The following is a 113438-nucleotide window of genomic DNA, read 5'->3' as shown; positions in this document are numbered from 1 at the left end:
GCTTGTTTATTTTTTCTTGCGAGGTGTTTGTTTTGGCACACTTTGTGGGTACCGCTCATGGGGGATTCACTCAAACTTCTCCCCAATGTCTTTGAGTGCGCCACTGATCTCCTCCACGCCAGCTTTGCCGTTTACTGTCTTCTGCTGGGTCTTTTCACGCGTCCCTACCGCGATGTGCTTCCAACGCCATCTACGTATCGGTTTCCAACAAGCACGCAATCGGCTTTTCTTCCGGCTGCTGTCATCCGCCTAGTGTGCTCCTATTTTTAAATTTTTAGTTGTATTGCTTTGATTTTCCCTGTATTTTTCTTGTTTTCTTGCTGCTTGTAATAAAGTCATGTCCTCTTTCTTGATCTCCTTGCTTGTTATTTTGGTCCAAACCCCTGGGGTTGTGGATGTGAATGATATCCTGGCTTTCGGGTTCAGGAGGATGTGTGTCGGCATGGGGTCCTTTTGATCCTAGGGTCGAGGAATAAGAGCTACCTATACATTAGTTTGTATCTGCCTAGCGCAGATTTGTTATTCCAACTGAAGATTAGTTATAAGTTAGTGGATGTTTGGCGTCTTTGATGTGTAATCTTTAAGTTACAACTTTGATCTTTTAGCTTCGCCTAGGATCTTTCAGAACATTATGTTCTGTGATTGTAAGAGTTTTAATACTCTTAATTCCTCTATTAATGAGATAAGAATGATTTTCCTTAAAAAAAAACAAAAGCTTTCTAAACGTGTTTGCATGTTCTTCTTTTTCTTTTTTGACAGAGTTTTCTTTTAAAATAGGTTAATTTAATTTATAATAATAACATGTATTTCTTTAGTATGTGAAAATCACATGTTTTTTTAATAGTAAAGATAAAGTTAAAATAAATTTATTAAAAAAGCATGTACATCTCAAATACTATTAAAAAAAAAAAAGAAAGGAAGAATTAACACGTGTCATTTTTATAAATTGAATTAAATGAAGTTCCTTAAAACCCAATTTTTTTTTTTTTTTAAAAAAAAAAGAATCTCACCCACTTCCATTTTCTCTCTTGCAAATTCGTCTCGACCATTTTCAACAAAAACAAGAAGTCAAATAGAACAAGTTTGAGAGAAACTAATTAATCACAATAATGAAGTTTCCATGAAAACATTTCAGTGCTACAATATATACGAACAATGATTTTTTTTTGGAATCATACAACTTTGAGGGTCCATCTCATAAAAACACATAAAATTTTAAGGGACTTCAAGAGTTTTGGGGCTAGTTCCCCCCCTAGAAGTGGATGAAGAAGGAAGAAGATAATAATTTTTGTTTGGTGCAAATGCCGTTTTAGAAAAATTATGTTAGTTTCCTTTAAAGCTACGTCATTTGAATTAAAAATAAAGAAATTGTAATCTTAGAGAAATGTTGCGACAATGAAAATCATCATTGATATGTCATGTACAAATTAACCCGTCCAAAATTCAATAATAATTTTTACTATTATGTTAGAAAGTAAGCATTTAAAAGTTCATGTAACTTTTCTCTTTATGTTAAATGTAGATTTACATAAATGTAAGCCGAACCTTTTCTCTATTTCCCTTAAGAGAATACCATAAATATCTCACTTATCTTAAAAGTATGTGTAGTAGCCCACCCTAACCATCAAGGACAACTAGAGTTCCATTCTCAAGGACCATTCACATTTGGCTTAATAATGTTAAGCTAAAATTTAGCTAAGAAAACATCTTTTTTTCTAGTTTAACAACTATTTTTTTCAAAACACCTACATTTGGCTAAGCATTTAAGCTTATCTACTCTCATTATTTCATTTAAAACGTTTTTTCTTTATCTATTTTCATTATTCATAAAGAGAACTAATACATAATCAGATCATTTTAACTATTTGATTTTTTTTAATTATTATAACTTACATATTATTGAGCTATTGTACTTAGCAAATTTGCTAAGTAGTGTAGCAGCTAGTCAAATATTCAGGCAAACTGGCTAGCTAGATTTAAATATTTTCCCTTTTTTTTTTTTCTTTTTTTTTTTATAATATTTTTTGTTATAGACTAGTCAAAATAACATTTTAATTAGGGAAAAATTTACTTTACCCCCTGAAGTTTCAGGAATTTTTTAATTCGAACTCCAATGTTTCAAAATTAGTAATGTACATCCTAATGTTTCAAAAAATTTCAATTCAGACCTTCCGTTACTAATTTCCGTCTAATTGGACGGAAATCATCCCACGTGCGTCTCACGTTAGATTTTGATGCCCTCTATTATAATTTTGTCCTCATTAAAACCTATGAAATTACGTAATTACCTTCATTAAAATATATAAAATTGAGGGTAATTACGTAATTTCATAGGTTTTAATGAAGGCAAAATTAGAATAGAGGGCATCAAAATCCCACGTGAGACGCACGTGGAATGATTTCCGTCCAATTAGATGTAAATTAATAACGGAGGGTCTGAATTAAAAAATTTTGAAACATTAGGGCCGGAGGAGTACATTGCTAATTTTTAAACATTAGAGTTCGAATTAAAAAACCTCTCAAATTTCAGGGGTAAAGTAAATTTAACCCTTTTAACCATTTTAGTTAGCCCAAAGTATATTGATGAAGCCAACCTGGTTTGATATGACATTACCATTATTAAACAGATTAAATCATATTAAGTATATGGTTCTTGAGACTCACGATTAAAAAGTCTACTATAATAATCATGTCACATGATGAACATTTCCCACCATGGAGCCAACTAAAATGAGATCGTGGGGTTGTTGTGTCATTGACAACTCAAGCCTGCATTTCACGAGCGTTATTATTAATCTTGTTTTGTTCTCTTAAGAATCTTTTGTTGAAAGATTTTTATTTTTAATTGAAGTTTACTCTTCTATAGAATTTTTAAAAAATAAAATAAAAAATTATTGGTTCTATTTTTTATGCTAAACAAACAACCAGCCAATGATACTTAACACGTGTCATACTTAGCCCTTAAATAAACAAAGGGACATGTTTGCATGTCATTGTCACGGTTGTTGTTCTTGTGTTTGGTTACTTGCACGTGTCTATAAATAATAGCATTTGATGATCAAAGGGCTAGACTTTGCCGATAGTCACATCAGTTTGTGAAATATTTATAAAATGTTTATATGGTATATAGATGTACTCTTTGGATAAAAGCACGGTAAGCACCGATATTTTCTCGAATAATGTTAAAAACTATATTTTAACTCCACCACATTTCTTATGTGATAAAGCCATCCGTCATTAGATACAACTTGTCTAAAAAAAAAGGAGTGCAATTAAAAAATTGATTGAAACTGTCACATTAGCATGATGAGATCAAAATATAGTTTTTAGCATTACTCAATTTCCTTAACGTTTAGGTTTTCTATATCTATTAAAATAACAAAATAAAATAAGATTTATGAGAAAAGCAAAAAGCTAAGAGATATAGAGAACACACAAATTTGAGGGTGTTGAGGCTTTAGAAGCTTACATTCACTACTAGAAAGTGCATTATAGGACTATATGTAAGACTAATGTATGAATCATAAATCTCAAGGTTATTAAACCTCATGAGGATAGTAGTAGTAGAATAAATCGCCTTTTAATTTGAAATGACAAGTAACAGTTTTATGTGAATACAATATTCGCACGTTGTGAGTAATTAGGAGTCTAATAGTAGTTATCCTTCTATGATAGTTATCTACGTCAGTAAAGTCATTTGTATTATTTAAATGATTGTTACCGATTATATAAGAGAGATTGCTTCCAAGTATTCATCAAAGGGCACGACTCTTTTGTTTTGTTATTAGTTGATTCGAATCAAAAGACATATATGAAAAAAAAAAAAAAAAATCCTATATATTATAACAATATAAATGAACTCATCCTAATATATATTCATTAAAAATTTGTATTGACAATATGAAATACTTACCCAATCTCAACCTAAACAAATATTTATGTGATTAATCCTATCAATAACCATATGCTGGTGACAAAGATTAAAACCATGACAGGCTGAACTCTATAATTATTTGCAAGAAAACAATTAAAAAAAAATGCTCTATTTATTTCGGTTTAAAATATTTTAAATCAATATTACGACTTTTTTCGCAAGATAAAATATTAAATATAAAATAACTGAAAAATCAACTTGAACGCATTTATCTCGGCACCCGCTCTGGTTCGTGCGTTTGTAGACTAGAAGTAAGAGCGACCAACAACAGAGTGCTTCAAAAGACACAGGGAAAGCAGAGGATGGAAACTTCGCTGCCACCGATTGCTTCGTGGTTTGGTGGGTTTTGAAGCTTTGGGTCTCCGACGCCTGTGCTTGAGAATTTTAATACGGCACCGTTTTTGGTTGACGTTACAGTAGGAGAATAGCTTCCTTTGCATGCTCCATTAAATTAATGGAGTATTTATAGTTCGTATTATTCTCTTATTCATTCCTTACTTTACTTTCAAACTTCTTTTTGTAATCTCAAAAAGCTCTCTCTTTTCCTCTCTCTCTCTCTCTCTCATAATACTTTCTGCGCGTGCTTTGGGTTTTCCCGGAAAGCAAAACAGCAAAAGGAAATATGAAGACTTTCAATTCTGTAAGCTCTCCCTCTCTTCTCTCTCTCTCTATATGCCAACACGCATGTGTATGTATATCCTCTGCATGATTATGCGTTCAAATTCTTAGCCTTTTGTACTTGTACTTTCAGTTTTAATTGTACTTAACTATTTATTTATTTATTTTTTTAATTTTTAATGGGGTTTTTATAAAATTATACTTAAGTTTTGGGGTTATGAAAACAAATTGATACTGGGTTTTCGAGGATATGATCGATGGTAAATTTTTTGTTATTTTTATTTTTTGAAGTTCGAGTTTGTTATTGTCTTTTACTTCCCGTTTGGTTGATGAGAAAAAAGAGTATACAGAGGAGAAGTGTTTTTGGAAGTGGTTGTTTGGTTGATTTTTGTGTTCGATTTTACAATTTCTTGTGATTGGTTATGTGTGTTTGGTAACTGGGAAATTCGTGTAAATCATTTGAACGACGACTTGGGTCAAAAAGTATTACAAGGTGATGTGTGCTTGGTAACTGGGAAAACTCGAGAGAAGGAAAACAAATAGAATTTACGTTCTTATTTAGTATTTGAATTGACTGTTAAAGCTTCTTATTTTGCTTATTTCGTTTTTGCTGCAGACCTCTCTGTCTTTCTTTTTTCTTTTCTTTTATTTTTTACCTTGCGAATTTGGTTGACTTGGAACTCCTTGAATCATATGTTGAGCGTAATAACTCTCTTAATAATATATGCATACTTTTCTATATTTTCCAAATTTTGACCCGTTGTAGTAGTTGAGAAATTTGAGGAGAAGAAAAGACAATAATTTCGCGTGTTGTTTTCAGCAAGTACAGCTGTACAGGTTCTTGTTCCCACGGGTCCCAGAAATTAATTGATTCATAATTCAAAGTGTTCATCCATTTTTCAAAATTGAGTGACTATTGTTCATTAATGTGATTCTCTTCAACCAAGTCATGGATACTGGTTCAGTGACTTAAAGTTTGGGAGAATTCTTATGATACTTACGACCACTTCTATTTTTTTTTTTTTTTTTTTTTAAATTGCTCTTAAAATATATTTTATAATGCTTCTGTGCTTCATTCAAAATTCATGATTGGATCATTGAGCAAAGAATGTGACTACAACTTCGCATGTTATTATGCTTTTTTTTTTTTTTTTTTTTTCAGGCTTCTGTACTTTCAGATCTAAAGAATAGGACATACCTCTGCAGTTTCTTAATTATAGCATCTTTGATTTGTGGTGCTTACTTCATTGGTAATTCCTTTGTTGCAAAGGAGTACAAAGATGTATGTATTTCTAACAGAGCTTCTTTTTAACTATTACTTGTTAGTCATATAGATTTTAATTTGAGGGCCACTGAAAGTCTTGTTCAATTAAAAAGGATATGCTTTGACTTGTTCAGGTTGATATTCATATGTTTTTGAAGGAAAGTATATGGGGCTGATGTTATCAATTTTGTTTAGAAAACCTTCCGAGCATCAAAATTTTCAATTCCATTTCAAATTATGTAACTTTATGTCAAATGATTTTATTAAGTTTGGTTAAGGCTTTAATGAAAGCACCAACATAGGTTGGCCTATAAGCCAGAAGTTGCAACCAGAAACTTATTGAAAATTTTGACTTCTGGCATGGAAGCAATATTTCTTCATCTTTTTATGATACCTTGCAAGGCTAATCCACAGAGGAAGAATTTGAAATAGAGAATGTAATAAGTTGGAATTGAAAGTGGCATCACTAGATATGATCAACTTGCTGCTTAACTTATAATTCTTATGGCAAGACTAATTGGTGTTGATGACTCCATGACTTAAATATATGTAAATCTTAAGTTGAAAGACTCTTTGATGTGATAGTCTAGAACTTTAAAAACACCACTTACTAATTTAGTCTCTTAAATTTGTTTTTTAGGGAGAAGTCTCTTAAAGTTAAAGTCAAATTTCTAGGTGTTAAATTGAATTGGTATTATTAAACCATGAATCCTAGGTATAATAGTATTATTGGAGATTGCAAGATGAAGTAAGGTTTTCTTTTTGAAATTCCCACATCCCCTTTCATCCTATTCTGATCTCTTTGTCATATTTGGCTATGGATTGGCAGATATCTCTTGGGGCGGCACAAACTGTTATTGATTAAATAATTGGCTTGGTTAGATTATTTGTTTTTTTGAGTTCTTAAACTCATGATTAAATGTTTTGTTTAGACGTGTCAGAATTAATTCTACTGCTCTTGGTCATCATTCTCTTTCATACTGTATGAGTCAGATATAAAACTTTTCATACTGCTGGCTGTCCATGTCTCGAAAATTTGAAATGTTATGTAATTACTGAAGGATAAATCAAATATCGTGGGCAATTAATCTGGGTGTGAGTTGCCTAACGTTTATATTTTTTCAAAACCTGTAATCAAACTTTGAATTTGCACGGATAAATCAAAAAGATTCGTAAGAAGGATCATAACTAATTAACATACATCATAATACTTCTTGAAATCACATGTGCAGAGATTTACAAGATGGAGAATGATTCCTACTAAAGAGAATTTAAAGTCTAAGACATGCAAGGTCTGTCTCTTTTTTTTTTTTTTTTTTTTTTTTTTTTTTTATAATTTTTAATTTTTATTAATTTTTAATTATTTTTATTTCTTTTATAAAAGAAGTCCTTTCTGTAATAGCATATTAAGTTGAGATGCTTTATAATTTATCTTTCTCCTCTTATTCTTCCCCAAAATACCTTAGAATCATTGCAGGCCTCCTGGGAGTGAGGCATTACCTGAAGGAATTGTTGTCGAAACATCTAACTTGGAAATGCGACCATTATGGGGTTCTGTTCCAAAAAATGTAAGTGAAGCCACTGCTGAGATTCTCAATGTTTGGCTGGCTTAATTTATCAGATATTTTGTATTATTTCACAACAATTTTGTTGTGGTTGTTTTAAATCACATGATAATTGACATATGGTGTTACAAATTGCTAAGAGTCATGCATACACTTTCATGCACTAATCTGTTGATCTTCTTGGCTTTTTTGTGTAATTTTTTTTAACACATACCTTGTAATATTTGTGTCAGAACAATGCAAATCCTTCTGTTAACTTGTTAGCCATTCCAGTTGGAATCAAGCAAAAAGACTTAGTGAACCAAATTGTGAAAAAGGTATAGGTTTTCCTTTAATTTCCCTGTGCTTCCAAAATCTTCTCTTGATATTTGTGTCTAATATCTGTGCATTCTATTGCAGTTTCCTTCAAGCAATTTTGTTGTGATGCTTTTTCATTATGATGGTGTTGTGGATGAATGGAGGGATTTAGCTTGGAGTGATCGTGCCATACATGTGTCTGTAAAGAATCAAACAAAATGGTAATGTTGACTCTTCCTAGATGGTTGTTTATAAATTACAATGGGAGGTGGCCATGTCTTGAGTTTATATGCATAAGGGGACTCTCTTAATAAAACAATACCGTGTGATATGTAGGTGGTTTGCCAAACGTTTCTTGCATCCAGATATAGTTTCTGAATATGATTATATATTTCTTTGGGATGAGGATCTTGGAGTTGAGAATTTTGACGCAAAACGGTAAGTATTGTTTTCTGTTAATTTTCTGGAATGATATTGCAATCCTGTATTGCCTACTCTGAAACTCCACCACCAGCCTTTGTTGCATCAATGCCTTGAATAAAATATGTTACTCCGAATATTGAAATAACAATCTTGTGTGGAATAAGAAGACAGATAAGATTCTTAGAAATGTGGAACTAATGATCATCACTATTACTGTTTTTGGAATAATAAACTTTACATCTCATTTTCGTTTTAGAACAATATTTTTTATGATATGCATCTAACTCAATTTTTGTAATTATTATTTGAAAATATAGTTTTTATTTTTTATTTTTTATTTTATTTTTATAAGTAAAATGTAGTTGTTATACCATAGGATGTGTGGAGATCACAGAACATATATTGTATTGGAAAGCAAATCAAGTATAACAGATGATAGTAGGAGAAATAATCCCAGCTTCATACCTTGGACATATTAACAACATAGTAGAGTTTTGTTCTCTTTCTTTTTTTCCCCCTTCATGGAGGTCGATTTAGACTTTAAACTCAATATGCTGAATATCTTGCAGATATCTATCTATTATTCAAGAGGAGGGACTTGAGATATCACAGCCAGCACTTGATCCTGTTAAATCAGAGTTGCATCATCCAATTACTGTACGTAGAAGCAGATCAAGGGCGCATAGGTCAGTGTACTTTTCCAGAACAAACGGGTTGCTGCATGATTAGATCTATACTCTAATTAATCTTACTGCAACAACAATTAGATCTATACTCTAATTAAGGGCTAATACTCACCATGGTTACACCCATCAGTCTATGGGTTACCTTTCAAGAGGGGGAAACAAAATTGCAGGGTTAAAACTTAGAGATATTGTAGGCATAAGGTACTTGATCAAATGTTTATTGAGCTGCAAGGTTATTGGAAAAGGCTTTGTGTTTCCTTGTGCTTCTATTGAATTTAGTTGAGTAGTCACATATGAAGATTTGCAGCTTTTTTTAATGCAACAAGGTCTTTTTGTCATCACTTGCATGGTAGTGGTATCTGTTTTAATATATGCCAAATCTTTAGCAATTGTGGTAATTGACTTTTATAGAGTAAGATTGTCATCAGTTTCTTTAAATTGGATCCAAATGTATGCGATATAATTGAACTTATCAAAAAAAAGAAAATGTATGCGATATAATTGAGTTTGGCCCATTTTCATGTAATTTTTTAACAAATTGAGTTTGACCCAGTTTCACGTAATTTTTTAACAAATTGAGTTTGACCCAGTTTCACTTAATTTTTGAGCAGAAGGTATTATAAGTTTAAAGGCAGTGGCAGGTGCGACGACCAGAGCACTGATCCTCCATGCGTGGGGTACGGAATCACCAACTCTATAGCTGTGTGGTTGTTCTATCATTTATTGCTTTTTCCTTCTCATAAATTTTAATATTGCTGAACAAATTCTTTGTTTTTAATAAAACGTGTTATGCAGTTGGGTGGAAATGATGGCACCCGTGTTCTCAAGGTTAGCTTGGCGATGTGCGTGGTACATGATCCAGGTATAAAATACTCAACCACTGTATGAACATTGAAAGGCATAATGGAAGGGAGTTTTGCAAATTAAAGTGAATGGATGACGGTATAATGAGGATTTCTTTCACATCTAATCAACCATATCAGATTTAATTGCTTAAGTCGGCATCATTGATTATGTCCAGCCTACTTTACGTTGATTAATGCAGAATCTTTTTATTCTTGCTACGTTAGACAAGAACATGTCAACCATATTTTTTTAATCAGTTGAGAATTGTAGACGTGATAGTGGGATAATATTTTTGCTGTCCAACTGATATGAGTTTCTTACATCAAAACAAATCTCTTACTATGGGTTCAATGTGGACCTGGCTTGAAACTAACCTTCTATTATTGAATTAGAACTTAAATCTGTATGACTCATGTGATACAGGTAACCTGAATCCACCCTGTAAAGCTAACTGTGATAGAAACCACCTTTAAATGGTACATAAAAATGTCTTGGAAAAATCAGAAAACTTTAGATAATAATAATAGAATCAGACTGGTCAAGTCTGAGGAGACTAACCGTAAATTCAATCTGGATCTGCTTGCTTTGAGACGGGATTTTTTTTGCTCTCAACTTTGGACTGCATCTTCCTTTATGGTAAGTTTTCTTTAATGGTTTTTGTCCTTTTCAGAATGACTTGATCCATGCATGGGGCCTCGATAGGAAGCTCGGCTATTGTGCCCAGGTAACTATTTCTTTCCTAGAGCTTCTTATATTCAGCTCCATTGGGAATCTTTGTGATGTTTGGACTATTTTTCAGGGTGATCGAACGAAAAGAGTTGGTGTTGTTGATTCTGAGTACATAGTTCATCTGGGCCTTCCCACACTTGGTGCCTCAGATGGAAATACGGTGAGTCATCTTTGTATGTAGCACTATCTTAGGAGTTGGTTGGTCAAAAAAATACTGAAATAGTTGTCTTGATAGTTTCCTTTTTGCGTCAAACATATTTGCTGCAGATCACAGCATCACAAGTTTAATAAATTTACCCACAATCACGTGTCTTTTTATATACTTGTGATTATGTACTGATGAGGACACATAATTTTAATGATCAATAATTTTGATCTGCCTGGCAGGCTACTCACTTTCTACCATCTGCTTATTCATGCAGTTAAGCAATCATTCCCTGGATCATTCTTTAAAAGAGACGTCAAATCCACCAGTGCCGGTACATTTATCTAAAGCTAAAGTTGCCTTCTAAAAGATATTTCATCTATGTAAACTGAGTGTTTTTTTTTATAAAATTAATTTTGTAGGCACCATCAGACTCCCAAAAAGTCGATCCTAGATCTCTAGTAAGTGCCAGTGACATTTTTTTGCTAATATGAATGGTGCAAAGTTCTCTCTATCTTCCATTCTATATCGTCAGCGACCACGAATCCAAAAACTAATTACTGAGTAACGAATCGTATGCAGGTCCGGTGGCAGTCCTTTGTTGACATGCAAATCTTCATGGCAAGGTGGACTAATGCGTCGAAGGAGGATAATTGTTGGGTTGATCCTTATCCACAATCGGGGAACCAAAGAACAAATTGATTTGATTTATATAGCCTTCATCCAAGCAAAAGGCAAGGTTGCTGACTGTTCTCATAAACAACCTCAGTCAAAAATCGAACAAGCATCCCATGTACACCATTTTTGTGGTACTTCAAAAGGTCAAAACCACTGATGTCTTGTTCTTTTGGATCTTGCAAGGAGCTTGTGACCTGGTATCACTGGCCATTGTATCATATGGATTTTGCCCTGGCCAGGAGCTAACCAATTCTGCTGTCCAATTTAATTTGTATCTTTCATTTGGTGAAAATTATAGAAAACGATTTTCCATTACAGATGAAATATGAGAGATCCACGGGACACATGAAATTTTTTCCAAGGATTGTTGATAACCTTTTCAATACCAATGTATTTTTTTTTATTTTTTTTTTTGTGTGTGTGTGTGGTTGAAAGTTGTTGTATAACGATGTAATTATTTAGGCAATTGGGTCTTTGTGGATCTTCAATTTAGTTGTACAACTTGTTCTTGATGCATCTCCAATGTATATATCTTCATGTTTTCTGACAGTTGATGTTTCAGATTCTAGCTTTATATTAAGAGCAATTCTAGCTTTAACAAGAATTGATCTAAGAGTTAACTGAGATGAACATGTTAGTATTGTAGAATAAAATTGTAGTTTCTAGCATTAATTTATTAGTTACTAGAGTAATGCTAAGAATTACATTTTTATCTCACAACTATCAGACAATGCTAATATATTAGTTACAACCAACTCTTGAACCAGTCCTTATTTGTTGGGACTGTCACGTCAATATTATGGGGTAAATGATAAATGATTGTGTCACATCATACTAAACAACAAAGTTAATTTGCAAGCAAAGCAAGCCTAAACTAACCATTCCTGCAACTTAAAATTTTGATTTTGGCCTAAAGATATGGGGAAAAAGGCGATTTTTGCCCCTGTGATTAGAATAATGTTAGAAATTATATTTGTATTTTATAATTATTTTATGAATAATGCTGGAATGAAGACTCTTATTTTCTTTGTGTTATTTTAAATGTGATATGACCTTTTTTTTTTTTAGACATGTTGGCACAAGAGAATGAATGAGAGATTCGAATTAGTAACTTTCTTTCATAAGGTGTAATTTTCAGCTAATTGAGTTACTTCTTGAGGACAAATGTGATGTGACTTTTAAACCACCAATAAATCAAAATTCAATAATGATAATCTCAAATTCAATAGTGATTTTATAAAGCATTTCCCTAAAATTAAATTTTGACAATTTGATGGTTTTTTATTGTCATAAATCTATATATTAAAGAAAAAAAAATTCAGGACATTTTCCCATGAAAAATAGACATTAAGAGACAACCTTCCACTAAACCTTTCTCATACCCACTAGGGTTTAAGCAATTAACCCTTCCATTTTTCTGTCTCTCCCTCAAACACACAAACACAAACACACTCACAGAGAGAGACACCAACATGTCACTCTTTCGCCTCGTCCTCCTCCGCTCTCTCCGCCGCTCCTCGGCCACCTTTTCCCCCAACCCACAAACGCAAACCTTAACCCCACTTCTCAATCATCTCCAAAGCCCCAACACCGAATTCCAAACCACATCGACGCGCGGCTTCGCGTTCTCGTCGGCAGAGGAAGCCGCAGCGGAGAGGCGGCGCAGGAAGCGCCGGCTGCGTATCGAGCCGCCTCTGCACGCGCTCCGGCGCGATCAGGGCCCGCCACAGCGTGACCCAAACGCGCCCCGGCTGCCGGACTCGACGTCAGCGCTGGTGGGGCCGCGGCTGAACCTCCACAACCGCGTGCAGTCGCTGATTAGAGCTGGCGACCTGGACGCCGCCTCCGCCGTGGCGCGCCATTCCGTGTTCTCCAACACCCGACCCACCGTCTTCACTTGCAATGCCATCATAGCTGCCATGTACCGCGCCAAGAGGTATGTGTGTGTGTCTGGTGTTTGTGGAGTTTTGAACATAAAGGCCTAGCTTTTTTGTTCGAGTAGTTTGATTATAGTTCAGGTATCCACTACACCTACTTCGCTGTGATGGGGGTGTATGTTGATTGTAAAGGTTTTAAGGTAGAGACACAATTTTTGTTTCTTAGAATAGTTTGATTGATTCAGGTGCAGTGAGGCTAGTGTTATATTCGCCACATCTTATTTGAGCAATACAGCCTGTCTGCCTGACGATTTTCTTTATTTTTGTAACTAATTATTTTGATTTTTTTATCGTAATACGCATATTTTTGTTTTTATCGGTTTTTGCTGGTTTTAAATTTTGATATGATACCCAATTCTTCTTTTATATTTTTGGTTTTGGTGTTGAATTGGGATTCCACATAGTGGTTAAATGTGACTATTTTGATTGATATAGGTACAATGATGCTGTTGCTCTATTCCAATACTTCTTCAACCAATACAATATTATTCCGAATGTTGTGTCTTACAATAATTTGATTAATACCCATTGTGATGAGGGGAGGGTTGACGAGGCTATGGAAGTTTATCGCCATATTATTGAGAACGCACCATTTAGTCCGTCATCGGTCACATACCGGCACTTGACAAAAGGGTTGATTGATGCAGGACGGATTGAGGAGGCAGTGGAACTTTTGAGGGAAATGTTGAATAAGGGGCAGGGTGCGGACTCATTGGTTTATAACAATTTGATTAAGGGGTTTCTAGAGTTGGGGAATCTGGATAAGGCGAATGAGCTTTTTGATGAGCTTAAGGAGAGGTGTCAGGTTTATGATGGGGTTGTGAATGCAACATTTATGGATTGGTTTTTTAATCAGGGGAAACCGAAGGAGGCGATGGAGTCATATAAATCCTGGCTGGATCGCCAGTTTAAGATAGTGCCTGCGACTTGTAATGTTCTTTTGGAGGTGTTGCTTAAGCACGAGAAGAAAAAGGAGGCTTGGGCGTTGTTTGATTTGATGTTGGATAATCACTCCCCGCCAAATTCCCAAGCAGTGAATTCGGACACGTTTAACATAATGGTTAATGAGTGTTTTAAGCTTGGCAAGATTGAGGAGGCAATTCCCACATTTAAGAAGGTGGGAGTGAAGACAAATTCGAAGGCTTTCCAAATGGATGTTGCAGGGTATAATAATATCATTTCTCGATTTTGTGAGAATGGGATGTTATCAGAGGCGGAGATGATGTTTGCAGAATTGACAGCAAAGTCATTGTCCCCAGATGTCACAAGTCATAGGACTTTAATTGATGCATTTTTGAAAGCGGACAGAATTGATGATGCTTTAAAGGTGTTCAATAGAATGGTAGATGCTGGCTTAAGGGTAATTGCTAATTTTGGCAACAGGGTATTCGATGAATTGATCAGGAATGGCAAGGTAATGGATTGCGCACAGATTTTGTCTAAAATGGGAGAAAAAGATCCAAAACCAGATCCTACTTGCTATGAGGTTGTGATAAAGGGACTTTGCAATGAAGGTATATTGGACAAGAGCCAGGATTTACTGGGCGAGATGATGAGGTATGGTGTTGGACTTACTCCTGCATTGCAGGAATCTGTAAGTGAGGTGTTTGGGAAAGCTGGGCGTGGTGAAGAGATTGAGAGACTGTTACGTATGAATTGGTGGGGATCTGCACATGTGCAATCAAGAACACCTCCTCGAACAGCAGGACCTTCTCATCCACCTTTGGGACCCCCTCAAATGACAAGACCTCAACACCCACCATCTGAATATGCTCAAATGGCCAGACCACAGTACACACCATCTGGACCCCCTCAAATGTCCGCACCACAGTACCCGCCATCCGGATCCCCTCAAATGACATGGCAGCACCACTCTCCATCAGGACCCACCCAAATGCAGCACCACTTTCCATCTGGACCTCGTAATATGGCCGGACTACACCACCCACCAGCAGGAACCCCTTCAATGACAGAACCACATAATCCACCATCTGGACTGACTCAAAAGGTAGGGCTATCAGGACCCACGCAAATGGCATGGCAGCAGCACTCTCCATCTGGACCCTCTCAAATGGCATGGCAACAGCACTCTCCATCAGGACCCTCTCAAACGGCATGGCAGCAGCACTCTCCATCAGGACCCTCTCAAATGGCATGGCAACAGCACTCTCCATCAGGACCTTCTCAAACGGCATGGCAGCAGCACTCTCCATCAGGACCCTCTCAAATGGCATGGCAGCAGCACTCCCCATCTGGACCTCCTCACATAGCTAGACTCCAGCACCAACCATCAGGAACCCCTCTAATGACAGAACCAAGTTATCCACCATCTGGAGTGAGTCAAATGGAAGGGCTGCGGCACCCACAGCCAGGACCTCCTCAAAGGAATGGACCCTATCAATCGTCATCAGAAATTCCTCTAACTGCAGAACAGGTAGCAGCAGCTTAGTTTGATACTCTGATATTAGGTCATTGATATACTGGTTCTCCTTTGTTCCAATTTCAAACAGGGCAGGGAGATGGCCACATCATTGTTATATCTCAAGTGTCTCTTTGTGCTTTAAGTTTGTGGTGGTCTGTTTCACTTGAGCATAATAATGTTGGACTTGTGACTATTCAGTCCCTCTATGTGTTATGCTGACATGACGAGCTAATTATTTTTGTACCCTGCTTCTACACATTTATTACATATGTTCTTATTCTTAAATAATCTCGATGATCATGAATCCTATGTGTTGAATTATGTGCTGAACCTGGATATGAGATGCATTTTTACAGACGAATTAGCATGAAGAGCACGCATAACTCATTGTATATAAATTATTTGGATTGCATTTTGATGCTGATTTTGCTATGATTATGCAGCATATGTGATTCGACTGTTTGAACCAGCTGAGTTGGGTTGCATGCTTTATATGTTGCATTGTTTTGTATAAGTAGGGAATTTTTGCTAAATCTATATAATTATGTGCTGAACCTGTATGGAACCGATGCCTTTGGTTGTAAAATAATTTTTCTGCCGACTATGAACTTATATTTTATTATATGATTTTGCAAGGTATATTTCCATCGTGAATTAAAGTTTTGCTTTACTACATTATGAGTATGGTTCTTTAGTGAAATAATATATTTGTGCATCCTATGATGAAAAATAAATAGTTGTACCAAGTGGATAAATATTTTATGTTAAAAAAAGGAACATTTCTCAGCACTTTGAATATCAATCGTGTGTAAGTTTTTCTGTTGTGAGTAATTTCCGTAAGTGTAACTGGTTTCTTATAGCTATTTCACGTGAGGGAAACTAAATCATAGACATCTGAAATGAGAATCTTTTTGTCTTCAGAAATTTTTCAAATGAATTGGCTTTAAGTGTAGCTTCAACTTTCTCTCATGGGCCTAATGTTACAAATACAAAACACTTTTTTTGCATGCTCCAACGTGCAAGTTAGTGTTCTGGACTAGGATCATTTTTTTTTTTAATAATCCAGTTTTAATCAGGAATATTTAGGAGTTTATTCAGAATTGTCTTATGTGACCACAGAAACTGCTTTGATGTCTATATAGTGGGGAGCTGCAAGGATATTAGTAGTCAGTGTAAAAAAATGTGTTTCCCCCCCCCCCAACCCCACCCCCACCCCCCCCCCCCCCCCCCCCCCCCCTCCCTCTCCAAGGTGTCACCTCATTATATACAATCAATCTGAATTCAGGCTATTTCTGTATTTCAGGATCTTGTGCGGGAACCGGTTTGTGCTAACAGTATCAGGAAGTTGTGAAATTATGAATGCTTTTATGCCTGTGTATTTTGATAAATCGCAGTGTAGTTGTGGACATTTGCTTTGATGTTTGCTCTTCCCATGCAGAACATGCGAAAAGTTAAATGTTTGCTTCGAGAAGCTTTCTAGTTTTTCAACATCAACAAGTACTTTCACACTTTGATTCCTCACAACTCAATCTAAATTATCAACTCGTTCACTCGGTGCCGAGCAATGCAAGGCGTGCAACAAAAGCAGAGAAGATTGTGTAGTAGATATCATTGCTATATTTATACTAAATTCATTTGGCTAGGTTTTGAGGCTTTTCTAGATATAATTTTTTTGTTTTGTTTTGCTACCCTTTTGTCTTCTCTAGGCTCTTGTTTGTATTGGCTTCCCCAACTTTGCTTTTAAGCCTGTTGTTTTTTGGGGTTGGCTTGCTCTTGTTGAATATTTTCAATAAAGTTATTACTTAATAAAAAAAATTAATGTTTATACTCATTCGAAAGGAGGGAAATCATGATGTAAGGGGGTTAACATATTCCCATGTTTAAGGTCAAAACATGATATCGACTGCCATGGCGGGAGTAACGGAAAGGGCTAGAGAGAGAGAATGAGCCAGCAGTGCAAGCATCTTTGGAATTTGCAATGTACAAAGTTTTACTCAAATTGGGTTAGAAGAATTTTTTCTAGTTTAGTCTATTAAATTGATGCGTTTAGAATGTACGTGATTTTTGGAGGTATTTTAAACAGAGTATGAGATTTTCTTGCATGTATTTTGAATGATATGCTAGTTTAATAGAATGGGTTGAAAAATGTTTGTCCAACCCAATTTCTCGTTCATTATCTTTTTTGATTTTTCTTTTCAAAATAAAAATATTAACAATCAATCTAAAACCAAAAACACTTGAAAATTATTTTTTCTTTATACTACGTCAGAATTTTTTAAAAAATAAATTAAAAAAACCTTAAAAAAAATTAAAAAACAGAGGTTTTTTTTTTAAAAAAAAATTCAGAAAAGGCAGGCCTAAGATGAACTATAGTTATTCTACCGCACCAATAATAGCACTTGCCCCTTGGGTGCTGCATAAGAGGGGCTAGATGATGAAACTGCAGGCACTCTCTCAAGTTCGACAGAATCATAACTTAATCTAACCCAATAAGGCATCAGTAAACTTATGACAACTACTTTATTAGGGTTTCATCTCTAGCAACCGTCGGAGGGGGAGAACCTTTGTTCTCCCCCTTTGGCCCTCCTCCCCTCTCCCTCTTTTGCCTCCCCCCTCCTCTCCCATCACCCTCTTTCGCTTAGCGAGTTAGCTTATTTACCTGATGCTTCTAGCTCTTTGGGTGATTTTTTTCCTTTCCCTTTCTCTCCGCCTCTTCCCACTCCTTTGGTCCCTAGTTGTTTTTGTTTCTTTCAATTTCTTCTTTTGTTGTTTTTTCTGCTTGTTTATGTACACTTTGTGAGTGATGCTGTTGGGGTTTAACTCAAACTTCCACCTCCATTTGAGTGCGCTGCCGATCTCCTCCGCGTGCTCCACTGCTTGCCGTCCTCTGCTGGGCATTTTCTCGCGCCCCCACTGCGATCAGCTTCCAATGCCCCTTCCGTTTTCTGTTTCCGGCGAATGCACGATCGGCTCTTCTTTCTGGCTATTGTCATCCTCTTAGTGTGCTTTTTATGTTGTTTATTTTCATGAAATTTTGTCTGGCTTTCATTTTTTTTGTTCTTTCTATCTTGTTTTGTTTCCCTGTAATCGTTTTTATTTTTGCTTATAATAATGCTCGGTCCTCTCTCTTGATTTGCTCGCCTAATGCCCTTCGAATTTCTTGCTGTGGTCCACACCTTTGGGTTGTGGATGTGAACGTTATCCTGACTTTCGGGTTGAGGAGGATGCACTTTGGCTTGGGGTTCTTTGCCCTCAGTGCCGAGGAATAAAAGCTACCTATCTATTAGTTTGAGTCAGTTTGGCAAAGGTCTGCTGTTTAATTTGAAAATTAGTTATAGGTTAGCGAATTTTGTTTGAGTTTGGAATATAATATATCATCTTTAACGCTTGTAATCTCGTAACTTTGGCTATGGTTGCTTCAGAGCTTTTGCTCTGTGTTATTTGAGCTTTATGCTTGTTTATCAATAAATGAGATTGAACTGATTCATTTCAAAAAAAAAAACTTATGACAACTAATATTAATAAGATTGATGATTCCCATTTTGAGAGTTAAACTCTCATCTTAGTACTTGGCCAACTACTTTAAAGATTTTCATGAGCCACTAAACCAAGATAGATGGAAGCCTAGTCTCAGGTTGTGGTCATATTACTTTGCTATTGACCCTATTGGCTATAACCTGGAAAGCAGAAAATTAACTTGAACGCCACTCCCGTACATGAACAAGAAGTTCGAGCATTTCATAGAATTTCGGACTTCAGATCAAGATAGCATCCACACGTATTACAAGCAGAACGGTATCATTCAATACTTATTTTCCCTAACTCAACCAACTTCACTTGAAAAGGTAGTATTTGAATAGCAAAATCAATTACGTGCCACATGAACATGGACATAAAAGATTATTCAGGATTTAATGGTAACATTTATCTCTATATTAATGATTTTTTTTTTTCCTCTAAAGGGCTGACAAATTCTCCTCTCAAAATTTGTGCAACAATGAGATATTCTCTTACAAAACTACCTGTACATTTATACCAAAACAAAAATCACTGAGCCAACAGTACTATGGTTGGCAAACCACCAATAATGCCCTAACAAAATCGAGAAACTCTGAAAAAATTTCTAAAAAAATCTCTGCAGAATCAGAATTTTCAAAATTCCATTATTGTTGAGGTGAGGTTGAGCAAAGGTTCCAGTGCACTTGGAGCAAACTTCCGAGCAAAGAGATAACAAACAGATGTCATCTCAGAATTATAACGACAGAGTGTGCCGTTATTCCTTATAGACTGTATAAAATCTTCTGTAATATTTGCTTTTTCATACTTTGCCGGGTGAGGACCCGACACTGACCAATCAACCCAAGTCACGGTCCGATTCGAATTCTGCGAACCATGGAACATGTTCAGGTAAGTTGGAATATAATGTTCATCTGGGTAGCAAGCAGGTAGACAATGTTTCCTGAAGAGGGTGTAGTACATTGTGTCAGCAATGATACTAACAGCCAGCGCGCGGTGAAGTTCAAACCATTGAGACCCTTTCCGCCATTGACGGAGATTTATATAGGGAAGCATGTGGCGACTGTAGCGACCGCGTCCATATCGGGAAGGGTCATCATATGACTCAACAAAGCTGTGTGCAGAACCAGTAAGATATTTGTAGACAGTTGGGAAGTTATAGACCGGGATGCAGCTCTCAGAAAGAAGAACAAATCGCTCATTTGAAAAGTCAAGCAGGGCATTGGCTAGAAGGCGTCTCTCAGCATCAGATAGTGTTGCTGTTCCCCATCTAACATTCTGAAGAAGAACAAAAATGGTTCAGTGGAAAATACATGCATTTTTTTTAATGAAGTTAAATACTTACTTTGCAAAGCTTAAATTCTAAATGTCATTATAGAAGAATCTGGCAATTTCTTTTTACTGCTATGTAGAAAAAAAAAGAAAACAAAAACTTACATATTATTCATTACTTAGTAATGAAAATCCATATGTTTCCTGTGTGCAGGTGTGTGTGTGTGTGTGAGAGAGAGAGAGAGAGAGAGAGAGAGAGAGAGATGCTTGCTTGGAGAAAAGATAAAGAAATAACTTTTTAATGCTCACTTCAATGCAACAAATTTATAAGAAATACCGACAACATGATGCATATGACATTGTCCTGAGTTTTCAGTAACATAAGGAGCCTTCTTTTGAACCATTGAAGGGAGCATTAAAAAGTTTCAATGGAATAGTGTACCATCACCGATCATCAGATTTTGGAGTTTTAATGGAATAGTATACAATAATCCAAGATAAAAGAGAAATGTTATTTAGTAAATTGTTATACGATTAAGATGATATGACAATGATATCAGCTATTGACTTTTCTTTTTACGACCCGTTATTGATCTAAAGACTAATTTCTACTACCATGTCATCCCAGTTATATGGTAATCATATAGTAATCTACTAAATAAAATTACTTCAGATAAAAATGCATGCTACAGGTTCATATGTAACAATATGGATTCTCTTCAATTAGTATCCACAACTCCAGTAAAATAGGGAGAACTAATGCATATTAGGTATCCCCTAAACATGGAGATCAGGCACCACTTGAGCTAAAAATTTAATCCAGGAAAATTTGGTCTGATACCACTGGCACTTTTTCCAGTGCGTCTCTATAAGTGTGCAAAGGGTGTTGGCAACTACTTAGGAAAGAAAAGTTTATGTATCAATGAAGTTACTATACCTGTTCATTTAAAATTAGCTTCTCGATGAAATGTGAAGTCCATCAAGATATATACATAGCAGAGTGAAGATAATTTCAAATTCTTTTGGCACTACTGGTTAACATGGATGCTTCCTATCTTACAAAGGGGGGAATTCATAATCGTAACCCCATGATCGATTATGCCTATACTGACTCATGTCACCAACTCTAGTCATTGCATTGTGTCCTCTGTCCATCATCCTCAACTCTCATTCAACATTCTCTTAAAGAGAGTATACTTCATTATTAGAGACAGAAAAAACAAAGGCCAAGGCTCACACAACCTCTTTTCGCTTTACAATTTGAATCCCTTATACAGGAAAGCAACATTTGTTGCCATATCCAGCATTTGACTGGTGTTTGCCACATGTTGGCAATGGTGTAATTTGTTAAATCTTGGCAACATCAAGGTATATCCAAGCATGTTGTGTAAGTTCCACATACAAACTTGGGGCTTGTTTGCTAATTTTTCTAGGATTGCTTTTCGCTTTTTAGCAAAAAGCACAATCATTAACAAACAATTCAACACACAAAACACTCAAAACTGCTTTCACCTTTATGTTATATCACAACCAAAAGGCCAAAAACACATTCCAAAGAGCATTAGCAAGCAAGCCCTCAATGTCCGACACAAAAGTATATGTGCTTTAGAATTCTCCATGCTACATAGTAATTAGGCTGTCACCAAGCCTACTGAACTGCTTACTACATACCTTAGTTCCTAGGTATCCAATGGCAGCAGGCACGCTATGGAACACCCAGCCGATGTCCGGGCAACAAGTGGTGGTCCAAGTGATTGCCTACTCCATCGTTGATTAAAGCCTAGCGTGGGTTGTTCAGCAAGCTGGACAAGTCACAAAGCAATATATAAAATAAAACATACACTAACTCCAAAACTGAAAAGATGATCCACAATTAACCAATCCGATCATCTTCACTTCTTTTTCTCTTGGTTCTTGGTTGGACCCAATAATTAGTAGTTCCTGAGAATCATTAGTTTTAACAGGAATAATAATTTAAAAACATGTCTTAGTTTCCCTTTTCAACCTTCTAAGGGAAGAAATGAAAACGGTAAGGTCCAGCTGCATTGCAACTTAAGTTTACTGATTCAAACTTCAAGTTTTAGCAGTACACTAAGAATCTGTCTGGGATTGCATTAAAAAGTTTAAAACGTACTTTTAGTACATAAAAAATTGGTCTGTTTGATAAAAAATTCAAAAAATAAAAAAACTTATTTAACTTCTTTTTTTTCCTCAAAAAAGGCCAAAACGTACGTTAAAAATGAAATTTTTTCTAAAAAGTTCTTTTTTATTTTAAAAGCTCTATTTTTCAACACAATCACAAATATGCTATCAGTTTCAAACTCAACCCAAGAACTTCAAGCATAATCCACTACACTTCTAGTTTCTCCAATACACTCAGTTTATAGCTACTGCAATTAAAAATAAATAATAATAACAGGATTGATGGAAACTCAACCAACACAGTGTACTTCAGAACCAGATTCCCAACTTCAGCCTTCTTTGAACAGCATCCTCAATCAAACAATTAATATCAATATCCCTAGGCACCAAAAGAGGTCAACTTGAGGCATCCTATTTGCTTCAAAATTAGCCATTGCTAACCATCATTCCTTTGTCTTATAAGATTGAGTTTCAGTACTTTGAATTGGTCTATTGCTAACGAATTCATCCTTTACCAACAAACCTAAAGTTTCTGGCCAACTAATAACAATGAAATACAACTCTTGTTTTTCAAGTGACAGTAGGAAAGATCATAATTAGCAATTAAATATCAACTTCATAATAATTTGAAGTACCCCATATTTGCATCGGGCTTCAAGGCCATATATAACCTTCCCTGCAATGTATCATGTGAATTACTGGAAAAAGTTCTTTTCCATTCACAAGCACATAAACATGCTTCATATTTCCCTCTTCCATCCTAAATAAACTTGTTGATCTCCCAAGTAAGAAACCCAAGAAACATCCATACCCATTCCAAAATACAAAGTTCCATTCCAAAGTGACTTCAACATTTCTTTTTCCAACACATTGATCAACTTCTTTTACTCATTACCCCGCACATAAAACAAAACTACTACAAACCCACAACAACAATAAAAAGATATAACATATAATAATTGTTAAATCACCACTTAAAAGAGCTTAAGTTAATAAAAAATTAAAAATTCAATTAATATTTTAATACTCCCATGTGAGCTGAAATGAGAAGTTAACAATGACAATTTTTAACTCAAATATCATGTTAAATTTTAACTTATCACAAAAACTTAAATTAATAAAAAATAATAAATTTAATCATTCAATTTATATTCTAACCTACTCATACCAGACTCGGAATTTGACGGCCATAAAAGGGCGAGTCCCGGGACACATTGAGCTTGTATCCCGGAGGCGAGTGAACATAGATAGAGAACAACTCTCCGCCACGCCCCCCTCTGAAGAATCTCTCCCACAAAGGCAACATCGGCAAAGGGCCTCTCGTCAAGAACATGAAGGCCACCTTCGGCACTCTCGTCTTGTGGGGATACTCATTTTTCCTGGGCACCATCGACGCCCTCCACAAGAGCTCGTCATCGGACATTCCATGCGTCACATTGCTCGGCTTGAGAAACGCCTCCATGCTCATACAGTCCACGGGCTTCTCGCACTCCTTCACGACCGTGGTTGTGCCGACGGCGCAATTAGAGTAGAGCTCGGCCTGCGAGGCGATGTAGTGGCGGTCAATGTGCGACGTGGTGGCGAGGCCGATCACCACGCCGGCGACGAAGACCACTAGAAATGAGAGGATTTGAACCATTTTTGACAGACCCGTGTGCTTCTCTGCGGCTTCATCTCTGTTTCCGATCTTACTGCTCGTCCGACCCATTGGGTTAGATCAAAATCCAAAATTTGCAATAACTTTGAAATTCCTCTGTCTCTCTCTGTTTACAGAGCTATTTGAATTCCAGCTTCTCTGGAAGCTATTTGAATTGCCATAGCTTCTTCGAAAACTGTTTGAATTCTTGAAAAGGCTTTTTGGAATGTACCCCAACTTCTTCAAATGCTAATTGGATTCTTAAAAACGAAAAAAAGAAAAAGATATTTGAATGTCAGGTTCTTGAAAAGATATTTGAATTCTTGAAAATGGTAATCGGATTGAGGTGGTTGATTAATCAAGAACGAACTGTGAAATGCGAAGCAGAATTTTGATCCATTTTAACTTCAAAAACAGTTAGATAATCGAGAAAATTGGGTAAAAAAAATGGTGAGAAACGAAATAAACTCCACGACGAAAGAGAGCGATAGAGAGAGAGAGAGAGAGAGACAGCGAACTCGAATCGCTTTGATGAAACAAGATACGAATAGTTCGGAATATTTGATGGGATTGGAGGGTTGAACAGTATGTGAGCAGTGGGGATTTGGATCAGCGAAACGTTTCGGAGATGCTGAGACTCAAAACGCGTATCGGATTTTACAGAGAGAGAGTGGGGTAGTTGACGATGTTGATAGAACTTAGAAAACTAAGTGGGAGATTTGGAGAGAGAAAGCGAGAGTGAGTTTCCGAGAATATTAAGAAAGAAGAATCTCTGGATCTCACTCTTGAGAGTGACACGTCTAAAACTTTAATTTAATAATGTTTCTATATATATATATATATATATATATTAGGAGTCTTGTTTGTTAACTTTTTTTTTTTTTAATGGCAAAATCAGTTCCTTTGATTGCATCAATTTGCAATTAGCTCATTGTTGTATAAAAAAGTTGTTGAGAACTTCCTCACATAAATGAAAAAAAGTGTCCAAATTTTTTACGAAAATTGTCAAATGTCAGGTTAGCACCAATTATATTATGACATGTCAGCACTAACTAGGCTAACCATAATTTCATTTGCCTCTTTCTCATTCTTTCAAGCATCAATTAGAATATTGAGATTGTGAAGACATTAATGAGGGAGACATGTATAGATTATCAAGAAGAAATACTACAAATGATGAAACAATCCCAGAAAGAAAGCTAAGAAAGTTGTCTCATGAGGTGGAGCTACTTTTCATTTCACATTTTCAAGCAACAATCACAGCAATCATCAAAAGCCTTCTCAGGTAGATCAAGAAGCACTCCATGAACAACCTAAACTGCTAGCCTCAGTGAATCACAACCTCTGACTAAAATACATGTTCATAAAATATCTTGAAGGATTGAATTCATCTTCAACAGAATCCATAGCAAGGGTCACTTGGTGAATGGCCTTGTGCTCCTGTGACGGTGAATATTCATGCGCACCTCCTTGTCTTTGAGAATTAAACTGTTTCAAAAGTTTCAAGATGTGCTAACTTTTGGGCACACCCAATTGCTAAATAAGCTGTTTCTCACAATGTGTTTGGGGGCGTTACAAAAGTTTACAAGTTTAACATTATTCTAACAATTTGCTTTTTTGGACATTGAATCCGCCAATCGGTGACCAAAGATTGTGACATAAAATAATGTATCACTGCCAAAAAAATGAAAGAAAAAATAACCAAAATTTATTAATTAAAACAAGCATTTGAATTTAGAAGAATGATATTGGAAAATCAATTACTAATAAGATTAGAAAAATACAAATGATGATTGTCCCCAATTTTTGTCATAATATCAATTGAAGTAGTTCTCTGATCATTAACTTGAATCACTATGAACATCATGAATACTCAAAAGGGAAAAAGGATTACTTGATGCAATATCAGAAAGTATAAGGCTATATACTATCTGCATTTATCTATCACTTGATTTCTCTTTTTCTCTTAAGCAATCTTCTTCTTCTTCTTTCTTATTTTTTCTGTCTTTTTTCTTTCTGTAATATTCATAAATTATGTTCATGATGTTTCAAGGCGTATATGTTGGTGAATTGCCTCAAATAAAGATTTTCCCAGCAAAGTTTGACAATACTACAGTACAATCAAGATACTTTTATCTTTGTTCTTCATTTTTTTTTCAACTTCATAAAAACAACATTAAACTTCAGAGAATTAACAACACGATGGAGGCAATTTTATTTACCCTCAAAGATATGCCTATTTTATTTGGTATTTGCCCTGGGGTTTAAAAGTAGACACAGGAGGAAGAGGGCAGCCATTGGGAATTATAGTGTTTGGGTTCCTCAAGAAAGGGTGAATGCTACCAAACAAGAAAAAAGGGTGGGCATTATGTGTGATCTTAACACTATAATCACTTAAAGCATCCTCCAACAACTGTGGAAGATAGTCCACTCAAAAAAGCACTAAGAAAAGTCTCCAAAGGGTAGCTCAATTGGTTGCGAATCACGCCTCATGAAGCAGAAGTTTCTATTTTGAATCTCCGTCCCCCTCAAATGAAAGAACAAAAAAACATCAAGAAACGAAAAAAAAAAAAAACTGATGACATTGTGAACATGCTATGAATAAGGAAAAGGGAAGAGACATTCCTTGTGCCATGGATGAGGCTTTTTGTGTGGGAACTTAAATACATGCACTTTTATCTCCTGCCTTGTTGGACTTCCCAAAACCTGCACAAAAGTTTAAATTTCATGAGATAAAAATTTAGGACTTTCTTAGGGGTGCCTAAAATACTTGACTGCAAAATTATTCAAAAAACAGAAACAATATATGATGTATCATAAGGAAAACAGGTGATTTTGAACTTTTTTTTAACAATTAAAGTGCCTATTTTATAGTTTCAGAATGGTAAAAGTGCTTGTGCTCCTCTGTTTCCTATTCCGATCTTCACAAATCTAATGGTGAATATGTAAGCAAGTGATTAAAATTTGAGGTACAGTGTTACATACTCTTAACAATTAAGATATCAATTACTTAATTGTGTACATTTGGGTGGCTCTCATGGTTTAGCATTTAGATGGGATCAATACTATGTACATACCAAGTGGTCTGTTTTGGATTTGTGGTGCTGGAAAATTGGAGCAAAGTACAATAATGGAACCCAACAAAGTCCAAAACCTAGATGTCATTGTCCACCTTTTGTTTTTTCATGTGAAATAACTGAACCCCGACCTAAAAGCAAAAGTGAAAAGCTATCTAGATTTCTTTTTCTTTCTCTTGTTCTTTTACTCTTTTAATTTATCAATGATTAAGCTAAAAAAATCACATTTTTATTTATTTGTTTCAACTATCTACATTTTTAAAGTATTTACGTCTCATTATCTATTTTAGCTATCTACTTTTACTATTCAATTTAAATATTTTATTTTTTAAAACACATACATTCCAAAATTATGTGCGCTAAAATAGTTAGTCGAATACATCTACATTTTATATTTCATCCAAATTTACATTTTTACTAGTCAAAATAACACTTGGTTAGTGAAGTGTGAATTCTTGAACAATTTTCACATTCCCTCTTATCAACTCTTTTCATACCAATTTCTTTGTGAGCCTTGGAATTTGGAAATACAATCTAGCTAGTAATTTGACCAACCTTTTTATAGACAAGACCATTTAGATAGATGCACAAATTGGTTCTCCTATGATCTCAACATTGTATTTTATCTTTTCAAAACAAATAACATAAAAACACAAAAACACAAAAAAAAAAAAAAAGAAATCCTCTAAAACATATTATATTTGGTAACTGGTTATCTCAATCTAGTAGATTGAAAGCATGTGGATTATGAAAAGATAAAATTGCACATACAATATTATTCAACTTCATTTTTTATACTTTTTTAAGGCAATGCCACATTGAATTTATCATATTCTTTCCTTTCCTAACTTGTTAATAAGGAAGCAAATAAATAATGATCTTTTTAATATGTCATTTATTTAATATGACAATTTTAATAAAAAAAAAAAACATCCTAATTTGTCACATATTCTATTAAAAAAAAAAAAAAATCAGAATCACATGCTTTAAAGATAAATGTCTATTTAATAAAATGAATTAAACTAATTTTTTTCTAATCCAATAACAGAACACCAAATGTACACAAATTCTCTTGTTATAAAGCTCCAAAGCACCATAACCAAAGAACAAAACAAACACAACATAACACCATTACGAACTCTTTTAAAAAATCAAGATTGATATAAGACAAGTATCTTAACAATTTTTTTTTGTTTTTTTAAATAAATAAAAAATTGTAGATCATTGGAGGTAGCACGCGGCAAAGCAGTCATCATGATTAATTCTTACGGTTTATGACCCAACAGCTTATTCATAATTTAATTTCCTTTTCTTATTCATAATATGTGTTTTTTTTGACGATCTAGGTGGGGGTGATCCCAATTTTTTGTCTCTAGCCAAAAAAAAAAAAAAAAAAAAAAAAACCCAACTTTGTCTTCCATAGTTACGTGATCTAGTACCTCGTCGTCTTGTCCATTAATGGTGCAACGACGCACACCTGTCCGGCCACCGCCGTGTTTTTCGGAAGATGACGTGGCAATCGACCCAAAATTATCCACAAATAAACATTCAACCCCAAACGGAAACCAAAGAAAAAGAAAAAAAGAAATCCATAATTTGTTCATCTGAATTTCTTTTCTTCTCGAAATATATAAAAAGAAAGAAAGAATTTTGATGGCCTACATTGATTGTGAAATGAAGCTGTTTCCCAAAAAAAGCCAAAAACAGAAAATAAAGGAGAGATTCACATGCCCTCTGTGTTGTTTGTGCAAAAAGGTGACAAGAGCTTCCCACAGCTTTCAAAAAGGTCGAATTCAGACCCATCATCTAGATTCTTCATTGGAGAAGCGAGAGAGAAAATGGGTAATCTCTAGATGTGGATATAGAGAAAGAGAAGTTCTTTGTTTGTTGTTTTAGTGTATAGCAGAGAAAATCAGAGAGAGAGAGGATGGGTGGAGAGGAGAATGACATGGAGATAGAGGGGGGAATGGGGATGGGGATGGGGAGGGAGAGATCAGGTGCATCGTCGTCTTCGTCGTCGTCGTCGCTGAGAGAACCGCTTCTTCTGAGCAAGAGGATCAACAACACCTCTCAGCTCGCCATTGTTGGTGCCAATGTCTGCCCCATTGAGAGCCTCGACTACGAGTACGATCACTCTCTTCCTCAGCTCCTCAAACCTCTTCTTCTTTATCAAATTCATTATATTATTAGTATTATAATTGTGATTCTAGGCAGCCTCTGTTTGGTTTCCCAGAAAATGGAGGGACCTTTTGATTGGTTATTTTGTATTTAATTGTAATGCCTGAACTACTATTACATAGGATGTGGTTTTTTTGTTTATTACGGACGAATATGCATGCTTTAGAATTTTTAAGGTGTTCTTACCATTAAGTTTATTTCTCAAATTCTACTTATCAAAAAGGATTTTTCTCAAATTCTAACAATTGTTTTTAAATTAAATGGTTGACAATTATTGAAGTATTACTGTTCCAGCATTTACCACTTTTTCCAATTTAACATTAGATTTAATATATTGTATTTTAGCATATCTTATGGGTATGTTTGATAACGGTTTTAAAAGGTTTTTTGTTTTTGTTTTTGGTTTGAAAAAATATTTTGACGTGGAGTGCTTTTTGGTGGGATTCACATTTGAAACGCAATATGTGTTTGAATTGTTTGTTAATGGTTTTGAAAAAAAATGTGAGTAGAAAAGTGTTTTCAAAATCGGCCTGATCTTATGCACTATAATGGTATAACATAAATTGCTTTTCTACAAATGTATGATATGTTTGGATTTTCACAGAAATGAATAATAGTGTAGAAATTTATGATAAAATAAAAAAATACGAAAAGAATAGCGAAAGTGAGAACAAAGGGAGAATACAAAAATTTGGAGTGGTTCGGTCTTTAGAGTCGTGCGTCTACCACTAAGAAGTGGTTGATGGGTTATATCTTTATTGAATGACTTTAATCCAATTGTGTTATAGATAGGTCTATTCATAGGGAAAATATGATAGGTAAGGTAAACTAGAAAAGGTATATTTGATTACAGACCAACAACTATAGTAAATAACTGTAAGGAAAAATACATCAATATTAATATGGAAAGTATTCTATATATTCTAACTTCCCTTTAAACTCAAGGTGGAAGCTTGAGCTTCGAAGCAAATGGACTATGTCCTATATATTCAAACAAATAGATTATGTTCCATGGCACATTTATCATATTATGACCATTTGCTGTTAAACCAAACCTTTTGGTGTCATGTCATTAGACATAATCTCTTCGCTTTGTTTTCATAATCCTGTGGGCATGGTAGTGTTTCAGTTCAGAGAACTCAGACTATGCTGCAGCTCTTTCTAGGACCATGCATTTTGTTCTAAATCGTGCTTGTTAACTATTATATATGTTCTCATTGTTTATTTGCAATTTCGCAGGATTATCGAGAATGATCTTTTTAAACAGGATTGGAGATCTAGAACAAAAACTGAGATATTTCAGTATATTTTCTTGAAATGGACACTTGCACTCCTTATTGGTTTAAGTACAGGGCTTGTTGCCTTGTTCAATAACATTGCTGTTGAGAATATAGCCGGTTTCAAACTTCTGCTCACCAACAACCTCATGCTTAAGGATAAGTAAGTCTACCTGCCATCACCTGAATAGTATCAGAGTTACTTACAGCAATCAGGCCTTTACCTAATTTACCAAATGCTTCAATGTTTATTTATTTATTTATTTTTTCTGGAGGTGCAGTTATTTTCAATTTATTGTTTGCTTGGAATAAAGTATCAGCAGTGTTCCTGTAAGCTGTAACCTGATAGTTATATTCCCGTGATGCTAAATTCTTAATTGTCAGGTTTAAAGATTTGAAATTCCATGTACTTTTAACACCTATTTTAACATCCCTCTGAACCAGTGCCCTCTTTTTTGTTTTAAGTTTTAGTGGCATATTTCTGTGGTTAATTGCAAACGTCATGCATACTGGCCTAGCGGTCTTGAAGCATGTATTTAGAATCTCATTATTCAAAAGAGGACACATTTAGGATGCTTTTTCACCAGTTTCATTGCAATACCCTGATGTTGTTGGTTTTTGAGTGCATGCCTAGATGGAAGTTTAGAATTACTACTGGAAACCAGTAATGAAGAATACATTTTCCCTTTGCTTATTTTCTTTGCTTGTTTCTTTCTTTTGGAGGTAACTTTTTTCTTTCTTTCTAAGTGCTATTGAAGGTACTTAGAAATACTGTATTCTGGTAGTTTCATTAGAGTATTATTGTTGGGAAATTTCATGTGCTGTAGATGTTAAAATTTTTTGCTTCATAAAGTTAAAGTTCTCTGCTCAAATCATTTATTGTTCTACTTTTGAAATTCCAGGACTGATCTTTGTCCTGTTAATCCATTAACAGGACTTGTTCCTTAAATAAGTTCTGTGCTTGGGAACCCCAATACTCTTTAAGTTTGTAACACCTGTAAAATTTTTAGTAACTATGACGTGATCTTAACTCCAGTGCAGGTATTATCAGGCATTTGGTGCATATGCTGGTTGTAACATGGTTTTGGCCATTGCTGCTTCTGTGCTCTGTGCGTATATTGCTCCTGCAGCAGCAGGCTCTGGCATACCTGAGGTGAAAGCTTACCTCAATGGTATAGATGCTCATTCTATATTGGCTCCAAGCACCCTCTTTGTAAAGGTGAGTAACAAACTCAAACTCAAACTCAAACTCTCTCTCTCTCTCTCTCTCCATATATATAATATATAGATCGTTTTTTTTTTTTTTTTTTTTTTTCTGGAGGGATATGGACGTCTTTAACTCTTCTATAACAACTTTTTAGCCATTATATTTAACAATTTGTGTTGCTATGCTATGAAGTTTGCACAAAAGGATGCATTTGACAAATGATTTGTCCATAAACTTTACTATAAACCATGTAACAAAGTCTATCCCCTTGTGACTTAAAAGCAACCCCTCCCTCATATGGCATATTGTCAGAACTCATAAAATTCAACTAGGTCTTAGTTAGGATAAGTACAGGTAAAGCCCAACACTCAATCAGGGCCTTCATGAGGCTGCAAATTGGCCTCTTTCACCATGTTTTAAGCCTACCAACGATTTTCAGGAAAAAAAAAAAAAAAGAAGATTACTAGGCCATAAATTATTGTTAATTAAAAGCAGTCACAAAAGTTCATAATACCAAGAAAGAAAAAGAGAGAAGAGAATATTATTGAAAGATATACAAATTGGTCTTAGGTGAATGATGAAGATGACAGTAACGTAGTCAGGTTTTAGATTTAATTCAATTGCTTATGGGATGTGCATATAGCTATCCAGGATTTATGCAAGACTTCCCAGGGAACAACTAGATCTATGTTGCCTATCCAAAAAATAAAAAGGATTTATGCAACTTTAATGGAATCTATTTCCTAGTATACAATTTATTTTATGGCATCCATTGAGAACAAGGTGCTACCTAACGCATTGTCCAAGCCAGGTGGACATAGAATCTTGGGTTTGAAACTGATACATTTGTATGTGCAAGATCAGGGTCAACTATCACAACAAACAAGGGGCCTGATGCAGGACAAAACACAATAATAAATCTTCCAAGTTGTTTTGCTGCTATTACTTGTAAATTGTGAAACTTCTGCTTCTGATTGCTTTAGTGCCTTCAGTTCTTTGTTATGTGGTGGATACTAGAGATCTTTCCTTTCATTCAATCGGATGTTCTAATTGTTGTCACTATAAAAATTACAAGTTCTAAATTTGGAAGGTAAGATCTTTATTATTTTCTGCATCAAATCAAATATAAAGTTCTCGTGTACTTAAGGTGTCCAAGATTGTGAGAATCTACCAACTTGGAAGTTATTTTGTCAATAAATTTGTATTAATTAAACCATCAAAATGTGGCAGATTTTTGGTTCCATTTTTGGAGTTGCTGCTGGATTTGTTGTGGGTAAGGAAGGACCTATGGTACACACTGGTGCCTGTGTAGCCTCGTTACTTGGACAGGGTGGTTCTCGCAAGTATCGGTTGACTTGGAAATGGCTCAGATACTTCAAAAATGATCGTGACCGGCGTGATTTGATCACTTGTGGTGCTGCTGCTGGTGTAGCAGCTGCCTTCCGTGCCCCAGTTGGTGGGGTCCTCTTTGCACTGGAAGAAGCAGCTTCATGGTCTCTCTCTCTCTCTCTCTGTTTGGTGTTATATTAGCAGCTGCTAGATTTTCACAATGAGCTGTTTTAGACATACAAAATTGTTAGATTACTTAAACAAGTTTTCTTGGTGGAAGAATACATACATATAAAAATTGAAAAGCTGCCAGCTTAAAGCTTTGGAAGAAAAAAAAAATCTGAGGAAAGAAAACCATGTGCGATAGCCACCTCAGATTATATTCAAGTTCCATTGAGAGTCATGCAGCCTAATTTGATATGTTTTTTTTTTTACTTGCCAAAAAAGATATGCATGCTTCTTTGTCTTGTGATTTCATTTGATGTACAAAATAAACAGAGTTTAATTTGTTAAGAGCAAAAAATGAAAATAGAATAGGTTGGAGACTTTTCTGATATATTGGATGCTTGTGAACATCAATCGTTACAATTGTCCATAACTCCTTTGGACTTGATGAGCTAATTTGATCTCTCATGAAACCTGGGAAAACTTTTAGCATTTCTGCAGGCAGGGGCCTTACTTTTTAGCAATTCCAATAACTTAATTTCAGAAAGTTTAGTTTAATATTTAATCTGGTTGATGTAAATTCACTGATTCTCTTGGAATTATGGTATAAGCATAGACCTTGAGGTTCTCATCTCCTTTCTTTTTCAAGGTAATTAGTGTCTTCTATTTGACTTTTAGGTGGAGGAGTGCTCTTCTTTGGAGGACATTTTTTACGACAGCTGTAGTAGCAGTAGTTCTGAGGGTTTCCATGGTATTTTGCCGGAGTGGAAAATGTGGATTATTTGGGGAAGGAGGCCTGATCATGTTTGATGTCAATTCAGCAAAGCCCACGTACAGCATCCCAGATCTATTGGCAGTGATATTCCTTGGTGTTATTGGAGGCATTTTCGGGAGCCTTTACAATTATCTTGTTGACAAGGTCCTTCGCACTTATGGCATTATCAACAAGTATGCCCGTGGAATTCCCTTTATGTTTATAAGTATACCAATGGGTTATATTTGTCTCTCTACTATCTTTCATATCACAGACAACACAACCACATACAACACATTTATATCTATATTTAAGATATGTATACAGACACTGCATTAACAGCTCTCAAAGCTCTTTTTAACCACTAAAATAAACTGTGGGTATGCAGAATTGTCCTGTTGCTAATTTTTGGGAATGAATTGCAGGAGGGATCCTTCACTTAAAGTCATTCTTGCCATGACCATCTCCTTTTTGACCTCTTGTTGTTCTTATGGCCTACCATGGTTATCACAATGCATTCCTTGTCCTACAAACTTGGGGGATCAATGCCCCACCGTAGGTCGCTCTGGAAACTACAAGAATTTCCAATGTCCACCTAACCATTACAATGACCTTGCCTCCCTCTTTATGACTACCAATGATGATGCTATCCGCAACTTATTTAGCTCTGCTTCTGACAAGGAATTTCACCTCTCTACTCTTATAGTTTTCTTTGCCGCCATATACTTCCTAGGCATCATCACTTACGGAATTGCTGTTCCCTCTGGGCTCTTCATTCCGGTCATACTTGCTGGGGCCTCTTATGGACGCCTTCTTGGGATTCTCCTTGGTTCTCTCTCTGATCTAGATGCGGGCCTCTTTGCCCTACTTGGAGCTGCCTCCTTTCTGGGGGGCACCATGAGAATGACTGTTTCTCTGTGTGTGATACTTCTTGAACTTACTAATGATCTATTAATGCTCCCATTGGTGATGCTAGTTCTTCTTATTTCGAAAACTGTGGCTGATTGTTTCAACAAGGGTGTGTATGACCAAATTGTGAAAATGAAGGGGTTACCATTCATGGAAGCCCATGCAGAACCATACATGAGGCACTTAGTTGCCAGTGATGTTGTTTCTGGTCCATTAGTTACATTTTCTGGTGTTGAAAAAGTGGGGACTATATTACATGCTCTAAAAATAACAAGGCATAACGGGTTTCCTGTGATTGATGAGCCACCTTTCTCCGATGCTCCGGAGTTGTGTGGGCTTGTTTTGAGGTCTCATCTACTGGTATTACTTAAAGGAAAGAAGTTCACAAGGCAGAGGGTGATGACGGGATCTGAGATGATGAAGAGGTTCAATGCCCATGATTTTGCCAAGGCAGGATCAGGCAAAGGGATCAAGCTGGAGGATTTAGACATGAAGGAAGAGGAGATGGAGATGTATGTTGATCTCCATCCCATAACTAATTCCTCCCCATACACAGTAGTGGAGACAATGTCTCTGGCTAAAGCTGCACTTCTCTTTCGAGAGGTTGGCCTTAGGCACTTGTTGGTTGTGCCAAAGACGCCAGGGGTAAACATCTCTCTCTGTCTCTGCTATAATATATATTTGAAATTCACTAATTAATACGAATAAATGTATAACTAGTGTTGACGTTTTTACACTTTGATTGCAGAGGCCTCCAATTGTTGGAATCCTGACACGACATGATTTCATGCCAGAGCATATATTGGGACTGTACCCACACTTTCACCCTCACAAGTAGAAGAGCAAGAAATCTACTCTAGTCAAGTATTTTGTGATTTTGATTGATTTTTTGTATTATTGTTAATTTTCATTTCTAGATTCTTGGCAATGTAACTTGTTATGACAAAGAAAACGTGATGCTTCTTTGTGTTAATATATATGAGCCCTAGCTTTACCCCCTCTTGACATGGGGTAATATGAATTTGTTGAGTTCACTCTTTTGCAAGGAAATTTAAGGAGTATTCAAATCCTATTGAAGGTCCTCCTAAGTTAAGATGACCCAAAGGTGTTGTTATTCATAGTTTGGACAATGCTTTTTGGTTAGACAATTTCTATGATCAGTTTAATCTGTTTGGTGTTTAATTATTAAGACTTTGGGATTCATTTTAATGGCAAAATATTTTTGAAGGTGCATTTGGACCAAAATCATGAAGTTATGAGAAGTTCACTTGAAGAAACCCTTCCCTCGTATGGTATATTGTCTTAATTAGGATAAGTACAGGTAAAGGCCAATACTAAATCAGGTCCTTCCTAAGGGTGCAAATTTGAATGTTTGGAATTATTTCATTTTGTTTTTTTTTAAAAAAAAAAAAAAAAAATTGGGGTATTTTGGTAATTTTGACACTCCTCCCATATGATTTAACCGAAAAAATTAACGGAGGAATGACTTTTCAAAAAATTGAAACTTCAGAAGTTTGATATACTAAATTGAGTGATGGAATTTCAAGAGAGTTGAGTGAACTTTAAAAAAAAAAAAAAAAAAAAAAAAAAAAAAAGATTAATAGCGAAGGCTATAAATTATTTTTAATTAAAAGCAATCACATAGGTTCATAATATCAAGAAAGAAAAAGAAAAAGAAAATATTATTGAAAGATATAAAAACTAACAAAATTTCTTATCTTTTAACTACCATTACCATTATATAATTTTAGTTTATTCGAGAAATTAATCATCTCATGATCTTTATAATTATCTATGAACCTAAAAAGGTTGATAACTCGAGTATATGTTTAATTACTTTGTATGAGAAAAGTAGTTTCAAAGATTTTTAGCTACAGAGTCCACATGACCGGTTCAGCAATTTTGCTCATACATTTTTCACAAATATGTATATATAGTATTAACCGGTTCAGCAACCTAAAACAACTTGCGGTAAAAAGAATATGTTGGAGAGAGGTAAAGTAATTAAGATTTCTCTAAAACACTTACAGTAGACATCGAAACAAAATCAAATAATATTAATAAATATATAAGCGAAGAGTTTTAGTCGTAAGCAATATATGTCAAAATAAATTATATATATACAATAACTGTCAATAAGCTTCTTGCTCTCTTTCACACACGTACATATGTCAACTAATTAAGCAAAAAAAAGTTACTTTACTCTCTTTTACTTATACGACTCAAATCATGCGAATGATGGATGTTACATTTGCATTGAGTACATTCTAAGGCCATGCCGTCATAAAAATGCTCACCACATACGTCACATGGAGGAGAATGCTCACTCTTTTGGACAACAGTGAGAGGATGCTTGTGATCTTCATTCGTGAAAGTTCTTCCGTAGTTAATGCATGGATTCTCTCCAAGAACGCATTGGACATGAGAAGAAAAGTCGCATTTTACACAGTAATAGAACCAATAATCTGGATGCTCTCTTTTTTCTTCACAAATTAGGCAATAATAATCTCCAAAATTATCTTCACGTGTATATGAGAGTTTTAGGAGATGTATATCATATGCGTATCTGGTTACGAGTGGAAGAGTTGCACATCTAATACATAAGGTGAACTTGTCACAATCAGTGCAGGCAAAGCTATTCACACCTTCTTTAGTACCACAAGCATTGCAAGTTCTTGCTAAAGATCCCTTAACAAGGAAGAGAGAGTGTTGGTGACCTTCATGTTTAAGGGTATCCGGAATTAAACAACATTGAACATCAAATTTGTATAATCTAGAACATTTGTCACATCTATAGGTAAAGCCATTGCGGTAACGTCTACAAGCGCCACACCAGAAGAGTCCACCCATGGATGGGGCTTGTGAGAAGAGGGTGAGAGGATGCTGGTGTAATAGCCCTCGCTTAATGGTTGTGGGTACTTTAGTACATCTGTTATGGATGAAGAATTTGCATTGTGTACAGCCATAGAATGGAGCACCAGGGATTATAAATTGCATACACGCTTCGCAACGCTTGTCATCTATAAACTCTTCATTGCTCTGGATTAAGTTATGTTGTGGATGACTGAAATGCTTGATCTCCTTAAGGCCAGCTATTTGGTCCTCTACACGACTGATTCCTTCCACCAAATGAACCAAATGAGATTCATAGCCAATAGAATTACCTACGAACGACTCTGTGTGTTGATCTAATCCACAACTCAAGTGGGCAATGTAATCACATCTTTTACAATAGTAAGCCCCATACTCTGTATTCACCTTTCTATAACACAGTTTGCAAAATACGTTGCGTTGCTTCTTGACTTGACCAAGAAAATAGGTGCGAATGAGGGAGTGATCATGTATAGTAATTTTGATGGTGTGTGGAAATTGATCACACTTACCATGAATCAAAGACTCGGCAGATGCTACATAGGTAGGCAATACCCTTGATTTCCTCACCACAAGCTTCGCAAGTGAACTGCATTTGCTTCCGCATGGGAAAGAGTGCGTGTTGGTTGCACTCCTCATCACTAAGTCGCCAGCGGGAAGCACATTTGACTTCGAGGACAAAATGACAGAGGGAACAATTGTAAACAAAGCAATATTCCTTGAAAGGTTTGTGGCAAACATAACAACGTTCACGAATAAATGTAAAGAAAACGTTCTTGCGTGACACTCTAAGAAAAAGGGTGTGTTTTGGGTGCATGGGGTTTTGTATCACGTGAGATAGCTCTGAGCACGATTTATGAAGATAGAAAGTGCATCTGGGAATGGAGCATTTATAGGTCGGACCAAATGCTGGTTCTTTGCATCCCATGCAAACAACTTTCTGCTTGTCACCATTGTTTGGCTCTTCTACGAAGATCAAATGATGTCTTTCCCTCAAATAATGATGTTCGACCTTCATCTCTGTTGCATATGTTGGCTTGGTACATGATTTATGTAGAAAGAAGTTGCATTCCAAGCACTTGTAGGCGGGACGTCCCAATATTTCTATCTTGCACAGCCAGCAAACAACTTGGTTGTTGCGATCACTTTCCAGCCCCTCACAGAAGATCAAGTGATGCCATAAACTGCAATCTCCGACATCCATCTCTCTCACTCTCTTAAACACACAGGGACGAAGCTATAGCTAGTTAGTATTCAGATTTGAGAACAAAGACTATATATTATATATATATAGCATGGTTTGTAAACATTATTAAATAAGATCTGGTGCCCGCCACTTATTTGGTCTTTAAGAGGAAAGTCAAATGAGATGGCTCATATTTTGTGCTTATATGTTGAATTCTTGAGATGGCTCATAATTAATTAAGACTGTCAAGTGTATGATATGATTAAAAACTGGGAAGAAGACAAAATATTTCAAATATCCTGCAAGTTGTTCGGTTTTAAATTATTAATGAGGCAAGTCAAATTAGCTAATAAAAATTATTAGTAAAATTAATTAATACAAAAAAAAAAGAAAAAAAAAAAGAGAGACAAGTGGATTGCAATCAAATTGAGCAATAACAACTACTATAAACAGAGGCAGAACCAGACATTTAAGGGCGAGGGACAAAATTAAAAAAAAAATAAAAGTTTGAGAGTAAAAATTTAATTTTGGAGGAACATTTCATAAAAAATCATAAATTTTAGGAGAAATTTTAAAATTTTGGCCGAGAGGACATTAGCCTCCCAAACTAATACACAGTTCCGCCCCTGGCAATAAACATATTATCAACTTTTGAGCTTTAACAAGTTATCTTCGAAATACATATATGCATGCATGCTAGATATCACAACAAAAATAATAGCAATAGATAGAGATATGGGGTGTAAGTAACCAAGGAAAAAGAAATGAGAGAGGGAGAGAGTACGTAGTACCTTCTCTAGACCTTCAAGCTTGTTATGCCACTTGTAGATTAATTGAAATTAAAATTCCTCTGTACAAAAAAAACTACAAATTTGTTGATTGTATATAAAGAACCTAGCTAGTTCATCAATCCTTTCTTCTTTTCTTTCCCTCTGCGCATTCTTTTTCTCTTTATTTTCTTTTCTTTTTTTCACATGCTTCTTTATTCTTTTCTTTATCTTCATACCTTTTCTTTTCTTATATAATATTCCCCCTCTTTTATTTATTTTTATTCATGCTCCTTTACTTATTCTCTTGTGTTATTCTTTTCTTCCAAGCTGATATATATATTATTAATTGAAGTATAGTCATCCTTGGGTACATAGAAACATATTTGTTTACTGATTGTACTGGATGTAAATGAAATGCAATGATATGTGAGAGAAAGAGAGGGAATAAAATAGAAGGGCTATGAACAAATATATAGGTAGCATTAATATTCTCTTCTAATTGTGAAAATATCTCAAAGTCTACAATTAACACCATAAATTTGAAAGACTGCTAAAATAATACCACATAAAGCATATGGAATTACATTTTATAGAAAGAAGAAAAAAAAATGAGCTACATTATAATAGGATGCAATAACAAGGTAATTAACTCCTAAATACAATTAAAACAAATTGTGAAACTCCACAAAACTCCCTTAAACTTCCACGCTTTTTGAAAGTACTCCCAAAGTTCAAAAACTCTTAATTAAGGGTATCAAACTTTCAATTTCTTTCAATTATCTCATTTCTTTAGATCTGTCAAAATGTCTAAAATACCTATTTTTTATCATAAGAAAATAAAAAATTGTGTGGATGCATGGGGTGGTGGCAGCCGCGGTGTGTTGGGGAATTGGCCGGGAAGTAGTGAATGTGGAAGAGATACAAGTAGAGCCACCAAAATCATGTGACGTTCGATTGTGTCAAAATCATATATATATATAACCCGACTCATTTAATTAATAAGGTCAAATCCCTCAACACTGAGACGACCCGTTTAAATAAACAAGTAACATGACACAACGTGCATAACTTGTTTAATAAATAGATTGTGTTGGGTTGACCCAAACACAACTCATTTCAACATGTTTACTATAAATTGGCTAAATTGACCTAAATACTTGATATAATTTGATTAGCACAATTTCATATCTTATAAGCATATATTATATCAATTATACACATTTGCAACTAGATTGATGGCACTCAATTTAATAGTCAATATTCAATTATATATCTATAACCATAATTAATAAACATAACACAGTTTCGCATTGCAATATTCAATCAAAATAATATTATAGTCCAATAAAGTTCACTTACATAAACAAACACATATCAATAGAGAAAATAAGATTATATTCCAACGAATAACATGATAACCTCCTCACTAAGCATCAACTTACTTCTTAACAGAATGGAAAGTAGATGGAATTCAATTCTTTTCTTTAATTACCTCTACATACACATTCTTTCCTTCTCTTCTTCTTCTTTTCTTTTTCATAAGCTCATTTACTCTCATCCTTTATCCTTTTCTTTTTGTCTACATATCTCTTCTTTTCTCATTCTCCCTCTTATATATTATTTTTCATGCTCCTTTATTGCTTTATCCTTTTCTTTTTCTTTTTCATTTTCACACCTTTTCTTGCAAGGTGATATCTATTGTCGGTGTCTCACCATAATTAAGAGCCAGTAACATTGAAGTTTAGCATATCCTTGAGTACATAAAAACATATGTGTTTACTAAATGTACTGGATGTAATACAATAATATGTGAGAGAAAGAGAGGGAATAAAATAGAAAAGTTACAAACAAATAGGTAGCAATATTCTCTTATAATTGTGCAAATATCTAAAAAGTATACAATTAACACTATAAAATTTGAAAGAACGCTAAAAATAATACCACATAAAGAATATGGAATTACATTTAAAAGAAGAAATTTGCTAAATTATAATCGGATGGAATAGAAAAGTAATTATATCTCACAATTAAACTAGCCAAGTTGTAGCTTACGTTCATAAGTATTTAACCCCTAAATACAATAAAAAATGAAAAGAATTTCAAACAATAAAAAAACTTTACAAAGGGACAATAACAAGCCCATTGGACTAAGGAACAAGGTCCAATAACAATGGGCCCAAAGAGAGATCCAGCCCACAAGCCCCGTAGGAGAACCCCATAACAACAAATATGGTTGTCAATTTACTGATACGATCGAGTTCTTCAAAGGACTTCAAGTACTAGGCGATTGCGGCATAAGCGATTGCGGTTATTCTCTCTTAACTTAATTGCAACCGCTTTAAATGGTTATTAATCTTGGCAGCTAATTAAGTTGCCCAATTTTATAAGAATAAGGCTAAATATGTCCATCCAGCAAGAAAAATGCTTAAAAAAAATTTACTAGTCACATTAGTCATACTAAACTAATTACTATTATTATAATATGCTCAACTTTGGAAATGATGAAGCTAGTGGCAGCTCTTCAATGGAAGTTCTAACTACAGAGTGTATGAATATGGTGCTGTTTCTGCTAGCTGGCGGTGGTCTGCAGAATTGGTTTTAACAACAGGGTTGAAGGAAACCAGAGGTTCATGATCTCCAATGGTGGTGATTTCATTACACTTTGCAGAGGCCTCCAATATATTTTTGGAATCCTGACACGACATGATTTCATGCCAGAACATATATTGGGACTTTACCCACACTTTCACCTTCACAAGTAGAAGAGCAACCAATCTACTCAACTCAAGTATTTTGTGATTTTGATTGATTTTATATTATTGTTATTATTTTCATTTCTAGATTCTTGGCAATGGAACTTGTTATGACAAAGAAAACATGATGCTTCTTTGTGTTGATATATATGAGCCCTAGCTTTCCCCCCTCTTGACATGGGGTAATATATGAATTTGTTGACTTCACTCTTTTGCAAGGAAATTTAAATACTGAAGGTCCTCCGAAGTTAAGATGACCCAAAAGTGTTGTTATTCATCGTTTGGATAATGCTTTTTGGTTAGACAATTTCCATGATAAGTTTAATCTGGTTGGTGCTTATTAAGACTCTGGGATTCTTTTTTAATGGCAAATATCTTTTTTAAGGTGAAAGTGGACCAAAATCATGAAGTTATGCGAAGTTGTGAGTTACAGAAACCCCTCCCTCATATGGCATACTGTCATAACTCATAAAATCCAACTTGGTCTTAATTAGGATAAGTACAGGTAAAGCCCAACGCTAACTCAGGGCCTTTCTAAGGCTGCAAGTTGGCCTGATCTTTCACCATGTTTTAAGCCCACCCAGTGAATTTTTTTTTTTAGAAAAAGAAAAAGGAAAAAAAAAAAAGGGGGAAGAAGCTTCACTTAATCCTTATTAACTTTTATTACTTTTGCAACATGATTATGTTTGGCCCTGTCGGAAGATGTTATCTCATTGGGTTTGAAACATTGGAAGAAGAAGACTTTGCAGGCTAACATTTGTAGATTGGTGTTTTGTCTTTAGCTGTGGCTAGAGGTTGATTGTAATGTGTTTTGTTAGTCATCTATTACTAAATGTTACTCAATTTTCCAATAAAAAAAAAAAAAAAAAAAAAAAAACAGAGAGAATGGAGCACAAGTTGTCTTGATTTGCCAAATGAGAATGGAAGCCATGGTCTTTCATCAATGTGCATGGTAAAATAATATTTTTCTAAACACCCTCATTTTTAACGCACGACACGCGTCAATAAAGTTTAGTGATGTGTCAGACTACCTAACACGTCAAAAATACCCTATAAAAAAAAATTCATTTTTTGTAGTGTTTCCTCTCCCGTTCACATACATAAATGTGCCGACTAATTAAGGTAAGCATTGTCAAAAAGTTAGTTCCCTCCATTTCTTAGTTTTCTCAAATAATTATACAAACAATAATACTTATGATAGAACGTTAAATTTATTTATTTATTTATATTCGTGATTAATATTGTTGATTAATTTTTAAGTAAATTAAAGTCGAATACACAATTGGTTGCCATTTCCGTACCATTTGCACATAAATTGGCTTTTGAATGATTCAATTCCTTTCTCATGTGCATGCTATGAATGCATATGGACTTAAAAAATAAGAGGTGCGCGCTAGCATTTTGGAAAACTTGTTTATGAGTTTTATAATTTTTCAATCATTTCATATGGGAAAACCAAGGAAAATTATAACACTCCAGCGGGAATTTTGAGTAGAAGATCATTTGTTTCAACTTCTATGATCTCCTTGTTTTGGTTAGACAATTTCTATGATCTGTTTAGTCTTTCAGTGCTTAAGACTTCGGGAATCTTTTTTAATGGAAATTAATAATTAAGGTGCAATTGGACCAAAATCATGAAGTTGTGCAAAGGTTGTGAAGACCATTATATTTAACAATTTGTGGCGCTATGCTAGCAAGTTTGCACGCAAGGATGCATTTAACAAATGATTTGTCCATGGACTTTACTATAAACCATGTAACAAAGTCTATCCCCTTGGCCTTGGGACTTAAAAGAAACCCCTCCCTCATAAGGCATATTGTCTTAACTCATAAAATTCAACTAGGTCTTAGTTAAGGATAAGTGCAGGTAAAGCCCAACACTTAATCAGGGCCTTCCTAAGGCTGCAAATTGGCCTCTTTCACCATTTAAGCCTACCAATGAGTTTCAGGGAAAAAAAAAAAAAAAAAAAAAAAGATTACCAGGCCATAAATTATTGTTAATTAAAAGCAGTCACAAAAGTTCATAATACCAAGAAAGAAAAAAGAGAGAAGAGAATATTATTGAGAGATATATATACAACTTGGTCTTAGCTGAATGATGAAGATGACGACAACGCAGTCAGGTTTTAGATTCAATTGAATTGCTTATGGGATGTGCATATAGCCATCCAGGATTTATGCAAGACTTCCCAGGCAACAACTAGATCTATGTTGCGTATCCAAAAAATAAAAAGGATTTATGCAAATTTAATGGAAGCTATTTCCTAGTATAAAATTTATTTTATGGCATCCATTGAGAAGAAGGTGCTACCTTGCTCATTGTCCAAGCCAGGTGAACATAGAATCCTGGGTTTGAAATTGATACATTTCTATATGCAAGATCAGGGTCAACTATCACAATAAACAAGGGGCCTGATGCAGGACAAACACAATAATAAATCTTCCAAGTTGTTATGCTGCTATTACTCGTAAATTGTGAAACTTCTGCTTCTGATTGCTTTAGTGCCTTGAGTTCTTTGTTATGTGGGGGATACTAGAGATCTTTCCTTTCATTCAATCGGATGTTCTGAATGTTGTCACTATAAAAATTGGAGGTTCTAATTCTCTGACCCTATTCCTTTCTTCTTGCCCCAAAGGAAAATAAATAAAAAATATCCAACCCTGAAACCAAATTTGGAAGGTAAGATCAATTTAAAGCCTTAATAATTTTCTGCACCAAATCAGTTGGTGGGGTCTCTCTCTTTCTCTCTCTCTCTCTGTTTGGTGTTATATTAGCAGCTGCTAGATATTCACAATGAGCTGTTTTAGACATACAAAATTATTAGATTACTAAAACAAGTTTTCTTGGTGGAAGAACACATACAGATATAAATTGAAAAACTTCCAGCTTAAAGCTTTGGAAGAAAAAAAAAAAAAAAATCTTAGGAAAGAAAACCATGTGCGATAGCCACCTCAGATTATTTTCAAGTTCCTCTGAGAGTCATGCAGCCTAATTTGATATGCATTTTTTAAATTTTTTTTACTTTGTTTCTTTGTCTTGTGATTTCATTTGATGTACAAAATAAACAGAGTTTAATTTGTTAGAGCAAAAAATGAAAATCGAATAGGTTGGAGACTTTTCTGATATATTGGATGCTTGTGAACATCAATCGTTACAATTGTCCATAACTCCTTTGGACTTGATGAGCTAATTTGATCTCTCATGAAACCTGAGAAAACTTGTAGCATTTCTGCACGCAGGCGCCGTACTTTTTAGCAATTCCAATAACTTAATTGCAGAAAGTTTAGTTTACTATTTAATCTGGTTGATGTAAATTCACTGATTCTCTTGGAATTATGGTATAAGCATAGACCATGAGGTTCTCATCTCCTTTATTTTTCAAGGTAATTAGTGTCTTCTATTTGACTTTTAGGTGGAGGAGTGCTCTTCTTTGGAGGACATTTTTTACGACTGCTGTAGTAGCAGTAGTTCTGAGGGTTTTCAACACCAGAAAATTACATTTTCTAGTTCTTACAAATGATCTATTGATGCTCCCATTGGTGATGCTAGTTCTTCTTATTTCGAAAACTGTGGCTGACAGTTTCAACAAGGGTGTGTGACCAAATTGTGAAAATTAAGGGGTTACCATATATGGAAGCCCATGCAGAACCATACATGAGGCACTTAGTTGCCAGTGATGTTGTTTCTGGTCCTTTAGTTACATTTTCTGGTGTTGAAAAAGTGGGGACTATATTACATGCTCTTAAAATAACTAGTCATAACGAGTTTCCTGTGATTGATGAGCCACCTTTCTCTGATGCTCCGGAGTTGTGCGGGCTTGTTTTGAGGTCTCATCTACTGGTATTACTTAAAGGAAAGAAGTTCACAAGGCAGAGGGTGATGACTGGATCTGAGATGATGAAGAGGTTTAATGCCCATGATTTTGCAAAGGCAGGATCAGGCAAAGGAGTGAAGCTGGAGGATTTAGACATAAAGGAAGAGGAGATGGAGATGTATGTTGATCTCCATCCCATAACTAATTCCTCCCCATACACAGTTGTGGAGACAATGTGTTTAGCTAAAGCTGCACTTCTCTTTCGAGAGGTTGGCCTTAGGCATTTGTTGGTTGTGCCAAAGACGCCAGGGGTAAACATCTCTCTCTCTCTCTCTCTCTATGTCTCTGTCTCTCTACCATAAAATATATTTGAAACTCACAAATACCAATAAATGTATAACTAGTGTTGAAATTCTTACACTTTGATTGCAGAGGCCTCCAATTGTTGGAATCCTGACACGACATGATTTCATGCCAGAACATATAGAAGATCAACCAATCTACTCAACTCAAGTATTTTGTGATTTTGATTGATTTTTTGTATTATTGTTAATTTTCATTTCTAGATTCTTGGCAATGTAACTTGTTATGACAAAGAAAACATGATCCTTCTTTGTGTTAATATATATGAGCCCTAGTTTTCCCCCCTCTTGACATGGGGTAATATGAATTTGTTGAGTTCACTCTTTTGCAAGGAAATTTAAGGAGCATTCAAATCCTATTGAAGGTCCTCCTAAGTTAAGATGACCCAAAAATGTTTTTATTCATAGTTTGGACAATGCTTTTTGGTTAGACAATTTCTATGATCAGTTTAATCTGTTTGGTGTTTAATTATTAAGACTTTGGGATTCTTTTTAATGGCAAAATATTTTTGAAGGTGCATTTGGACCAAAATCATGCAGTTATGAGAAGTTCACTTGAAGAAACCCTTCCCACGTATGGTATATTGTCTTAATTAGGATAAGTACAGGTAAAGGCCAATACTAAATTAGGTCCTTCCTAATTAAGGGTGCAAATTCGAATGTTTAGAATTATTTCATTTTTTTTTTTCAAAAATAAATATTTGGGGTATTTTGGTAATTTTGACACTCCTCCCTTATTATTTAACCGAAAAATTTAACGGATGATTGACATTGGAAAAATTGGAACTTTGGAAGTTAGATACACTAAATTGAGAGTTTTTGAACTTTATAGGGTAATTGCAAAAGTGATGGAATTTCAAGAGGGTTGAGTGAACTTTTTTAAAAAAAAAAAAAAAAAAAAAGAGATTAATAGCTAAGGCCATAAATTATTTTTAATTAAAAGCAATCACATAGGTTCATAATATCAAGAAAGAAAATGGAAAAAGAATATTATTGAAAGATATAAAAACTAACAAAATTTCTTATCTTTTAACTACCATTACCATTATATAAATTTTAGCTTATTTGAGCAATTAATCATCTCATGATCTTTATAAATATCTATGAACCTACAAAGGTTGATAACTCGAGTATATGTTTAATTACTTTGTATGAGAAAAGTAGTTTCAAAGATTTTTAACTACAGAGTCCACGTGACCGGTTCAGCAATTTTGCACATACATTTTTCACAAATTTGTATATATAGTATTAACCGGTTCAGCAACCTAAAACAACTTGCAGTAAAAACAATATGTTGGAGAGAGGTTAAGTAATTAAGATTTCTCTAAAACACTTACAGTAGACATCGAAACAAAATCCAATAATATTAATATATAAGCAAAGAGTTTCAGTCGTAAGCAATATATGTCAAAATAAATTATATACAATAACTGTCAATAAGCTTCTTGCTCTCTTTCACACACGTACATATGTCAACTAATTAAGCAAAAAAAAGTTACTTTACTCTCTTTTACTTATACGACTCAAATCATGCGAATGATGGATGTTACATTTGCATTGAGTACATTCTAAGGCCATGCCGTCATAAAAATGCTCACCACATACGTCACATGGAGGAGAATGCTCACTCTTTTGGACAACAGTGAGAGGATGCTTGTGATCTTCATTCGTGAAAGTTCTTCCGTAGTTAATGCATGGATTCTCCCCAAGAACGCATCGGACATGAGAAGAAAAGTTGCATTTTACACAGTAATAGAACCAATTATCTGGATGATCTCTTTCTTCTTCACAAATTAGGCAATAATAATCTCCAAAATTATCTTCACGTGTATATGAGAGTTTTAGGAGATGTATATCATATTCACATTTGGCCACGAGTGGAAGAGTTGCACATCTAATACACAAGGCGAACTCATTGCAATAAGTGCAGACGAAGTTCATAATAGTACTTCTGCCACAAGCAATGCAAGTTTCGTGAGAACGGCTCATACTAAGAAAGATGATGTGTTGGTGACCTTCATGTTCAAGGGTTTCTGGAATTAAACAACATTGAATGTCTAATTTGTAATAATCACACTCGTTGCATTTGTACCTGAAGCCATGTCGATAACGTTCACAAGCATCGCACCAAAACAATCCACTCACGGACGATGCTTGTGAGAGGAGGGTGAGCGAATGTTCGTGAAATAGCCCTCGCTTAATGGTTGTGGGTAGTCTAGCACATCTGTTATGTACAAAGAAGTTGCATAGTGAACAACCGTAAAACGGGACAGAGATTATAAATTGCATACATGCCTCACAACGCATGTCATCCATGAGCTTTTCATTGTTGAGGATTAAGCTATGTTGTGGGTGACTGAAATGTTTGATCTCTTGAGGACCAGCTCTTTCACCCTCTTTTAGATTGATCCTCTCCACCAAATGAACCAAATGAGATTCATAGCCAATGGAATTACTAGCTACCGGCTCAATGGTCGAACTAGAGTTGTCTTCAAGCCCATATGCACAACCCAAGTGAACAATATAATCACATTTTCGACAAGAATAAGCTGCATACTCTGTATTCACCTTTCTATAGCACAGTTTACAGAATACGATGTCCTCCTTCTTGACTTGACGAAGAGAATAGGTGCGAGTGAGGGAGTGATCATGTGTCTTAATTTTGATGGTGTACTGTAGAAATTGAGCACACTTTCTATGAATCAAGACTCGGCAAATGTTACATTGGTAGGCGATACCTTTGCTTTCCTCAGCACAGGTTTCGCAAGTGAATTGAATCTCCTTCCGCATGGGAAAGAGTGCGTGTTGGTTGCAGTCATCAGCACTGATTCGCCAACGGGAAACACATTTGACGTCGATGTCAAAATCGCAAAGGAAACAACGGTAGAAGAAGGATCTGTCGCAATCTAGGCGGCAAACATCACAACAATTAAACGATGATGGCAGTTGGAGAAACATGGTGTGTTCAAGGTGCATGGGGTGTTGTATCTTGTGGGATAGTTCAATGCACGATTTGTGAAGGTGGAAGGTGCATTTGGGTATGGAGCATTTGTAAGTGGGACCAAATACTGCTTCCTCGCATCCTAAGCAAACAACTTTCTCGTTGCCAGTGTTGTCCAACTCTTCAATGAACATCATGTGATGTCTCTCCCCCAAATTATGTTGGATTTTATTATTTACCTTGTGTGATGGCTCAGTGCATGATTTGTGTTGATGGAAGTTGCATTCCAAGCATTTGTAGGCAGGACATCCCAATACTGATTTCTCGCACGCAATGCAACGAACATAATTCTGCTCACCATTGTTTTCCAGCTCCTCGCAGAAGATCAAGCGATGCCATCGACGATCTCCGACCTCCATCTCTCTCTCACTCTCTTAAACACAAAACAACGAGACCATATACAGGTAGTTAGTATTTAAGATTTGTAAACATTATTAAATATGCTAAAAACTACTGCGTGGTATATATTGGAGCAGAGTTACAAGAGAAAGACGTCATCACCAGATATATAAACATCAAAAGACGTCAGCCAACAAAGTAAGCACAGGGTAATTAATAAGGATGTTTCTATAAACAAATAAAACATCAATCTCCCATGGTGATATTCATGGGAGTCGGTCAATTACATTACTGTCTATTGTCTATGATATAATTAAAAATAAGGAAAATGACAAAATATTTCAAAGGCGATCTGCAAGTTGTTTGTTATTAATGAGACAAGTCAAATTAGTTAATAAAAATTAGTAAACTAATTAATAACAAAATAGAATGAGAGAAGTGGGTTGCAATCAAATTGAGGAATAACAGATACTATAAACTGATCAACTTTTGAGCTTCAACAAATAATCATTGAAATGCATGCTATATACAAATTAAGAAGAGAGTGTTGTACCTGGCTGGCTACTATAAAACTTCAAGCTTCTTGTGCAATTTTTGGTACAAGAAAATACAAATTTGCTGTGCCTCCAAAACTATGACAGAGGTGGTTTATAAAGAAGTTAGTTGGTCGATTCTTTCTTCTTTTCTTTGCCTCTACACATTCTTTTCTTCTCTTTTTCTTCTCTTCCTTATTTATTCTTTTCTTTGTCTCCATATATACCTTTTTCTTTTCTTATTCCCCCTCTTATGTATGTATATTTTAATGCTTCTTTATTTTATTCTATTGCTTTATTCTTTCCTTCATTTTCACACATTCTTTTCTTGAGAGCTCATGATCATATCTATTGTCGGCCTCACCAAAATTAAGAGCTAATGAAATTGAAGTTATAGCATCCTTGAGTACGTACATAGAAACATATATATGTGTTTACTAAATTTATTGCATGTAAGAAATACAATTAAATTTGCCAAGTTGTAGCCTACATTCATAAGCCTTTTAACTCCTAAATTCAATAGAAAAATGAATAGAATTTTAAGCTTTTCAACTAGTTGTGTGTTATAAATATCGAGACACTCTGATACAATGAATTGTTTGAATATCCTTCCAATTACATGAATTTTTTACTCAATTGGAAAAGAAAAACACAATCGAATTTAACACTGAAGAATTAATGGAAGCGTGCAAGCAAACTAGAAGCAGCCGAATTATTTTCTTTGGAAAAATGGGAAAAAAGGAAAGAAAAAATAAAATAAGATTCTAGGTAGCCAAATTACATGATTTCTTTGCATTCTTTGAACTATTCAATTGCTGCATTTTATAAATCACGTGAAATTGGAGATAGATCATGAAGCATTGATGCTAAAGAAATAAGTTAAGAAAGCTTAAAATGATTGATCATGTGTTACGGTGTATCATCAGAATATAGGCCCATTGGACCAAGGAACAAGGTGCAAGGCCGATGGGCCCAAAGAGAGATCCAGCCCGCGAGCTCCGTAAGAGAACAGGGGATCTTCTAGACTTCTTCCCCTGTCTCGCTCACACTACTTTATTTGCTGAACTAATAAAGAATGACTACTTATAGAAACATATATGTTTACTAGTATGCTAGAAGTAGTGCAATAATATGTGAGAAAAAGAAAAGGAATAAAGTAAAAGAGTTACGAACAAAGCAAAGTATAGCAATATTTGTTCAAAAAAAAAACATATTCTCTTATAAACATGAAAATATCTCGAAGTCTACAATTAACACCATGATTTCATAGATTACGGAAGAATACCACATAAAGTATATGGTATTACATTTTGGAGAGAAAAAAATTGGCTACATTATAATGGAGTGCAACAGCAAAGTAATTATATGTCACAATCAAATTTTCCAAGTTGTAGCCTACACCCTAAAAGCCTCTAACTCTTAAATACAATAAAACCGAAAAGAAATTTAAATAATAAAAAACGAGAACCGTCACAAACATTGTTCGAATATCTAACAGAGCGGAATTTTTATTTTCCTGAGTAAATAGGAGAAGGGTTATAATGAATCAAAAACCAAAAAATGATAGGCTCTCTAACAACAAATCCAAAAGAAATAAAGACTGAGCTGAATCTAAAAACAGAAAATAGGAAATAGGTTTAGAAATGATCCAAAAGGGATCATAAATGACTAGGGCCTCTAGATCTTGAGTAAAAGCCAATAAAAGGGCCACATAAAACGGTATAAGCACCAAAACAAAGGGCAGGGGTAGGGGCATGACCGTCGCGAGATCCTTCAACCCTATCCGAACCTCAATGCATGGGACGTGAACATGGACATGACCTTCGAAATACCCTTCAACCCTACTCAAATCATTGCTTTGCTTGGCAGCAACAACAACCACTGGGGTAGTTGTGGGAGGGGGGGCAAAGCAGAAATTGGAGTGAAATTTAAGGATTTTAACATGTTCCTTATTCTTAAGTTGTTGGTTAAAGTAATAAATTTTGATCAATGAAAGATTTTTACGAATCAATTTAGTTTCCTACAGACATTTATATCAAAAAAAAAAAAAAGAAGAAGAAGAAAGAAGAAGCAAATATAGCCTTCAAAAAACATTACGGATTTGGAAAGTGGTCCGGATAATTGCACCACACTTAAGTTGAATATAACATCGATAGTAATACAATTTCAACACATAAAAAGGTGTTTAAAATAATGTTTAGTGGTCATAGCAATTATGGAGTTCAACAGCGCTGCCAAGTCTTAATTCCAACACCATCAACATCTTCCAAATTAATATATCAATCATTAGTTACTATGATATTTTAGCGATTAGAACAATTAATCCAAAAAACATAATACATTCTTAATCAATTTTGATTTTATATATATATACATAGTTGTGCCTATGAAACTAGGACAAAGGTAGGTGGGTTATAAAGAACCTAGTTAATTGATCAATCCTTAATTTCTTCTTTTCTTTGTCTCTACACGTACTTTTCTTCGATCTCCTCTTCTTCTTCTTCTTCTTCTTTTCTTTTGTATGTGCAAAATAAACAGAATTGGTAGAGCAAAAAATGAAAATAGAATAGGTTGGAATCTTTATTGATATTTTTACGACTCTTACAATTATTAGGTGGAGGAGTGCTCTTCTTCTTTGGATGACACTTTTTTACGACATGCTACAAATTGCCGCAGTAGAAAATGTGGACTAATTGGGGAAGGAGGCCTCATGAGAATGCCTGTTTTTCTCTGTATTAACATCTCTCTATCAGGCTTTCTAAGGCTACAAATTGGCCTCTTTCACGAAAAATAAAAATAAAAAGATTACTAGGTAGGCCATAAATTATGTTAATTGAAAGCAGTCAAAAAAGTTCACAATACCAAAAGAAAAGAAAAAAAAGAAGAAGAATATTATTGAAAGGCATATAAAAATTAACAAAATTTTATTATATTGAAACTATATGCCATTGAGAAGAAGGTGCTACACCTAGCTCATTGCCCAAGCCAGGTGAACATAGAATCCTGGGTTTGAAGCTGATATATTTTTCTATGTGCAGGCTCAGGGTCAACTATCACAATAAACAAGGGGCCAAATTTTGATTTTTTGCACTTGGACCAGAATCATTTTTATAAGTTGCCAGGCCCTCCAAAAAAGTCCGATGAAAAATAAAATAAAAAGGCAAATTAATTAATCTTGTGGTGCAATTTGTTAGAGCAAAAAAAGAAAAAAACAAAGAATAGGTTGGAGACTTTTCTGAAATATTGGATGCTTGTGAACATCAATCGTTACAATCCGTCCTTAATTTGGATCAGGCAAGGGGGCCAAGCTGGAGGATCTAGACAGAAAGGAAGAAGAGATGGAGGATTTAAGGTGCAATTGGATCAAAATCATGAAGTTATGAGAAGTTCTGACTTGAACAAACCCTTCCCTCATATGCTGCATATTGTCAAACCTCATAAAATTCAACTTGGTCTTAATTAATTAGGAAACGTGCAGGCAAGGGTCAACACTAAATCAGGGGCATCCTCAGGCTGCAAATTAATTGGCCTCTTTCACCATGTTTTAAGCCTACCCAGTGAGTTTTTTGGAAAAAAAAAAAAAAAAAAAAAAAAGATTACTAGGCAGGCCATAAATTATTGTTAATTAAAAGCAATCACAAAATTTCAATAATAACAAGAAAGAAAAACAAAAAAGAAGAATATTATTGAAAGGCATAGAAAAATTAACAAAATTTATTATACTGTAACTACCATTACAATTATATATATTTGTTTATTCAAGCAATTAATCAGCTCATGATCTTTATCTATGATTTTTGAACCTAAAACGTTGATCACCAGAGTATATATATGATTACTTTGTATGAGAAAAGTAGTTGCAAATTAAGAGTTTTAACTACAGAGTCGGCTTAATATATGTTAGTTTGCTCATACATTCTTCACAATTTTGTGAAGTATTGACTGGTTCAGCATCTTAATAAAACATAATTTTCACTCTCTCCAAGCTAAGAATTTTCATCAATGCCAATGATATCAGTAATGATGAGAGTTGTAAAATGAGCTTGAGAAAATGAGAATGAGCACAAAGTTGCTGTGTCAACCGTAGAAAGAAAGAGGTTTAGTGCCCACAACTACAAGGATATTCAAACTAGTCTTTCTCTGCTCAGAATTGGGGAGAAAGATAATTAAGCCGATCGGGGTGGCTTCTAGAACTGGGATTTATTCTAGTTCCGATACCTGGAATGCAATTAGGGAGAACCATGATGCGGTGGATTGGTTTCCTCTGATTTGGTACAAGTTGCTGCAATGGGGTTTTCAAGGGGATGTGAAGTGTGTATGATTGAGGACAGAGCATTTATTTTGTGCTTGTGGTGTTAGCAAGAGAATTTGGGCTTTTGTCATGCAGAAATGTGGTGTTTTGAAACTTCCTACTAGCTGGAAATATGTTATCTCATTGAGTTTGAAACATTGGAAGAAGAAGACTTTGCACTCACTGAGGTAGGGGTGGCAAAATGGGTACCCATACACGACCCGATTATGACCCGCGGGTACCCGTTACACGATTAGCCTATACTCAGACACGACCCGTTTAGCTAAACGGGTAATCGGGTTTGACACGATTATGACACGAAAATAACCGGGTAACCCGACACGACCCGTTTTACCCGTTTAAAATAACCGGGTATAAACGGGTAGACACGACCCGACACGACCCGATTACCCTAAACTATAATTTTTTTTTTTTAAAAAAAAATTAAAATTCAAAATTGTAATAATAATACTAATACATCAATATAGTCAATGCAAAAAATTGAGTTCTAAGAGATTAAAGGCTTTAATAAAGGATAAGAAAAAAAAAAAAAATTGGAAAGTGACCGTGATTGACAAATTGTACTCCAAAATAAATTACTAAACTCATAATTTCACCTACACTTAAAAGTTAAAAGTTAAAACAAGTAAGTTCATTTATTAAAATAGTCCACTTATAATTTAGTCCCACATGTAACAAAAGTGTTAAAAAATTAATTTGAACAAAGATACAAATTCTCAGACATTTTTTTTAGCATCCAACCCTGGGGCAAGACTCAATATTTTTGAATTCCATGAGAGCCATAGAAGACCAAGACCCTTATTTAATTGTGCAAATACATTTATCAAAATGTGTAATATAATAGAATAGTTATAATTTAAGTGATTTTCATTTTAGCAACGACAAGGTAAAGTACAGTAAAGTTTTTCTAAAGATCACAAATTTGCTATCCGAAACAAACAATGGCATCAATGCTTAGAGAGTTCTTCATTAGTAGACATTAGAATTTCATCTGTAATTTTATTACATAGAGAAAGAAGAAAGTTATTATAAAATCAACATAAATCCCAAGAATCATTTCAAATCCTTATCAATGCAAATACCCAGATGAAGAATATTTAAAAAGAAAAGAAAATCCTAATAAATGCTAAAGCAATAATAATACAAGCAATCGGAGATGACACACAGCTAGAATCAAGGAGAAGGAGCTGGGAACTCGTGCGTGAGCTGCTGCCGGGTCCAGAAAAAAACCAAGAAAAAAATAACCGGGTCGGCGGGTCCAGATTCCAGAAAAAAAAAGAAAAAAAAGAAGAAAAAAAAAACCAGGTCTGGCGGGTCGACCCGCCAGACCCGGATATTATGCGAGTCTGTTGGGTCGACCCGCCAGACCCGACGGGTCGACCCGCCAGACACGAAATTTCCGGGTCTTAATCGAGTAGACCCGATTACGACCCGAACCCGATTAGCCCAAACCCAATACCTGTTTTTTCGTGTCGTGTTCGTGTCGGATTCGCGGGTCGTGTCAAAATTGCCGGCCCTACTTTGCAGGCTAAACATTTGTAGACTGCTGTTTTGTCTTTAGCTGTGACTAGAGGTTGATTGGAATATGTTTTGTTAGTGATCTATAAATGTTACTCAATTTTCCTAAAAAAACAAAAAACAAACAGAATGGATACGATTTTTCTAAAACATGTAAGTAGACATTGAGACATAATCAAATGAAAAATATATACAATAAGCTTTCCTCTCTCTTTCACATACATAAATGAGCCAATTAATTAAGCTAACCGTCGTCAACAAGTTATTTCCCTCTCTCTCTCTCTTAGTTTTTTCAGATAAAACTCAAACAATACTCATCATGAACGGTAAATTTGCACTGAGTACATTCTAAGGCATTGTCAACAAATGAGTCACCACATGCATCACATGGAGGGGAGTGCTCAGTCTTTTGGACAATAGTGAGAGGATGCTTGTGATCTTCATATGTAATAGTTCTTCCATAATCAATGCCCGGATTCTTTCCAAGAATGCATTGAGGATGAGCAGTAAACTTACATTTTTCACAGTAATAGAACCAATGATCAGGATGATCTCTTTCTTCTTCACAAATTAGACAATAGTATTCTTCTGAATCACCTTCATGAATGTAAGAGAGTTTCAGGAGATGTGTATCATATTCATATCTAGCAATGAGTGGAAGAGTTACACATTTAATACACAAAGAGAACTTGTCACATTTAGTACAGACAAAGTTCACACCCTTTACACCACAAGCATCGCAAGTTTCCAAAGATTTCATAGCAATGAAGAGGAAGTGTAGGTGACCTTCATGTTTAAGAGTGTTTGGAATTAAACAACATTGAACATCATAGTTGAAATCACCACACTCATTGCATTTATAGCGAAAGCCATGGCGATAACGTTCACAAGCATCACATTCGAACAATCCAATTGCATCCACTTCTGGATCTTGTGAGAGGAGGGTGAGCGAATGTTTGTGAAATAGCCCTCGCTTAAGGGTTGTGAGTAGTTTAGTACATCTGTTATGGATGAAAAAATTGCACTGTGCACAGCCATAAAACGGGACGGAGATTATAAATTGCATACACGCCTCACAACGCATATCATCCATGAGCTTTTTATCGATTAGGATTAAATTATGTTGTGGATGACTGAAATGTTGGATCTCCTGAGGGTTATCTATTTTATCCTCTGCTAGATTGATCCCCTCCACCAAATAAACCAACTAAGTTGCATCCACCTCAGTGGTAGCAAACTCGTTCTCATCTTCAACTCTAAAATAATTGGCACAATTCAAGTGAGTAATGTACTTGCATTTTCGACAATAATAAGCTGCATATTCTGTATTCACCTTTTTACGACATAGTTCACAGAATACATTGTCATGTTGCTCGACTTGATGCAGAGAATAGGTGCGAGTGAGTGAGTGATCATGTATCGTAGTTTTGATTGTGCGAGAAAATTGAGCACACTCACCATGAATCAGGACTCGGCAATCGCTGCATTGGTAGGCAAAATCTTTGCTTTCCTTAGCACAGGCATGGCAAGTGAACTGGATCTGCTTCCACATGGGAAAGAGTGTGTGTTGGTGGCAGTCCTCAGCACTAATTCGCCAACGAGAAACACATTTGATGTCGATGTCAAAATCGCAGGTGAAACAATGATAGAAGTAGGAGTTATGACAATATTTGCGGCAAACATCACAATAATTTGACGATGATGGCAGTCGGAGAAAAAGGGGGTGCTTTGGATGCATGATGTGTTGTATGATGTGGGATATGTCAATGCACGATTTGTGAAGAAAGAATGTGCATTCAGGTACGGAGCATTGTAAGCGGGACCAAATATTGCTTCCTGGCATCCCGAACAAACAACTTTCTCCTTGCCACCATTGTCCACCTCTTCTATGAAGATCAAGTGATGTCTCTCCCTCAAATCATGTTCGATTTCTGTCAGAATTGGTGACTTGTTTTCACAAGTCTTACCGTGGGCCCCATAGGAGTATGGCATCCCATACTTTTTGTCTTGGTTTTTTCTCTCCCACACGTCTCTCTTTCTCTCCATCTATTGAGCTTCTTCTAGAAGCTTTGAAAATAAGGCTGGCTTTGTTTTACTTTTGAAGCCATTCGGTCAAGAAGAGGGGGCAGCAGCTACTTTAGCAAGAAAAAGAGAGAAAGAAGAAAAGAAAAAACTGCCGAGAGAGAGAGATAAAGGCTCGTGCTCTTGGGAGAAGGGAATACACCATTTTATTCATTTTGATCTCACTTTTGGAGTGCTGAAATGCTTAGAGAATTTTAGAGAATATTTTTCTCTTTTGTATCTAATTCTCTTTTGAGTGAGATTGGGGTGTATTGGGGCTTTTGGGTTTGAGTGGTTTTGTTTGTACTACTCTTTGTACTCCACTCTTTTGTTAGTGAATTTCTCCTGGATCGTCTCCGCCAGTGGATGTAGGCTTGTTAAGCCGAACCACTTAAATCTTGGTGTCTTGTGTGGTTGTGTTATTTTTCTATTCTGCACTTTTCTACTTCTTTGGTGATCTTGGATTTGCATTTGTCACAACAATTTCAATATCTTCCATGCATGATTTATGTTGGCGAAAGTTGCATTCCAAGCATTTGTAGGTGGGACCTCCCGATAGTGGTTCCTCGCACACCCAGCAAACAATATCATTCTCTTCACCATTGATTTCCAGCTCCTCACAAAAGATTAAGTGATGCCATAGACTGCAATCTCCGGCCTCCATCTCTCTCTCTCTCTCAGTCGTATGCACTATTGTTAGCACAATACCCAAAGACGGTTATTGTTCAATTTGTGAAAGGATCGCATGCACAGCATGAACTATATACTAAGAAGTGGTGCGTGCCAGCTGTTTGGTATTCTCGAGAAAAGTCAAACGAGGTGGTTTTTGTGCATATCAAACATTACCTTCGTACGTGGCAATTGAAAAAAAAAAAAAAAAATGATTCCTTGCATATTGAGTTCTTTCACTTCTTTGGGGGTGCTAAAATATTTATGCACAAAGTGTACGTCTAGAGTTCTTTTGAATATCAATATTCTACAAATTTGATGGTATTGAATTTTATTTTTTAGTTTTAGTACTTTTTAAACTCTAAATTATAGTTCTACGTACCCCGAAGCACAGCTAAGTTTGTAAAAGATGAACCCCTAAAGTTTTTATTATTGAAAAATCGAACTCCTCTCCAACTCATCAAGTTGATCATATAATATCAGTTCGTGTTTTTACGTGTTACTTCAATAATAAAAATTGCTTTTTTATTTGTTAGATTAATATCTGTAATTGATATGGCGGCTCAGCCTGCATCAACTTGAACAAGTGCCTGGATTTTATTATTCATTTATTATTATTTAATATCTCATTGTCCTTCGAAAATCTGACTTTGTTGAAAGCAACACATGCCGCGCCCACCGACCGCCATGCGGCCCATGCATCCTACAATATTGAAGGAGGAAGGTTGTAATTGATGACAACATCAACGATGATGCCAGAGTTTATTGGTCTTTCTTTATTCTAAGTCTTTTATTCACGTACGTGCTTTAAAAATGAATCATGTCGCTCATTTTTAATGGTATTAATAATTGTGGAAATCTTATACCACAAGCAGCCTCATAATTAACCAAGTGTACGTGAATTATGAGAAATGTGATATTTCTCAAAAGTTGTATTTAAAATGTTGATTCTCAAATGATGTCATTATCTCATGAGTTGGTAAATCTCATGAAATGGTGATTAGTGACACATTATTGCAAAGATTACCAACTATTAATTTGTTGCATCTGCAAAATATAAAAATGTCAATACTAAGATAGTGATGATGAAGTATGTTTACCCATATTTAAATGAGTCGAACTTAAAAATTTAACACTCGACATAGTTCGAAATGAGTCGTGCTTACAAATTTAATACTCGACTCAGCTCGAATCTATCCTTATTGTCAATCATGCAGCTCAATATTATGACTGCACCAGAAGTATGATATCATTAAGAATTTAATTTATTGTACGTTGGATATTTTCATATTCAAGTATTTTAATATTTTGCAATATTTTCAAGGGTTGTTAATTGGTTTTATATTAATATTTATTCTCAATACTTCCAAACGCAAATATTTAATTTATTTTGAATAATTAACATGCAAAATGAAGCTGTGAATGGTAGTTGGCTTCCCAGATTTTTCTGTAAACAAGTCTTCGAATAATCTGCAAAATGAAGTAGTCAATACTATTGCTTGGTAATTGATGTCTATATATATCATTATTTCTTCTTGACCCGCAAAACGAAAAATTATTTTATTTATTTTGTGGTCTTTTAATAATCTAGAAAATGAAGTGGTCTTGTTGGCTTTTATGGTATATTTATTCTTGATCCCCACCAAAAATAAAATATTTAATTCAAGAACGCTTCTTATGGCACAATGTCTTTAGTACAAGAACAGGGTAATAGAGGCCATCGCTCAATCAGGGAGGCTGCAAATTGGCCTCTGCACCATGTTCAGGAATAGAGCATGCGGTGACACGTCACCTTTCACATGTTACTAAATATATGGTAACGTGTTAAAATGTAACACGTTAGTACAAGGTGATGTGTTAAAATGCAAGATCTTACCATACATTTGGTAACGTGTCAAATTTTGACACGTTGCAAAAGTATAACGTATCAGAATCTGACACGTTACTAAATTTTCAGTGATTACGATCAATTTTTTAACTCACCAGACACGTTACTATTGACACATTACTACCTGTCAATAGCATTGACACATTACTAACGGTTCGGTACAAATAAATAAAATTCTTGTAGTGATTTCAGATTTGTAAACATTATTAAATATGCAAACAACTGCTGCGTGGTATATATTGAAGCAGAGTTACAAGAGAAAGACGTCATCACCAGATATATAGAGATCAACAAATTAAGCACAGGTAATTGATAAGGATGCTTCTACAAATAAATAAAACATCGATCTCCCATGGTGATATTCACGGGAGTCGGTCAATTAAATTACTGTCTATGATATGACTAAAAATAAGGAATTTGACAAAATATTTCAAAGATTCTGCATGTTGTTTGGTATTAATGAGACAAGTCAAATTAGTTAATAAAAATTACTAAAATTAATTAGTAACAAAATAAAATACAATTAAATACAATTATGTGTCCATAGAAACATTATGTGTTAAAGAACATATTAAGGCTAGACAACACCGAGAAGAATTTCAAGAGTAAGGAATATCTAAATTTAGATCCTCACTCCTCGCCTTTTACGGTAGCAGTGCTCGGTGTCTTTTATGTATGCTCCTCCAGTCTCTGTTTCTGGCGAGTTGCTTTAGATCTAGTTTGTAGATCTAGATCCAGATATAGTCTTTTCAACCCTAGATCTGATCGTCTTCTTTGGCCGAAGCGTGTCTTCCGAAAGGATGTTTACGATGTCGTGCTCCTCCGCTGCTGCTTGTGGTGTTTTTGTTTTTTATTTTTTTGTTTGTCTTAGCTTTCGCGTTAATGATGGATTTGTTGTCCTGGCCCTCGGGTTAAGGATGGAGTAGATCGATGTGGGAGCTTAACTCTCACGGTTGAATTTTTAGTTTCTTGTTGTTTTTTATTTTTGTTTTTGTGTTTGGGCTACCCATGTCCTATATCTAGTCTGCACGAAGCAGATCTGTTCCTTAAATGTAATTGTACATGGGTTAGTGGAATCTTAAAATCATTTTTATGACTTTGTAACCTTCATAACTTTTGGTTATTATTTTTCAGAGCTGTATGCTCAGTAATGTAAGAGTTTTATGCTCTTGAAATTTTTCATTAATGGAAGTTCCATATTTTTCAAAAAAAAAAAAAAAAAAAAAAGTGTTTACTAAATGTATTGCATGTAATGAAATTCAATTAAATTTGCCAAGTTGTAGCTTACGTTCATAACCCTTTTAACTCCTAAATTCAATAAAAAAATGGAAAGAATTTTAAGCTTTTCAACTAGTTGTATGTTATAAATATCGATCACACTCTGATACAATGAATTGTTTGAACAGGTAAGGGGATCTTCTTCCTCGGTCTCGCTCACACTACTATTTTTGATGAACTAATACAAAAGGACTGCTTGTGAAATATCAGAAAAGGGCAAGGGGTGCTCTGCAATATAAATGAAATGAAATATTGCAATGTGCTATATACAACAAAATTAGTCCTGTATTCGAACATTGTTTCCATCGTTCACCTATAATTTCAATTAAATATTACATTTGTTGGGGCTCACCTATTAAAATAAAATTAGAGTATTGATTAAATGATTAAATTTACATCTTCATGTTACCTTGAGCTTTTAATAAGATACGAAGTAATTTGACACGATGGTTTCCCGGCCCTGTTTTTTAAATGTGTCCAGCTACTGTTTGCAAAATACCATGTCAATTAGAAAGCATACATAGAAAGTTTTTGTTGCACTAGCTTAAGTAATTATGCAAATTTAATGAAGTTATTTCCTAGTATAAGATTTATTTTATGGCACCCATTGAGAAGAAGGTGCTACACCTAGCTCATACAATCCTGGGTTTGTAACTGATATACATTTCTATGTCCAAGCTCAGGGTCAACTATCACAATAAACAAGGGGCCAAATTTTGATATTTTGCAATTGGACCAGAATCATTTTTCTAAGTTGGCAGGCCCTCCCAAAAAAGTCTGCTGAAAAGGGGGAAAAAAAAAACAGAAAAAAAAAAATTGATTTGGCCATCCTGTATATACTAGGAAAGCACCCTAATATAATTATTCTTTTGCTGAATTGTGAAACTTGTTCTTATGATTGCTTTAGTGCCTTCAGCTCTTTGTTATGTGGTGGATACTAGAGATTTATCCTTTCATTCAATCGGATGTTCTAAATGTTGTCACTATAAAAATTACATGTTCTAATTCTCTGACCCTGTTCCTTTCTTCTTGTCCCAAAGGAAAAAAGAAAAGAAAAAAAATCTAAGTAGAGAAAACCATGTGAGATAGCCACCTCAGATTATATTCAAGTTTCTTTGGTTTTTCAGTCTTTCTTTATTCTTTTCTTTATTCTTTTCTTTGTCTTCATACCTTATCTTCTCTTCTTCCCCTTCTTATATATTTCTTTTCATGCTCCTTTATTTTATTCTCTCTTGTTTTATCCTTTTCTGTATCTCCACACCTTCCTTTCCTGCCAGCTTCATTCTTCCGTACATAGAAAACATATATGTTTACTAGTATACTAGATGTAGTGCAATAATATGTGAGAAAAAGAAAAGGAATAAAGTAAAGGAGTTACGAACAAAGCAAAGTATAGCAATATTTGTTCCAAAAAAAAAAAAAAAAAATTCTCTTATAATCATGAAAATATCTCGAAGTCTACAATTAACACCATGATTTCATAGATTACTGAAGAATACCACATAAAGTATATATATGGTATTACATTTTGGAGAGAAAAAAATTGGCTACATTATAATCGAGTGCAATAGCAAAGTAATTATATGTCACAATTAAATTTTCCAAGTTGTAGCCTACTTCCTAAAAGCCTCTAACTCTTAAATACAATAAAAACTGAAAAGAAATTTAAATAATAAAAAAGGAGAACCGTCTCAAACATTGTTCGAATACCTAACAGAGCGGATGTTTTTTTTTTCCTGAGTAAATAGGAGAAGGGTTATAATGAATCAAAAACCAAAAAATGATAGGCTCTCTAACATAAAATCCAAACGAAATTGAGACAGAGCTGAATCTAAAAACAAAAAATAAGAAATAGGTCTATAAATGATCCAAAAGGGATCATAAATGACTAGGGCCTCTAGATCTTGAGTAAAAGCCAATAGAAGGGCCACATAAAACCGTATGAGCACCAAAACAAAGGGCAGGGGCAGGGGTATGACTGTCGTGAGATCCTTTAACCCTATCCGAACCTCAATGCATGGGACGTGAACAAAGACATGACCGTCGAAATACCCTTCAACCCTACTCGAATCATTGGTTTGCTTGGCAGCAACAACAACAACCGGGGGCAGTTGGGGGGTGGGGGGGGGGGGGGGGGGAGGAATTTAAGGATTTTAACATGTTCCTTTTTTTTAAGTAGTTCATTAAAGTAATAAATTTTTATCAATGAAAGATTTTTACGAATCAATTTAGTTTCCTACAAATATATATATATATATATATATATATATATATATATATATATATATATATAATAAAAAATAATAATAATAAAAAAAAAAAAGCAAATATATATAGCCTTCAAAAAACATTACAGATTTGGAAAGTGGTCCGGATAATTGCACCACACTGTTGAATATAACATCGATAGTAATACAATTTCAACGCATAAAAAAAGTGCTTAAAATTATGTTTAGTGGTCATAGCAATTATGGAGTTCAACCGCGCTGCCTGCAAGTCTCAATTCCAACACCATCAACATCTTCCAAATTAGTATATCGATCATTACTTTAATATTCAAGTGATTATAGCAATTAATCCAAAAAGCATAATACATTCTTAATCAATTTTAATTTATTTATTTTTATATTTTGTTGTGCCTATGATACTATGACAAATTAAAGGTGGGTTATAAAGAACCTAGTTAATTGATCAATGCTTAATTTCTTCTTTTCTTTGTCTCCTACACATTCTCTTCTTCTTCTTCTTCTTCTTCTCCTTCTTCTTTTCTTTTGTTAATTAAAAGCAGTCAAAAAAGTTCACAATACCAAAAGAAAAAGAAGAAAAAAAGAAGAATATTATTGAAAGGCATATAAAAATTAACAAAATTTATTAGATTGAAACTACCATTACAACTATATATATTTGTTTGATTAAGCTATTAATCAGCTCATGATGTTTATGTATGATTTATGAATCTAAAAAGTTGATCAGCTGAGAATATATATATTTACTTTGTACGAGAAAAGTAGTTGCAGCGAGTTTTAACTACAGAATCGGCTTAATATATGTTAGTTTGCTCATACATTTTTCACAATTTTGCAAAGTATTGACCGGTTCAGCAACTTAATAAAACATGATTTTCACGCTCACCAATCTAAGAATTTTCATCAATGCCAATGATATCAATGATGATGAGAGTTTTAAAATGAGCTTGAGAAGATGAGAATGGAGCACAAAGTTGTTGTGTCAACCGAAGAAAGAAAGAGGTTTAGTGCCCATAAGGATATTCAAACTAGCCTTTCTCTGCTCAGAATTGGGGAGAAAGATAAGCCAATCTGGGAGGCTTCTAGAACTGGGATTTGTTCTAGTTCTGATACCTGGAAGGCAGTTACGGAGAAACATGATGCAGTGGATTGGTTTCCTCTGATTTGGTACAAGTCGCTGCAATGGGGTTTTCAAGGGGATGTGAAATGTGAATGAGGACAGAGCATTTATATTTGCTTGCGGTGTTAGCAAGAGAATTTGGGTTTCTGTCATGCAGAAATGTGGTGTTTTGAATCCTCCTACTAGCTGGGAAGATGTTATCTCATTGGGTTTGAAACATTGGAAGAAGAAGAAGACTTTGCATGCTAACATTTGTAGACTGGTGTTATGTCTATAGCTGTGGCTAGAGGTTGATTGTAATATGTTTTGTTAGTGATGTATAAATGTTACTCAATTTTCCCAAAAAAAAGAAAAAAACAAAAACAAAAAAGGAGAGAGAATGTAGCACAAATTGTGTTGATTTGCCAAATGAGAATGGAGCCCATGGTATTTCTTCAATGAGCATGGTAAAATGCGATTTTTCTAAAACATGCAAGTAGACATCGAAACATAATCAAAGAAACAAATATATACAATAAGCTTTCTCTCACTTTCGCATACATAAATGTGCCAACTAATTAAGCTAACTATAGTCAAAAAGTTACCTCCCACCCTTTTTTGGGAATTTCAAATAATAATTAAAACAACGCCTATTATGGACATTAAATTTACACTGAGTACATTTTATGGCCCTATCAACAAAAGACTTGCCACATCCATCACATGGAGGGGAGTGCTTAGTCTTTTGGACAATAGTGAGAGGATGCTCATGGTCTTCATGTGTGAAAGTTCTTCCATAATTAATGCCCAGATTTTCTCCAATAATGCACCGAGTATGAGCAGTGAACTTACATTTTTCACAGTAATAAAACCAGTGATCTGAATTATCTCTTTCTTCTTCACAAACTAGACAATAATATTCACCAGAATCATCTTCTCGTGTACAGGAGAGTTGTAGAAGATGTGTATCATATTCATATCTAGCTACGAGGGGAAGAGTTGCACATCTAAAACACAAGGTGAACTTGTTGCACTTAGTGCATACGAAGTTCATATGATTAGTTGTGCCACAAGCATGGCAAGTTTCTAAAGAATCTCTCGTAGCAAGGGAGAGAGAGTGTTGGTGACCTTTGTGTTTAAGGGTTTTCAGAATTAAACAACACTGAACGTCATAGTGGTAATATCTACACTTGTTGCATCTATAGGGAAAGCCATGGCGGACACGTCCACAAGCACGACATTTGAAAAATCCAACTGCACTCACGTTTGAATCCAGTGAGAGGAGAGCGAGCTCATGTCTATAAAATATTCCTCGCTTAATGGTTGTGGGTAGTTTAGTACATCTGATGTGGAGAAAGAAATTGCATTGTGCACAACCATAAAACGGAACAAAGATTATAAATTGCATACATGCCTCACAGCGCATATCATCCATGAGCTTCTCATTGCTCAGAATTAAATTATGTTGTGGATGATTGAAATATTTGATCTCTTGAAGGCTAGCTCTTTCATCCTCTGCTAGATTGATCCCTTCTACCAAATAAACCAATTGAGTTGCATCCACCTCAGGGCTTGCACTCAAGTCATTGTCTTTATCTTCAAAACCGTTTGCACAATTCGAGTGAACAATGTAATTACATGCTCGACAATCATAAGCTGCATATTCTGTATTAACCTTTTTACAACATAACTCACAGAATATGTTGTCATGTTGCTCGATTTGACGAAAAGAATAAATGCGAGTGAGTGAGTGATCATGTGTCGTAGTTTTGATGGTGCATGAAAATATAGCACACTTACGATGAATCATGACTCGGCAGATGCTGCATTGGTAGGCGAAATCCTTGCTTTCCTCACCACAGGCTTTGCAGGTAAATTGGATCTGCTTCCGCGTGGGACAAAGTGTGTGTTGGTAGCAGTCCTCAACACTAATTCGCCAACGAGAAACACATTTGATGTCGATGTCAAAATCGCAGGTGAAACAACGGTAGAAGATGGACTTACGGCAATTTTCGCAGCAAACATCGCAACGATTCGATGATGGCAATCAGAGAAAAAGGGGGTGCTCTGGGTGCATGATGTGTTGATGTATGATGTGGGATATGCCAATGCACGATTTGTGAAGAATGAATGTGCATTTAGGTACGGAGCATTTGTAAGCGGGACCAAATATTGCTTCATTGCATCCCGAACAAACAACTTCCTCCTTGCCACCATTGTCCACCTCTTCTATAAAGATCAAATGATGTCTCTGCCTCAAATGTTCGACTTCAATATCTTTCGTGCATGATTTATGCTGGCGAAAATTGCATTCCAAGCATTTGTAGGCAGGACCTCCCCATAGTGCTTCCTCGCACACCCAGCAAACAATAAAATTCTCCTCATCGTTCTCCAGCACCTCACAGAAGATCAAGTGATGCCATAGACTGCAATCTCCGACCTCCATCTCTCCCTCACACTCTCACACAATCAGCACAAACAAAACCCTCGCTTTAGCGTTCAGATATGATGCGATAGGAATAGCCTCTCATATCATGTAAACATTATCTCATTTATTTTTTTTTAAATAATGCTAATAACTGGTGCGTGCCGGCTGTTTAATTATTTGAGCTATGATTGATTGCACGCCAGACTCCAGCTCTATCTGTAATATATTAATATCTTTTTTTTTTTTTTTTTTGAAACATATCATACTCATTCATTAATAAAAGTTGCGAGCCTAAAGCTCTTACAAACAGAGCAAAAAGCTCTGAAATAAATCATAGCCGAAGCTAAAGATACAGTCATCAACAACAGACCAAATCAACCAAAACACAGCATCCGCTAACCTATAACTAAATATCAGGTTAAAAACTCAGATCTGCATCAAACAGACACTATCTAATGCATAGGTAGCGCTTATTCCTCGGCCTTGAGAGCAAAACCCCCAAGATGATACTTATTCCTCGGCCTTGAGAGCAAAACCCACAAGCCAATACTCATCCTCCTCGACTCGAAAGCCAGGATAAATTTCACATCCACAACCCAAAGGTTTGGACCAGTAATATTGGGCAGTAACCGGGAACAACAAAGCAAAAGGAGAAAGCCTTATTACAAGTATAAATAAAACCATATAGGAAAATAAAGGGAACAATAAAACTAATGCAGGAAAAGAAATTACAACAAATAAAACCAACTACAGGGGAACTCAAAGGAAATACAAAACAGAAAAACAACAAAATAGGAAAATAAATACGAAAAACACTCAAAGCGGGTCACGGCAGCCGGAGGAGGCCGATCGCGAGCAAGCCGGAAACCGCTGCGGAGGGTGGCACAAAAAGCTTGACGCGGGAGGGGCGCGTGAAAAGACCCAACAACGAGCGGTGAGCAGCGAAGCGAGCGCAGAGGAGATCGACGGCACACACAAACAAACAGGGAGGGGGAGAGTTTGAGTGAAAACCCCCAAAAGTAGTACCCACCAAGAGAGAACACAAGCACAACAGAACAAAAAACACCAAACCCCAAAAGTAGTACCCACCAAGAGAGAACACAAGCACAACAGAACAAAAAACACCAAAGACAAAAACAAACCTAAAACAAAAATCGGAAAGCAAGGAAGGGAGGAGGGATGCAGGCAATGGGCATCCCCCCTCCCCTGAGGCGGCGGCGCTCTAGAGGGAGGCTTAGGGTTGCACAAGGTTTAGGGTTTTTTTTTTATTAATATCTTTCTTTGATGTCTGAATTGCAGTCTCATAAATTCTGCCACGTGGAATCAAATTGAGCAATAGCATCCACATCTACAATCCTAGCTACCTGTACGTTTCTTTGTAAATTGTAAATATCCAAGCCATTAATTTATTTTCAATCCAATTGCCAACTGGTTGAAATAGTCGATATCTTGCCATACATCTATCTTCCTAGTTCCTACAATCCAACTCTTGTCGGTAATTTGAGCAAATTAATAGTATTTCTTCTTCTCTATTCCTCCTATTCCTTCGGTTCTTGTATGTTTTGTTTGTTTGTTTGTTTTTTTTTTTTTTTTTTTTCTTTCTTTCTTTCGTTGTCCTATTTGGTACTTACAAAAAATTAAAAACAAATAAACTAATCAACTCTCATTTATTTTTTTAAAATGTAAAATAAAAAATTTTTAAATGTTCCTTGAAACAAATTCTTTTAGTGTTACCTAAATTAAGAGAAACTCAAAAAAAAAAAAAAAAAAAAAAAAAAAAAAAATCTGAGTTAAGGCAAGGGCGTTTTTAGTCACCACCGCCGCATTAATTGAAGGATTACGAGCATAACACTCTTACATCATAAAGCATAAAGCTCTGAAGAAATCATAGCCGAAACTACGAAGTTACATCATTATAAATACATACAAATCAATCTTACATTCATAAACCTATCCATGACATACATCATTTACTAACCCATTACTAATCTTCAGTTGTAGCAACAAATTTACTTCAAACAGACTCAATCCAATACATAGTCAACACAAATTCCTTGGATAAATGCATATAATTCTTATACCTCCTTTTTATGTAAAGTAGTCGGTGCATGATTTATAAAAGATGTTTCTTTTCCCATGATAAAGACATATTGCTCATTTTGATTGCAATCTACTTCTCTCATTTTCGTTTTTATTAATTAATACTAACCAAGTTTGGGATTTTGGGATTGTGTGTATAAGAGAGTGAGAGAGATGGAGTTCAAAGATTGCAGTTTATAGCATCATTTGATCTTTTGTGAAGAGCTGCAAAGTTATGGGAACAGCAAAGTTGTTTGCTCGCTCTGCAAAAAAAGCGTATTGGGACGTCCCGCCTACAAATGCTTGGAATGCAACTTCCTACAACATAAATCTTGCATCGATCCAACAACTGTAGTAAAGCTGCATGTCAAACATGATTTGAGGGAAAGACATCATTTGATGTTCGCAGAAGAGCTGGGCAATATTACTGGCAACGAGGAACAAGTTTGCCCAGGATGCGAGGAACCAGTATTTGGTCCATCTTACAAATGCTCCATCCCCGGGTGCAAATTCCTCATGCATAAACAATGCACCGACCTACCTCAAGTGATACAACACCCCGTGCACTCAAAGCACACTCTTATTCTCCGAGTGCCATCAAAGCATAATTATTGTGATGCTTGCCACAACTATTGCAATAGATGCTTCCTTTACCGATGTTCCCTCTGTGATTATGACCTCGGCATTAAATGTCGTTCCCGCTGGCGAATTAATGCCGATAATTGTCACCAACATGCATTTGTTCGCACCTTGACACAGATCCAATTCACTTGCCAAGTCTGTGTTGGGAAAGTAAGGACACAGCCTACTTGTGTAGCATTTGCCAACTCTTGGTTCACCATAAATTTGCTCCATTTCAACGCAATGTTGACATTGAAACACATAATCACTTCCTTACTTTGACCTATTCTCTTCCTCAATTTAAGGGCCACAACGACATATTTTGTAAAATTTGTTATAGGCAGGTGAATACAGAGTATGTAACTTACTCTTGTCAAGAATGCAGTTACATTGCCCACTTGAATTGCACAACTCAATACAACTACGATGCCGAAGACGTAGGTTGGCGGCCCAAATTTTTTGACGATGACACTAAATTGGTTTATTTGGTAGAGGGGATCAAGCTAGCAGAGGATGAAAGAGCTAGCCCTCGGGAGATCAAACATTTCAGTCATCCACAACATTACTTAATACTCATAGATGAAGAGTTCATGGAGAACAAGCGTTGTGAGGCCTATATGCAATTTATAATCTTCATCCCGTTTTATGGTTGTGTGAAATGCAACTTTTTTCTTCATAATAGGTGTGCTAAACTACCCTCAACAATTGAGCGATGGCGATTTGATGAGCATCCACTCACCCTCCTCTCAAAGGTTCCGTCCACAGATGGATTGTTTCGGTGTGGTGCTTGTAAACGTCATCATCATGGCTTCACCTATGAATGTGACGAGTGTAAGCACAACTTTGATGTTCAATGTTGTTTAATTCCAAAAAACCTTAAACATGAAAAACACCAACACTCCCTCGTCTTTCCTGAACTGTATTTCGATGGTTGCAATGCTTGTGGTGAAGATAGAGGACTACTTATATTCACATGCACTACTTGCAAGTTCTACTTGTGTATTACATGTGCAACTCTTCCACTAGTAGCCAAATATGAATATGATACACATCTCTTAAAACTCTCCTATAGACGTGAAGATGATTCCGGAGAATATTATTGTCTAATTTGTGAAGAAGAAAGAGATCATCCAGACTATTGGTTCTATTACTGTGAAAAATGCAACTTTTCTGCTCATGTCAAATGTATTTTTGGGACGAATCCGTACATTAACTATGGAAGAACTTACATAGATGAAGATCACCAACACCCTCTCACTATTGTCCAAAAGATTAAGCACTCTTCTCCATGTGATGTATGTGGCAAGCCTTTCGAAGACATGACCTTAGAATGTACTCAATGCAAATTTAACGTCCATCGCCATTGTTTGAGAGATCTGAGTAAAAAAAGAGTGAAGTAACTTCTATAACAATTGTTACTTTAATTAGTTGGCACATTTAAAAGTGCGAAAGAGAGGAAAAAGCTTATTGTATATAATTTATTTTGATATACATTGCTTAAGACTAAAACTCTTTGCTTATATGTTAATGTATATTTTTTATTATATTATTTCATCTTGTTTCGATGCTAGTTGTAAGTGTTTTAGAAAAATCCATACTTTACCTCTCCACAACATATTCCTTTTATGGCGAGTTGCTTTGGCTTAGCAAATCAAGACAACTTGTGCTTCATTCTCATCTTTACAACTCTCACCATCATTGATATCACATGGGCATTAATGAAAGAGAAGTGATACTTAGTAGAGTTTTGTACAATTGCCATGGCAGTGAAAATCATTCATTAAATCAGCATTTAAGTTTTTTTTTTTTTTTTACAAGTATTAATGTAATAATTTATTTTTGCTGCTACTTCATCAAATTGTCTACTAAATACTATATCTCATGATGAACATCATATGCATATACAGTTAGAATAATCGTTTATTACTTTTCTGAACCGGTCAATACTTTATAAAATTGTGAAAAATGTATAGTGAAATTGCTGAACGGGTCATCAACATTTTAGGTTCATATATAATTATCATGAGCTGCTTAATTGCTCAAATAAACTAATATTTAAATAATTGCAATGTTAGTTACAAGATAAGAAATTTAATTAATTTTTCTTTAAATAATATTATTCTTCTCTTTTCTTTTTCTTTCTCGTTGTAGTGGATTGCTTAATTTTAATCAACAATAATATATGGCCTAGCTGGTAATACTTTCTTTTCTTTTTTTTCCTGAAACTCACTGGATAGGCTTAAAACATGGTGAAAGAGGCCAATTTGCAGCCTTTTCAATGAAATCCAATGTTAAAACCTATATATTTTATATTTATGAAAACAATAAATGTAAAATCAACATCTGGTTATACCAATTTGCAATAAGTTGCATGTGCTATAAAAATGTTCAAAGAACTCTATGTGATATGTAAAAATAACAAAAAGGTTCATATACGTAACTTCCGTCTAATTTTTTGATAGAAATTATTAAATGTCATATCAACATCAATCAAATTATGACACGTGTCACTTATAATATATATTTTTTTAGAAAGAAAAAAAAACTTGGAATAGTTAAGTGACTTTAGAATTGCAAGAGTGTTCATCTTTAAGATGCGAACACAACGACATGATGTTGAAGTCCTCGTAACAGTACGGGCATGGGATGTTTGATCGGACCTCGCCTTCCACATCAAAATCTTAGATGCTCAACCGATCTAACAAAAAAAGCACACAAATCATTGTAGAAATAGGGAAAAAAAAAATTTAAGCTCCATGAACTACTAACTATTTTTCAAAAGAGCCCAACAAATTAATAAGTGTGACACTTAAATACATTAAACTATTATTTTGTATCAAAAAGACCTTAGTTTGCTTGGTCTATTATGTTGGATGGAAAAGTGGTCACGTGCCTTGCATATGATCATTTTGACCAAATACTTCCTAAATATTTTTTTCAAAAAAAAATAATAATAATAAAATAAAAACAAAAATCTATTAATAAAAATTAACACAAAAAAAATAAAAATAAAAGCCTAAAGGCCTGTTTGGGTGTAAGTTTGAGGGACTTAAAAGTACGTTTAACACTCAAAAAGTTCGTTTGAAGAAAAAAACACCCGTATGGTAAAAAAATTGGGTAGCTTAGTATGTCTAATGTGACAAGTAATTTATTTTTTTTTTAAAGCCTTATTCATATTAAATTGGGTAGCTTTGCTGCCAAGGTTATATTAATTGGTTAGCATTTAATAAACGGTATTGTTTTACTTAAAGCGACTGCAGTTGAGTTAAAAGGAAATAACAGCAACTGCTTGTACACCTCTAGTAACAAGGTGATATAGAGAGCACAAAATAGCTTAGGCATCTATCTCTCTGCAATAGATAAATGATGAAAATATCTTAAATTATTTTTGTTAACTTAGCACTTGAAGTCCTTTGAAGAAGTCGGTCGTATTAGTAAATTGGCAACCGTATTTGTTTTTATGGGTTCTCATGGTGTTCTCCTACGGGGCTTGCGGGCCGGATCTCTCTTTGGGCCCATTGTTTTTGGACCTTGTTCATTAGTCCAATGGGCTTGAATTCTGATGATGCACCAGGCTAGGGATAAAGATAAAAGGTATGCCACAAATTCCTGCTATTGTCCGTTTATAAAGTTTTTTTTTTTTTTTTTTGAAATTCTTTTCAATTTTTTTTTTTTTTTATTGTATTTAGGAGTTAAATGCTTATGAACGTACGCCACAACTTGGCAAATTTAGTTGTGATATAATTACCGTGCTATTCCATCAGATTATAATTTATCAAATTTCTTTTTTTTTTTTTTAAATGTAATTCCATATTCTTTATGTGGCATTCTTTTAGAATTCAAATATATAGTGTTAAATATTGTAGACTTTTAGATATTTTCACAATTATTAAGAGAATAATATTGCTGCCTTGCTATATATTTGTACGTAACTCTTCTATTTTATTCCCTCTCTTTAATTCTCTCACATATCATTGCATTACATCCAGTAGATTTAGTAAACACATAAGTTTTTTATATATGGACTCAAGGATATGCCAAACTTCAATATTATTGGCTCTTGATTGTGGTGAGGCACCGACGACAATAGATATCAGCTCGCAAGAAAAGAAGGTGTGGAAATGAAAAAAATAAGATAAAGGAAGAGAATAGAATAAAGGAGCATGAAAACTAATATATAAGAGGGAGAATAAGAAAAGAAGAGGTATAATGTAGACAAAAGAAAAGAATAAAGGAAGATCGAGCATATAAAAAAGAAAAAGAAGAAGAAGAGAAGAAAAGAATGTGTAGAAGCAAAGAAAAGAATTACTAGGTTCTTTATAACCACCTCTGTCATAGTCTCGAAGGAACAACAAATTTGTATTTTCTTGTACAAATTAAAGATCATTTAATTTCAGTTCATCTTCCATTGGCATAACAAGCTTGAAGTTTCTATTGTAGGTACTACACTCTCTTCTTTTATTACAGTACCCTTCTCTATTGCTATTATTTTTGTAGCACATATTTCAAAGATTAATTGTTAAAACACAATAGTTGATAATGATTATATAGTATCTGCTATTTTCCTCATTTTGATTGCAATCAACTTCTCTCATTTTCTTTTTTATTAATTAATACTAACCAAGTCTGGGATTTTGTGCTAATTGTGTCTATAAGAGAGTGAGAGAGATGGACATCGGAGATTGTAGTCTATGGCATCACTTGATCTTCTGTGAGGAGCTGCAAAATGATGAAGAGAATGAGGAGATGGGAAGCGAAGAGGAGAGTGAGGAGACGAAAAGCGAAGAGGAGAATGAGGAGACGGGAAGCGAAGAGGAGAGTGAGGAGACGAAAAGCGAAGAGGAGAATGAGGAGACGGGAAGCGAAGAGGAGAGTGAGGAGACGAAAAGCGAAGAGGATAATGAGGAGACTGGAAGCGAAGAGGAGAATGAGGAGACGGAAAGTGATGATGGCAATAACCAAGTTGTTTGCTGGGTGTGCAAAGAATCAGTATTGGGACATCCCGCCTACAAATGCTTGGAATGCAACTTCCTACAACATAAATCATGCATCAATCCAACACCCGCAATAAAGATGCTGGTCAAACATCATTTGAGAAGAAGACATCATTTGATGTTCACAGAAGAGTTGGGCAATACTGGCAATGAGGAACAAGTTTGCCCGGGATGCGAGGAACCAGTATTTGGTCCCGCTTACAAATGTTCCATCCCCGGGTGTAACTTCCTCATGCATAAACAATGCACCGACCTATCTCACGTGATACAACACCCCGTGCACTCAAAGCACACTCTTATTCTCCAAGTGCCATCAAAGCGTAATTATTGTGATGCTTGCCGCAACTGTTGCAGTAGATGCTTCCTTTACCGATGTTCCCACTGTGATTATGACCTCGACGTTAAATGTCGTTCCCGCTGGCGAATTAATGCCGATAATTGTCACCAACATGCATTTGTTCGCACCTTGACACAGATCCAATTCATTTGCCAAGTCTGTGGTGAGGAAAGTAAGGACACAGCCTACCTGTGTAGCATTTGCCAACTCTTGATTCACCATAAATGTGCTCAATTTCACCGCACTGTCAAAATTTTAGCACATAATCACTCCCTCACTTTAACCTATTCTCTTCCTCAATTTAAGGGTCACAACGACATATTCTGTAAACTCTGTTATAAGAAGGTGAATACAGAGTATGCTACTTACTCTTGTCTAGCATGCATTTACATTGCCCACTTGAATTGCACAACTGAATTCAGCAAGTTAAGCAAAGACCTTGGTATGCGGCCCTGTTTTTTTGACGATGACACTAAGTTGGTTCATTTGGTGGAGGGGATCAAGCTAGCAAAGGACGAAAGAGCTAACCCTCGAGAGATCAAACATTTTAGCCATCCACAACATTACTTAATCCTCATAGATGAAGAGCTCATGGAGAACAAGCATTGTGAGGCATGTATGCAATTTATAATCTCCATCCCGTTTTATGGTTGCGTGACATGCAACTTTTTTCTCCATTATAGGTGTGCTAAACTAGTACCCTTAACGATTAAGCGATTACGATTGGATGACCATCCACTCACCCTCCTTTCAGAGGCTCAGTCCAGGGATGGATTGTTTTGGTGCAATATTTGTAAACGTCATCGTCATGGCTTCACCTATAAATGTGACAAGTGTGAGGGGGACTACTTTGACGTTCAGTGTTGTTTAATTCCGAAAACTCTTGAACATGAAGGTCACCAACACTCCCTCTTCCTTCCTGAAATGTTTTCTGGTGCTTGCAATGCTTGTGGTGTAGAAAGGCAATATCAGTTCACATGCACTAATTGCAAGTTTTACCTGTGTTTTATATGTGCAACTTTTCCACTTGTAGCCAGACATGAATATGACACACATCTCTTAAAACTTTCCTATGCACGTGAAGATGATTCTGGTGAATATTATTGTCTAATTTGTGAAGAGAAAAGAGATCATCCAGATTATTGGTTCTATTACTGTGAAAAATGCAACTTTCCTGCTCATTCCCAATGTGTTCTTGGGACGAATCCGTACATTAACTATGGAAGAACTTACATAGATGAAGATCACCAGCACCCTCTCACTATTGTCCAAAAGACTAAGCACTCTCCTCCATGTGATGTATGTGGCAATTATTTCAAGGACATGGCCATAGAATGTACTCAATGCAAGTTTAACGTCCATCGCAAGTGTTTGAGAGATTTGAACAAAGAAAGAGTGAAGTAACTTCTTTAACGATTGTTAGTTTAATTAGTTGGCACATTAATTTATCTGTGTGAAAGAGAGGAAAAAGCTTATTGTATGTAGTTTATTTTGATATACATTGTTTACGACCAAAACTCTTTGCTTGCATATTAATATATAATTTTTTATTATATTATTTGATCTTGTTTCGATGTCTAGCTGTAAGTGTTTTAGAAAAAAATCTATACTTTAATTAATTACCTCTCCACAACATATTCCTTTTATGGCGAGTTGCTTTGGCTTAGCTAATCAAGACAACTTGTGCTTCATTCTCATCTTACAACTCACCATCATTGATATCACATGGGCATTGATGAAAGAGAACTGATATTTAGTAGAGTTTTGTATGATTATTATACAATTAAGATGATATGACAGTAAAAATTATTCATTAGATCAGTATTTAAATTTTTTTTTACGAGTATTAATGTAATAATTAATTTTTACTGCTACTTCATCAAATTATCTACTAAATACTATATCTCATGATGAACATCATCATGCATAGTTAGAATCATCTTTTATTACTTTGCTGAACCGGTCAATACTTTATAAAATTGTGAAAAATGTATGAGTGAAATTGCTGAACTGGTCATCAATTTTTTAGATTCATATATAAAGATCATGAGCCGATTAATTGCTCAAATAAACTAATATTTAAATAATTGCAATGGTGGTTAATTATAAGATAAGAAATTTAATTAGTTTTTATATTTTTCAATAATATTTTCTCTTTTTCTTTTTCTTTCTTGTTGTAGTGAACTTTTGTGGATTGCTTTTAATTAACAATAATACATGGCCTAGCTGGTAATTCTTTTTTCTTTTTCTTTTTCTTTCTTTTTTATTTTCAAAACTCACGGGATAGGCTTAAAACATGGTGAAAGAGGCCAATTTGCGGACTTGGATCCCAAGTTAGTTGTTTTTGGGAGGCAATTATGTCATTTCTAAACTCCTTATTTTTTATTTGGATAAAAATTCCCTCTTAAAACAACTAAATGAATCCCTTCCATTTTGAACGAAATGGAGAGGATCCTTCTCCCCAATTTGCAGCCTTTTCAATAAAATCCAATGTTAAAACTTATAAATTTTATATTTATGAAAAAAAAAAAAATGTAAAATCCATATCTGGTTATACCAATGTGTAATAATTAAGTTACATGTGGTATAAAAATGTTCAAAGAACTCATGTAATTTGTAAAAATAACAAAAAGGTACCTATATATACCTAACTTCCCTCTAATTTTTTTTTTTTAAGAGAAATCATTAAATGTCATATCAACATCAATCAAATTATGTAAAATCAAGGTACCTATATTCTTTTTTTTAAAAAAAAAACAACTGGAATAGTTAGGTGACTTTGGACAAGCAAAAGTGTTCATCTTCAAGATGCGAACACAACGACATGATGTCGAAGTCCTCATAACAATACGGGCATGGGATGTTTGATCGGACCTCGCCTTCCACATCAAAATCTTAGATGCTCAACCGATCTAACAAAAAGAGCACATAAATCATTGTAGAAATAAGGAAAAAATATATTTAAGCTCCATGAACTACCAACTATTTTTCAAAAGAGCTCAACGAACTAATAAGTGTGACACTCAAATACATTAAACTACTATTTTGTATCAAAAAGGCCTTAGTTTGCTTTGTCTGTTATGTTGGATGGAAAAGTGGTCACGTGCCCTGCATATGATCACTTTGACCAAATACTTCCTAAAATATCTATTTTTTTTGTCAAAATAAAAATTAATAAAATAAAATAAAAATCTATTAATAAAAATTAACAGAAAAAAAAAACTAAATTAAAAAAAAATAAAAGCCTTAGGGCCTGTTTGAGTATACGTTTAAGGGGTCTAAAAGTGCGTTTAACACTAAAAAAGTCTGTTTGAAGAAAAAAGCACTTATTTGGTAAAAAAAATTGACAGCGTTTTTAAGAATCCAAAAAGCCTAAAAATAGCTAAAACACACTTTTGGCAAAAACTTAGGGCGTGTTTGGGAGTGCGTTTGAGTGGGCCTAAAAATGCATTTAACACTCAAAAAATCCGTTTGAAGAAAAAAGTACAAGTTTGGTAAAAAAAATTGAAAGTGTTTTTAATGGTCCCAAAAGCCTAAAAATAGCCAAAATACACTTTTGATAAAATAAATTTGACTTAAAAGCTCTATTTCTCAAATACAATTCCAAACATGCTCTAAGAGTGGCTGAACCACCTTCACGATTTTGGTCCAACTACACCTTAATTAATTGATATTTTTCCATTAAAATGATTCCCAAAGTCAGCATTAAGACATAAGAAAGGAATTGAATCAATCAAAATGCTAGTTCCACATCTTTTTTTCTTTTTTTTTTAATTCCAAATGCTTTCATAGCATGCACATTAGAAAGGAATTGAATCAATCAAAAGCCAACTTATGTGCAAAATGGTACGGAAAAGGCAACCATTATGGTTGCCAATGCTTAACTCTAGCAGAAGTCAACACTCAATGCAAGACTGCGTGGCAGTGGTGCTGACGTGGTAGAAATGCTGATGTGGTAGATGTGATGATGTGGCACTAGGATGATGTGTCGCTATGCTGATGTGGCACTAGTGATGACGTGGCGCTAGGGCTGACGTGGCCGTTTGAAGACCCTGGCGCGTGTAGTGCACACGCGGAAGGGCTAGCGACGCCTGAGCGCGTGAATCTAACGCGCACATCTGTGAGACGCATGTGAGGGCGCGTGCGGTGTTGGACAAAGGCGTTCTTGCCAGTTTTGGAGCCATAGGAAGGAGATCTGTCGAACGGCAGCCTGATCGAAGTGAATGGACCACCATGGTGGCCTGGGGCTGAGTGGTAGTGGCGGAACAACCGAAACTCTGGGCGACGCTTGGGGGCACGTCAGAGATGATATGGCGGTGTTCTTGGCGGATATGGGATGACCGGCAACTGGTCTATGGAACGGTCTGACAACCTGGCAGATTGGAAGAAGGCGGCGGCGCATGGGCAACACCGCAGCAACTTCTAGCGGCGCATGGAGGCGCATGCGGTTGACGATGGTGATGAGTCTTTCACAGATTGGCAGATCTATGCCTTCCGAGCTTGATTCTGGGATTGCTTTTCCAAATTGTGCTGCACTGAAGGCGTGGAAGAGACTGGAGGTGTAGGCGGAAAGTGTGACGACGCTTGGAGAATCAGAATTGAGAGATCACTGGAGTGAACGCCGGAAAACGTCAAGGAAGTTGAAGGCCACAAGAAAGTGGTTTTGATGCCATGTTGAAATAATGAAGATGGGGGAATATTAGCAGAAGCAAGAGAGAGAAATAATACAAATAGCTTACGGGTGGTTCGGTGTTAGACACCTATGCCCACCTCTCGGAATACCTCTTAGGGCTACATTGTGCTCATTAATTTTTTTTGTCTACAATACAGAGGTCCCTATATATAGGGTAATGTCTAAATACAAGTATAGTAATCAAATCCCCTTGATTTGATTACAATCCCAATATAAGATTACAATCAACCTATAAATAGAGAATATTTCAATATCAACATAATTATGGAATATTGAAAATAAACACTTGTCAATAAAGCATTTATCCGTGAAGTGGGTGCAACTCCTTTTGGAATTGAACCTATTAGGATTGGTGCTGATGTCTCGATCTCAACGAATTCAATTCCAACTAAAATTAGACCCAAACAAAACCCGTATCAGATTCGTGATTTTGTTTTGCATTCGGTAGGAACATAATCATGAATAAAAGCAAAATGCACACATACCCCCTAATCCAACATCACCAAAACCAAGAACAGCCACAATTGATCCTTTTTCAACCTTAGCTTCCTTCCATGCATGACCCTCAAATCAATCCACATGTAATGAAGCTAGCATGTGGAAGAGTTAATGGCATATCTCTTCCTTACCCTTTAAATCTTTTTCTGATTTCACCCACAGTCAGCATCAGTGGTACTGTGTTTGAAGTGTTTTATGTCTTGTGGTACGTGGTTGTTGCAACTACCAGTGCTAATTAACTGCTTAATTTCCTCAAGGCCATAATACTAATAGTCCAATGGGTTTTCGATCCAACCGTTAAAATCACCACCAATATTGGAGAATGGAGATCATGAACCTCTGGTTTCCTTCAACCCCATTGTTAAGACCAATTCTGCAGACCACCAGCAGCAACAGCACCAATTTCATACACTCTGTAGTTAGAACTTCCATCAGAAGAGCTGCAACTAGCTTCATCACTTTCCAAAGATCATGATGAGCAGATTATAATAATAGTTAGCTTAGTATGACTAATGTGACAAGTAATATTAAATTGGGTAGCTTTGCTGCCAAGGTTATATTAATTTATTGCGGTTTTTAATAGGTATTGTGTTACTTTTTATTTTATTTTTTTATTTTTTAAAGCAGTTGTAGTTGAGTTGAAAGGAAATAACGGCAACTGCTTATACACACCTAATAACTATATAGGTTGTTGATGCACAGTTTTTCGATGAGGAATGTCGCACACTCTCCGGGTGGTATCGTGGTGTCCAAGGATGCATCGGGCCTTCACACAAGAACAAATAATAGGATTAGAGTCCCAGGTGGTGTTCCAGAGGGGATACTCCGATGCCTAAGTCAGTGATTTGAGAGAGAAAATATATAAGCAACAATAAAGCTGGATAGCAAGGGTTGCAATTACCTTAACACTGAGAGGTGACTTGCATTTTATAGGCTTGAAAGGAGTTTGATTTCCCGCATGTATCGGATCCTTAGCCCTCAATATCTGCTGTGCAGCTGTTTGAGAGAGATAGGGTTTGTTAGCCGCTCCGTGATCTTAGGCTACTAAGATCATGGGATAAGTGATACGGCTTCCGTTTTACGTTAGATCAGGACATCGGAGTAGTCCTCGGTCACACGTGCGCAGCTCAGGCGCTGACAGCTATTATGCATCCTCATCAATATAGATGATCTTTTTAATTTGAATGATGGCCTATCCCATTTGTATAGGGGTAGTTGATATATTGATAGTGGGTCTATGATCTTATCAAATGTGGGATAAGATCACCTGATTTAATATAATATAGATATATCCTTATGGTAGAATGACCGACCTGCCCTTTGGTTATTGACTATTTCAGCCCATGTGTTGAGTTTTGGACTAGGCATCCGAGACCTCATCAGGCTAAGCCGCCCGTTGGGTCTGCAGACTTGAGGAAACTTGGGTTCGGGGCCCGTTTGGCCTTATGAAACTAATCCATGACCCAACATAGGTCATTGAAAGAGCACAAAATAGCTTAGGCATCTATCTCTCTGCAATAGATAAATTATGAAAATATCTTAAATTATTTTGTTAAATTAATACTTGAAGCCCATTGAAGAACTCGATCGTATCAGTAAATTGGCATTTGGCAACCATATTTGTTTTTAGATATTTTCACAAATATTAAGAGAATAATATTACTACGAAGCTATTTGTACGTAACTCTTCTATTTTATTCCCTCTCTTTAATTCTCTCACATATCATTGCATTACATCCAGTAGATTTAGCAAACACATAAGTTTATATATATATATATGGACTCAAGGATATGCTAAACTTCAATATTATTGGCTCGTAACTATACTGGTGAGGCACCGACAACAATAGATATCAGCTCGCAAGAAAAAAAAAAAAAAAAAAAAAAAAAAAAAAAAGAAAGATAAAGCGAGAGAATAGAATAAAGGAGCATGAAAACTAATATATAATATATAAGAGGGAGAATAAGAAAAGAAGAGGTATATATGTAGACAAAAGAAAAGGATAAAGGAAGAGCATATAAAAAAAGAAAAGAAGAAGAGAAGAAAAGAATGTGTAGAGGCAAAGAAAAGAATTACTAGGTTCTTTATAACCACCTCTGTCATAGTCTCGAAGGAAAAACAAATTAGTATTTTCTTGTAGAAATTAAAGATCATTTAATTTCAATTCATCTTCCATTGGCATAACAAGCTTGAAGTTTCTATTGTAGGTACTACACTCTCTCTTGTTAGATTACTCACTTCTCTGTTGCTACTATTTTTGTAGCACATATTTCAAAGATTAATTATTAAAACACAATAGTTGATAATGTTTATATAGTATGATCTGTTATTGCTCATTTTGATTGCAATCTACTTCTGTAACATCCCCAGCCCGTTAAGGCTGAGTTTGCCACTTTTCTTCTTTTACAACAAAAGTTCTTGCAAAGATTTATAAGGTCTATCAGAGTACTTGATTTTAAAGGATACGAAAAATGTATAAAACATTTTTTTCAAGAGATTTTATTACAAGCGGAATTAGAAAACATTAAACTTTAGTTGCGGAATATCATATCATTACAATAACTTATATGAAAAGACTTTGAAAATTAATAATTATTTCCACCCCATTCCGGCCTCCTATTCCAGCATCCTTTCTACCTGAAAACAAGAAATAAAACTGAATGAGCCCAAAGGGGGCCCAGCAAGTAAAATCCACAACCATAAATAGTTTTACTCCTTGTTCTCAGTTTTGAAAATCATTTTCTCAAATAAATATAATTCTAGCCATAATAATATCTGTATGTACGGTTGCATCTCCCGTAACATATACATACTATTACATCTAGTAATAGATCATCGTTGTAAATCATCTTTATAAATCATCATCATAATGCATCATTATAAATAATCTTTGTAAATCATCTTAGCATATCTTCGTTGAAAATATAGTATCATTTTCTCATAATAAGGCCCATGTACACTATTACCCCTGTGCACGAGGGTTGCGGGTCCTTGTGACCATGGCACTGAACTGTAGCCTCAGCCATGCCCGACCGTCAATTAACTCTTTTTCTTGGTGCACTCAACGGTCTGTTGATGGAATACCACCTTCTGGCATAGCCTCCTACAGTGGTTTCGCCTCCATCCGAGTATCGGTACCGAACTCTCATCTTATCTTATCTTGGGGCCAAAAATACTCTCCTCCATACATGTGCCCTCATTTCATAAACATTTATCTCATCTCTTGTACTTTTCTTTGTACTTCTTTTGATGCATCTTAGGGCAACATATATGAGGGTTTATCATCATTTTTCTTTCTTATAATCATCATCATTTCTCAACTTTCTTTTCTTAAAATGGAAACTTTTCCAAATATAAACTTGTTGTACATAGAAAGCGTTTAAAGAAATAGAAACTTTCTACATAATTCATTTAGAAATCCTTCATGCATGCAACATAACTTCATAATACGTAAATAAAATAATCATTTACAGTTTGATACAAGAATGAATAAATAGCATGACATGAAGTAACTTTAGAAGGGGTAGTGAATTTACTTACCTCTAGACTGAAGCTAAAAGTGGTATGAAGGAATCCAGTTGCTCCAATATGACTAACACCACTAGTATATCTTTTGAAACTAATTTCTAAAGTCCGCTATCTCTTGTGTTCTTTCTTTCTTGTAGCGCTTGGTCTCGCCCTTTCTCTCTCTGTTTTGAGTAAATACTCTTAGAAAGAAGAAAGACCGAGTAAAAAGCGGAAGAAGGAAGAATATATATGCAAGAGATGGGAGAGGAGATGAGTTGTGAAAATTGTGAAGGAGAAGAGTTCTATTTATAGGAGAAAATCAAACACTATTCTACCTTCAATTTACAATTATACCCTCATTTTACTATTTCACCTACCACCTACTATTCCACCTACCACTTACTATTCTACCTACCACTTACTATTTCACCTACCACCTACTATTCCACCTACCACTTACTATTCTACCTACCACTTACTATTTCACCTACCACTTACTATTCCACCTACCACTTACTATTCTACCTACCAATTTCCAATTACCATTCATACAATATCATAAATTTCTCAAGAATTAACATCATTGCCTAATATGAATATAATCATAGCATCAAATTAATATCTCTAAAATAAGACTTTCAAAATCTGAGGTGCTACATATTTACTATCCTATTATTTCACCAATTACCATTCTCTAATTACCACTCTCATAAATTTCCCAAGAATTAAAATCCTTAGCTACAATGGATATTAAAATAACATCATTATCAAAATAATCTATTTAAATAGCTTTGAAAATTCTGGGACACTACAATCTTCCCTCCTTATTAGAATTTCGTCCTCGAAATTAAAACCTATAATATTATCGTCCAATCTTCAAGTTGAGGGATTCAGATTTAAATAATCCTTTCAATCCTTCATCAAAGCCTACTCTTTTTTATCATATTGAAATTTTATCTCCTTCTACTAGGAGTAAATCTTATTCACAGTCTAAAGTCATGATTTCTGCAATCATTCATCAGTTCACACTAAAATCATACCTCAAAATCTTTTCCATTGTTTCTTTCCAACCTCAATAACAACAATCGAGTTATTCATCAACAGTCTACAATCAAGGTTTAAACATCAAATTAATAAATCATGTGATCAATAGTTTATACCTCCAAACATCATAGTCCTCATTTCAAGCCTGCAAAAATTTTCTCGATCTAATTTAATCAATTTTATCAAAAAGGTGTAAAAATCATTCCTGCCTATATTCTCTTTAGTATCTCAGTATTCCAAATCATGCATACGAAATTTTAATATGATGCTCTAATAATTATTAACTTCTCACCATCATAAACCTGTAAAAGTAAATAGCACCAACATTCAAACATCATTACATGAATATACCTCAGAAGTGACATCATAATTCGATTCATTCTAAATACACAATTATTTCTATTTTCTCATCCCAAATCTTGCGTCGATGTTACAATATCAGCAAAATCTCTCTGTACTACATCTTTACTTCACAAATCATAACTCAACAAAAGAAACTCGTAATTATGATTTCAACTCAAACGAAATACACGATTACATCAAATGTAAGATTCTCATCCATTCTTGACTAATACATATTGTGCTTGCTGCGTTCTAGAGATGAAATTGATAAGCAAGCAAAGTAGGATATGGGTAAGTTTTCAAGCTGGAAGTTCCAAAGTACACATGCTAAAATCTCTCTCTCTTGGGTCTTGCAAGGTCAAGAAGAGAAAAAGAGAGACTGATAGTCCTGTTGTTTTCTAGAAATGAAGATTTGAAAAGCATTTCAGGACATGATTTGCATGTGAGCTCTTTCCGAGACTATCAAAATACCCACATCGGAAGCTCTCTCTCTTCTGTCATGTATGGATACTTGAAGAGAAGAGAGATATTTAGCCTGAGAAGCATGATCAAGGATAATCTTGCTTCCTCAGGACATGATCAACGATAATCTTGCTTCAATGGTTTACCACTGAGAGTATAAGGTGTTGGGTTTGTGAATCATGTTGTGATGCTGCATTTTTCTCTTGAGGATACGCTCAACTAGGAGAACAGTCGAGCTTTCATTGTATGGAAGGCTATTAGCAGAAGATTTCAGGTGAAGGGGTATGATCAGAAGGCATGCGTTGCAATGGAGAAAGAGGTGTGAATTTATATGAAGGGTTTCTGGATAACGAACGAGCGCGTGGTGCGCGTTGGCATGACATTTCATTCAGTTGCCCACGCATGATATTCGAAGTCGTTGATTGAACAGTGGGTTTGAAAAATGAGCTCAGTCGAATTATGACAGGAGACAAGATCCTACTTTCACGGGATCTTTTGACAAAGTTTCCATCGCGGCCCGAGGTCGCCTAACGCTTTGTCGTTTACTGTTCATTTCGCTTGAAGTGAAAAAAATTTCTTTAAGGCTACTCGTCTGCTGCTTCCAGAAACTTCACAAAAATTCCTTCAGTTCCTAACGCTTAGTCTCTTCTCAGTACTTCATCTCTCCCAATTTCTTCGTATTCTCAACTATTTTTCCTTACTCTCCTAAATATGGGAGTATCATCATCATCCGTTAACAACCTCGATTTGAATGTTGCTCCTGCAGCACAACCCATTGTTATGCCTGACGTGCAACCGGAGGTGTCTGCTATTTCCCCTGAAGTGCCTGCTATACCTCCCGTTGTACCTGTTGCACACCCTAATGAACCTGCTGCATATCCTAACGTATGGCAGCCAACTTTTGTCTTTGACAATCGTCTTATCACTATTCACGATTCTATCATGCTCCATGATTCTACTGCTGTAGCAGTGGCCAAAGGTCTCGTAATTCCACGGGATCAAACGTTCTTAGCTGATAGGTCGGATACTGATGCTATTAATAACTCATTGGCATTCAGTATCCAAGGTGCTGCTTCAGTTTCTGACATGGCACAACGTTTGAGTGCCAGAGCTGAAGAGCTGAAAGTCTCAAGAAACCAAATCGGGGTCTTACAGCGACTGCTCAAATACTACAAACGAAAACACATAGATTTGAAGCAGGAGAATGCTCAGCTGAAAAAGATGGTGTTATCTTATGCGGAATACATGGGACCAAAGATGCTAAAAATGGAGAAGAATACCAAACATCTCCAGCGACAGTACGATAAACTTCTGGTCGATGTCCAGGGGTGTTGCAAGTCTTTCCGCACAAGCTCTAGTCGGGTACTTCATTAGAAATAAATATTCCCTTTGATAATTCAATTATATAAATATATATGATTCTGCTCATACTAGGTTTTCTCTATGCAGAAATAATTTTCCTGGAGCAGCTCTGAGGAATCATCTGCTCATCATTACCACGTGTCTCTTTATGCAACAAATTCCTTTTTTTTTTTTTTTTTTTTTTTTTTTATGGACTCTGGTATGTAATATTATAAGGAGCTTGTTCTCCAAACATTTCTTTTCGTAATCATTCAGTACTCATTCAATATTCATTATATAATCATCATGTCATTATAATAACTTCATTTAAATAAACAATCTGTTTAACAAGTTAATCACTCAATAAAACATCTAAGTATGCACCATCACATGTTATCAACCTCTAAAATACTTTAATATCATTGAACATATATCTTATAAGAGAAATTTAGATCATGTCACTATATTATATTGTCTTTCAACTCTTACCTTTATGCTTCAATTTACCTCAAGAATAATAATTCATTATCCTTACTTAGTAAAAGAAAATTATATCAAAAGCTTTGGCATGTAACTAAAATTTCTCATAATTCCATATCCACTAATGCCTCAAAATTTAAATCTTATCCACAACCTAGGAGCATCAATTCATCCTCAAAACTTTAAGCATCACTTCAATATAATTTACCTTAATTACAGAAAACCTAGCACCTCAAATTCTAAGAATCACCTCAAAGATTTCATGAATTGTACCTTAAAGTCATCACAATCATTTGAAAATATCAAAATCCTTAAACCACAACTTTATATATCAAAATATCTTATAGATTCTAGGGTATACCTCATTTGCATTTATCCCTGCAACACTTAGGCATTCACTTCATGCCACTACGTAATCCTTATTCATCAATCCATATATTATAACATCAATCATAGTATCATTATTGTCATCGACCAAACCTTAGCCATTACCAAAAACTCATATAAGCTCTTATACCATTAATTCAGTTCAAGAATCTTTTCACAACCGACATCCATAAGATCATTCGTTACCAAGTCACTTACACAATTTGTTTCACAACCTAAATCAATAAAACCATTTTATCAACAAGTTAATTTCACAAATTAGCTCGCAACCTAAATCTATAAAATCATCATACGATTTTTAAATCATGATCAATAATCTTTTCTAAATCCTCGAGACACCTTAAAATATACCCTTATCAATCGATACTCTAGAAAACTGCCGCAAATCCAAATAGGCAGATACTATAGATCACAACCTATGTATAAAATAAAAATTCATCTCCGTCATTAACTTGATCACAATAATAAAATCCTCCAAATTAATCACACTAAGACGATTTTTTTTTTTTTTTTTTTTTTTAACAAAAATTAACCATTAGAAAAATGCTCATGCATCATTTATTAGAGACCACACAACAATGCACACTCTACTTGGCCGGAATGTGGCTTCTCATTAACCCCCCCAAATTTTTTTTTTTTTTTTTTTTTTTTTTTTTTTTTTTAAAAAAAAGTCTACCAGAACCTTATAACCTTTGCTCTGATACCAAAATTGTAACATCCCCAGCCCGTTAAGGCTGAGTTTGCCACTTTTCTTCTTTTACAACAAAAGTTCTTGCAAAGATTTATAAGGTCTATCAGAGTACTTGATTTTAAAGGATACGAAAAATGTATAAAACATTTTTTTCAAGAGATTTTATTACAAGCGGAATTAGAAAACATTAAACTTTAGTTGCGGAATATCATATCATTACAATAACTTATATGAAAAGACTTTGAAAATTAATAATTATTTCCACCCCATTCCGGCCTCCTATTCCAGCATCCTTTCTACCTGAAAACAAGAAATAAAACTGAATGAGCCCAAAGGGGGCCCAGCAAGTAAAATCCACAACCATAAATAGTTTTACTCCTTGTTCTCAGTTTTGAAAATCATTTTCTCAAATAAATATAATTCTAGCCATAATAATATCTGTATGTACGGTTGCATCTCCCGTAACATATACATACTATTACATCTAGTAATAGATCATCGTTGTAAATCATCTTTATAAATCATCATCATAATGCATCATTATAAATAATCTTTGTAAATCATCTTAGCATATCTTCGTTGAAAATATAGTATCATTTTCTCATAATAAGGCCCATGTACACTATTACCCCTGTGCACGAGGGTTGCGGGTCCTTGTGACCATGGCACTGAACTGTAGCCTCAGCCATGCCCGACCGTCAATTAACTCTTTTTCTTGGTGCACTCAACGGTCTGTTGATGGAATACCACCTTCTGGCATAGCCTCCTTCAGTGGTTTCGCCTCCATCCGAGTATCGGTACCGAACTCTCATCTTATCTTATCTTGGGGCCAAAAATACTCTCCTCCATACATGTGCCCTCATTTCATAAACATTTATCTCATCTCTTGTACTTTTCTTTGTACTTCTTTTGATGCATCTTAGGGCAACATATAGGAGGGTTTATCATCATTTTTCTTTCTTATAATCATCATCATTTCTCAACTTTCTTTTCTTAAAATGGAAACTTTTCCAAATATAAACTTGTTGTACATAGAAAGCGTTTAAAGAAATAGAAACTTTCTACATAATTCATTTAGAAATCCTTCATGCATGCAACATAACTTCATAATACGTAAATAAAATAATCATTTACAGTTTGATACAAGAATGAATAAATAGCATGACATGAAGTAACTTTAGAAGGGGTAGTGAATTTACTTACCTCTAGACTGAAGCTAAAAGTGGTATGAAGGAATCCAGTTGCTCCAGTATGACTAACACCACTAGTATATCTTTTGAAACTAATTTCTAAAGTCCGCTATCTCTTGTGTTCTTTCTTTCTTGTAGCGCTTGGTCTCGCCCTTTCTCTCTCTGTTTTGAGTAAATACTCTTAGAAAGAAGAAAGACCGAGTAAAAAGCGGAAGAAGGAAGAATATATATGCAAGAGATGGGAGAGGAGATGAGTTGTGAAAATTGTGAAGGAGAAGAGTTCTATGTATAGGAGAAAATCAAACACTATTCTACCTTCAATTTACAATTATACCCTCATTTTACTATTTCACCTACCACCTACTATTCCACCTACCACTTACTATTCTACCTACCACTTACTATTTCACCTACCACCTACTATTCCACCTACCACTTACTATTCTACCTACCACTTACTATTTCACCTACCACTTACTATTCCACCTACCACTTACTATTCTACCTACCAATTTCCAATTACCATTCATACAATATCATAAATTTCTCAAGAATTAACATCATTGCCTAATATGAATATAATCATAGCATCAAATTAATATCTCTAAAATAAGACTTTCAAAATCTGAGGTGCTACATATTTACTATCCTATTATTTCACCAATTACCATTCTCTAATTACCACTCTCATAAATTTCCCAAGAATTAAAATCCTTAGCTACAATGGATATTAAAATAACATCATTATCAAAATAATCTATTTAAATAGCTTTGAAAATTCTGGGACACTACAACTTCTCTCATTTTCTTTTTTATTAATTAATACTAACCAAGTCAGGGATTTTTGGGCTTGTGTGTATAAGAGATTGAGAGAGATGGATGTCAGAGATTGTAGTCGATGGCATCACTTGATCTTCTGTGAGGAGCTGAAAAATGATGAAGAGAATCATGAGGAGCCCGAAAGGCATCACTTGATCTTCTGTAAGGAGCTGCAAAATGACGAAGAGAATGAGGAGACGGGAAGTAAAGAGGAGAATTATGAGGAGATGGGAAGCGAAGAGGAGAATGAGGAGACAGAAAGCGAAGAGGAGAATGAGGAGACGAAAAGTGATGATGGCAACAACCAAGTTGTTTGCTGGGTGTGCAAAGAATTAGTATTGGGACATCCCACCTACAAATGCTTGGAATGCAACTTCCTACAACATAAATCTTGCATCGATCCAACACCCGTAGTAAAGATGCAAGCCAAACATGATTTGAGGAAAAAACATCATTTGATGTTCATAGAAGAGTTGGGCAATACTGGCAACGAGGAACAAGTTTGCCCGGGATGCGAGGAACCAGTATTTGGTCTCGCTTACAAATGCTCCATCCCCAAGTGAAAATTCCTCATGCATAAACAATGCACCGGCCTACCTCACGTGATACAACACCCCGTGCACTCAAAGCACACCCTTATTCTCCGAGTGCAATCAGAGCATAATTATTGTGATTCTTGCCGCAACTGTTGCAGTAGATGCTGCTTTTATCGATGTTCCCTCTGTGATTATGCCCCCGACGTAAATGTCGTTCTCGTTGGCGAATTAATGCCGTTAATTGTCACCAACATGCATTTGTTGCCACCACGACGCAGATACGGTTCACTTGCCAAGTCTATGGTGAGGAGTGCAAGGACATTGCCTACCTGTGTAGCATCTGCAAACTCTTGATTCACCATAAATGTGCTCGATTTCAACGCACTGTTGAAATTTTATCACATAATCACTCCCTCACTTTGACCTATTCTCTTCCTCAATTTAAGGACCATGACATATTTTGTAAACTTTGTTATAAGAAGGTGAATACGAAGTATGCAACTTACTCTTGTCGAGTATGCAGCTACATTGCCCACTTGAATTGCACAATTGAATTCAACAAGATGTACAAAGACATTGGAATACATCGCAGATTTTTTAAAGATGAAGCTAATGTGGTTCATTTGGTGGAGGGGATCAAGCTAGCAGTGGACGAAAGAGCTGGCCCTCGGGAGATCGACCATTTCAATCATCCACAACATTACTTAGTCCTCATAGATGAAGAGCTCATGGAGAATAAGCGTTGTGAGGCATGTATGCAATTTATAATCTCCGTCTCGTTTTATGGCTGTGTGAAATGCAACTTTTTTCTTCATAATAGGTGTGCTAAACTACCCTCAACAATTAAGCGATGGCGACTTGATGACCACCCATTCACCCTCCTCTCAAAGGCTCCATCCATGGATGGATTGTTTTGGTGAGGTACTTGTAAACGTTATCATCATGGCTTCATCTATAGATGTGACAAGTGTGAGGATAACATTGATCTTCAATGTTGTGTAATTCCAGAAACCCTTGAACATGAAAGTCACCAACACTCTCTCTTCATTCCTTCAATATTATCCGATGCTGATGGTGCTTGCAATGCTTGTGGTGAAAATAGACTACTTTGGTTCACATGCACTAATTGCAAGTTTTACTTGTGTATTATATGTGCAACTCTTCCACTTGTAGTTAGACATGAATATGATACACATATCTTAAAACTCTCTTATGCACGTGAAGATGATTCTAGAGAATATTATTGTCTAATTGTGAAGAAGAAAGAGATCATCCAGATTATTGGTTCTATTACTGTGAAAAATGCAACTTTACTACTCATCCCCAATGTGTTCTTGGGACGAATCCGAACATTAACTATGGAAGAACTTACATAGATGAAGATCACGAGTGTAGTGTCCCAGAATTTTCAAAGCTATTTAAATAGATTATTTTGATAATGATGTTATTTTAATATCCATTGTAGCTAAGGATTTTAATTCTTGGAAAATTTATGAGAGTGGTAATTAGAGAATGGTAATTGGTGAAATAGTATAGGGTTGGTGAAATAGTAAAATGAGGGTATAATTGTAAATTGAAGATAGAATGAGGGTATAATCGTAAATTGAAGGTAGAATAGTATAGGGTTGGTGGAATAGTATAGGGTTGGTGAAATAGTATAGGGTTGGTGAAATAGTAAAATGAGGGTATAATTGTAAATTGAAGAAAGAATGAGGGTATAATCGTAAATTGAAGGTGGAATAGTGTAGGGTTGGTGGAATAGTATAGGGTTGGTGAAATAGTAAAGGGTTGGTGGAATAGTGTAGGGTTGGTGGAATAGTATTTGATTTTCTCCTATAAATAGAGCTCTTCTCTTTCAGAATTTTCACCACTCATCTCCTCTCCCATCTCTTGCATATATTCTTCCTTCTTCCGCTTTTTACTCGGTCTTTCTTCTTTCTAAGAGTGTTTACTCAGAACAGAGAGAGAAAGGGCGAGACCAAGCGCTACAAGAAAGAAAGAACACAAGAGATAGCGGACTTTAGAAATTAGTTTCAAAAGATATACTAGTGGTGTTAGTCATATTGGAGCAACTAGATTCCTTCATACCACTTCTAGCTTCAGTCTAGAGGTAAGTAAATTCACTACCCCTTCTAAAGTTACTTCATGTCATGCTATTTATTCATTCTTTAGTAAATTGTAAATGATTATTTTATTTACGTATTATGAAGTTATGTTGCATGCATGAAGGATCTCTAAAAGAATTATTTAGAAAGTTTATATTTCTTTAAAGGCTTTTTAAGCACAACAAGTTTATATTTGGAAAAGTTTCCATTTTAAGAAAAGAAAGTTGAGAAATGATGATGATTATAAGAAAGAAAAATGATGATAAACCCTCCTACATGTTGCCCTAAGATGCATCAAAAGAAGTACAAAGAAAAGTATAAGAGATGAGATAAATGTTTATGAAATGAGGGCACATGTATGGAGGAGAGTATTTTTGGCCCCAAGATAAGATAAGATGAGAGTTCGGTACCGATACTCGGATGGAGGCGAAACCACTGAAGGAGGCTATGCCAGAAGGTGGTATTCCATCAACTAGACCGTTGAGTGCACCAAGAAAGAGTTAATTGACGGTCGGGCATGGCTGAGGCCTCAGTTCAGTGCCATGGTCACAGGACCCGCAACCCTCGTGCACAGGGGTAATAGTGTACATGGGCCTTATTATGAGAAAATGATACTATATTTTCAACGATGATATGCTATGATGATTTACAGAGATTATTTATAATGATGCATTATGATGATAATTTATAAAGATGATTTACAACGATGATCTATTACTAGATGTAATAGTATGTATATGTTACGGGAGATGCAACCGTACATACAGATATTATTATGGCTAGAATTATATTTATTTGCGAAAATGATTTTCAAAACTGAGAACAAAGAGTAAAACTATTTATGGTTGTGGATTTTACTTGCTGGGCCCCCTTTGGGCTCATTCAGTTTTATTTCTTGTTTTCAGGTAGAAAGGATGCTGGAATAGGAGGCCGGAATGGGGTGGGAATAATTATTAATTTTCAAAGTCTTTTCATATAAGTTATTGTAATGATAAGATATTCCGCAACTAAAGTTTAATGTTTTCTAATTTCGCTTGTAATAAAATCTCTTGAATAATGTTTTATACGTTTTTCGTATCCTCTAAAATCAAGTACTCTAATAGACCTTATAGATCTTTGCAAAAACTTTTGTTGTAAAAGAAGAAAAGTGGCAAACTCAGCCTTAACGGGCTGGGGATGTTACAACGAGCATCCTCTCACTACTGTCCAAAAGACTAAGCACTCTCCTCCATGTGATGTATGTGGCAATTCTTTCGAAGACATGGCCTTAGCATGTACTCAATGCAAGTTTAACGTCCATCGCGATTGTTTGAGAGATCTGAACAAAGAAAGAGTGAAGTAACTTCTTTAACGATTGGTATCTTAATTAGGTGGCACATTTATGCGTGTGAAAGAGAGGAAAAAACTTATTGTATGTAGTTTATTTTGATATACATTGCTTACGACTAAAACTATTTGCTTACATATTAATATATAATTTTTATTATATTATTTGATCTTGTTTCGATGTCTAGTTGTAAGTGTTTTAGAAAAATCTTTACTTTACCTCTCCTCAACATATTCCTTTTATTGCGAGTTGCTTTGGCTTAGCAAATTAAGACAACTTGTGCTTCATTCTCATCTTACAACTCTCACCACCATTGATATCACATGGGCATTGATGAACGAGAACTGATATTCAGTAGAGTTTTGTATGGCTGTTATATGATTAAGATGATGTGGCAATGAAAATCATTCATTATATCAACATTTGAGTTTTTTTTTTACAAGTATTAATGCAATAATTAATTTTTACTCCCACTTCATCAAATTGTCTACTAAATACTATATCTCATGATGAACATCATCATGCATATTTAGAATCATCTTTTATTACTTTGCTGAACCGGTCAATACTTTATAAAATTGTGAAAAATGTATGACAGTATGAGTGAAATTGAGGAACGGGTCATCAACTTTTTAGGTTCATATATAAAGATCATGAGCTGATTAATTGCTCAAATAAACTAATCATGTTCATATATATATATATATATAAAAGTGGAGTTTTGATGTTGAGAGTGCTTAGAATTGCGACACGTGTCTATATATATATATATATATATATATATATATATATATATATATATATATATATATATATATATATATATATTGTCTTAACTCCATCTCCCACATCTCTCTCTCACTCCGTCTCTCTCTCTCTCTCCTATAATTTTATGTTTGAACAATTTCTTTTCTCTCTCTAAACTAATTCTATGGTTTAAGTGTCTTAACTATTTCTCTCTCCCATAATTTTATATTTCAATCGGTTTGTTTTTTGTTTTTTTTTTAAAAAAAAATTAATTGTGCTAACTCTCACTCTTCCATAATTTTACAGTTGAAGGGGTATTATTTGTAATGCGTTGAATTGTCTTAACGAAGAAAACAAAATATTTTCAAATTCTCTATTTCTCTCTCTTTATTTAATTTTCTTTTTATCTTCTCTTGCTTTCTGTTTATAGCTCAATGTGAGACAATTAAAACGTATGAGTTTTATTTGTAATATATTTAATTGTCTTAATGAAGAAAATAAAAGGTTCCCACACTCTCTCTTTATTTATTTATTTTTTTTTATCTTCTCATGCTTTCTCTTTATATCTCAATGTGAGACAATTAAAACGTAAGGGTTTTATTTGGAATGTATTTAATTGATTTCTTAATGTAAAAAACAAAAGGTTCTCAAATTCTATTTTTCTCTCTTTGTTTATTTTTCTTTTCTCTTCTCTTACTTTCTATTTATATCTCAATGTTCCTTTGTCAATTTCACACTCAATTCAGGAAAAAGAGGAGAGAGAGTTTCCAATTGTTGTTTCTCAATGAAAAATTATACTACAGTTCTTTTCTTTCTTTCTTTATTTATTTTCCTATAACAGTTCTTTGGGAAAAATTCACTTTACCCCCCTGAAATTTCAGGAGTATTTCAATTTGAACCCCAAAGTTTAAAAATTGGCAATGTACCCCCCCAATGTTTCAAAAATTTTCAATTTAAACCTTCCGTTACGAATTTCCGTTAAATTTGATGGAAATTTTTTTTAAAAAAAGCATGAGGGTAATTATGTAATTTTGAGATTTCCTCTAATTTGATGGAAATTAATAACGGAAGGTTTAAATTGAAAATTTTTGAAACATTAGGGGGGTACATTGCCAATTTTTAAACTTTGGGGTTCAAATTGAAAAACCCCTGAAACTTCAGGGGGGTAAAGTGGATTTTTCCCCAGTTCTTTTCAATTTTCCAATCGTTGTTTCTCAATGAAAAATTATATTACAGTTTTTTTTTTTCTCTTTTTTTTTTTGCTAGAATTATTTTTTATTCAAATAATTACTTTTCTTTTGTAAATTTTACATTGAATTAAGGAAATAATAGTGAGAGAGAGTTTCTTATCGTTATTTTTGGCTGATAATTTTTTAGTTTGTGTTGTTGTTCATGGAGTAATTTGTTTATTTGTTTCTCAATGAAAAATTATAGGAGAAACTTCACTTTGGCCCCTGATCCTCCACCCGATTTTGCCTACCAATGCAGCGATTGCCGAGTCCTGATTCATGGTAAGTGTGCTCAATTTTCACGCACAATCAAAACTACGATACATGATCACTCACTCACTCACACCTATTCTCTTCATCAAGTCAAGCAATATGACAATGTATTTTGTGAAGTATGTCGTAAAAAGGTGAATACAGAATATGCAGCTTACTATTGTCGAAAATGTAATTACGTTACTCACTTGAATTATGCCAATTATTTTAAAGTTGAAAATGAGAACGAGAGTGCTACCACTGAGGTGGATGCAACTCAGTTGGTTCATTTGGTGGAGGGGATCAATCTAGCAGAGGATGAAAGAGCTAGCCCTCAGGAGATCAAACATTTCAGTCATCCACAACATAATTTAATCTTAATCGATAAAAAGCTCATGGATGATATGCGTTGTGAGGCGTGTATGCAATTTATAATCTCCGTCCCGTTTTATGGCTGTACACAGTGCAATTTTTCCATCCATAACAGATGTATTAAACTACCCACAACCATTAAGCGAGGGCTATTTCATAAACATTCGCTCACCCTCCTCTCACAGGATCCAAATGTGGATGCAATTGGATTGTTCGAATGTGATGCTTGTGAACGCTATCACCATGGCTTTCACTATAAATGCAATGAGTGTGGTTGTTTCAACTATGATGTTCAATGTTGTTTAATTCCAAAAACTATTAAACATGAAGGTCACCAACACTTCCTCTTCCTTGCTATAAAATCTTTGGAAACTTGTGATGCTTGTGGTGAAAAGGGTGTGAACTTTGTCTGTGTGACAAGTTCTCTTTGTGTTTTAAATGTGCAACTCTTCCACTCGTTGCTAGATATGAATATGATACACATCTCCTGAAACTCTCCTATATTCATGAAGGTGATTTGGAAGAATGTTATTGTCTAGTTTGTGAAGAAGAAAGAGATCATCTTGATCATTAGTTCTATTACTGTGTAAAATGTAAGTTCACTGCTCATCCTCAATGCTTTCTTGGAAAGAATCCGGGCATTGACTATGGAAGAACTATTACATATGAAGATCACTAGCATCCTCTCACTATTGTCCAAAAGACTGAGCACTCCCCTCCATGTGATGCATGTAGTGAGTCATTTGTTGACAATGCCTTAGAATGTACTCAGTGCAAATTTACCGTCCATGACGAGTATTGTTTGAGTTTTATCTGAAAAAACTAAGAGAGAGAGGGAAATAACTTTTTGACGATGGTTAGCTTAATTAATTGGCACATTTATGTATGTGAAAGAGAGAGGAAAGCTTATTGTATATATTTTTCATTTGATTATGTTTCGATGTCTACGTACATGTTTTAGAAAAATCGTATCCATTCTATTTTTTTTTTTTTTTTTTTTCAGGAAAATTGAGTAACATTTATAGATCACTAACAAAACATATTACAATCAACCTCTAGTCACAGCTAAAGACAAAACAGCAGTCTACAAATATTTGGCCTGCAAAGTCTTCTTCTTCCAATGTTTCAAACCCAATGAGATAACATATTTCCAGCTAGTAGGAAGTTTCAAAACACCACATTTCTGCATGACTAAAACCCAAATTCTCTTGCTAACACCACAAGCACAAAATAAATGCTCTGTCCTCAATCATACACATTTCACATCCCCTTGAAAACCCCATTGCAGCAACTTGTACCAAATCAGAGGAAACCAATCCACCGCATCATGTTTCTCCCTAATTGCATTCCAGGTATCAGAACTAGAGTAAATCCCAGTTCTAGAAGCCACCCCGATTGGCTCAATTATCTTTCTCCCCAATTCTGAGCAGAGAAAGACTAGTTTGAATATCCTTGTAGACTTGTAGTTGTGGGCACTAAACCTCTTTCTTGCTTCGGTTGAGACAGCAACTTTGTGCTCCATTCTCATTTTCTCAAGCTCATTTTACAACTCTCATCATTACTGATATCATTGGCATTGATGAAAATTCTTAGCTTGGAGAGAGTGAAAATCATGTTTTATTAAGTTGCTGAACTAGTCAATACTTTACAAAATTGTGAAGAATGTATGAGCAAACAAACATATATTAAGCCGACTCTGTAGTTAAAACTCTTTGCAATTACTTTTCTCATACAAAGTAATCATATATATACTCTGGTGATCAACGTTTTAGGTTAAAAAATCATAGATAAAGATCATGAGCTGATTAATTAATTGCTTGAATAAACAAATATATATATATATAATTGTAATTGTAGTTACAATATAATAAATTTTGTTAATTTTTATATGCCTTTCAATAATATTCTTCTTTTTTGTTTTTCTTTCTTGTTATTATTGAAATTTTATGATTGCTTTTAATTAACAATAATTTATGGCCTACCTAGTAATCATTTTTTTCTTTTCTTTTCTTTTTTTTCTAAAAAACTCACTGAGTAGGCTTAAAACATGGTGAAAGAGGCCAATTAATTTAAAGCCTTAGGATGGCCCTGATTTAGTGTTGGCCGTTACCTGCACTTTTCCTAATTAATTAAGACCAAGTTGATCGAATTTTATGAGGTATGACAATATGCAGCGCATATGAGGGAAGGGTTTGTTCAAGTCAGAACTTCTCATAACTTCATGATTTTGATCCAATGCACCTTAAATCCTCCATCTGTTCTTCCTTTCTGTCTAAATCCTCCAGCTTGGCCCCCTTGCCTGATCCAAATTAAGGACGGATTGTAACGATTGATGTTCACAAGCATCCAATATATCAGAAAAGTCTCCAACCTACTTTTTTTTCTTTTTTTTCTTTTTTTGCTCTAACAAATTGCACCACAAGATTAATTAATTTGCCTTTTCATTTTATTTTTCACCAGACTTTTTTGGAGGGTCTGGCAACTTATAAAAATGATTCTGGTCCAAGTGCAAAATATCAAAATTTGGCCCCTTGTTTATTGTGATAGTTGACCCTGAGGCTGCACATAGAATGTATCAGCTTCAAACCCAGGATTCTATGTTCACCTGGCTTGGGCAATGAGCTAGGTGTAGCACCTCCTTCTCAATGGCATATAGTTGCAACCTATTCTATTTTCATTTTTTGCTCTACCAATTCTCTGTTTATTGTGCACATACAAAAGAAAAGAAGAAGGAGAAGAAGAAGAAGAAGAAGAGGAGATCGAAGAAAAGAATGTGTAGAGACAAAGAAAAGAAGAAATTAAGGATTGATCAATTAACTAGGTTCTTTATAACCCACCTTTGTCCTAGTTTCATAGGCACAACAAAATATTAAAATAAATAAATCAAAATCAAAAATCAAAAAATAAAATCAAAATTGATTAAGAATGTATAATGTTTTTTGGATTAATTGTTCTAATCACTCAAATATCAAAGTAATGATCCATCGATATACTAATTTGGAAGATGTTGATGATGTTGGAATTGAGACTTGGCGGCGCTGTTGAACTGCATAATTGCTATGACCACTAAACATAATTTTAAACACTTTTTTTATGTGTTGAAATTATATTACTATCAATGTTATTCAACTCAAGTGTGGTGCAATTATCCGGACTACTTTCCAAATCCATAATGTTTTTTGAAGGCTATATTTGTTTTTTGTGGTGATAAAAGGCTATATATATTTGTTTTGACATAAATGTTTGTAGGAAACTAAATTGATTCGTAAAATTCTTTCATTGATCAAAATTTATTACTTTAACCAACTACTTAAAAATAAAGAACATGTTAAAATCCAACCCCAATTATGATCCCTTTTGGATCATTTATATACCTATTTCCTATTTTCTGTTTTTAGATTCAGCTCTGTCTCTTTTTTTTTTTGGATTTGTTGTTAGAGAGCCTATCATTTTTTGGTTTTTGATTCATTATAACCGTTCTCCTATTTACTCAGAGAAAAAAAAAAATCCGCTCTGTTAGGTATTTGAACAATGTTTGAGACGGTTCTCGTTTTTTATTATTTAAATTTCTTTTCAATTTTTATTGTATTTAAGAGTTAGAGGTTTTTAGGGTGTAGGCTACAACTTGGAAAATTTAATTGCGACATATAATTACTCTGCTATTGCACTCCATTATAATGTAGCCAATTTTTTTCTCTCCAAAATGTAATACCATATACTTTATGTGGTATTCTTCAGTAATCTATGAAATCATGGTGTTAATTGTAGACTTCGAGATATTTTCATGATTAGAAGAGAATTTTTTTTTTTTTTTGAACAAATATTGCTATACTTTGCTTTGTTCGCAACTCTTTTACTTTATTCCTTTTCTTTTTCTCACATATTACTGCACTACATCTAGTATACTAGTAAACATATATGTTTTCTATGTACGGAAGAATGAAGCTGGCAAGAAAGGAAGGTGTGGAGATACAGAAAAGGATAAAACAAGAGAGAATAAAATAAAGGAGCATGAAAAGAAATATATAAGAGGGGGAAGAAGAAAAGATAAGGTATGAAGACAAAGAAAAGAATAAAGAAAGACTGAAAAACCAAAGAAACTTGAATATAATCTGAGGTGGCTATCTCACATGGTTTTCTCTCCTTAGATTTCTTACAAGTCAAATTGGGTAGGCAAAATTTCATTCAATCCAGCCTCTAAAAGTGATATGTATATCTTAAATATGTATAAAATCTTAATTTACTTTGTGATTTGTGCTTGGAATACTACACAGCTTGACCTGATAATTTGGACAAAGATAATCTCATTTTATGAGAACAATAGCTTACATAGCAAATGAGGGAAATAAATAAAATTTTGATGGAATGTTAAATCACAACTTGTTTTAAAAGTTTAAGACAATAAGAAGATAAAAATTTAATCATTTAATTTATATTATATCACTTGTCCTTACGTGTTGGCTCAAACTTTCTCTTAACATGTAAACTCATGATTTTTAGCTCTGATACTATATTAAATCGCCACTTGTTCTACAAGTTTAAGCGAAAAGAAAGAGATGAATTAAATCATTTAATTTATATTCTATTTTAAAAAAGTCTAAAAAAAATAATGAGTCTATATGATATATGTTTACACAATGGCAACCGGGAGAGGAAATGAGAGATGAAGATTCAAACTAGTGATTTCTGTTTTATGAAACGTGGTTCTCCTTTAACATGGTATACAACCCTAATTCCAAAAAAAGAAAAGATTTTTAAATTTTGTATTATAATATGGCAGAATATGAATCAATTATTTAAAATAAATGGTCATGTTGAAGTTGTTGCAAATATTTAATTATGGATGAATATCATAAAGTTTATTGTAAAGTTGGAAAGTATTGTTCTCATAACTTATTGAAACACCTAAAATTTTAGACTTGTCGAGTCATCCATTTATGACGACGTCAAAGGGAAGTTGAAATTATTGCCATCTATAATTCCCCACCATTCAATTCCCAATCCTTCACCATTCACATTTACTCCGACAGGTACCGGGGGATCTATCAATTTCAAATGAAATTGAGAGGAGTTGATTAGGCCAGGCAAAAAATTTAAAATAAAATTATCCTAATTTTAAAATATGTGGACAATTTTGTCCTAATGTACATAACAGATACTATATAAACATTATCAACTATTGTGTTTTAACAGTTAATCTTTGAAATATGTGCTACAAAAATAATAGCAATAGAGAAGGGTGTAATCAAAGAAGAGAGTATAGTACCTACAATAGAAACTTCAAGCTTGTTATGCCAATGGAAGATGAATTGAACTTAAATGATATTTAATTTGTACAAGAAAATACAAATTTGTTGATCCTTCGAGACTATGACAGAGGTGGTTATAAAGAACCTACTAATTCTTTTCTTTGCTTCTACACATTCTTTTCTTCTCTTCTTCTTCTTTATCTTTTTTTATATGCTCTTCCTTTATTCTTTTCTTTTGTCTACATACCTCTTTTTTTTTTGTTTTCTTATTGTCCCTCTTATATATTAGTTTTCATGCTCCTTTATTCTATTCTCTTGCTTTATCTTTCTTCTCCTTTTTTTTTTTTCTTTTTTGTTGTCGGTGCAGCCTCACCATAATTAAGAGCCAATAATATTGAAGTTTAGCATATCCTTGACTTGAGTCCATAAAAACTCATGTGTTTACTAAATCTACCGGATGTAATGCAAAGAGAATTAAAGAGAGGGAATAAATTAAATACAAGAGTTACGTACAAATAGCTAGGTAGCAATATTATTCTCTTAATAATTGTGAATTAACACTATAAATTTGAAAGAATACCAAATAAAGAATATGGAATTACATTTTAAAAGAAGAAATTTGCTAAATTATAATCTGATGGAATTTTTTTTTTTTTTTTGGAAAATGTTGAGAATTTATCATTAATGAGAAAATCCAGAGCTTCAAAACTCTAAATTACAAGAGCTGCACGCTCTATAGCAAGTATATCAGAAATACATGAAGGCATCTCCTCCATCCATATATTATCAATACACTTTCTAACTGCTTCTTTAGCTAAACCATGGGCAGCTTTATTAGAATTTCTCTTCACATGTCTGACTTGAGCCGTTCGAAAATGTCGTAGAAGCATTCTAGCATCATCTATGAGGTGTCCGTAAGGACTCAAGTCTTCAGTCTCAGCTTGAAGCGCTTTAACCACAATCAGAGAATCCCCTTCCAAAATTACATCTTGAACACCTATGTCACGTCCAAACTCTGCTGCATAAACTGCTCCCATGGCTTCCCCTATAACTGGTGGTTGTTTAGTCTGGATTGTCATGCTCCTTGCTGCGATGACCTCTCCAAAGGAGTCTCTTATAAGCACCCCAACTCCCAACCGATTATTCCTCTCATCCATACCGACATCCCAATTAATTTTGTAGAACCCAGGTGGTGGGCACCTCCAGACTTCCGCATCCACCCCTGTTTCACGTAAAATTTCATTTAACCTGTCCTGCTTCTGATTTGCTTCCAAGAACATCTCGTGGGTCTCCTTTGCTTCATGGGTCAACCGGTCTGGGTGTGTAAACATACCTCCATGCAAAACGTTATTTCTCCTTTTCCAAATGCATTGGGCTATTGTTGCAATTAATCCCATCTCATCAGAACTGCATCTCTCCGAAAGCTTCACCAATATCTCTCTAAAATCTGTACCCAGACTCCCCATTTTCTGGATTTTCCTATCACACACCCCCCATACATCCCGTGCAGCTGGACACTCCCACAACACGTGGAGTATTGTTTCGGTCTCTTGACTGCACAGAAAACACCCCACCTCCAGGTCCATTCCCCTCCGCAGAAGATTATCTCTGGTTGGAAGCAGATTACTACACGCCCTCCATAGGAAGACTTTCGTGGAATTTGGGATTGGAAGGCCCCATATCAATTTCCAGAAAAAATTCCAGCCGTTGCCTTCTGAGCTCGCGCCCCCCTCACCTTGAATTCTTTCTTGCTCCAAAAAATAAGCGCTTCTGACAGTAAATATTCCCGATGGCGTTGCTCTCCAGACCATTTTATCCGAACAGTCAAATCTGCTGAGAGGGATATTGCATATAATTTCTGCCTCTTCTTTTTCAAACAGAGATTGTATCAGAGGAACATTCCAGCCCCTTGAATGTGGGTCCATTAGGGCTGCAACTTTCTCATCACTTGCCAAAGATAAGCATGGAGACTGAACTTTAAAGGATATAGGCTTAGGAATCCATTTAGACCCCCAGATATTGACACTCTGCCCGTTCCCTATCCGCCAAATCATCCCTTCCCTCAACAAGACAGTAGCAGCCAATAAACTTCTCCACGCAAAGGACGGCCTGCTACCAATTTTTGCTTCCAATTTCAGCCAATCTTCCCTGCTAGTATTTCTGCTGAAAAAAACAGCAGTCTTCTCTTTATTCAAACGTTGCCCTGAGACGGCCTCATAATCTTCCAGAATTTCTGACAAAAAGGCCCAATCTTGCAAATTAGCCTTACAGAAAATTAGGCTGTCGTCTGCAAAAAATAAATGGTTAATCTTAGGGCCCCTTAGCGAAGTAGGGACTCCCTTAAGCCTTCCATTTAAAGCAGCCTGTTGGAATTTAAAACTGAGGACCTCTGCACAAAGCAAGAAAAGGTAAGGCGAAATTGGATCCCCTTGTCTAATCCCTCTAGAAGGACGGATAAGACCAACGGGTTCCCCATTGATAATTATTGGATAATTGACACTAGTAACACAAGACATTACAAGCCCCACCCATTTCGCATCAAAGCCCATCTTTCTCATCACCGACTCCAAAAAGACCCATTCCACTCTATCATAGGCTTTACTCATATCGAGTTTTAAAGCCATATATCCCACCTTACCCCACATCCTAGACTGCATAGTGTGAAGTGTTTCATAGGCCACCAAAATGTTATCCGTAATTAATCTCCCCGAAATGAAAGCACTTTGATTGGGTGAGATAATATCCGGAAGTATGATTTTTAACCGATTAGCTAACACTTTAGAAATAATTTTGTAAATCACATTACAAAGACTAATCGGTCTAAAATCAGTGACTTTCGTCGCTCTAATCTTCTTGGGAATAAGGGCTATGTGAGTAAAATTAATATCCTTATCAATGTTTCCGTACCTGAAAAAATTGGAGACGACTTTTCCAACTTTGGGACCCACCGCGGCCCAATGATCTTGAAAGAAACAAGTCGGGAAACCGTCGGGGCCTGGCGCTTTCATGGGATCCATTTGGGATAAAGCCATATAAATCTCCTCCATGGTGGGCTCCCGAACAAGTCTGGAATTCATTTTAGCTGTGACTCTATTGGGCAATAAATCCAGACTTTCATCCACCCCAGTAGGGTGTGAGGATGTGAACAGATTCTGATAATAAGAACAAAAAGCCCTTTCAACTTCTCTCGGATTGGACCATCTCCTGCCCTCCTCATCATCAATTTGAGAGATAATATTTTTACATCTCCTCTGTTTTACGCATTCATGAAAGAAGCGTGTGTTCTTGTCCCCATTTTTGAGCCAATGCATTTTTGCTCTTTGTCTCCACGTTACATCAGCCTGAGCCAAAAGATCACCCAACTCAGTTTGCAATCTTTTAATCTCACCCCTCCTAGCATTACCTTCTACCTCCTGCAGAGTTCGTAGTAGTGCAGATTTTTGAGAAATAATATCTTCAGTTGGTGGGACCTCCTTCTTTCTCCATTGCATTAACTCTCTTTTACTATGCTCCAAATTACTTTTAATTCCTTGCCAGGCGTCACCTTTCCTCTCCTTTTGCCTCCAAACTCTCTTGATTATTTCCTTCGTCCCGTCCTCCTCCCAGTTGAGCAGTCAATAAATAATGGAGCATGATCCGAACTTCTGGCCACCAGAACCTCCACTTGAACATTAGTAAAAAATTCACACCACTCCATATTGCCGAAAGCTCTGTCAAGCCTTTCTTGGGTAAAATCCTCCGCTTCATGTCCATTATGCCAAGTGAATTTGGGACCCGAGAAACCCAAATCCTGCAGATTACATTGCTCCACAACTTGCTGAAAGTCCTGCATTTGTCTCAGTGCTTTACGCCTCCCTCCCCACTTCTCATTGTCTTCCAGAATTTCGTTGAAGTCTCCCGCACATAACCAAGGAATTGGAGCAAAAGATTGGAGATAATTTAATAAACTCCAGGATTCCTGTAAATTTCCAAGCCTGCGTCCCCGGCACTGAATTGATCACTGCGTTGATATGCCAACGACTATAATTTTGAATCTCAATGCTAACATCATTTTTCCAGATTAAGGCGAGGCCTCCACTCTTGCCCACACTATCCACACCAAAACTGTTATTAAAACTAGCCTTTATTCTTATGAACTCCAAACTCTTTGCTTGTAACTTGGTCTCCATGAGAAAGACCATATCGGGTCGCTTTTCCTTTACCACCCGGCAAAGGTCTCGAACTGTCCAGGGGTTCACAAGCCCCCGGCAGTTCCAACTCAAGACAATCATGACGACTGGCGGGGCTGATAGTCAGCCACCGCCATTCCTCTTTGAAAGATTTTTTGAGTTGCACCATTTCTTTTTCCTCTCTTACTGCCAGATTCTACATTAAAACCTTCATCCCGCTCTTCCGCAAGTCGTTTGCTTTGAATTGTAAAATCTTGTTGGGCCTCTGACCCTTTACTTGCTTTCTCCTGGGCCAGTTTTTTCCACTTGCGCAAAGTTGAACTACCCACTTTTTTGTTGGGCCCATCCCCATGTAGATTGGGCGTGCTGCTTTCCTTGCCATTATTACCCACTTGTCCCGCTGCACCCACATTGAATGTACAGTTGGCCATTGGATTAATGCCCCCATCTTTTTCGTGCACAGAATCATTGAAGACCCCTTTGTCCGCTCCTCCCACGCAATCAATTCCTCCAACATTCACCACTTTTGACTCCTCATTACTCCTCCTTCCGTTCACATGCTCATTTCCATAACTACAGATTTTATTTCCTAATTGGAAATCCTTTTTCAAAGAAGCATTTAAATATTGCTCCTTATTTAAGCACATGACTGTTACTCCTTCAACTACTCCCCCGAATTCAAAGCCATTAGAAGCGCTTCCCTTTCCATCAGTTACACCTGCCATATCTTCTGTCTCTCTCCCACATGGAAACTCCCCTGATTTTTGCCGACCGAACTAGACTCCTCCCTCTCCCACCATTTTTTGCCTGCTAACCATGGCTTCGTAGGAGGAACACGAAGCCATGGGCCATACTCTTGCTCTGACCCCACCATTCGCTTTCCCGAACCTCCAGTACAACCTTTCTCGCCATGACAAATTACTCCGCAAGTGTAACAAAATTTCGGCACCTTCTCATACTGGAAAAGAATCCAAATTGAGCGTTGCTTCATACGAAGCATGGTTCCCCAAGGAAGTGGTTTGAGAACATTGACCTGAACTTTGACCCTCAGGAAAGCTCCCCAGCCAATTCCCTCCTCATTGGTGTCCACCTCTTCGACCACCCCTATCGTCGCTCCCAATTTTTTCCCCATCTCCATCCCCATACAAGCGAGGGGAAGACGAAACATTCGGACCCAAAAAGCTGCATATTCGAACCTCATTTCCTCTGGAGATAGAAGGCCATCAAAATCTTCCACAGCGAAGAGATGGCCTTCAAAAATCCTAGGTCGACCTTCAAGGACTCGCACCTTATCCCAATGGTGTTCGAATTCCATAAGAAACATATTGTCTCCCATTACTTTGAACATCATACGGCCTGTCGGCTTCCATCCACGAATCAGTTTCGCTCTGATTATATCCTTCCCAATTATCCTATCAGCCATTAGCTTGCCCACTAAACATGACTTGCCCTTTTCCACGATCTCCTCCGCGTCTTCTTCCAGAAATTCAACCCCATTCAATTCCGACTCCGAGAGAGAAAACTTCCCCCACAGTTTCGTTAAATCTTCCGCCATAGGAAAATCAATTCTCACTACCACACCGATGAAGATGTGTAGTCTATCTCCTTCTCCTCTGGGCTCAAAGAAACCTAGAGAGAAAATTTCTCTGCCTTTTACCTAACATTACAAGAAACATTTTAATCTGATGGAATAGCAAAGTAATTATATCACAATTAAATTAGCCAAGTTGTAGCTATACGTTCATAAGCATTTAACCCCTAAATAAAATAAAAAAATGAAAAGAATTTCAAACAACAAAATAACCTTTAGCAGGAATTTGTTGCATACCTTTTATCTTTATCCCTGGTGTATCATCGGAATACAGGCCCATTGGACTAAGGAACAAGGTCCAAAACCAATGGGCCCAAAGAGAGATCCAGCCCGCAAGTCCCGTAGGAGAACACCATGAGAACCCCATAAAAACAAATATGCATGGTTGCCAATTTACTGATACATTGAGTTCTTCAAAGGACTTCAAGTAGTAATTTAACAAAAATAATCAGAAAAATGCTTCAAAAAATTTACTTGTCACATTAGACATACTAAGCTAACTATTATTGTAATCTGCTCATCTTTGGAAGTGATGAAGCTAGTTGCAGCTCTTCTGATGGAAGTTCTAACTACAGAGTGTACTTATGAATATGGTGCTGTTGCTGGTGGTGGTCTGCAGAATTGGTTTTAACAATGGGGTTGAAAGAAACCAGAGGGTTCATGATCTCCAATGGTGGTGATTTCAACGGTTGGGTTGAAAACCCATTGGACTATTATGGCCTTGAGGAAAATTAAGCGGTTAATTAGCATTGGTAGTTGCAACAACAACCTTTTGTTTGATGAACACAAGACACAGGAAACACTTCAAACACAGTACGTACTACTGCTGCTGACTGTGGGTAAAATCAGAAAAAGATTTGATGGGTAAGGAAGAGATATGCCATTAACTCTTCCACACGCTAGCTTCATCTCATGTGGATTGATTTGAGGGTCATGCATCATGCATGGAAGGAAGCGAGCTGAGGTTGAAAAAGGATCAATTATGGCTTTTCTTGGTTTTGGTGATGGTATTTTGCTTTTATTCATGATTATGTTCCTACTGAATGCAAAACAAGACCACTAATCCGATCCGGGTTTTGTTTGGGTCTAATTTTAGTTGGAATTGAATTCATTGAGATTGAGACATCAACACATAGAACACGCGTCCCAACCCTAATAGGTTTGGTTCTGAAAGGAATTGCACCCACTTCACCGATAAATACTTTAATGGCAAAGGCCAAAGAGATATATACTTTAATGAGGTTAAAAATTAAGATTGTGTAGTTCATAGTCTCATTTGTCTCTATCTGGTCCTCTAGCTCCACGTAAGCTCTGCCACATCATCCTCAACACGTCACCATAAACTAATCGAATTAATCTATTTTATCTATGAGATATGCTATAGGACAATAAAAAGATTATTTTTTGCCCATAAAAATCTTAGGTGGCAAGAGGCCACAGGCCCATTAGTAGGTGGGGTCACAACAACTACGGATGGGGCCTAACCTCTTGCCACGTAAGACTTTTATGGACCAAAAATAGTCTTTTTATTACACTATATCATTTCTCTTTCTCTTTCTAACACTAATTAATCTCTCTCTTAAACGCCATTTGGCGACTAGGTTTTTGGTTTCTTCACATGGGTTTTTTCTTAGAATCCACCATTTTAATAAACAGAAAAGAGAATATTACACATAAATCTTTTTTATAGAGGGCCTCAACTCCTTGTTTAAAAGGAGGAAATCTCAGAAGAAAATGGTGCTCGATCGATGATCCTTTTTCTTCTGCTGGAAGCAAACGAAGACAGATGGTACAATGGTTTTAGTGAAAAATGGCGTGTAACAAATTTCAGCTTGGAACAAAACAGAGTGTGACAGAATTTTAGAAGCCTAAATATTGTATTATTATAGCCTTTTTGGAAGCCAAAAATAAAAAATAAAAATCTTATAAGTATGTATTTAGGTACCTTAGATCAAGATAAATCAATCACACATTACACTAAAATTTAAATGGTTCGACTTAACAAACTTACATTTACCGTCAGCGACGACTCGGAGAAATTCATTACAAGAAAAATGGAGTACAAAATAGTAGAGAGAAAATCACTCATAACCCAAAACTTCAATACACCAAATTCTTATTATCACACAATAGAGATTATTCCTGAAAAAGAGAATACAAAAGAAAAGACTAGAGAACAAACTTATCTTTTGTTTTGGCTCCTCCAAAACCAAGAAGAAACCGCGACACTACAAAGCTTTACTACTACTAAAGACTCCTTTTTTTTTTTTTTTTTTTTTATGCTTAATAAAATACAATGGCCATGTGCCTTTTTATAGTGTTAGAGAGTCAATCAACATGAGTCCAATACAAGTAGGAGGACTCTAATTCCAAGTACAAGTTGTAAAGCAAACCGCCAAACCATATAGAAGTTGTAAAAGTAGTTGGGCACGCTCTAAATTCAAGTCACACGCAACATTTAACACTCTTCCTCATGTGTCAAACTCTCATTTAATAGGCGATGTTCAACATGTGAAATATTTAATTGAAATAGGAGGTGAATGACAAAAATAATGTTCAATATTATATAAAATTTAATCATTTAATTTTATTATATTTCTACTCAAAACTGTCATTACTGCAACACATTTTGAATTAGTAAACGCTTAAAATTTAGACAATAAAAGAGGCTCCTTGGGGTTTTGTTTAATTATCCTCATGATTAAGAAGAGAGGAATGATATTCCATAAAAAGGTTTGCAGATTATTACTCTTAATTGGTTCTGAAAAAAAAATGGTATTAATTAAGAATATTAGATGATATTCTCTCAATGAGCAAGAGGATCTTTGGACAAAACTGCATCACCTACTATAAAGCTAATTAAGAAGACAATTTAGAATCATATCAGAATATATACCTAAGCAAATCCATGCAACAACATTGACAGCCAAGAATCCAGCCTAAGAACATGGACAATGACTTGACAGATTCCTCAGGCACTAAACTATATATATATATATATATATATATATATATATATATATATATATATATATATATATATCACATGATTTCATGAGATATGTGACATTGTTGTAATTAAGGTGGTCAAACATCAGACATGTCTGATGAATTTTGCTAATGAATAGAACACAGTAAGAGGACTGTAAAACAACACTAATCTAAGCACATTTAGACAAACTTCTTGTATAAATTAACAATGATCTTTCCATTGTTTCCAAGACACATTCTAACCAAAGCTAGCCAATCACAAGCTCTGGCCAAAACTATCTCTTACTGCATTATTTTACACTTCAAATCTAACAAAAACCCTATATAGAATATCATTAACCATGACCTTCTTTGATTTGTCATGTTGCATAAAACAACAGCTGGACCAATTTTGTACTTAACCCTAAAAGAAAGTTTAAAACAGGTAATAAATTTATAATAAAATTAAGGAAAAGAGTCCCAAAGGTTCATGAATTTTGTTAGAAGAGTTTCCAACTTTTGACAATTACAAATATGAGTTTTGGCTGGCTATTTAATAAATAGATAATTCCATCCTAATTTCTATCCTTCTTTTAACTATAAAAGAGTTAGTTGTCCAATTATATATGTAGATCCACTAAAAACATCTAGGGTAAAAGAGTTCTTAGAGAACGTGATTTTGCGGAATGATTTGTGCTGCTTTCTCATTAAGATTAAATAAAACAGAAAATACAAATATAATCCATCACCAACTTTGATAACAAAAGTTGATGTGAATTCAAAAACTAATAACATAATCCTAACATAAGACTTAATACTAATCTGAAATTAATAACAAGAGAACAAGAGAAGTAGAATGCAAATAGATGACTTAAAGATAAGGAAAGAGATGTAGTAAAACTAGAAGACTAGAGATGTAGTAAGACTAGAGTAACATGTGTGTTGGCGGCACTGTCAGCAAACCATTGAGGGTCTTCAAAAGCATTGTTGGATTGCGCCACCATTGCTGCCAATTGAGGAGGAGGGTGTCTTCCTTGATTGGAGTAATCCATCCTATAGTAGCAATCTAGTGCTTGGTGATTGACTCTTCCACATATTTGACATGGCATGCGAGATGGCTGACTAGTGCTAGGAGTTGGCAACAAAGCAGGTGTATTATTGTACCTTGGAGTAGGAGCATAAGTAGGAGTGTTGTACCTTGGTGCAGGGGAATAAGGAGACCTTGGACCAGGAGGGCTGCTGTACCTTGGGGCTGTGGTGAATGCAGGGG

At 35.3% G+C, this 113438-nt stretch overlaps 8 protein-coding genes and 6 pseudogenes across 9 annotated transcripts; 7 read left to right on the top strand and 7 right to left on the bottom strand.

The window, feature by feature from the left end:
• The first annotated feature begins 4150 nt into the window (after positions 1–4150).
• Positions 4151–11734, top strand: LOC132176949 (uncharacterized). Of its 2 annotated transcripts, XM_059589114.2 has the most exons (15): positions 4151–4574; positions 5715–5834; positions 7049–7108; positions 7283–7384; positions 7615–7698; positions 7781–7899; positions 8015–8116; positions 8671–8787; positions 9399–9464; positions 9583–9649; positions 10304–10357; positions 10433–10522; positions 10785–10841; positions 10930–10968; positions 11090–11734. In XM_059589114.2, the coding sequence occupies exons 1-15, from the start codon at positions 4557–4559 to the stop codon at positions 11207–11209; spliced, it is 1215 nt and encodes a 404-aa protein (XP_059445097.1). In that variant the 5' UTR covers positions 4151–4556; the 3' UTR covers positions 11210–11734. The 2 variants fall into 2 exon arrangements, with proteins under 2 accessions (XP_059445097.1, XP_059445098.1); XM_059589115.2 differs by lacking the exon at positions 5715–5834.
• An 835-nt stretch (positions 11735–12569) lies between these two features.
• Positions 12570–17375, top strand: LOC132176948 (pentatricopeptide repeat-containing protein At1g10270). Its single transcript, XM_059589112.2, is given in 4 exon segments — positions 12570–13121; positions 13558–15556; positions 16983–16997; positions 16999–17375. Coding segments are annotated over 4 exon segments (2538 nt in total). The 5' UTR covers positions 12570–12657; the 3' UTR covers positions 17059–17375.
• A 2103-nt stretch (positions 17376–19478) lies between these two features.
• Positions 19479–24853, bottom strand: LOC132178893 (Core-2/I-branching beta-1,6-N-acetylglucosaminyltransferase family protein). Its single transcript, XM_059591469.2, has 2 exons — positions 23643–24853; positions 19479–20338 (listed from the first exon to the last, which is right to left on the bottom strand). The coding sequence occupies exons 1-2, from the start codon at positions 24180–24182 to the stop codon at positions 19697–19699; spliced, it is 1182 nt and encodes a 393-aa protein (XP_059447452.2). The 5' UTR covers positions 24183–24853; the 3' UTR covers positions 19479–19696.
• A 4261-nt stretch (positions 24854–29114) lies between these two features.
• On the top strand, positions 29115–36078 carry CLC-C (chloride channel C). Its single transcript, XM_059591032.2, has 7 exons — positions 29115–29311; positions 30605–30805; positions 31684–31861; positions 33080–33342; positions 34022–34291; positions 34523–35651; positions 35755–36078. The coding sequence occupies exons 1-7, from the start codon at positions 29115–29117 to the stop codon at positions 35842–35844; spliced, it is 2328 nt and encodes a 775-aa protein (XP_059447015.2). The 3' UTR covers positions 35845–36078.
• A 1498-nt stretch (positions 36079–37576) lies between these two features.
• Positions 37577–39092, bottom strand: LOC148586085 (uncharacterized; annotated as a pseudogene).
• A 9171-nt stretch (positions 39093–48263) lies between these two features.
• Positions 48264–50701, bottom strand: LOC132177160 (uncharacterized). The gene is made up of 3 exons (XM_088515243.1): positions 50657–50701; positions 48779–50137; positions 48264–48685 (listed from the first exon to the last, which is right to left on the bottom strand). The coding sequence occupies exons 2-3, from the start codon at positions 50121–50123 to the stop codon at positions 48264–48266; spliced, it is 1767 nt and encodes a 588-aa protein (XP_088371369.1). The 5' UTR covers positions 50124–50137; positions 50657–50701.
• A 6046-nt stretch (positions 50702–56747) lies between these two features.
• Positions 56748–59191, bottom strand: LOC148586084 (uncharacterized; annotated as a pseudogene).
• Positions 59192–66658: 7467 nt separating this feature from the next.
• LOC148586083 (uncharacterized) lies at positions 66659–68221 on the bottom strand (annotated as a pseudogene).
• Positions 68222–70385: 2164 nt separating this feature from the next.
• LOC132177159 (uncharacterized) lies at positions 70386–72235 on the top strand (annotated as a pseudogene).
• Positions 72236–75205: 2970 nt separating this feature from the next.
• On the top strand, positions 75206–77579 carry LOC148586082 (uncharacterized; annotated as a pseudogene).
• A 14098-nt stretch (positions 77580–91677) lies between these two features.
• On the top strand, positions 91678–95628 carry LOC148586081 (uncharacterized; annotated as a pseudogene).
• A 2128-nt stretch (positions 95629–97756) lies between these two features.
• Positions 97757–98680, top strand: LOC148586080 (uncharacterized). The gene is made up of 2 exons (XM_088515242.1): positions 97757–98525; positions 98598–98680. Exons 1-2 carry the CDS (start codon positions 97757–97759, stop codon positions 98678–98680), a joined length of 852 nt encoding a protein of 283 aa, XP_088371368.1.
• Positions 98681–104148: 5468 nt separating this feature from the next.
• Positions 104149–106929, bottom strand: LOC148586079 (uncharacterized). The gene has a single exon (XM_088515241.1). The coding sequence runs from the start codon at positions 106927–106929 to the stop codon at positions 104149–104151; it is 2781 nt and encodes a 926-aa protein (XP_088371367.1).
• An 86-nt stretch (positions 106930–107015) lies between these two features.
• LOC148586078 (uncharacterized) lies at positions 107016–107709 on the bottom strand. The gene is made up of 2 exons (XM_088515239.1): positions 107485–107709; positions 107016–107396 (listed from the first exon to the last, which is right to left on the bottom strand). The coding sequence occupies exons 1-2, from the start codon at positions 107707–107709 to the stop codon at positions 107016–107018; spliced, it is 606 nt and encodes a 201-aa protein (XP_088371365.1).
• Positions 107710–113438: the final 5729 nt, after the last annotated feature.

This window comes from Corylus avellana, chromosome 4 (genome assembly GCF_965113065.1).
Source record: "Corylus avellana chromosome 4, dhCorAvel1.hap1.2, whole genome shotgun sequence".
Taxonomy (NCBI): Eukaryota; Viridiplantae; Streptophyta; class Magnoliopsida; order Fagales; family Betulaceae; genus Corylus; species Corylus avellana.
Note: the sequence above shows the minus strand (reverse complement) of the source record. Positions and strands in the feature narration are given on the sequence as shown.

Bases quoted from the DNA above. Each gene is read 5' to 3' on its own strand.
- LOC132176949 (XM_059589114.2), top strand. The intron at 7,109-7,282 runs GTCTGTCTCTTT...AAAATACCTTAG, and splicing joins TAAAGTCTAAGACATGCAAG to AATCATTGCAGGCCTCCTGG. The intron at 8,117-8,670 runs GTAAGTATTGTT...AATATCTTGCAG, and splicing joins GAGAATTTTGACGCAAAACG to ATATCTATCTATTATTCAAG.
- LOC132178893 (XM_059591469.2), bottom strand. From the start codon at position 24,182: ATGGGTCGGACGAGCAGTAAGATCGGAAACAGAGATGAAGCCGCAGAG. The intron at 20,339-23,642 runs GTATGAGTAGGT...GTTCTTCTTCAG, and splicing joins GCCGTCAAATTCCGAGTCTG to AATGTTAGATGGGGAACAGC.
- CLC-C (XM_059591032.2), top strand. From the start codon at position 29,115: ATGGGTGGAGAGGAGAATGACATGGAGATAGAGGGGGGAATGGGGATG. The intron at 34,292-34,522 runs GTATGCCCGTGG...AATGAATTGCAG, and splicing joins ACTTATGGCATTATCAACAA to GAGGGATCCTTCACTTAAAG. The intron at 35,652-35,754 runs GTAAACATCTCT...CTTTGATTGCAG, and splicing joins TTGTGCCAAAGACGCCAGGG to AGGCCTCCAATTGTTGGAAT.
- LOC132177160 (XM_088515243.1), bottom strand. From the start codon at position 50,123: ATGGAGGTCGGAGATCGTCGATGGCATCGCTTGATCTTCTGCGAGGAG. The intron at 48,686-48,778 runs GTCACCAACACA...TCGTCTGCACTT, and splicing joins AGAAACCCTTGAACATGAAG to ATTGCAATGAGTTCGCCTTG.
- LOC148586080 (XM_088515242.1), top strand. From the start codon at position 97,757: ATGAAAAATTATAGGAGAAACTTCACTTTGGCCCCTGATCCTCCACCC. The intron at 98,526-98,597 runs AACACTTCCTCT...GTGTGAACTTTG, and splicing joins TATTAAACATGAAGGTCACC to TCTGTGTGACAAGTTCTCTT.
- LOC148586079 (XM_088515241.1), bottom strand. From the start codon at position 106,929: ATGCAATGGAGAAAGAAGGAGGTCCCACCAACTGAAGATATTATTTCT.
- LOC148586078 (XM_088515239.1), bottom strand. From the start codon at position 107,709: ATGATTGTCTTGAGTTGGAACTGCCGGGGGCTTGTGAACCCCTGGACA. The intron at 107,397-107,484 runs GTTAGCATTGAG...GGAAATTTACAG, and splicing joins CCTTAATCTGGAAAAATGAT to GAATCCTGGAGTTTATTAAA.